The sequence below is a fragment of the Macrotis lagotis genome, chromosome X (assembly GCF_037893015.1).
Source record: "Macrotis lagotis isolate mMagLag1 chromosome X, bilby.v1.9.chrom.fasta, whole genome shotgun sequence".
Taxonomy (NCBI): domain Eukaryota; kingdom Metazoa; phylum Chordata; class Mammalia; order Peramelemorphia; family Peramelidae; genus Macrotis; species Macrotis lagotis.
The window spans coordinates 418,408,863-418,553,041 of NC_133666.1; the positions used below are offsets into that span (position 1 = coordinate 418,408,863).

The following is a 144,179-nucleotide window of genomic DNA, read 5'->3' on the forward strand; positions in this document are numbered from 1 at the left end:
TTGTGATTCCCCACGGAGGAGGGGCCTGACCGAAACCGAGATCCAGGGGCGCTTCTCGGGGGTCAGGGTAGGAACCCCTGTGTACGTGTTACTTAAAGCGTGAACCCCCACTTGGTAGGAATCGTTTCCTTCTTGTCTTTATCACTGACGTCGCAGTTGGGAGGATGTGAGCCCTTCGAGAGCAAGAACTTGTTCTAATTATTATTATTATTGTTGTTATTATTGTACGCCCTTCGAGGGTAAGAACTTGTTCTATTTATTATTATTATTATTATCGTAAGTCCTTCGAGGGTAAGAACTTTTGCTATTATTATTATTATTGTTATTTTTGTTATTATCATAAGCCCTTCGAAGGTAAGAACTTTTTCCTATTTATTATTATTGTTGTTATTATTACTGTAAGCCCTTCGCGGGTGAGAACTTTTTCTATTTATTAGTATTGTTATTGTTATCATTATTGTAAGCCTTTCGAGGGTAAGAACTTTTTCTATTTATTATTGTTATTATTGTTATTATTGTTGTGGTTTGCAACGTCCTTCTTTCTAGAGTTAGAATTAAAGTTTGCAATTGAGTGACTCTAGCCCCCGACGGGTAAGGACACTCCTTTTCAGTGGCAGTATTAAAAGTTTGCAAATGATAAAGGGCAAGGATCCCCCTCCCTTCCCCTCCACACCATCCCCCCCTCTCCCCCTTGGCAGGAACGATTTCATTTTTGTCTACGCTACCAGGACCCTGCAGGGCTGGGAGACCTTGTCTTCCTAGTAGGAGTAAATGCTTGTAGATTAATTTAACAGGCTTTACTTAAATAAAAATAAAGGAAAATTAATTTCAGTAGGGAACTGTTTTCCAGCATATGATTTGGAAGACAAGGAAATGGCTGAAATAGGAAAACTGCATTTTGATAGCAAAACTTTTCAGGTAGTTGGAGCAGGATATGATTGAAAAAAAAAACATCTATCCCTTCCCAGTTAATTTTTTTCCTCCAGTGACAGAGAAGAGGCTATAAATTTAGTGGCAAATCAATGAAGTTAAGAGAAGATATAAGAAAGAAATAGCAAATTTGGTATGTGCTACTTAAATTTCTGTTCAGTTCACCAGACATGTGAAGAATATGGTTCTGGGAGCAGCATGCTTTCCATTGCACATTCCCTCACTGAACTAGATATATTTGTTCATTAAACTAAGAACTTTAGATAGAAATGTGAGCCTGGGGAAAAAAAAAAGCTCTTTTGAGACACTCCAACAGCCTCATTGTCTCAGATGATATTTTTATGGTGATTTCATGATTTCTTCACTACAAATCGTTAAAATTCTGTAAAATCTACCAGGTAAAATAGAAGAACACCTGAAGGAGCAGAAAGATCCAGATTAAAAGGAAAAGCAAAGCGAATGATTCATTTAAGAGCACTCTACCTTCAAGAAAATATTACCCCCCCCAAAAAAAAATTTGATTTAACAGGGGTTTCCAACAAACAAGATTTAATATTAGGCTTTATTTTCAAGTTTGCCCCCAAAAACATTTTTGGAGGGAAATTGGAAGAAATAGAATGAAATATTAATGCCTTAATTTGTCTTCCCCCAAGGGAATTAACATTATGATTCTTGTTTTCCTTTTAAGTGATTGAGGAATAGGTTATGATGATTTATATGAAAATGCCCAGCTTAGTTTTGAAGATTTAAAGGTCATTGATTCTTTAGTTTGATGACAATTCAATTAGTTTTACTAACATTTTAACATTTTATTTGTTTTCCAATTATATACAATAGTAATATATCCATCATTTTTTGCAAGGCTCTGAATTCTTCAGTTCCCCCTCTACATTGTTTCCATATAAGGCTATTTTTTTTTAAAAAAAAGTGAAATTTAGTAATTCAGTAGAGCAAAATGAAAATAGCATAAGAAATTACAATGAAAAAGTACCCAAAAAGGAGGCTGTGTAATTAAGAATTTAAATGAATTGCTGAATTAATTTTGGAAAATTTCTAGTCTACTGAAAATGAACCCTAAAAATTAAATTGCACATGATCTTACTTGTTTACTGATCTCTGGTTAAATTAACATCATGTAAACTACTTATGCAATTTATTTATAAACTATGATAGCATAACTTGTTTTGGAGTTTAGAAATTACCCAATTGCTCATCAGCTCTGTTTAGGTACAGCTGCTTATATAAACATTTCTGATTATTATTCTGAGTGCTTACTATAATTTAAAATTTCCTATTAAAAATTTTAATTATTAAGAACTTCACAGTCAAGAATTCTAGTCTTTTATTTATGGAAGGGGTATGCAACCTATGTCAAAGGTGCCACTTGAGTGGCATTCTACCATGCTCTACCCTAAGTGTTTTACCTTTTCTGCCACTTCCCTTCTTTCAGTAAATTTTTTTCCTACTCTGTTCAGCCATGCCTCTCAATGAATGGCTTGTACCAAGGCGAGGATCCAGTACACTCAGTCGACCAGTGGATTATTACTATTAATCTGATCTCTTCCCAGAAGATGAAGAGAATCTGGAAATGCCAGAGAAACCAGACCAGTGCCATTTATGGGTCCTAGGGTGAGGAGTATAGAAATATTATATAGCCTTTGGAACGGTATCATCTCATTGTTGGTTCTTACTCCAGGCCTGCAAATGACATTTCTCTTGATGGCACGAAAATGTAACTGTTGAGTTACCTTAAAATCTTCATGCATGGATTATCTCGTTAATGTATATCTGTGCTCCCTATATTTCTTTCTAACTATTCTTCTTGGCAATTTTGCTGTTCCATTAGTAATTCAACCAAAGAACAGGTAGTAAATATGTTGCCTTTTTGTAGCCACTGATTAAGTAGGCAAAAAATTAGAGCCAAAGTGAAATGTTTTGGGTTACTTACAAATTTAATTAATTTCTGATTTGTGGTTCCCATTATCACTGGTAACTGAGTTAGCTAAATCTATGTGACATTTATGATCAGAGGTCAAGACTGAACCTTTTAAATGAGTGTATAATGGAACTATATTCCTTAGCTTAAGTTTCCACTTAATACCACTTAAGCTAGTAACATCCAGTCCCTCTTGGGAATTAGATTGTCCCATCCCTACAGACACTGATAGAGATAACCACATTTTCTCTTGCTACTTAGAATTTGTTCTATTAATGAAAAAAATTCCATTATCACAACTTTTACTTACTACCACTCAAATACTTTAAAAGTATAATTTAAACAGTTTTTAAAAAGGAAACACTATTTCTTTTTATGTGTGAGTACATTTTTATGAGTTAAGAGAGAGTTTGGTGTGGCGGATAGGAGATGATTTTAGATTGGGGAAGATCCAGATTCAAGTCCAGCCTTGGCACAGACTAGCTGATCCAGAGAATCTGTTTCCCTATCCAACTCTTAAAACAATTCTAGTCAAAGAATGACTGATCTGCATTTGTAAAGGAGTGTTTTCATCTGGGTTTCAGTATTACACTGTAATCAAAAGTTAGTACAAAATGCATAGCTGTTTAGGCAAACTTCTTTTTATTCTGTTTCCTGGTTAAATTACCATTAGTTATAAAATTGGCTTTTTTTTTGAATGATTAATGAAAAATAAGAAACTATTTGAGGTTATTTTCATACCAAATTATTAGCATCGTCTAGTATAATAGAAAAAAGTCATGATCTATTTTAACATCAATCTGAATCTGAGTATAATAGCTCCTAGTTTTATTTAGTGCTTAATATGTGCCAGGCACTTCACAAACATATCATTTGATCCTCACAACAACCTTGGGAGGTAGGTGCTATCATTGCCCTTATTTTACAGTTGGAGAAACTGAGGCAAATCTAGGTAAAGTGAATTGCATAGGGTCACAGAACTAGTGTCTAGATTTGAACTCGGATCTTCCCGACTTCAGGTTCAGCATCTATCTATCTCACCACTTAGGATGAACTTTTTTGGAGGGGGAAAAAATGCATCATCATGCAATAAAAAAATAAATGCAATGATCACAGTTAATTACAGGTCACACAGGTTTTGTATGAATCATATTCGGGAAATTTTTGTGGCCCATAGCTGATGTCAGAAAGTGATTTTGTTAGAACTTATAATTAACCATATATGTGTACAAATGAATTTGTTCATTTTTTTTTCAATCATGTCTGACTCTAAATGACCCTATTTGGAGTTTTCTTGGCAACATGTTTTGGCATTTTTTTCTCCAGCTCATTCTATAGATGAGGAACTGAGGGGAAAAGGGGTTAAAGTGACTTGCCCAGGGATACTATTCCACCGATAGTAAATTTCTGAGGCTGGATTTGAACTCAAGAAGGGACTTTCTGACCGAGACCATCACTTTATACACTTCACTACCAAACCGCCCCTTATTATAAGCGATTATATGTAAATACATATAATTATTGACTATACAATTATGGAGAAATAATTTGGGAAGGCTGGATGTCTCAAATGGCTTAATGGCTTTAAGGCTCAGAACCATAAATACATACATGCTTTATTTTATATCCTCTCACTCATTTCTTTCCTTCACTATATCTCACATAGACCAGCACTGCTTCATTTTATTCAGTATCTTCTTTCTGGAAAGGAATACACACACACACACACACACACATATATTTTGGAAATCAAATTATTTTTATATGCAATGGAAACCTGCTACCTAAAGAAATCCTAGAATGAATCCTGCTGTGCTGGAATGCTGTTAATATGGTAAATAATTATTATGAAAATTATCCTTGCTTTGGTAAATCTAGATTTTTATATAATGTTTAAGATAATGTAACTTTGATCCTGTACTTTAATAAACTAGAATAAACTGAATATGGCACAATTTTACTCAATTATGTAAATACTTTATTAAAAAAATGTTTTTTCTCAAGGTGATTCTTCAGCCTGTTTTCAACAGTTAAAGAATGGGGAAGACAAACTTCTGCTTTGTCCCTCTCTGTGCTACTCTTAACTGTAGCAGGGAAATCTGCTGTAATTGGTTTTCCACATTTGCCAAGAGTCTGTTTCCTCTTAACATTCAACATATTTAACAGAAGTCTTGTAATAGCTCCAAAAATAATAAAAATGGTCACAAGAATAAAAATGATAAATAAACAACATACTGGTTTTTGTCATGGCTTTGGTTTTGTTATGTTCCTTTAATAATTTTTAGTGCCAAATTGTGTAGTAGAAATAAAAAGGTTTTCCTCACAGTAATAGAATCCTGTAAAGAAATTTAACCAGTTACTTATATAAAGGTGAAGTGTTATCTACATATTAGGCAATTACAAGATCCTGTTAAGAAATTAGTACTATATCCTAAAGTCATTAATATACAATAGAATTAGCTTTTTAGCTAATTGTTAATTAAATTCCATAGTGTATATTTAGAAAATATTGGGCTTATATAGTATTTCTTGGGTATGTGGTTCCTTTACAGCACAGTGCAATGGAAAGACTCCTGGAATTGATGGCAGAGAACTTGGCTTTGCCCAGCTTTGCTACATATATTACCTTTGTAACCTTGGTTAAATCACTTCTTTGGCCTCAGTTTAAAAATTTTTGAGATTCCTTTCTGTTCCGAAATTTATGATCTTAAGAATATAAATGATTGATTGAATATGTTTTCTTCAAAAATCTTTTCCACATTTTAGTCAAATAGTATTAAAAAAAACCCTTTTATCATTAAAGATCCTAGTTCCTCCCCATTTCCCTCCAAAAGGATTTAAAATACAAATGTTATAATTTATAATAATTCATTTTTAAAAATGTTGCTTTAAGGTGAGAAAAAAATTTATTTTACAAAGATAAATAATTGGGTTAGAGCAGTGGATTAGTATATTTAACTTTACTCTAGAAAAATATCGAGCTGAGAAACAAAGTCTTGACACTCCTAATTGGGCATTTATGTTCTGTGATCAGTTCTTCAGATAGTGAGTTACAGTTTTAGGGAAGCCTTTTGGGGTTTTTATATTATTTAGGTAATAGTACAACGCTTTATGCTAACTATACAAAGCATACAATACTCTTGAACAACCAAAATGGGGAATCGAAGACTAATCAAAGATCTTACTGAACATTTGAGTGGCTAAGCTTCTAGAAATAAAAATTAAAGGTTGTCTAATCATAACAACCTGAGGGGGTCTCATCTGGGATAAATAGTGTCCCTTTGCATTTGAGATTATCCCCTTGAAAGTCTGATTCTTTATTGGCTATCTTGTAGGATGTACTGTATCTCATTGAGTGGGGTTTTTTTTGTTACCTTATGAAAATTAGAAACTCCATTTTTTAGGATAAAGAATTCTCACTTTTTCCTTTTATTTTAGACTAATTGAATTTTTCTAGTTTCTTTCAATCTAGTTTTTTTTTTCGGTTTTTTTTGCAAGGCAAACAGGGTTAAGTGGCTTGCCCAAGGCACATAGCTAGGTAATTATTACATGTCTGAGACTGGATTTGAACCCAGGTACTCCTGACTCCAGGGTGGGTGCTTTATCCACTGCGCCACCTAGCAGCCTCCAGTCTAGTTTTTTTGGATAATCTTTGCTTGTTATATTTTTCATATATAGTATATTGTATACTGTTTATTACAGTATATTACATACTGTGTATTACAGTTTAAGTATTGCAGATTATATGAGAAATGTGGAATCTATACTAGTGTCAAGCAGTTCCCCTATAGAATATTATAGTATCTTATAAATGTTACATTTTTTTTTCACTGTTAGGCAGACAGACCTAGAATGTTTGCTTTATTGTGACTTAAATCTGTATAGCTTGTCTGAAATCCTTATGTGTCTCAAGGTCAATGGATACAATTTGCCTGCTGACTTAGAGACCCCAAATAATATCATGTCCCTTTTGCGACCACATTAGCTCTTTTAGTATGTTTTAAGTTAACCTACTTGTTCTAGTAAGAAAAAGTTCAAAAATCCACTTGTATTGCCCTTGTCATGGCAGAGATATATTTGGAGACATTTTAGGTGCTCTTTGGTATAGGAACCGAGAGGAAATTTTTTTCTCCTCGGATTGCCTATGGCAGGGCCTGTGGGCAATTTTATGCAGCCGGCCTGTGGGTTTACTAAATGTAAATGAAGCCAAGTTGAAGAGTTCTCACTAAATAGCAAATCAAAATATATTGTCTGTTGTTTCAATAAAAACTTTTAAAAGTAAGGTTGGACAGCCCTGGTCTATGGTAATAGAATCTTTGGAGAAATTTTGATGTTGCCTGTGTAGAAAAGAAATACCTAGAAATTGTGTCTGGACTCATTGGGATAGCCTGATGCACTGAGGAATTATGGGAGAGTTTCCTAAACAATGAGGGAATTACTTCCAAACCTAGGTCCTTAAGTCATGTAGATTTCTGTGACTAGTATCCTGACCCTGTACCCTACTCTCTGGGGCCTCTTCATCCTGGAATATTCTTCTGCCCTGTTATTTCTTTTTCCATGTGTACACACACACACACACACACACACACACACACACACACACTTTACCCTACAGAGATATTCAATAAAATATTTATGATTTTCCATGACAATGACATAATACCTAGCTGAAGAGTTGGTGCAAAAAAAGGGCATTCTGCTTTAAATTTGAGAAATCTTATTTTATATAAAAAGAAATTGGAAAAAACTCAAACCAAAAAAAAGGAAGAAAGTGAGAAATAATAGTATGGTTCAGTCTGTATTCAGATGTCATCCATTCTTTCCCTGGAGGTGAATAGCATTTTTCAGCATGAGACCTTTGGGATTATTTTAGATTGTTATATTGCTGAGAATAGCTAAATCATTCAGTTACAATGATGCAGTTAAATGTGTACAATGTAGTCCTGTCTGCTCACTTTACTCTTCAAGTCAGTCTTTCCGGGTTTTTCTGAAATCATCCTCTCATCATTTCTTGAAAATGCTTTATAAACCGGGCCAGCTGCTTGGTGGTCATTGCTTCCCCAGACTTTGTTTCTCCATTTCCAGTTAGCAGACTTCGTGACTTCCCCTTGTTTCTCTGCCCTGTTATTTCACAGGTAAGTTCCAACGGTTGGAGGATGGGTTCAGACCAGCCAACCTTCATACTTCTCAAAGGTGGGATTTTTGTTTTTTTTCAAATTAGTATTCCCGACACTTAAAACAGTGCCTGAAACATGAGTAAACAATGCTTGTCTGTTCACTTGTGGGAGAGTCACCCTAAGTGGGAAAGAGAGAGAGAGCTTAGTACCCCCAATAATGCCAGGACCCAGGGTCATTTTGTTGTAGCATTTGTTATCCAACAATACAGTCTCCTTTCTTGGAGGGTGCAAATTCCAGCTCCCCTGACCCCTTCTGGAAGACACTGTAATACCCCTCTTCTGGGAAAATCTCAGTTGAAATCCTAGTCTTGATACTAACTTTATTACCATTGTCAAGTTGCAACCTTTCTGAAATGCAATATTCTCATGTCTCTTGTACCTATTTTCCAGAGTTCTTGAAGTTCTAAGATAATGTGTGTAGTTACTTTCAAATTTTAAATGACTATTTTCACTAAATCATTTAAATGGATCCTGTATAATTCTGATTGACTTTTTTTTTTAGGCTTTTGCAAGGTAAGTGGGGTTAAGTGGCTTGCCCAAGGTCACACAGCTAGGTACTTATTAAGTGTCTGAGACTGGATTTGAACCCAGGTACTCCTGACTCCAGGGCCGGTGCTTTATCCACTGTGCCACCTAGCCGCCCCTCTGATTGACTTTTTACCCAAACTCCTATCTTTTCCCTTTAATTTCCTTCTTTATTTTATACATATATATATATATAGATACATACATACATACATACATACATACATACATACATACACCTCTTCCCTCTCTGCAGAATTAATTTCAAACTTTACTGAGAAAAGAGAGGGTGTTTGTCATGTGCTCCTCTCCCCCACCCCATGCTTTCACATCTCTCAATATCACCCCACTTCTCTCTTTGCTCCAGTTTCTGAGGTGGCTTCTCATTGCCAAGGTCAATTCCTCTACTGTTACTGATCTTACTTTTCACTGTCAGCTTGTCACCTCCCTCAAACAATTTGAACATTCCCATTATGTCAACTTTAAACTCTCCTTATCTACTGCTTCTTTCTATTCAACCTAAAACATGTAGATACCCACCGACTTAAAAGACATTCATTTGAATCTGCTTGACAATTAAGCTATCATTCCACTTCTGTTCTCTTCCCCAGGTTAACAGTAAGAAATGAATTGCATTGGTTGGCAATATTTCCTTTCTCCTATACATTTCCTAATCCTTTATAATTTGGTGTCCAGTCCCACCAGTCAACTGAACCTTTTCTAAAGTTATCAGTGATTTCTTAATTGCTAATGATGGTGACTAATCCTATTTAAACAGTGAAGTTTTTGACACTACCACTCCCCTGTGTTCTCTTTTCCAGTGGCTTCCAAGAAATGACCCCCTAGTGATCAGTTTCCTCTGATGAATTAGTTGACTACATTTAAGCCTCTGTTTTGGATCAGTTTCTATAATTTCTTTTGATCACTTCATTTGAATTCCATGGGATCAATTATGAACTCTATAAAGATGATTTCCAAATCTATATATTCAATCCAAATCTCACCCCAGATCTGCAGTCTCTCACATTGCCAATTCAAACTAATCTGGTTCAAAATAAAACTCCACTTTTTCTCCACTTCCCTGAAATCAACCTCTCTCCAAAGTACTCTTTCTGCTGAGAGACCATCATCTTTTTAGTTTCATGGATTTATGACTTTGGAATTATCCTTTAATCTTTCTTCCTCAAATCTTCATTTTTCTTAATCCCAGTTATTTGCCAAATCTTATCAATTTGCCTACCATAGTATTTCTCATTTCCATTTCCTTCCCTCTAATTACATGGTAACTAACCTAATGTAGGTCTTTATTGCCAAGATGTCTATTTCTTTACAACGCTCTACCCATTACTACACACAGCCTATACTTGGATAGACTTCCTAAATTTGTAGAAAGTTATGGGGTAAAGAAAAAAATAATGGCAGAATTAAAAACCTTATTAAAAAAAAAGATCAGTGGGTAGCAGAACCTGACCCAGTTCTGACTGGTAAAGGGAAAGCAGAAGCTTCAAAAGTACTAGAGTATTATTAGCTGATTTTCTTGTGATATTAGAGGATCTAAGCTACAGAAGGAAAAGTCCTCTATAGAATCTGTGAAAGAGGGGTGGGTTGGTGGTGCAGTGGATAGAGCACTGGCCTTGGACACAGGAGTACCTGGGTTCAAATCCGACCTCAGACACTTAATGATTACCTAGCTGTGTGGCCTTGGGCAAGCCATTTAACCCCATTGCCTTGAAAAAATCTAAAAAAAAAAGAATCTGTGAAAGAAGAATAGACTATGGAACCAATCAAAAGACAATTTATCTTTTGGACAAGGTTAAAAGAAGTCAGTAAGAGGTCTCCTGTTGGAGTAGGGATTAAATTATGGAAAACAAAGTCACTGTAACTTTAACAAACTAATTTTTTTAAGTGATTGAACTGACAGGGATGAACAAATAAGTTCTAGAGATAGGAAGTTTAGTGATTTATGTACCTAAACAAGTCCTATATATCTTTTGTAATCTATATTAAGGTCAAAATAAGAATGGAGGAAACTGAGGATGTTGCATTAAGAGATGTGGAAAAGAAAGCTAATAAAAAAAAACGGACAAAATCTGACTAAAGTAAAAATTAGAACCACAAAAGTTTTCCCCAGATTTAAATAAAAAAATGGTCAAAAATTTTTCTCTTAAGATGCTATTAAAGATTCAGTAGACAAAAATAATTATCTGTAAGGTTAAAAACATGTCATCTTTTTATGCTTTATTTTCATATTATTATGATAGTCTTGTTGGAAAAGTAAATATAAACTCTACTCCCCCCCAAAAAAAGATAGAGAAACCTCAAAAGAAATTAAGTGTGTGTGGGGGGAAGTGTACCTCAATCTGAGTTTAGATTTCATTGGGTCTGTTTCTGGGATGAACAGTTGCCTTCTTTATCATAAGTCCACCAGAGAAGTTACTTTCCTGCAGTCACTATAAGTAGTTGTATTTCCCTCCATTCTATTCTTCCCCACTCCCATTTATTCTATTTTGTCTCTCTCCTTTCACCCTGAACCTCCTCAGAAGTATGTTGTATATGACTACCTCTCTCATGATCTTCCTTCTTCTGTCACCTATTCCCTTCTCCCTTCCCCCATCCCCCTTATCCCATCTCTTTCCTCTCATTTTTTTTCTGGGGCAAGATAGATTTCTATATCGTACTCAGTGTGTTTGCTATTTCTTCACTGAGCCATTTCTGATGAGAATGAAGACTCACTCATTCCCCCTTGCCTCCCCCCTACTGCATTGCAAAAGCTTTTTCTTGACTCTTTTATGTGAAATATCTTAGTCCATTCTACCTCTCCCTTCCCTCTCTCCAAGTACTTTCCTTTATTGACTCCATCTGTATACTATATTTAATTTAGCTGCTTCCTGTGCATTGTCTATATATGCTCCTTCTAATTGCTCTAATAAATGACAAGGTTCATGAGTTATCAGTGTCTTCTTCCCATGCAAGAATACACACAGTTCAACATTAAGTTACTCATAATTAGTCCTCATCCACCCTCTCCACACTTCACCTGAGTCCTGTATTTGGAGCTCAAACTTTCTGTTCAGCTCTGGTTGTTTCAACAGGAAAGTTTAGAAGTCCCCTCGTTTCACTGAAAGTCCATCTTTTCCCCTGAAAGAGGATGTTCAGCTTTGCTGGGTATTTGATTCTTGGCTGTATGCCAAGCTTTTTTTTGCCTTCTGGAATATCATTCTAAACCCTATGAACCCTTAATATAGATGTTGACCAATACTGTGTAATCCTGATTGTAGCACCACAGTAGCTGAATTGTTTCTTTCTAGCAAATTGTATTTTCTCTTTACCTTGGGAGTTTTGGAATTTGGCTATAATATTTTTGGGAGTTTTTTGGGGGGATCTCTTTCAGAAGGTGATCAGTGGATTCCCTCAATTTCTATTTTACCCTCTGCTTCTAGGATCTCAGGGCAATTTTGCTGGATTATTTCTTGAAAAATGAAGTCCAGGCTCTTTTCTTGGTCATAACTTTAAGGTAGCCCATTAACTTTTAAATTATCTCTTCTGGATCTGTTTTCTAGGTCAATTTTTTTCTTTTCTTTTTTAAAAATTTTATTTATTTTAGGCAGTAGAGTTAAGTGACTTGTCCAAGGTTACACAGCTAGGCAATTATTAAGTGTCTGAGGTCAGATTTGAACTCAGGTCCTCCTGACTTCAGGGCTGGTGCTCTATCCACCTACCTGCCCCTTCAGTTGTTTTTCCAATGAGATATTTCAGTTTCTTCTAATTTTTTATTCTTTTGGTATTGTTTTATTGTTTCTTGATTTCTCACAAAGTCATCAGCTTCCTTTATCTCCCTTCTACATTTGAAGGAGTTATTTTCTGTGGAGAATTTTTTTATCTGCTTTCCAAACTGGCCAATTCTGCTTTTTAAGGCATTCTCATTTGCTTTTTGGACTGCTTTTGCCATTTGACCTAACCTGCTTTTAACATATTATTTTCTTCAGCATGTTTTTGTAATTCTTTCACCAAGCTGCTGACTTGGTTTTCATGATTTACCTGCATTGCTTTCATTTCTCTTCCCAATTTTTCCTCTACCTCTCTTACTTGCTTTTCAAAGTCTTTTATGAGCTCTTCCATAGCCTGAGATCAATTCCTAGTTTTCTTGGAGGCTTTGGTTACAGAAGCTTAGACTTTGTAATCTGAGTGTGTATTTTGCTTCTCTATGGGACCAAAGTAATTGTCTCTGGTCAGGTTCTTTTTCTGTTGTTCATTTCCTGAACCTATGACTGATTATTTACCAGTTTGGGGTTTCTTTTGCTCTCCTGACCTGTGCTCTGGTCTGTGGATGACCATAGGCACTCCCCTCTGCCTCAGAGTTGTGAGGAGGGTCCCTGCTCCTCTATGGTGGTAAGGGGGCCCAGACTGCCACCTGGATCTGAGCGTGGGCAAACAGCCCAGGGATAGCAGAGACCTCTGCAGTCTCTCCCCTCCCCCTTATTGTCTGTGGGCTGAGCTCTCTAGAAGTGTTGGGTGGCTCCACAGGTTCCCACTACAGGACTGCTCTGAGGCCTGTGCTGGCTTGGGTTCCCCTCACTCTGCTGTGGCAAAATTCTCTCACCCTTCCTTCAAACCTTCTGCTGTGGGCTGTTCCTAGAAGGCTGGAGCTGGTTTGCTTCAGCTCTGCTGTGCTGTGGATGATTCCAACCCCTAGTCCCAGTGGAACAGGCCTTTCCTGGGATCTTCTAAGTTGTCTTGGGCTGGGAAATTGTATCCTTCATTCTTTTTGTGGGTTCTGCCCCTCTAAATTGTGCAGAGTTATAATTTTATGATTTGGGGGGGGATGAATTTCTGGGAATTCCTGCCCTTATGCTGCCATCTTGGCTCCACCCCAGATCTCCTTAATAAAAGATATTCCTGAAACAAATGGCAATATCACTGTTTTTAAAATTCTAATTACTCACTTTTTAAAGGTTTTGACAGAAGTTTAAAGGTAATTCTGGAGAGCAAAGAAATGTCAAGTCTGACACAAGGTCTATTACATTTTTAGATTAAGAAAGGATAATAAATAGGGGGATTACAGATTTAGAGACACTTGACACTAATGAATATAATATAAAATATTTTCAAGAATTTTATTGCAGAGACCAGCAATAATATATGGCAAAATATAATATGGAGTCCCAAAATATATTAAAATGAAAGCAATCTTTTGAAAATCCCAACAGTTATAATGAAATAGGCTAGAATACTGAGAGGTATTTTAAGAGCTTAAATCGAGATGAACTTAGAAGAATAAAAGAAGAGAAGGGAAGGGCAGCTAGATACACAGTGGACAGAGCACTGGCCCTGGAGTCAGGAGGACCTGAGTTCAAATTTGACGTTAGACACTTAATAATTGCCTGACCATGTGTCCTTTGGTAAAAAGAGAAGGGGAATACATATTTCTATAATACCAACTATGTGTCAGTTGTGTTATGCATTTTACAAATATCTCTTTTGATTCTCAAAACAACCCTGAGTTTAGGGCTGTTAGTATCCTCATTTTAAAGTTCTAAGGATAAAGATAAAGGACTCGCCCAAAGTCACACAGTTAAAATCTGAGGCTAAATTTCAACTCAGGTCTTCCTGACTCCAGTACAAGTGCTACTGATTCTAAGACCACTGTCTTAGTGTGAGAACTTAGAGCCAGACAAGACTGAGGCTTGAATCCTGCCTTGGAAAACTGCAGGTAAAATAATTAATGAGTCACTTAATATTTCTGAGGTTCAATTTCCTCATTGTTAAAATGCAGGTAATAATGCCTCCAGTTTGATAAATACCTGTAACCAGGCACCTATCATGATCAAGTGAGATGATATATTTAAAATACTCTGTACACCTAAAAGCACTATATAAATATGAGCAAGTCAAATTATTCATGTGGTTCTCTGGATTCAACATGGGCAACAGATTTCAGAAATTTGCATGCTATATTTAAATGCATGCTGCATTTAAAAATCCATATTCCTCTTGCTAAAGGAATACAATGATTTGAAGGAAAATAAGATAAAGGTGATAAGAAATGTCTGTAGATTTTCAGGCTTACATTCAAATTCATTAAGTAGTAAAAACAGTCTTGATAGGGGGAGTAAAAAAATAAATAAAAAGTGAATGATGGCAAGAAGGGCCCATTAATTTCCTCAATAGATATCAAGGAAATTATTCAAATGAAAAAAGATGTGAAGATGAAAATTTCAGGATTTGTTCAAGATTTAGCTTGATTGGGAGGGCAAAAGGGGATACTGTTTTAAAAGATAAGAATCTTGGACTTTTATATTTGTCTTTCTATATTTTTCCTTTCAGTCATCTGAATTAGTTAAATAGAATTAAGTTCTATTTATAGTCCTAAAATGTTCCTTTTCCCAGGCACACCAAACAAACAGTCACTGTCTTCAATAGTCCTATCTTCTAAACAGGGGGAATGGGTGGGGTGGGAAGAACACAAATGAGTATATGTAAGACAAATATGAAGTGGAATGTAACCTTAGGGAAGATGGGGGCATGGAGTTGAGGGTAGGGAAGGCCTTTTGGAGAAGGCAGTACTTCATCTAGATCCTAAAGGATGTCAGGGATTGGATTAGATGTCTACCAAGGTTATCTCCATCTTTGACATTCTGGGAATTTATGACTTCTTTTTATGTTCAATATGCTATTCATGATCTCTACTGTTATGTCCACAACTGACCATTTCTTTTTTCCCAGTTTTTTCTTATTCCATATCTTCAAGCATTAACAGTACCATAAATGATGGCATTTTAGAACAGCTTATTATGGAAGAATGAGTAGGAATAACTTGAAGAGTCTTGAGGGCATCTAGTCCAAACTCCTCATTTTATAAATGAGAAAATTGAGGGCCACAGAGAATAGTTAAATTAATTTGCCCAAGATCTCACAGGTACTATATAGCAAAGCTGGATTACTTTAGCTAACCCAATCCAAATGATTTAGGAAAAGAGCTGAAGGGTTCAAACTGAAGAGGGAAGAATTCATTGGACTGTGAAGTCCTTGAGAGAAGGGGCTGTTTTTTTGCCTTTCCTTGTAATTGGTATTTAGAATTGCTTGATTGATAGAAATGCTCCTTTTTTTTTTCAGCCCTAATTCTTCATGACCCCATTTGGAGTTTTCTTGGCAGATAATGGAGTGATTTTTCATTTCCTTCTCCAACTCATTTTACAGATGAGTAAACTGAGGCAAACCAGGGCCATATGGCTGTAAGTTTCTGGGGTCAGATTTGAATTTATGAAGATGAGTCTTCTTGACTCCAGGCCTAACACTCAATAGAGTGTCTGATCACATAGTATGCATTTAAATTCTAGTTGACTGATTTGATATGCTTTTCTTGAGGACTTGTTTTTAATATTACTGTTTAGAATAGGTAATGATTGAAGATACAGAACACTGAATTTTCACTTTATGTATGTATTGCTTTGCTTTCAGTAACAAGAGGTAAATGTAACACCTTTTTCTAGAATGACTCAATTTTGTTTAGACACCAGATTGTTTTATAGGAATGTGCTGCAGTCTGCATTCTATTTAAAGATGGTAGGACTTAATTTACTGGTACCTGCTACGGTAATAACTGGCAAGAATTGCTAAAACAGATTGGCTTCATCAGCATTGTTTATAACAGTTTACAAAGTGTTAAGATCTGCGCTACGATATTAATTCTATTTTTAAAGAATCCACAAATTCTTCTGTCATCATGACTTGTTTTTCACTATTCCTATAAAGCCATTGAATACCATGACTAAGTGGGTGGAAAATATACATAGTAATTCAATCAACTGTTCTTAAGAATGAAGTGCATAAACATCTTTTGTCTTTTGGTAAGAGCATTAAGCCAGCAGTAGGATGAACTTGGTTTTTTGTCTCAGAATCACTCATCTTAGAGCACTATTTAGGCAAACTCATTACAGGGATCCATCTTACTGTGCTGTTTCTACATAGCTTTAGATGTCTGAGCTGGAAAGAATGTCAATAGCTGATATTTCTGTACATTTTCAGAAAGAATGGATGAACCAATGTTGCCTTGGTCAACCAACATTGCCCAGGTGTGCCATTTTAATACACTAGAGATCTTTATTCTTTAAGGTTCTTGCCCCCTCACATTTTTTTTCTTTTGTCCTATGCTTGTTTCTAGAAGTAAACTGAAATTCATAGGATAACCTCAATAGCACTATAATTTAGCTTGGGACTAACTACATAAAGGAAAATAATTTTATTGTAGTACATAAAGGACTATTACAAAGATCAGTCAACAAGCATTTATTAAATAACTACAACATCAAAGGACAGTGCTAAGCACTAAAGATACAAAGAAAGACAAAAAAGAGCTCATTCTAAGAGAGGAGATAACATGCAACAAAAATGTACAAATTAGATATTCAATAGAAGGAAGGCACTAGCTTTAAAGGGGATCAGAATAAGGTTTCTTGTAGAAGGTGGGATTTTAGTTGAGATCTGAGGAAATGTAGGATGGAGAACATTTCATTTATAAATGTCTGGAATTGAGATATGGAGTGTGTATTGTGAGGAACAGCAAGGAGGCAAGTCATTGTATCACAAAGTACATGGGGGGTAGGGGAGAAGTTTTAAAAATATTGAAAAGGTAGGAAGAGGTTAGATTATAGGGAGACCTTAAAAGTCAACAGAATTGGAGGCAATATGGAGTCATTGGAGTGGATAGAATTAGGGGGTAATGAGTGGATTAGACTTGGGATAGGAAGACCAATCATTCATATTATTTCAATAGTCCAGGAATGATGAGGACCTGTACTAGGGTGATAGTGTCAGATGAGAGAAGGGATCTGTGTAAAAGATATGAAAGTAGGTAGAAGTGATAGGACTGGACAACAGATTGTAATTTTAAGATGTCCATGAGATAGTCACACAGTTTGAAAGTTACAATAAAGCAGCTTAGAGAGAGACAAGACTTGAAGTCAGACTAATCTGAAAACCATCTTCAGAGTGAGAACAGTTGAAATCATGGGAGCTGATAATTCCAAGTGAAATAGCACAGAAGATAACAAGAGACAGGACCAAGAGCTATTGTCCCACAATAAGCAAGCAAGTCTTGGAGAATGTCCACGAAGGAGAGAGAGGAGCAGTCAGGGAGAACCAGGAGAGAGTGTATCAAGAAGAGGGTTATTATCAGAGTCAAAGAGAGTTTAAGAGGGATGTAGATTAAGAATTTCTATTATTGGCAATTAGGAAATCTTTGGTAACTTTGGCGAGCAGTTTCTTTTGAATTATGAAGTCAAAAGTCAGATTGAAAAGTTAAGAAAGGAAGCAGAGGCATTGATTATAAATAAATATAGCTAGTGGGGAGGATGGATTACTGGGGATGGGAGAAACATGGGCATGTTTGCAGGCATTAGTGAAGCTGCCTAGTGACAGAAATTTTTAAGAGAAGTAAAAGGAATAGAAATGCCATCTCTTCATGTGAGATGGAATGAAGGATAAAGTAGAAGACATCTTAAATAATATAGACTGGGGGCGGCTAGGTGGCACAGTGGATAGAGCACCAGCCCTGGAGTCAGGAGTACCTGGGTTCAAATCCGGTCTCAGACACTTAATAATTACCTAGTTGTGTTGCTTTGGGCAAGCCACTTAACCCTGTTTGCCTTGCAAAAACCTAAAAAAAAATGTAGATTGACAAAGGGAGAAGAGGTTGCTCTATGTGATTAGCCTCAAATTTTTTCTTAATATGAGGCAAGGAGGAGCAAGGGATACCATCAGAGGTTTGAAGAGAGAAAAGTCATTGTGGTGAATGGCACAGTGAGGACAGTGTAAAAGGATTTCCTTGTCACAGTGAGGGCCTATTTATATGGACCCAAACAGTGTGGTTTTGTAGTTAGATGGCTAAATGCTTCTCTATTCCAGTATGCTTTAGATGTCTCTTGCCTTCAAAGGGCAAAGAATAGTTAGCTGGCTATTGCTGTCTCTCCTAGCTACTCATCTGCTTTCCTCAGCTCAGAATGGAAAGCAAATTATTTCCCTTGAAGAAATTATGGGAATCCACAATTCTTTCTCTGGATACAGATGGTATTCTTTACTGCAGATAGCCCAAAATTGTCCCTGGTTGTTGCACCATGGACTTTGAACAAAGACCAGAGATTATTACCTTCAAATTAGAAAAAAAAAACCATGTTATCTTATTGTGTAATTTTGCTATCTCATACTTTATCTTTCTTCTTTAAGGATATGGTTTCTCTCTCATTGCATTCAACTGGGATCAATGTATACCATGGAAACAATGTAGGGACTCGCAGATTGCCTTCTGTGGGGCATGGGGGGGGGAATTGTAAAACTCAAAATAAATAAAATCTTCCAAAAAAAAAGGAATAGTGGTAGTAAGGGAACATTTTTAGTCTGTTAACAAACTTATTTAACACCACTAAAAAGATAGTGAATATCTAAAAGAGAAGAAGCAGTGATCATAAAAAGCTAGACTATGGAGACAATGCTAGACTACTTTGTCAGGCGAAGAGTATAGACTACCACTATTTTAGTAAAGAATTTGAAAAGGTCACCCTTACTATTTATGTGAAAAGATCTTTATCTACCAAAGTCAGTAACAGCTCAGTTACCTGAAATGGTTCCTGTGAATATCTTAGGAAATTAAGTAAAAAAGTTCTAGATTGTATACTTATCAAAGTTTTTGAATGTCACAAAACTGGAAAGTCAACTACTAGTTAGTGTGAAAAAAAGATCACAATAGGCTAGAAACTAGGGCAAATCTAATAAGATTAAAATATCAAAGTCTTATACTGGGTTAAGAAAATTAACTTTATTTTGTAGTGACAAAGAATTGGAAATTGAGGGGATGTCCATCAATTGGGGAATGACTGAACAAGTATACAGTATATGAGTATTATGGAGTACTATTGTTCTATAAGAAACCAGGAAAGGCTGAACTCTAGAATTGGAACAATTTACAGGAACTGAAGATGAGCAAAGGGGGCAGAACCAAGAGAACATTGTATACCTAAACAATGACATTATGAGTTGATCAACCTTGATGGATGCAGCTCCTCTAGTAGTTCAGAGACCAAGAACAACCCTAGGAGACCTGTTATGGACATTGCAAATCACATCCAGGGGATGAAAAACAAAACAAAAAACCCCCCACAGAATCTGTAGATTTTTAAAAATTTTTCTGATGTTTATCTTTCCTATCTCAAGACTTTCTTTTCCCTTGGTCCTAAATCCTCATACAGAAAATGACTAATCTGTAAACATGTTAAACAACAATGTATATGTACAACGTTCACCAAGCTGTTCACCTTTGGGGGGTTTGGTGGGAAGGGAGGGTGAAAGGAAATTATGTAAGTTAAAAATATGCATATGCATGTAGATGACTGCTGAAAAACTTTCATAACTTGTAAATATAAAATATCAATTGGAAAAAATCTAAAGTACAAAAAGCAGTAGGATGGAGTAGATAAGTCTTGGAAAAGATGGATTTTTCTGGACTTTCAAGGTGAATATGAATGAACACTGGGCTTGGAGTTATTAAGATTTGAGTTCAAATTCGGGCTAAGAAACTCTCAGCTGTGTGATCTTGGGCAAGACAATTTCTATTTGCCATTGGAAAAGGAAATGGCACACCACTCCATTATCTTTGCTAAGAAAACCCCATTGACAGAGGTGTACAGGATCACAGAGTTGGGCACAATTGAGGAAGAGCAATATGAATGGTGACATGACAAAAAAAGCTGATGGCATCTGGGGTTATACAGTTTTCAGTAATAGGATGATGCTGTACTGTGCCTTAGGTAGGGTACTCCCTATCACTTTTTTTAGTTTTGAGTACCATATTCTTGCATAAGTTGGAGTGTAGTCAGAAGTCAACCAGATAGAAGTAGCTCTTATTCAAGGAAATGGTTCACCTGGGAAACCATAAGATACACATGAATTTGAAGAACTGTTATGTGGAAGACAAGTAGATTTGTTCTACTTGTACTCAGAGTGGAACTAGGAGTGACATTGAAAGTTTTCATGTTTCCCTACATTTCTTGCCTCTATAAAATGAGTGAATTGAACTAGATAGTTCCTGAGGTTTCTTTCAGTTCTAAATCTCTGATCTTAAAAATTGTTAGGAACTGTCTCCTGTTTATCAAATCTAAATCTGCTTCTTTGCATCTTCCCTTCCATCTCTTTATTCCTAATCCAGTTTCTGGGATCAGAATATACAATATACAACATACAACATACCATATATAATATTCAATAGCCTATGATTGTAAGGCCTAAAAAAAAAAAATTGAAAAGGGGGGGAAGCCCTTTAGTCCTGGATGGATATTTAAGATTATTCACTCTGAATAAAATTTGTATTACTTGAAGTATCTAAAAAGTTTCAGGGACCATGGAATACGGAATGGCATTAGTGAGAAAAATCAGACAATGCAACTTAAGATGAAGAGAATTTTGTAGGCTCAATGGAGTTTTTTTTAATTCCTGAATCTTTGTTTTAAGCATTTTTTGATGGTGGGGAAATAAATTTTCCATACCTGATACTCATATTATACAATGAACATCAATAAGAGATACTGTTACATGTTTTCTGAGACCTTAAAAATGAGTCACATTTAAACTCTGTTTTTGTTGGAGTTACTCTGGAATGGGGTTAACATATCACAGGAAAACTTTGAACCCTCCCTTTTAAGGGTCAAGCCTAAACCTGTTTTATGTGAATCCAGAGCTTGTGCAAGGGTCACACATGTTTTGTATATAATGTATATGTACTTGTCTCCCTGACAGAATGTAAACTGTTTTCACTTTTGTTTTTGTATCTCTAGTGCGTAAAGCCCATAGTGGATGATCATTGTTGACTGATTTGAAACCTAACATAATACAATAATGTTTTATATGTCAAAATTAGTCCTATCAAAACAAATTAATATCTAGCCAAATGTGCAATGGCAACATAATTGCACCAAATTCTCTTCCAAAGAGTTAAGCTAATTTTTTTAATATAATTTCTATAGAGGTATATTTTTACTAACAATAAACTCATTATATTAATGCCTTAGATATGAACTTATTTGCCCTCCAGATTTCAAACTACAATCACAAATGGGCTAAAAATGGCACTGCGTTTGAATTATTTTTGTGTATATTTTTTCCCCTTCATTAGAGCAAATAGAAATAGATGGTATTCCCCAATTGAACAGGTAATTTCAAAATTATTATTAAAAGCAACTGTGTGTGTGTGTAAAAAAGGACACTTTCTTATTCCTCCCCAAGTTTGTAACACATGGCTAGAAATAGCTGCCCTTATGTAAATTAGATCTCTACTGAATAAAGCTTTAAAAATAGCTAAAACAATATAGCAGTTCAGGATTACAAATTCCTTAGAACTTCCAAATTTGTTGTAATAATATATAGGAAGCCTTATAATAAAAAGTTGTGACATATCTGGATAGTTATATTGAGCTAAATAATTGCACCAGAATATAGAAAGTCTTTGACAGTGGTATAAAAAGACAAAAATTCTAGAGTTTATGACCATAAGATTTGATATTTCATAAATTAAAACAGTAATTACATTTAGTCACATAGCTAAAGGACACGAATAATGTGAATTGTCTGGTTGAGACTATGCATAAAACAAGGCTTTTGTACTAAACGATAAGAACTGAAAGTAGTATAATAGTGCAAAGAGTATGTGCATAAAACTAATGTCTAACTTGGAGTCGGGAGGACCAGGATCAAATCTTAACAGTTTACTTGCAATATTTTCAAGGACTAACGTTTCTGAGCCTATAATCTCAACTATAAAATTGGAAGAATATACTTGCAGGATCCATTTCATGGGGATATTTTATAGATAAATAAATGTTGAGTTCTCATTAGGTATGTATTTATAGTCAGATCCATTCTGCCATAGAATAGGGGGAAGATAGAGGCTGATAGTGGCAGGAAGATAAAGTGACCCTTTACTTTCTCCTTACTCTTTAATTTGTAATAGGGCAAGAAGAAGCAAATTGAATTCAATGCATCTAAGAGCCCTGAAGCTAACAGTTCCATGGGATCTCTATTCCCTACAACAAACAGTGGGCAAGTAATGTAAGACTAAGTGGAATATTTATAGCTATTTCATCAGAGTACTGACTAGAATCATAGAATAATTTTTTTTTTTTGCAAAGCAATAGATTAAGTGATTTGCCCAAGGTCACACAGCTAGGCAATTACCATATTTTCCCATGTATAACAAACACCCTTTTCTGAAAAATTTGGGATCTAAAAACTGAATGTTTCATGCAGTGGTTGTAGATTTTTTTTTAACTTACATTTCCGTTTTGTTCTTGTCTTTGCACTCATTGTTTTGCATTTGTTACTAGCATAAGTTACATTTTTGCCAGGTTCTGCCCAGAAATGGCTCAGAAAAGATTTTATACAGTGCTGAATTCAAGTTCAAAGTGATCTAGTTTGTAAAAGTGAATGGAAATCGTGCTGCTGAATGTCAGTTTGGTCCTCCTTCAACTGAGAAAACAATTTGATTCTGGCTCCAGGAAGAAGAAACTACTGAAAATGCCTGACAGATGATCATGAGAGCATGTAAGGAAAATGGCCCAAACTGAAGAGATGGATTGAAGAACAAGGGGCAACTGAAATTCCTGTGTCCACAAAGATGGTTCAGCAGGAGACAAGAATTGTTGATGAAAAAGAAGTAACTGATTTCAAAGGAGGACACAATGCTTCAAGTTCATGAAGCAGGATGTTAGTTAAGCATGTGTCCACCCACCAGACTTGCCCAGGGAGAGCTTATGGTCAACCCCAGACCAGAGCACAGACAGGAGAGCAGTCAGAGTCTCTCCTGAGACAGTGATTCACCATCAAATACAGATCAGGATGAGGTAATAGATGGGAGTTTTGACAGTGATGGGGAGTTGTGTGAATTTCATGATGAATAACACTTGAGTTCAATAACTATGTAATTTTTTTTTCAAATTCCAGATTCCAAAATTAAGCTGTCTCTTATACTGGGGGAAATATGTTAAGTATCTGAGGTTGGATTTGAATTCAGAACCTCTAGACTCCAAGGTTGGTGCTCCAGCCACTGTTCACCTAGCTGCTCCTAGAATCATAGTTCCAGAGATTTCAGAGTTTTGTGACATTTCCATAATGCAGATTGAGGAACAAGGTCAAGAGAGGCCAACTGATTTGTTTGATAAGCACCCAACTTATTCTCAGACCAGTATTAGATGTAGTGATGTATTATCAATAATTAGGTTAGCTAAGTAAAAATTCACATTAACTTACTGACACATGGACAAAATATGAGAACAAGAAATTATTCTGCTCAGTTTTCTATTTTCAAGAGCTGGTTAAAATAAAATGATGACATAACTTTGAGTCATTTCCCATAAGAGTTATTGCCAAGACTAACATCTTCAGGTCAGATTAGTATGTATAAGTGTCTGTGAATGAAATCAAAGTAACTTCTACCCTCTTTCAGGTAAAGTTGTTGTATGCCTTGGAACCTTGGAAATGAAAGTCTCTACTTTCAGTTAAAAAAAAACACCTTCTAAAGCTAAATTGTTGTTAAATTATAAACATAAAAGATAGCTCCTCAACATTCACTCTTAAAATGCTAAAATGGGGAAAGGAGATATTGATTTTAAGGTCAACCTGTTAGCAAAGATTAAAAATCGCATTTTAGCTTTTTTAAATATTTGGATATTTTTGTATTTCAAAATACTTGTGGGAAATAGTAATGAATTTTCAAAACCAAGTACAATTTAAAAAAGATGTGGTAAAATAAAAAAGAATACTTTTATACATAGGATTTTATTTTGCACAGCTAAAACAATTTTTTCATTATGGACTAAGGGAAAGCGGAAGAAAAAAACAAAAAACCACCACATTTAGCAAATTACCAAAACTTTTCCACTTTTAGTATTTTTTAATCAGGATTTTTATCATGTAGATTTATTGTCATCTCCTTTTTTGAATACAGACAAGATGCTTACCATATACCAAAGATTACAGGCTGCCACTAAAAGAAAAAACTTTACACATTCACTATACATCTAGGCCGAAAAACTGTCCTGCATGAAAAAATACTTAGAAATCATGTCAATAAATGAAAAACACACAAAACATTATTATGTTTAAGAAAAAGATTAAAGTCCTCCTAATGTGTCATTGAATCTGAATATTAATTCTCTGTGGTGCTATTTTGACACATTAATTCCTCTTGTATTTATGTACTCATACTGTGATTTTTATCTACAGTATTCATTAAGGCAAACAAACTAATGCATTTCTGAAGAGGTGTTATGGAAATTGTGTTCCAACAGCAAACATTTGGCATTAAAATAGGTTATCACATATATATAGCTTCTAGTAATATATATCAAGCATTCTTCTTGGACATGTATAATAAGAAAAAGATGAACATGCTAACAATGTCAAAAAGGTTTAAAATTCAGTGTCCAAGCAATTCCTAACAATGCTTCTGTAGTCATTGTCTTCAAGCTCTAAAACATTATAGAATTTATGCAAATGCATTAAAGAATTCTAGCTTGGCAAATACACCCAAGCAGGGTATTAAACTATATATACAGAAAGTAAATGATAAATACAGAATTTAAAGAGACCTTCTTTTCTTCTTTATAGCCTTGAAAATTGACAAAACTTTTTGAGGACAGTTCTACAATATTAAACATTAGGTAACCAGAGGTGCTTGGGAAACCTAACTACACAAACTGATTTAAAATACTCCAATGACTTTTTGTAGTGTTTAATACAATTCAGTTTGTAGTCAAGGGCACAAGACAACATTTAACAAAAATAATCACATCAAGTGAACTAGAAATCAAATGCAAATATATATGAATACAATCTCCAAAATCTGTCTTTTAAGTGAACATTAACCATTTATTCAAAGTTATACAAGAATTTGAAGGATAAAGTCTTCTGTGACATAAAACCATTTCACAATAGTTTCATGTCTCAGCTGAGGAGTGGGAGATAAGGTGAAAGAACAAGTTAGTAGGCCTCATTCAGGCAGCTAGAAAATAAAAATAGACTCAACAGCAGCCTCCACCAGCTTGTTGTCCTCCCTGACTGCCGGCGTGTGTTGCATTAGTAGCGGCATGCTGAGGGCCGATTTTAATGCCATTTGCCTGAAACAATTGAAAGGGAGAAAAGAAATGAATTTCATCAGGGAAAAACAAACCTGTAATAAATACATAAAAATTGTTCACCAGGATTTTTCTTTCATTCATCTAACTTTCCACATCTGAAGTTTAGCAAATACTAATACTGAACGATGTCTAGTCATATTTAGACATGTCAAATCAATAATAATTACCTTTTCCTCTGCAAAGACAAAACACTATGCCACTTTATTTAAAAAACACCTCCTAATCACAACAGGTACAGGGTAAATAGCTGTTGAAAACTGTGGGGTGTTTTACGAGTTTCTTTCTAATGTGAAATCTTTAAAACATAATTTTATTCCAAATAAATTTTCAAAGAGAAAAATACTCTTAAGCCCATGCTGCTATAATATGATATAAAATGTCTCCTTTCTCTACAGCATTTCAATTGCATGTTGAATCAGCTGTACAGGCTAAGGGCATACGAGTGTTCTGTGTCATCAATAATTTCTATGATCTCCAAAGACATGGCAACAGGCCAAAAACCCACACACACAGCGGATTTCTTTCATTCATCAAACTCACACTTATATCTTAACCCTCACTCCCTCAAGTGGATTTTACCTAAAAATACAGCACTTTGAGAAAAGTAATACAGTAGCTTCAGAAATTAAGCTCTTAAGGAAACTTTGCGTCACAGTAAATCTCAGATTTATAGTGCTTGGCAGTTGTTCTGCAACACTAGTAGCCTTGGGGTTTCTGGCACTAGCTCAGTATTGACAGCAGCTGATGTGGTTTCTTTTCGCTCTTTTGACTCCTCTTTAATAAAAAGCATGCCCTATGGCTCATTGGTTTTGCCCCCTCTGGGCTGGTAGCAACTTCTTGAGGAATCAAGGAGCCAGACTTGGCATTAAGCCAAATAAATAGCACGGACTGTTGGCTCTTGACAGCATATTGCAATCAAAGCTCCATAAGGCACAGTAAAGCAGTCAGCTACTATATGAAACTAGACAGAAACAATGAAGGGGCCTTTTTAAATAGAGGCCCCAATTACTGTTCAATTTATATGGCATCAGTCTCTGAAGGGCATCTCCTTTAAAATAACAAGTCCTATGGTCACATCAATAAATAAAAAATATTATTTTAAATCCCAAAAGATTTATAAGCATGAATGCAAATAATATAAAAGGAATTTATTTTGTTCTTTAGAAAAGTGAATAACTTCTACATGAAATAATGCAAGCTATGTTTATGCTTAGCTAAAGGGGTACACACAGCTACAGCTTTACTATAGATTCCCTACAGCATTTTCCTCACTTTGAAAATTCCTGGGAAAATCTTTCTTTTCTTCCTCTAACCATGCAAGCACAAAGACAGTGAACAAAAGTAAAAGCTTCTACAGAACAAAATGTTTACACAATATGTGCAAGACATTAGGTCGTTAAACTAGCCAGTCCCCTTGCATGAAGCTCATCCTTCCAAGGGCTATGTGACAGATCCCTTGCAAAAATTCTAAAGTATCATATGATCAGTGAATGATGTTACATAAAATCTCATGCAAAGGCTCTTAACTGTATGCTTTATAGCTATAAATATTATAATGTGGAGATAAAAATCAGCTCAAAATTATTTTATTTATACTCACAACAGTAATTCAGTCCTCTGAAAAACTGATGTGTTGTATTTAGTGAAATATTCTAAGTGCACTGGATAACTCAGAAAGCAGTATTACATAGTCTCTCTTCACCTATACTGGAAAATTATTCCTGAAAGCAGATGACACCATATGGGCAAGTGGATGAAAGTGGATTTTCTTTCCTCTTTGGGGGATTTATATTATTTTGTGTTGGTGCATGAATGGATACAGTCACTTACTTTAATCCATTTTCATCACAACTTTTAAGTGACTCTACTATAATGGCAAATATAAACATGCAACTAATATTAGATATATCAAGTCTTTAGTTTGATTATGAAAACCATGTGTCATGTAAATTTCATATGCATTTCTTAAAATGTTAAAGATTTTTTTAAGATTCATGCACTCTAGAATTAATGTTTTGTACTGTTTTTATCTTGAAACTAAATATTAGACAATGAAAGAAATTACCTCATTATTAATGTCAAAAACTCCTTCTTGGATTTTTTCATAAATTTCTTTTGCTGTATTAATAAATGCCTAAAATTTAAAAGAGTAAGGTAAGATTTTTTTTTTGGAAAAACAAAAACAAAAACATTATTATAAAAAAAGATAAAGTTACCAATACAATAATAATACCTGAGCAAAGGATATAGACCACTTAGGTAAACAATACCACCTTTTACAATATCAATTGTAATTTGTAAACTAGATAACTTTACTCAATAAGATCACTGGAGAAAGTCTTCCATTAGCTGTACACAACAGGGCTACAGCAGGCTCTAGAAAATATGATAATACTATTCAAATTTTATACACACACACAAACACACACACACACACACACACATTATATATAACTTTGCATGAAGTTCTTAACATTTTTTCCCACAATATAACTGTTGTAGTTTGGGGTTTCTGGGCAACCCACAGTAAACCCAACCTACACTAAAATTAATCCTGAACAAGCACTTTATTTTGCAACATTTAAACAGAAATGTAAAAAGAACGAAGATGATATAAAATATCATATAAAATAAAAGGTGATATATACTCAATAATGGAAGACAATATATTTGATGATGTGACAAACTGTAGTTAATACTATCAATAATGTATATTGAATTCTTTCAATCCGAGCTTATGAAAATTCATGCAAGGACTATTCCCTCAGCAGAAACCCACTTTTACTATAAAGATTTAATTCAAATATAAAAAAGTAAACAGGATTCATGAAGAGGAACAAATGATAACCCTCGTCATTTTTACACTGGAAGCATTTGACTGCTGAACTTGCCACCAGAGCTTTGTTTCCTAATTAACAGGACTGATATGTTTTCACCTTTAAAGGCCTTACAGCTCCCTGGAGTAATCAATCTACTGCAGCTCAATTACTGCACCAAGCACACACCATAGCCAGTAAAGGAGACTGCAGTAGGAACAGAGATATGAATATGCATAAACTCTAAGTGGGTGATCGAATCATCACAGAGGGTCATGAGAATTTGCGGCAAAATAATGAGAAGAATTAATCATTGCAGATTCACAAAGCACTTAGGAAGCAAGTACTTTTTCAAATGTGAGCTGGAGTTGCAAAGAAAAAATTGGCTTTTATCCAACTTTGAATTGATTCACATTTCTCAAAATTGAAGTTTTCCCATATAAAAAGGAAAAAAAACCTACCCTTATTTCCAATAACATTTCAATTATTATGATGGCCTTTATAGAACCTAATCAAAAACAATAGCCAAATAACACTTAAAAAAAATTGCAGAACTAGAATTCCTAGGGGAACCAAATTTTTTCATATTTAACTAAAACATAAGAACCCCAAAGTCTGAAAAATGTGTTGTAACTTCACAATAAATATAAATTAAAACTTATGCAAACATTGTCAAATTATGTAAGTAAATTGTACTTGCTAAGTTAGAGAAATCTATTTGAAATTAAAACACTGCAACTGAATGATGAGAGCTATGCTATATAAAATTTCATGAGTCACTAATAAATTTATAATACTTGGTCTATAACATTCCATTTAATAATAGCTTTGAAGTGTTCCTACAAACAATGGATTAAAGACATGTGGTTTTTTAAGTCAAAAGATGTAGAACACTCATTTTACAGAATTAACTTTCTTTACAATAAAGCTATTTTGGAACTCTATTTTTTAAAAACAAGAAAAAACTTTAAGCTCAAGCAGACTTTAGAAAAAGGGGGGGGGTGTTGTGTGTGGCTAGGTGGCACAGTGCATAAATCACCAGTCCTGGAGTCAGGAGTACCTGGGTTCAAATCTGGTCTCAGACACTTAATAATCACCTAGCTGTGTGGCCTTGGCCAAGCCACATAACCCCATTTGCCTTGCAAAAAAAAAAAAAAAAATCTAAGATTGAACTCATTAAATTAGTGACTATCCATGTCTGAAAATGGGGGAAAAAAAAAGAAAGAAAAACAGGGCGGCTAGGTAGTTAAGTACAGTTGATACAGCACCAGCCCCGGAGTAAGGAATACCTGTTCAAATCTGGCCTCAAACACTTAATAATTACCTAGCCGTGTGGCCTTGGGCAAGCCACTTAACCCCATTGCCTTGCAAAAAACCTTAGAGAAGAGAGAGAGAGAGAGAGAGAGAGAGAGAGAGACAGAGACATATTAGCCTCTTTTTTCCTGAATTAAGCATTTTTTCCTTAATTTTTTTAGAGTTGATATTAGAATTATAAAAAGCTCTTTTGCTTTTTCATTCTAATTACAAGATTTCACAGCTATGGTCTGCAAATTAGTGGCTAATATTTCAACCATAAAACTTAAACCTTGAAATGTAGAATTCTTTAATGGGTACCATTTATGTAGCACTTTATGCTTTACAAAACACTTTACAAATTATCTCAGCTGAACTTCAGTGACCCTTCTCATATTTTGTAGCTGAAGAAACTAAAGCTCATCAAAGGTAAAAGATCTGCTATACAGGTCAAGAGGTTATTGAAATGGGAAAAGGGATTCTGATTCAAAATCCAGTGTGCTTTGCACTACACAACAGCTATGTTCTCTATTTATTGGATAATGGTGTTATCTTTGTACAAACTTCCTTAAAATTTTTTTTCTGAACATAAATTTTTTTGGAAGTATTACTGATACATATTAATACGAACAGAATTATAGCTAAAAATTGAATAATGCACACTTTGAGAACAAGATATTTCAAAAACTTAATAGTTAACAGAATTAATTTGACTTACATGGCAGAAACATACTTTCAGGTTTTGTTTTTTTTTTGCAAGGCAAATGGGGTTAAGTGGCTTTCCCAAGGCCACACGGCTAGGTAATAATATTAAGTGTCTGAGACCAGATTTGAACCCAGGTACTCCTGACTCCAGGGCTGGTGCTTTATCCACTGCGCCACCCAGCCGCCCCAGAAACATACTTTTAAAAATAGTATTTTACGTATCCCTAGGAAGCTTATTTACAAAGTCTACTTATTGGGGGACAAGAGATAAACAGGTAACAACACGTCCCAAAGAGATTAATATATTCATGTCAAATGAAATCACTTCCACTGCTATTTAAAATAAGTAGGAAATGGGAGTTTCAACTATAAATTACCTTGCCCAAAATCTTAATTCTTACTTATCTGGACCTGATTTATACAATTTCAGCTACCTGGAATGTATCTGAGAACCAACAAACAAAAAACCTCTGAGAAATCAAGTTAGATGTTAAAAGTTCATAACTTAATAGGAGAGACTCAAAGTTTACTCAGAAGCAGAGGCTATTTATGGCCTATCTTTGTATTCCTGAAGTGCTTAGCACAGAGCCAGCTTAATAAATGTTTACTGAGAATGGCACAGTGAATAGAGCACCGGCCTTGGAGTCAGGAGTACCTGGGTTCAAATCCGACCTCAGACACTTTAATAATTACCTAGCCGTGTGGCCTTGGGTAAGCCACTTAAGCCCATTGCCTTGAAAAATCTAAAAAAAACAAACAAAAACAATAATAAATAAAACACATTTTTACTGGCTCACATTACACCTGATTTTTCAAAAATTGCTGATTTGATTTACTAGATTACAAAAGATTCAAAGCAGGGTAATGGTGGTCAAGAGGAGGTTCAAAGGACAAATTAATTGACACTAATCACAATAATGGACAACTGAGAGTGGCAACAGATAAAGGATAAGCACTCAAAACCAAAACCAAAACACAAAACCCAAAAAGTGTGGCACTATTCTTTAGCATTAACTATATAAGAAACACTTCACACCGATGGCTGAACAATCAAAAAAGTTGAAATTAGATTTGGTTAGGAAGTTAGGAAAAAAATGTAGTTAGAAATAGTTTTACTAAAATTGTTAAATAAATGGAATTGACAGGCTTAATATTCAATCACCTGCTTCATATTACTGGGGGCAACCTTGGATAGTCTATTCAACTCCTCTGGTTCCTGATAAAGGGTTGGACTAGTTTCTTTCCATTCTAAATCACATAAATCTGTGTGAATTTTTAAATTCAATTCTTTAAAAACTAATTTAGGTATAGAATCTTCAATGAAAAGATAATAGAGGGCATTAAGAACTATAAAATGTGCTTCCCTGGGAAGCAACTCAAAACAACATTTCAATTTTCAAAAATGTTGCCTGGCGGGGGGTGGGTGGGGTGGGGGGGGTGGGTGGGGGTGGGTGGGTCAGGAGTACCTAGTTCAAATACAGCTTCAGACACTTAATAATTACCTAGCTGTGTGGCCTTGCAAAAACCTTAAAAAAAAAAGTTGCCTAGTGCATTGCAAAGTAATTTGCCCAGGGTCACACAACCAGTATATGTCAGAAGAGTAACTTGAATCCAGGTCTTTCCCACCTTGAGGTTGGTTCTAATCATGCTGTCTCTTTTTATTATGCTAACTGTTTTAGAGTCAAGCACTGAAGCAACAATTTCTCTAAGAACTCCAGGCTTCCATGGATTCTGTAAACATTTTTTTCTTACTCAATATTAAAAATATGAAGGTAAAAAATAAAAGCTATCTCTAAGTTCATTAATCCTCTTGCCTATTTGCTGATCTTTTAAGTCCTAGGAACAATACCTGGGTGAAACCAGTAACTTAGAAGCTTTATTTGATTTTGTCTAGAGTATATATCACTATTTTAAAACATTTTTCACTATAGAGTATAACTCTTTTATAGGTGTGTGTGTATGTATGTGTATATATATATATATATATATATATATATATATATTAAAGCATTTAAAAAAAAACAAGGCAAAGAGTTCTAACAATCTGGCTAAGGAACAAAAAACTGAACAAATGAACACACAACATGCACCATTCACAACATATACCATACACACAAATGCACACAAGGCCAGACTAAACAATGTAAATTTGCTCAAAAATTGTAAGTCAAGATTTTAGTAGTTTCCATAAGAAATAATGGCAATAAATTAGTTCATATATCTATCTACATCTATATCTATGTATATGGGTATATAATATACATGCACACACACACACAAAGGAGGTAAAATGAACACAGGAAGCTATGGGGTGAGATACAGATGCATAGTTAAAATACAAAAATACAAATATATCGAAATGCCTTACCCAATTACCTCAGATTAATATCTGTCTTTATGTAACATACTGCCATCTGGTGGCTAAAATGAAGCTAATGAAGCTACCAAAACTCATTTGGAGTTGCCTAAATGGCTTAAACATTTCCTAATTAACACCAAAGAGAAGGATATGGTATGAAATAAACTTGGATGTATGTTATTTTTCAGGAGTCAAAGAAAAAGTAGAGAAATAATGGATAGGGCACAGTTTCACATTCCTTCCAATGGTTCTAAACATAATGATATAACCAAGGTTATCAATTGACAGCTTGTATTTGCACATTCCCATTATCCCTTCCCTTGTGAAGCTTTAGTTATAATCGGTTACATGACTGGGAAGGAACTGTATGAAACCTGGAAGTTTCAATCACTTTTTAGTAGTTCTAGCAAAAGAAGAAATTAATTACTAGCTAAATAAAGTGTAGGTATTCTAAAACTTAAGCTGTTTTTACTAAGAGACTTTATTTTCAGATAACAGTGTCACAGTCTAAGCCCTGCTTTTAAAACATTCCAAGCTATTTGATAAAATAACTAGCTCATATAGTGTCAGAAATGAAACCTAGTTCTCTTACTCTAAAGCTAATGCTAGTGTTACAATCATCTCCCTACCATCTTGCTAAGGTGATGGCAGTAAGGGAGCAGACATAGGGGCAGAATGCTAATACTCATCCCTTTTCAAACAGAAATTAAATTTTTTTCATCATATTTTAAAATACATTTAAATATACAAAGAAAAAAGAGAACTGTATAGGTCACCTCCCTCAAATGTGAAATCTTTGGCCAATGACCATTAAATGAATACACTGAAGAACTTAACTGTATCAACAGTGACATTCCTCCTATATAAATGAAACAACTTGAGAACTGTAAGTTTGGTTTTTTACAGTTATTGAGATAACTTTCAATATAACTCACTTCTCTTATAATGGCAATTTTATTCATGCCCTTTCCTTTGTTCACCTTCAAATGAAAATATATATTGACTTGGTACGAAGTAAAGATTCTTTTTTGCATCACCGAACTGTTTGGCATTCTGATTAAGCTTATGGACTTCTCAAAATAGCCTGAGGCTGAACACAGGAAAGGGCAGTGAAAAATGTGTTGACAAATATAGTTTGGGATTAAGAAATGGAAAGAGTTGCCTAAGACTTGTAGACTCTTTAGAAGCATTACATATGTATCAAAATAAACATCAGTACATGAGAACATCAAGTTACATATAATTCTAATAATTCCAAGTTAATCTATTGTTCCTAAAGCTGAAAAATGAAGTATAACAGTAAAAACAATAATTCTAATTGCCATTTTCTATACTATATAAAAGAGTTGCCTCAAAGAGCCTGAAATAATTAACTGCTTCATCCAATCTACATTAAATATAAAATAAAAATAAAGATGTTTTTTTAAAAAATATAAAATGTCCCACAAAAAGTAAAAGGAAAAACTTGACAAGAAAGGTATATGAGAATATTTTATGAGCATTTTATAGCTGAATCTGGAAAGAAGATTCCCAAATAAATTGGAAAATGGAACAAATTTTTATGGCAATATATTTTTCATCCCTGCACATAAGTAAATCCTAAAATTTCAGTATTGTATGTGTTAAATGAAATAGCTCTGAACACAGAGAATACCCCCTGTGCACAATCTAAAAAGAAGTGAAATATACAAATAATATATTTTACTGGCTAGGAGGGTGGTCATATGGTCAGACTTGTACTCAACTATTAATATATGACTTTTTGTACTTTATTCCTTGAACCAAATTCTAGTCCTCTTATCACTTTACTTCCAAGTAAAATTTTTAATCAAATTGCTCAATCTTAAATGATGCCCCTAAATAGGTTTTTTTTTTTTTTTGCAAGGCAAATGGGGTTAAGTGGCTTGCCCAAGGCCACACAACTAGGTAATTATTAAGTGTCTGAGACCGGATTTGAACCCAGGTACTCCTGACTCCAAGGCCAGTACTGGCTTTATCCACTACGCCACCTAGCTGCCCCAATGATGCCCCTAAATAAAGCCACTTATGATACCCTCCTCAGCTGACTTACACTGCTCAAAGAAAAGTTACAAAGTAAATTTATACCATATCTCCTGGCCATTCTCTTTAACCTTATTCTCTGAATGGAAAAATTTAAAGTCTAGCTTTTAATATGACTTTTCTCTGAGATGCATAATTCTTTATGTTGTCTGACTCATGTCCTGTTGTCTTCAAAGTTGTTTGGTATAATTTGATAGAATACTTAAAAGTCTAATAAAGTCAATTCTGGGGAACATAATACTCTTACAATAATTTGGTAATAAGTAGTAGGGAGGCAGTCCTATGAATGTTTTCCAAGATATTAACCTGCTTCACTTCTCAACTAAACTACTATTGGGGTCCCCCCTCTCATTGGTGAGATAGATTCCTAATATCTGAAATAACTGAACTCATTTAAATTTTGATTAGCTTTTCAACAAGTAGAAAAAAAGACTACCAATAATGTAGTAAAGCATTATTAGAAAGAGTATAACAAAATGTTACAGTAGGAACGGAACTACTACAGTTCAGTTACATTAAAAGAGTTTTTACAAGAATTAAAATATACAAAGAGCCAAAAATTTGTTTCTCAATCAGAAAATTCATTTCCCAATCAGAGTGCCCACTAAGGTATCAGACTTGGGTCTTCTCTACTTAGTTTTTTCCCCACATTCAGCAACTCCTTTTTCCAGTCTCCTGCATATTTCCCCTTACCTCTCCACCCCCACCTTCATCTCTTTGCTTTTGTTATCATCTCAGGATAGCATTTCTACCTTCCAAGGTATCAATGAGCTAATATGATAAACTTTTCTTATTGATGGGAGAAGTCTTTCCAATTTCTTTGCCACAAATGTACCTCAAAAAAAGAGGCCTTCCATAGACAAGCTATGGTTTATCAACTCATAAGAACACATAAGAATTTTTTAAACTAATATTGAAAAGCTATAGATAAAAGTATTGTAAAAAATCTCTGGCATTAATTTATAAAAGTTTATGTAATATATAATGAAACTTCAAAAGTTACCTTCTACATATGATTTCATTCTATAAAATTCTTATTCATATCTATATAAATCCTGAAGCTGGAGTCACCCAATATACCACTGGCCTTTCTTTTGATTGTTTTAATGGCACATTGCTATTAATGCAAGCAACACTTTAGACTATCTGTTTACCCAGCTCTTGCTGTATGACTGGCTCTGCCTCCATTTCCTAACTGTTTATATCTTTTCTTGTGCTCAAGCTACCACTGATAACTTGTTACAGAATATTTATAGTTACCATGTGTCTACTGTTTTTCTAACTTCAATTTTGATTCTTCTGAGATATGTTGTGTCATGATTCAGAGTCAAAAAACATCAACAAGAGATTAATGAGACAAAGATGGGCTTTGAGCAAGTTAGTGGCATAGGATAACTATTCTCCAAAGACAATTTAGCCAAGGCTCTTAAAAGGCTACTATCCTAAGAAGCTATTTGGTCTGTCAAAAATAATGTTGGACATGTGTTTTTTTTCCTGGATACTAGACTTTTATTATATTGTAGTCTCATTTTATGAGATTTTATGGTTTTTGTTTCACACTCTTGACTCAAAGTAAGGAGAGATCCGAGTGGTTTGGGTTAAGTGAGGAAAGTCTATTTTTATTTTTTTTAGGTTTTATTTATTTTGAGTTTTATAATTTTCCCCCCCAATCTTGCTTCCCTCTCCCCACCCCCCATAGAAGGCAGTTAGCTAGTCTTTACATCATTGTTGGACATGTGGTGAGAGAATTGAATTCAAATCCTAGTGGTTCTGATATTAACTATATGTCATTTCCCTCTAATTTGTTGCTGTAGTTGGAAAAGGATAACAAATAATAGGTAAAAGTGTGTTTCTTTTTTGTTATTTATGGGAATCTATAAAGCAAACTAGGTATATTTTAAATTGTTACCTTTGTTAAGCAAATCTCAATATGACCACTTAATTTCTTTTCACTTCTCCTCAAGTGTTCTATTTTTTAAAGATAACTACTAAAATCCATGACACAACATAATTTAAGAAAGGAACCGAGTTCTTAATTTGGGGGGCTGTTCTGAGGGATCAGAGATGGTAGAAGGAAAAATAGTTAGACAAGTTGAATAACAATAAAAACACCAATTAACAGCATTTATATAAAAATGAAGGTTGGCAAAGCACTGTATAAACATTATCTCATTTGTCCTTATAACCATACTGAGAGCTAAGTACTATTATTATATTCATTCTCATTTTTTCAAAGGTAGTTGAGGCAGACAGAGATTAAGTGATTTGTCCAGAGCCAAACAGTTAGTGTTTGAGATAAGATTTAAATTCAGGTTGACTGTAGGTCTAGTACTCTGTTCACTTTGTCACAGACAAGAAAAGTGTCTCTATACCTGTCTCTCTGGCTCCAGAATGTAAGGGAATTTTGTTATTACTGTTCAGACTTGTGAAGAAATGTTAATTGGTCTGCAACATATAGTGAGAGATGTCCGGGTGGAAAAGAATGATGACTAAAGTCATGTTGCTAGCATGTGTCAGAAGGAATCTCTTGATTCTGAGGCTGGTTTTCTATCCATTTTTTTTTTAAGTTTTTGCAAGGCAATGGGGTTAAGTGGCTTGCCCAAGGTCACACAGCTAAGGTAATTATTAAATGTCTGAGGCTGGATTTGAACTCAAGTACTCTTGACTCCAGGGCCAGTGCTCTATCCACTGCGCCACCTAGCCACCCCCTCTATACAATTTCAAAGGGAAATAGAGTATAAAGTGTCAAAAGTCAATCAACTAATTTATGGAAGAAGATATAAATATTATTGGATATCAATTTAGGGAGCATTTAACTGGAGGAAAAAAAAAGCAAAAACTGCTTTTACCAAAAAGGTACTGAGTGAATCAAAGGGAAATGAAAACCTACCAAAACTTCTTTTTAGCTCCTTGAAACTACCTTTTTGTACTGTTTCAAAGTGTTCTAACTAGAAAGAGCTACCTAATTTTATTACATGCTCATTGAATTTAGAATAATAAAAACTAACAAATGAAAAGTAAAAAAACCCAAGGTGTTTAGCCTAGTTTTTGATTTCAAATTTGACATTTGCAAAGACTTTGAATATTTTGTGAATATTTTTTCATTGGGTTCATTTGTGCCTTTTGTTTTAAAGTTTGGGGCAAAACGCAGATTGTTTCTACAATAATGTCCTCAGTTTTTGGTTTATTTAAAAACAAACACAAAACCAGCAAACATCTATCAAACATTTATTGTACATTCCACATTAGTCTCAGGTATTTAGCTATATACTCTATTGATCTCAATTGCTTACTGTAAAATGGATGGAGTAGGAGGATGTTTTATATAAATGTAAAAGATCATTACTTAATTTTATTTAGTTACATGAATTAATTTATATTTATTTTACTATTACCATACTACTGTGACATCTCTTTCATTTCCACAGATATGCAAATAGACATTTATGTTTGTGGAATTTAATTTTCAGATATTACACTCTGTTGTGGGATGGTACAGTGCAAGAGAAAGAGGAACTGTACTTTCTGAACAAAGGAGTTGGGCTCATCTATTGCTCTTTAGGCCTTGTTTCCCTCTTTTACAACAAGGGGATAATGACATTTCCTCACAGGACTGTCAACTCACAGATCTGTCAACTCTCTAGTGCTATACCAGTTTATAAGCTTATTATTGCTACTGCTATTAAAAAGGTAGGAAATTAGAAGATTTATATCACCCCTGTTCCTGTGAGTCTCAGCTGGATCATTCAAAATGGAAAAAAAAAGATAAAAATTAAGTCTGATAATAAAACGGAAATAATGCTTAGATTTGTTTTAACAAAAGTTTTATAAGCTTTAAGGTGTTATGTAATGAGTTGTGTGCTTTTCGACAAATTAGCAAATAGTTATGTAGTAGTATAGCAGAGTACAGCATTTAACTGAGTCAGAAGATCCAACTTAGCTTTACAACTGGGTAGATGTGCAAACGTGGGCAAATCACTCAATTCCCCCAATCCTCTACTATCATTCCTATAAGTTCACTGTGAGAATCAAATAAAATAATGTGAAAAGCTCTGTAAAGTAAAAATACCATAGTGACATTATTTTATCTAGACTGCTTCATTTTGTAAAAACAATTTTTAATTAGTGGATTAATTCATGATAGTATTTTTAAAAAACTCTACATTTTAATTCTCTTCTGTTACATGGAAAACCAAGCTTGAACATTCACTTAACTACAGACAAACAAGGCATACTGTAAAAGTAAACAATAAGGCTCCCCACCCCCAGAGAAATCTCAAGAAACATAAAGTATGCCTCAACCTGTCAGCTGTCTGTGGGATGGATTGGTCTGTTCAGATTTAATCAACTTTTCATATAATGAAATAAACCTAAACTTATGAATTTATAGTTGATATTGTTGGTCATAGGATATAGTTATATTAGTAATAAATTTGTACTAAAAGTTTTACAATAAAAAAGTTGCTCAAGTTTTTATTTTACATCTCCAAATTAATCCAAATTACTTCACACAGCAAATTTTCACAAGTATGTTATGCAAAACAAATAAAAGTATATACTTTTTATTCTCATGATTAAAAAACACAAATCTAAAACTCCAAGTTATTAAATGATCAGTTAAAATACAGTTATATATTAGTTGGAACTACCTGGTCAATTTGGTATGGAAATAACACTGAGTTCTCAAAGATTTTTCTAGTATAATACAAGTTCTTAGACCAAGCTGGGATGGACCGCTTCAAGTAAAATATTACTGTCTAAGAAGCTGATTTAAGCTAAAAATTCTGAGGTTCATTGCTAGAAGGCTGGTAACCACGAACTCATGAAACAAGTTGCAAACACTATACATTTAAAAGGGCCCTCCTATTATGTGATTGGACCTCCAAGATTTTACTGAGAGAAGCAGATACACTTGTGGCAAAAATATGCAAGAAGATATGTCAAAAGGTATAAGACATTTCCATTACGCAAAAAATATTTAAATGGCCAATCCACCTACCTCTTCTACATTGGAAGCAGTCTTAGCAGAAGTTTCCATAAAGATAAGTCCATGTTCTCGGGCAAAAGCTTCACCTTCTTCTTTTTTAACTTCTCTTCTGGATTCTAAATCACTAAAGTTAAAGAAGAATAGAGTAATATTACTAGTCATCAGAGTTTAAGTCAAAAGATCTGTGAGATCTATATTTTTATGAATTATAAAAAAGAATATAATAAACATTTATGAAGAGCAAGGCAGCTCATTTAGTGCTATGAGTGATACAAAGATGTATATTCCAACCTTAAAGGAATATTTATTCTAATTAATACATTTTTAAAAATCCTTAAGTATTAGAATTGTTTGGAATTTTAGAGATAACTTGGTTCAAACCCTCTTACCTGAGGAAACTGAGCTCCAGAAATACTAAACACATTTTTACAGGATTTGAATTGTCTTTTTTAGACTCCAAATCAACAAACTAACAACAAAAATATTATTACTACACCTAGTCTAGAAAAGGTACCTCTCTTGTCTGAGAATACTGGTATGACAGATATAATATCCTAGAAGTATGGCATACTGGAAAGGGCACTAGACTTGGAATTAAAATCCCACTTTAAGGGGCAGCTTAGGTGGCAAAGTAGATAGAGCACTGGACCTGGAGTCAAGAGGAGTTTAGTTCAAATCGAGCATCAGACTGGAAAGGGCACTAGACTTGGAATTAAAATCCCACTTTAAGGGGCAGCTTAGGTGGCAAAGTAGATAGAGCACTGGCCCTGGAGTCAAGAGGAGTTTAGTTCAAATCGAGCATCAGACACTTAATAATTGCTTAGCTGTGTGACCCTGGGGAAGGCATTTAACCCCATTGCCTTGCAAAACCGAAACAAAACAAAAATTTCACTTTAGTTTCTAAGTTATTTGATCTTGGCCAGTTTTTCCTATGCCTCAATTCTCATATCTGAAAAACAAGGGGATTAGACTTGTCAGCTTCTACATTCCAGTTAATCCTGAGTTTAGATTTTGTATTTTCTATAATCTATGTTGTTGAAATGCTGCTAAAAAAAAAAAACAAAGCAGGGAGAATAGATGGGATGCAAGGTTGGAAATGGGAGAGCAGGAAGGAGGATAGGTGGAGGAAAGGAGGATAGGTGGAGGAAAGGAGGATAGGTGGAGGACAGGAGGAGGGGAGAAGGAGGATGAGGAGGGGAGGAGGAAAGGAGGAGAGGAGGAAGAGGAAGAGGAGGAGGATAGGAGGGGAGGAAGAAGAGGAAGAAGAAGGGAGGAAGGAGAAGAGATGGAGAAGAGGGAGGAAAAAGGGATATGAGAAATGGAAGGAGAAAATAATATCTGTCCTCCATTTTCGAAGAAGACCATGACATCAGAGAGGGGAATTCGTGACAAGCACATAAACTGAATTTGAATGACAGGGTGTTGTGCACCAATCTCACTTTCTTCTCCAGTCACCTGGGCCCAGTGGCCAGATATGAATCAGGACAACTAGAGATGGCCCTGGGAAGCAATAAGGGTTAAGTGACTTTGCCCAAGGTCACACTGCTAGTATGAGTAAAGTATACGAGGCTGGATTCAAACTGTTGTCCTCCTGACTCCAAAGCCAATGCTTTATTCACTGCACTACCCAGCTACCAGAAGGGGATAGAAGAAAAAAGGGAAGAGAAAAAGAAAAAAAAAAAAGACAGATGAGGAAGAGGGAAAGGGGAAAAAAAGGTAGATTAATCCCACATTTAATTAAATATGCCTTTTTTAGGACTGTTAAAGTTTTCATCAATTTAATTCCTATTATAAATCAATTTCTCTACTTCCAATATTCCCTCCTCTAATTTACTTTATAAAACTCACTACCAAAATTTTATATTTAAAATTTCTTCTCCAAATTATGTGTAAAAACTCCCCTCCCAAGAAGGCAATATAGATCATAGAAAACTTTATTTCAATAAAAGTCATATTGTAAAAACACAAAAGAAGGGGGAAAAAAATACGTTTAAATCTGCACTGAGACTCCATCAGTTCTTTGGAGTTGTACAGCATATTTCCTAAGTGCTTCAGAATTGTCTTGGTTCATTGCATTGCTGAAAATAACTAAGACATTACAGGTGATCCACCATACAGAATTGCTGTTACTGTATACAATATTCTCTCGGTACTGCTACTTTCTCTTTCCATCAGTTCACATAACCCCAGGTTTTTCTGAGAACGTCTATTTCTTAAAGTTCAACAGTATTTCACCGCAATCTTATACCAATTTGTTAACCATTTCCAATTCTTTGCCACCACTAAAGGAATTGCTATAGCTATTTATATAATTAAATTTTTCCTTTTTGTTTTTTACCCCTTTGGGATACAGATTTATTAGTGGTGTTGCTGGGTTAAAGGATTTGCACTCTTAGGTCCAAATTGCTCTCCAGAATGGTTGAATCAGTTTATATCTCCACCAATAAAATATGAGTGTCTCAGTTTTCCCATATGCCCTCAATCTGATAGGGTTGGGGGTAGTACCTCACAACAGTTTAAATTTGTCTATCTCTAATCACTATTGATTAGCAGTATTTTCTTAATTTTTAGAATACATCCTATTTTTCCCAATTCTCTCTCCTTTCATTCTTTTTTTAGGTTTTTTTTTTGGCAAGGCAAATGGGGTTAAGTGGCTTGCCCAAGGCCACACAGTTAGGTCATTATTAAGTGTCTGAGACCGGATTTGAACCCAGGTACTCCTGACTCCAGGGCAGGTGCTTTATCCACTAGGCCACCTAGCCGCCCCTCCTTTCATTCTTTATCAAGTATTTTGGTTTCAACTACAGGTTTCCCCAATCCACCATCTCTTTATTCAGGTCCCCCTATTTCCTTCCCTTCTGTTATTCCTGTCCCCCCCACTTTCCTGTACTGCAAGACATATTTCTATACCAACTGAGTATGCATGTTATTTCATCTTTGAAGCAATTCTGATAAAGTTCAAACACTCATCTCTCCCATCCACTGTAAAAAAGCGCTTTTCTACCTCTTTACCTCATTCCCCCAACTCTTCTTTCAGTTCATACCTCTTTCTCACCCCTTCATTTTATTTTTATACTTACTATCTCATCATTCAATTCACACCAGTATACATTAAATCTCTTGATTTCTCTTTCCTCTTAAGCCCTGTATTTGAAAGTCAATTTTTTTATTCAGCTCTGGGCTTTTCATCAGGAATGCTTCACAGGCCTTTATTCATTGATTAAGCATTTGTTTTACCTCAATGATTTTACTTATTTTAACTAGGTAGGTGATTCTAGGTTGTAATCCTAGCTTCTTTGCCTTCCATAATATTGTATTTCAAGTCTTCCTTTAATGCAGAAAGTAACAAATCTTATGTGATTCTGACTGGCTTCAAGATATCTGAATTGCATCTTTCTGGTAGTTCACAATTTTACTCTTTGACCTAGAAACTCTTTGACCTGGAGTTTGGCTATAATATTCCAGAAAGTTTTCATTTTGGGATGTCTTTAAGGAATGACTGGCGGGTACTTTCAATTCCTAATTTATTCTGTGATTCTAGAATATCAAGGCATTTTTCCTTGATAAATTCTTGAAATATGGCTAGGCTCTTTTTTAAAAAAAATTGCTTTCAGTTAGTACAATATTCTTATTTTTTTCCTTGAACTATTTAAAATTTTTTTAAATATTATTTCCTTGATATGTCAGGGAGTCAATAACTCTCATGTGCCCAATCTTAATCTTTTTTTAAATGTATTTATTTATTCTTATTTTGTTCAAATGTTTATACATTAATAAAATACTCATGCTTAAGAGTAAATATAATACTCCCCCCCCAAAAAAGACCCACATGCGCAATAAAGGGGAGAGAAAAAAATTAAAATTAAAGCTAAAAAAAACCCCCACCTAAAAATAAAAAAAAAAACAATAGTAATAATTTTAGGTATGGCCAGGTGGCACAGTGGACAGAGCACCAGCCCTGGAGCCAGGAGCACCCAAGCCCAAATCCGGCTCTATACATCCAACAATCATCCAACCGTGTGACCCCATGCAAGCCACACCACCCCTCCGACCCCATGGAGGAGCTGAGCTTTTCCCCTCTTTTCCAGGTTACCTTGGATTGGAGAACTGCCTCACTGGGTGCCTCTATGGATTTTGTCTCTCGAAAATGTAGTTTGAGTCCTTAGCTTACAAGTTTTAAGAGAGAGCGCCTAAAAGATGATCCTGTCTTGTCGCCATCTTGGCCCTGCCTCCCAATTTTAATCTTTAAGCAATTATTTTCTTCATGAGTTTTTTGGGTACCTCCTTTTCCATTTGATCAATTCTATTCCTTAAGGAATTCTTTCCTTCAGTGAAATTTCTATTTGGCCAATTCTACTTTTTAAGGAGTTCTCGAGTGGATTTTTGTGCTTCTTAGCTATTTAGTCTATTCTGGTTATTTTTTTTATGATGGTATTTTCTTCAATATTTTCTGTAACTCCTTTATTAAGCAATTGACTTTTTTCACTAGTTTCTTGTATAACTTTCATTTCTTTCTCTTATCTCTCTGATTTTTAAAATTCTTTCTGAATCCTTCCCAATTTTGGGGGTGGGGAGGAAGGGAGAATGTCTGAGACCAATTCATATACACTTTCAAATAAGGCTTTGTATATAGTTGCTTTGACTTAAAGTCTCCTGAGTTTGCATCACCATAGTAACTTAAGTAGATAGGGGATGGACAGGCACAACTATGCCAGGCTTCAGGTTTCTTGAAACTGTTTTCAAAGTGCTTTTCTTTCTCTCTCTCTGGCCTGAGAGACCATAGACCCTTTCACGCTAGTTTGTGATCCTCCGTCTAACCAGTTGTTGGATCCATTCCCCCTTACCATTTGATGGCCGGTAGTTCTGAGAGCAGCTGATACTGCTTATTCAGCTGCTCCCAAGGCTTGCTACTGGCTTGCAAGGGCAGTGCCTTGAGCTGGACTGCATTCTACTTTCACCCTAAAGCAACAGATCTTTACTGTTGACCTTGTAAGTGGAATGATCTTCAAAACTGGCTCTCATTGATTACAACTCCTTCATTCAACTCCTTAGACTAAATGGACCTTATGTTTCTAGTTTTATCTTTCTTTAATCCCTGATAGAGACTGTTTAGTTCCAGCTGCTCTCCCACCTTTTTTTCTTTTCTTTTCTTGTTGTTTTTTAGGTTTTTTGCAAGGCAAATGGAGTTAAGTGGCTTGCCCAAGGCCTCACAGCTAGGTAATTATTAAGTGTCTGAGACCAGACTAGAACCCAGGCACCCCTGACTCCAGGGCAGGTGCTTTATCCACTGAGCCACCTAGCTGCCCCACCCACCTTTTTTTTCCAAGATCCAGCTTAAGTTCAACTTTATCCATAAGGAGCCACCTTCCCATCCTTCAAGCCCCTCCATACCCCCAATCCCCAACAACCCTGGTCACTAATTTGGTATTATCTACAGTATCTTATAGAGCCTTTAATACATAATCTCATACTGTCTTAACCCTATACTGTCCTCTTTCCCTTAGCCAACTTACTTGTTTCTATTTCTTGCCTAAATATTTTATCATACCACAATTTAAACAGAAGGTATTCCTTACTTATCATATCTTTCATATCACCAAGTTTTTCTTTCACCATGGTACACATCATGATCTTCCTAAATTTCATAGCAAGAGGAGATTAGGGCTATCTTCATTCCTCAACTTAAACTTATTGCGAAGTCCTTCAATACATCTTATATAACACATAAAAACCAATTCTTCCTACAGCTTCCTTTATATCATAAAACAATTTTTAAAAGTTTTTGAAACTTACTCTAAACATGTTTCCTCTATAATTGGGCTAAAGTGCTATAGAATAAAAAAAAAAAACTTTCTCATCTGTGATTTGATTAGGACACTCACTGTCCCTCTCAAGTCTTCCATTGGCTCCCAACTGCTTTCCTTTTCTAATTCAAAGTCACTCTTTATTTCCACATTTACTTTCTAATAATCACCTAATTTATCTCTTTGTTCTTTTTTCAACTAATCTCTGCTCCAATCATATTTCCATTCTCTCAACCTTCAAATCCTTTATCCTATTTCCATCTTTAAACTTATTTTTGGGACTACTAAAATTTCTCATGCTCCTTTATGATTCTTTTTAAAAAATTTATGGAAATGGGGTTAAGTGTCTTGCTCAAGGTCACACAGCTAGGTAATTATTAAGTGTCTGAGTCACATCCTCTTGACTCCAGGGCCAGTGCTCTATCCAAATCTTATTTCTCATTTAGACACTAAATTTCTAATGGGCAAATAAACTAAGAATTTTATTATAGGAAATGTTTTACACAACTATAAGAAGGCAAAACACTGTATTATGATGATAATTAGAAACAGGTACCTGAATTTTAAAAAGATCCTGTACCTCACTTTTAGCTATATTCTCAAATGATCACCTTTCTTTAGGGGACATTAATGAAACTAGTGGTATGAGGAATTTCTTTTCATCTCTTGATTTTTAAATGTAGTTCTGATTATAGAGGAGAATAAGCAAATAATCTCAAAGTTTTTTGTCTTTTCTCCTTAACTAATGAAGCCAAATGGAATGATACAAGGAGTCATTAAAAAAAACTCTAGTAAGGCCTACAGAGCAAAATAGAAAATGTCAGTGACTTCAATTTCCAGGTTCACAGAGATAACTAAAACCTATCAGATATGGTCTCCAATTTTCAGTGGTGTGGAAACAAACCCTTCCAGAAATATTGTGGTTTTGTTGAACATTCAGCTGCTTCAGTAAGTAACTTTCAATTTCCTTAAGGAACCCTAAGTCGATCTCCACTAAATAATAAACACATAAAAATCACATAGCATGAATTTGTGGCAAAAGAAAGACTTTCAACAAGAACAAAGGATAATTTTTGGGAAAATAAAATGACTTGTAGGTGGGGGGCAAAAATCAACTAGGCCTAAAAAGATTAGACTGAATGGATTTCCATGGTAAGAAGTAATACTACTTAAAGTGAACAAAAAATAATGAGACTACAACTGGAAAAATTCAATTAGTAAATCCAAGATTAAAATGTTATGGAACACTTAAAAACATTGAGACAGAAAAAATATAATCTATTTTAGTAGACTTTTTTTCCTCACAGGTTGCCAAAGGCCTGTCAATATGAAGTTTAAAAAAAACACTGGCTCTCTTTCCCTTCTCTCAAGATGGCGCACAACCCCCCCCCCCCCCCCCCCAAAGGCTCGAAAGGGAAAAAAAAGAAAGGAAGGCCAAAAAAGGAAGATGGGGCTGAAAAGGTGGTGAAAAAAACCTTGAAAGCAATGCAGTCAAAACCCAGTCCTGGCCCGAGGGATGAGAGATACTCCAGGTCTGCAATGTATTCCCGCAGAGTCATGTACAAGTGGAAATATGCTGCACCAAAAACCCAGATTGAAAGGAAAAGAAAGACAGGGTGCCTGCTACTACTATCTCAAAGTCAGTTGGTGGTGATAAAAATGGAGGAAACTTGAGTGGTAAAGATTCGCAAGTGCCAAGAAAACTCCTAAGTCATAGCAAAAGACCCTTCAGCCATCATGTGAGGAAACTCTGGTCTAGCGCAGTCCTGATCATGCTCACTTGGCACCACAGGGGCAAGCATGTGGTTTTCCTAAAGCAACTGGCTAGTGGTTTGCTACTGGTGACCAAACCTCTGACTATCAATCGTGTTCCTCTATGAGGAACCCATCAGAAATTTGTCATTGCAACCTCTACTGGGTTAACCTTTCTAGTGTAAAAATTCCAAATCATCTTACTGATGCTTACTTTGAGGAGAAGAAGCTCTGTAAACCTAGACACCAAGGAGAGATTTTTGACAAAGAGAGATATATGAGATTACAGAGCAGCACAAGGCTGATCAGAAAGCAGTGCTCAGCTCATGCCCAAAATCAAGAAAATTTCTCAGCTCTGCGGCTACTTGCATTCTGTATTCTCTCTCTCTCTCTCTCTTTCTCTCTCTAATGGAGTTTATCTTCACAAATTGGTGTTTTAAATGCCTTGCAGAGAACTCTTATTAAAATATTTGGAATAGTGGGAAAAAATACTCAATGTTTTGTTTTTATACAAAATTTATACAATTATTTTTTTAAAACAATATTTGTTGGGCAGTTATGTCCAACTGTGATCACTTTCTAGGTTTCTTGCAAAAATACTAGAGGGGTCTACCATTTCTAGCTTGTTTACAGATGAAAAAATTGAAGTAAACAGGGCTATTTGCCTAGGGTTGGTTAAGTATCTGAAGCTAGATCTGAACTCAAGAAAATGAGTCTTCCTGACTCAAGGCCCAGACACTTAACTATGCCTTGTAACAGTTAAGAAAAGATGGAAGTGCCAGCAACACATTTCAAATCTGTAGTACTTTTCCTGACTCTGTTAAAAGATCCAAAATCTTCCTGTTCCCATTTCCTACTCTATTAGAAAAAGAAAAAGAACAAATTTCTTGTCAAGCTAAACGAATTCCCATGGCTATATTCAAAAACATCTCTGGTAATTGATAGCATGAATCATAATTAGTGCCTCTGCTATCATGAAAAAAATTCATTGTACTGTTCATAATTTTTAAAAGATTTGAACTTTTTTTAAACAATGTATAAACCATTCCATTCTTTATTAGTTTATTGATGTCTTTGGTTTGCTCATTTTTAGCATTTTGATAACTTGTTTTTCCAGATTCATTTACTTCACTATCCTTCAGTATGTTGCTTTTCGTATACTATATTCCTAGATTTGATACTCTTTAAAGCTTTTAAGCTTTTGCCACTACAGAAAGAGATGTCATAATATTTTTGTACATAAAGGACTTTTCCTGCTTTCTTTTGGAATTAAAAACTTTTTTTTACATATAACTACAAATTGCTTACCAAAATTATTACCCATTCACAAGTCCATCAACAGTAAATCAAGACACGCACCTCCAACATTTCTGATTTTGATTTGCAATTATCATTGCTATTCTGATACTATTAGTTCAAATTTCATAATTGCTTTAATTTGTACTTCTCTAAGTAGTGATTTAGAGTGCTAGTTTTATATATAATATCATAAAGACTATGGAATCTTTTTATATACATTACACACACACACACACACACACACACACACACAATGTTATAAAGACTATAGATCTCTTCCTTGAAGCTATCTAGTCATATCCTTAGAGAAAAGCTCTTTTTTGGTTTTCAATTTTTTTTACACACAAAATCTTTCTTTTTTTAGTTTTTTTGCAAGGCAAACAGGGTTAAGTGGCTTGTCCAAGGCCAAACAGCTAGATAATTATTAGGTGTCTGAGACTGGATTTGAACCCAGGTACTCTTGACTCCAGGGCCAGTGCTTTATACACTGCGCCACCTAGCCGCCCCCACAAAATCTTTATCAGAGAAACACGCTGCATAGTTTTTTCCCCTTCCAGTTAATTGCTTCCCTTTGAATTTAAAAACTTAGAAAATTATGCTACCAAAGTTATTCATTTTATCTTCTGTGATTTCCTATTCCTTTTTAATCAAATTTCTTCTATGCATAGATCTATTCTTTCCTTGTTTCTCTAATAAATTTATGATATAAACTTTTATATTTAGATCACATAATTACAATGGAGCTTACCTTATAATGTGTAAGTTGTTGATCTAAATCAAATTTTTTCCTATGACTACAATTTTACCCAGTTTTAGTCAAATAATTCAGTGTTTACTTAGCACAAAGCCTAACATATAATATGCTTAATAAATGTACCAATGAAATTATTGTGAATCCTTATTCTACAAGCTAAATTTGAAAAGCCATCTTCTGAAGACTAGCAATAAAGAAGTTATTTGCTGACTCTCCTAAGTGTATCATTAATATTAGCAGTGACTCGATAGCACATGTACAACCTATTTCAAATTACTTGCTGCTATGGGAAAGGGGCAGGGAAGGAAGGGCAGCAGAAAAAATGTGGAACTCAAAAAGTTTCAAAATGAAATGTTGAAAACGATCTTTGACTGCAAATTGAAAAGAATATTTGAAACGGATTTTAACTAAGGTAGCCTAACAGATAAGCTATCTAGCAGATTTAGACTCACAAAAAGTAATACCCAGAGTCTGACACTGAGCAAGAAGGTGATCAAAAAATTTAGCAACCAGGGAATATGGAACAGAGGTTTCACACTGTGGTTTCAGTGAAATGAATGTTACTATTATTTCCTGTTACCCCTAGGACAAACAGTTAAGGATAAAAGTCAAATCCCAATCTTAGCCAACTTTGTGGCAAACATTGCTTCTAGCAAGGGCTAAAAAAATCATCGTGTATTTTAGTACTTGTTTTCTGGGTTTTTGGATATCCAAGAACCTCATTTGCATTATGATCCAGCTGTTCTGAATTAGCTAAAGTAGAATTCACTGACTAGAAAGCCATTATTCAAAAATCTGATGATGGCACCTGAACCTGATAGAGAAAGGCACTGTTCAATATGACCAGGAAAGGACAATTTTCAATGTTGGAAGGGATGTGGGAAATCTAGGACACTAATATAGTTGGAGGAGTTGTGAACTCATCCAACCTTTCTGGAGAGCAATCTGGAATTATGCCCAAAGGGTAATAAAAATGTGCATACCTTTGATCCAGCAACCGAATCTATACCCTGAAGTGATCATGCAAAATGGTAAAAACATCATGTGTACAAAAATATTCATAGCAGCCCTGTTTGTGGTAGCAAAGAACTGGAAACTGAGTGAATGTCCATCAATTGGGGAATGGCTGAACAAATTGTGGTATATGTTATGAATCGAAGAAAGATGGGATTTCAGAGAAGCCCTGAAAGACTTGAAGTGATGTTGAGTGAGATGAACAGAACCAGAAGAACATTGTACACCCTAACAGCAACATGTGGATCAACCTTAATGGACTTGCTCATTTCACCAATGCAATGATCAGGGACAATTTTAGAGTAGCTGCAACAGAGAATACCAACTGTATCCAGAGAAAGAATTGTGGAGTTTAAACAAAGACTGAAGTATAGCACCTTCAACTTTTTTTTAAAAAGTCTTACATACTACATAATTTTGCTATCTCTAATATTTTATTTTCTCCTCAAGGATATGATTTCTCTTTCAATACAAGCAATTTTGATCAATGTACAACATGGAAACAATGTAAAGATTATCAGACTGCCTTCTATGGAGGGGATGGGGAGATGGGGGAAGGAAGGAGGGTGGGGGGAAATTGTAAAATTCAAAACCTTACAAAAAACTACCATTGGAAAACAAATAAAATATTAATTTAATTGATGATGAGAAATATCAAGGATAAAAAAGATGAACACAGGCTAATTCTTATAAAATTATCATACCACAAGTAGCTGGAGCCACCAAAATTTATTACATTCTAATTCTTGAAATGTTTCCTGATTCAAATAGATCTTGTATTAACAATGTTTTGAGGTTTTGAGGTGATAGTCATAGTTAAATGATGACAAGATGAAACTTTATCCAGAAACACAGGTGAGTAGTATCTTTATGACCAGAGACCATCAAGACAAAACATAATATAGAATCTTTCTCTTATCCATCCACCTATCATCTATAATAGATATAACTATTAAACACATTGGATTTTCTTTTCACTCCAAACCAACTATTAAAAAAGTTGGCTTCGTTATCACTCATCTTTGCTGGATTATATCATATATACTAGAGTTGATCTATCTTTGGATATAGGTCAAATTTTGGCATTCCTATAAGCCCCTCCATAAAAGTATACTGAAGCTTTAAAAAAATGCTTCAGGCTTTCATTAGTTTAAGTGAACCTTAAAGCACTACTAATTGCAATTCAGTTTGAAGTAGACCTGACAAAGAAGCAACAAGGATTTTTTGCAGGGCCATACAAACTGAAAACATATATGAATTCAACAACCAGAAAAACTGACCGTCCCTTCCAAACTATAGCAAGAATCTCAAGTTACTTCAGAAAAATTGTTCTTGAGTATAGAGTGATCAAAAACAGGAACAAGGAATTTTCCAGAACAAGGAAACTGAATTTCTTTGTTTCTTCTAAATATTTAAATCTGAAGCCCTTGTGCAGAAGCTCAGAATAAATTTCTGTGGGTGATGAGAACTACTTTTAGGCTGTATCCTTATTTGAGATTGTAAATTCAAAGTTTTATTATCAGTTAATTCACTTTGGGCTAATATTCTGTCTATCACAATACAACTTCCTGACTAATGCTGATACTTTTCTGGGTCACTATCTAGCTGTTACTTGTATTGGTAACCAATGACACTGTAAAATTACAGAGTAGAAATAATAAGGACTTAGTAGTCAGTCAAGAGAAAGAAAATGAGAGGGAGATGTGCTGTCCAGAATATTAGGCAACCAATTAGATATGAGAGAGGGATAAAAGGGTCAGGTCTGTTACTGGAGACAGGGATGATTTCAATTTTGTGAATCTCACTGATTGATAAGGTAGAAGTATTGACAACAGAAAGTCCTGAGGAGAGGAGGACTTAAAGGGAGAAGTACTAAAGAATGAAATACTAGAGAGGACAACCCAGTAAAGATATCCAAAAGTAAGATGGCAATGCAGGACTTTCTCAAAAGCTGCTATACCTGGTTTAGATTCTAGGAAAATTATGCTTTTCCCAGGATAAGCTCATCAACAAAAATCATATCATCATAGAGACAGCTTCAATTTGCATCCTCCATACCTGTTCAGGACTCTCATTTGCTCTCTACCCTCTATTTGGAGGGCTAGTGGACCAAAACAAGAAATTCCTCCCAAAACCTCCCTCAGAATTTCCTATCATTTCTCATCAAATGCTTGGTTTTGGTTTAGATAGCAGGAATATCAAGCCATCCCCAATTCCCCCTTTCAATTTCCTTTTGTATATAGTCCATCCCCTTTAGAAAGTAACATCAGGGGAAGCTGGTGGATAGAGCACTGGCACCAAAGTCAGGAGGATCTGAGCTCAAATTCAGCCTCAGATACTAGACACTTACTAGCTTTGTGACTCCGGACAAGTAACTTAACCCCAACTGCCTTGTCAAAAAGAAACAAAGACAGTAACCTCTGTGAGGGCAGAAATGGTCTCTTTCATTTCAATTCTCAGGGCTTAGCAAAGTGTTTGGAAGACAGTAGATACATAATAATTGTTTACTTGCTATGTCAATATAATATGTAAACATAAAATTTGAGAGATGAGGTGATGATTGATCCATGGGAGTTGGTAAGATTTTTCTGTTCATTGGGTCAGTCCTGTCTCTCTCTTTATGAGAGCACATTAGGCCCTTCTATGCCCTATAATATCTCAAAATCTAACCATGTTTATCCTCATTGTTTCCACAAATATATCTCTTCCTCTGCTATTGCCTTTTCCTTTTGCCTTTAATTTTTCCCAAGGTCAGGTCTTTTCCAATGAGTCTCATTATATGGCAAAATATTTAAACTTCAGCTTCAGGATCTAATCTTTCGGTGAATATAAAGAATTTATTCCTTCAAGCATTGACTGATTTGATGACCTTGATCTCCAAGGGACTCTCAAGAAGTATTCTCCAATACCACAATTTGCAAAGAGTTGATTCTGTGATGTTCAATTTTCTTTATAGTCCAACTAGCATATTTCCCTTAAAATGAGCCCCAGCATTTTTTTCAGTATGTTCACAATTTTAAACCCTATCTGAAAAATAAGTGTCAATGAAGATTGTCAGCCAGACAGATGCATTTACCATGCCTGTTGCAACATATGTATTAAAATTATAAAATAATATTAATAGGTTAATACCCAAGTGAGTACTTTTAGATGTCAATGTCTATGTAAACAGATGAACTTACTGCCAAAAATATCCATCAACAATTGGAGTAGCAATACAAGGCACAAATAAAGTGTATGAATGGAAAGAAACCCCCAACTCTAATCATCATTAAGGACAAGAAAGATAAGATTGAACATGTTTGAGGCATTTATGTTCTTGAAACTGAAAAACCCTGGTGAACAGAAGCAATTATATGGAAATGGGTCCATTTAATATGCTGCCACTCCTTTTACAAGGTTGCCAAAGAGGTCTACAAGTCTGGGATGCAGCCAGCACTCACCACTCTGGATTATTAAGAGATGGATTATGCAAGTGGTCCTAAGAGATCAAGTGATTTACCTAGTTTCATACAGCTAAATAGCAGATCTGAACACTATCTCTACCACTATCACTATCTCCCAATCTAAGTTCTTTCCATCACAGAATTCTGATTCCTTTAAAAAAGACCTTATGAAAAATAATATAAATTTCATTCATTAAAATGTGTGCAACTGGCCATCACCTTAGAGTTCAGATTTATCCACAATGAGTCTATTACAAATTTTCTTTCTAAGTATTATTTGTTACTTTTATTTACCTTTTAGCATTCTGAAGCTTAAATGTCTTCAGGGTAAATGATAGGTCTTGTATGTGTAAGTGTATGACTAAATGTAGGGCAACAAATTCTGAGAATTGACATCAGACCATAAATGAATATTTAGCTTTCCCAAAAACCATTATGAATAAAAGAAGTTCTAGAATAAGGTATAAAGTTTCTTCCCCTGAAAAGTTACTTAAAATAATGTTTTTAATATCATAAAAATTAAATTTAACATTATATGCATTTAATTACCACAGTATAATCAAGAAAAATGGGGAGACTAATTTTCTCTTTAGGAAAATTATAAAATTATGTCTTGGGTATATTCCATGTAGGGCAGTAAAGATTTGAGAGGAATTCTCTACCTTAATATTAAAACAGATGAATATGTAATTTTTACCTTCTTTATCACTTTACTTTTTCAAGAGCAAATATAATCCCTTAATAGTTTTTGTTACCAAATACAAAAGAGACCAGATGGGTGTCTTAGTACTTGGCTCATACAGAATTCCCCACAGTCAGAAAGCAAAAGGGTATCTAGGAAATGTTTTCCACAGGTGGGGAAGTGTGAAGTTACCCAGATGTTAACCCCTGAAGAGATGACATTTCCTTTGGATGTCAATGTGTCTTTCCATTGATGACCATTATTCTTCCACAAACTGCCCAATTCCTGTTAAGAGCAATTAATCTAATTGTTCAAAGAATTCTGAATTTAAGTGGGATTTGGGTTTCCAGAGGTATAAGAGGAAATATATTCACTCTGATAGAATGTAATATATTATTCTAAATATAAAAATTAGAATTCTTAAAGTTACAGGTTACTTTTGAAAAAAAATCAAGATTAAGAACCATAATTTAAGTACACTTATTAAAAACTTATGAAGCCAACAAAAATCAGTCCTAATGTTCAATTTAATTTTAGAAGTTCAGTGATTTTATCCATGCAGATAATCACTCTGGCCTATTAAAAAAAAAATCACCCCTCATGAAATGAGTTGCTGAGGGAGAAGTATTTCACAGCCATCCATTTAGTAAAGAATCTCTCTGAATTCATAGGAAAGTCAAAGAACAGATATAAGGACTGTTAGTATCCATTACATTCTTCAGGAGCAAAATATCCTTTCCTTATTCTTCCTTATATATTTCAAATGCTTCTGGTTCCAATGCACTTCAATTCAACAAATATTAAGAATCTATTTAATATCAGGCACTGTACATACAAAGTCAAAAACAAAGCTGTCCCCCTCAAGGAGTTCAAGTTCTCCTGGAAGGAAGCAGCATAAAAAAAGAAATGAATCAAATTATATAAAAAATTGGTACAAAGTGATGTGGAGGGGGCAGCTAGGTGGCACAGTGGATAGAGCATGGGCCCTGGAATCAGGAGTACCTGAGTTCAAATCTGGCCTCAGACATGTAATAATTACCTAGCTGTGTGGCCTTGGGTAAGCCACTTAACCCCCGCATTACCTTGCAAAAAAACAAACCCCAAAGTGATGTGGAGCAGAAGAGAAAATTAATAGAGGGAGAATCAGGAAAGAACTCAGCAGCTGACCCTTAAGTTAAAGGTAGGATCTCTGTGCTGTGGGAATAAGGTGAAAAATGGGATAGTCTTTCAAGTTCAAGATGAAAAGAAGTGTGAAAGATAGGGGCAACTAGGTGGCGCAAGCCACTTAACCCCATTTGCCTTGCAAAAAACCCCCTAAAAAACTAAAACTAAAACTTTTCACAAGGGCCCAAAGGAGAATAGACAGGAGGTGAAGGAAGAGACTGAAAAGGGGGGACATCGTTTTTCATTGATAAGAGAGGTCCTAGTGAATGATATTCCTCTTGAGGAAGAAAAGTTTTTATAATGGAATATGTGAATCCTAAATAAAAGTTTTTTGTCTTTCATTATCCACAAAGACCACAGCATTAGGGAGGTGATGCCATGACAAGCACATGAATGAGATGGGGGGGGGGGGGGGCGGGTACCGTGCTAAGTCACCAGTCTCCAGAGTCATCTGGGCCCAGTGGACAGATATGAATCAGGATGACTTGAGATGGCCTGGATGCAGGGCAATTGAGGTTAAGTAACTCGCCCAAAGTCTCACAGCTAGCAAGTATCAGAGGCAGGATTCAAACTCCTGTCCTCCAGATTCCAAGGCCAGTGCTCTATCCATTGTATCATCAAGCTACTATGAGAATTCTATAAGGGTTATGAATTGTTACTGGGTTTTGTTGGTAATATATTTAATCATCTCTTCTCACTTTAACAAAGTCTTTTGAGAACATCTAATGATTTGGTGAAGCAAATGTAGTACTAAAAAAGTATTATAATAGCACTATTTTTTATTAGTTGGTCCCTGAACTCAAAAAAACAACATTTAAACCATTATAACATAATTAATTTTTAAATGAAGATCTATTGTGACTAAAGACATGGTATCCCTACAGAACCTTTGTCTTTTTTTTTTTTGCTTTTCCCTATTGATGAAAGTCATAATAATATGGACCCCTTTAGTAGTGAAAGCCATGATGTGGGTTTACAAGCACAGGTATCTAGCAGTAAAGGTCAGTAATAATATGGGTTTCCTAGGAAAAGTTTCTATCAATGAAAGTCATAATTAATAAGAATAATACCACCACAATATATTCTCAGGCAATAAGGGAAGAAACATGACAACAATTCAAAGACAATTAAGTCATGTCTCTTACAATTTTGTTGCATATACATGTAGTTAAAATCCACAAAGGATTATAATTTATTGATTTTTTTCCCTGACAACCCTTAAATCTTAAGGCACTTTTGATGAAATTAAAATTAAGGAATTAAAAATGAGCCAATCACAAAATGCAATTAATGCTATATTATCTAAGTAGCATTTTAAATCATACAATATTAATTTGGGCTTAAAATGTTATCACTTTAGGGCCATTGTGATCTAATTGGGTAGAAAACTGCAACTTGGGGACTTGTAATCAGATACCTATCATTATTTCTTTGTCAATGGAGCAAATCCAAGACAGATTGATAACAACTGAAATTCATTACTATCACCATCTGGACAGTATTGAATGGTTTTTGAAAAAGGTAAAAAAAGGTTAAGTAGTTTCTACAGTTTTCAGTAATCAGGTATAAAACCATCACTTGCTTTGCATTAGAATAAGAGCAGTACATAATGGGTGAGGACTAAAAAAAAGTTCTAAAGATCTAAACTAATACTGCTAATACTATAATAAAAAGTTGGTAGGTAGTTATATGGTATTTTCATTTATAAAACTCAAGATGCATTGCAATACTTCAAGTAAAAAGAAAATGGTTAATTTTTAAATATTTCATACAAAATAAAGTTTTAAAAGAATATTTTGGTAATTTTTGCAGTATTACTCGATTTTTTTGTTTTATTTTTGCAAGGTAATCCTTTGATTTTGCAAGGCAATGGGGTTAAGTGAGTTGCCCAAGGTCACACAGCTAGGTAATTATTAAGTATCTGAGGATGGATTTGAACTCAGGTCCTCCTGATTCCAGAACTGGTACTGTATCCACTGCACCACCTAGCTGCCCTGTTAGTGATCTAATAAGCACTAACAAGTTAATCATAATGGCAAAATTGTATACCTTAAAATGTCTTTTATATTTACCTTTTATTCCCAATAAGCATAATGACCATGTTGGAATTGGAATGTTGGCGTGCATCTTCTAACCAAGTTGTCAAGTGGTTGAATGTATCTCTCCTGAATGCAAAAATAATTAAAAATGAAATTTTTTTAAGAGTGTTTCCTGACACAATACTATTTAATGAACAGTTTTATTTATGTTAAAGGATTTCCTACTAATAAGGTTATTGGTAAACATTTATTTGCTTATGGAATTATTGCATTTGGCACAAATTTCAAAGAACAGGATTCCATTTATTAAATTTCAATTTGTTAAATATTTGTCCTCAACTTTAGAAATTCCCTACTGTTCCATCTGTAATGACTATAGTGACTAATTAGGGGGTCATTACTCTAAGAGTTCATCACAGTGGGGGTGTGCTTGTATGTGTAACTATATATTACATATGGACATATAATAGTGTTTTCTTTTTTTTTACTGATTGTATTTTTGGGAATAGATCTTGTGGTATGGTGATTTCACTGGTGCTAGGAATTTTGTGATATACACAAATACAGATCCAATGATTTCCATACCACTCACTCATAGCTTTACAGAACTGCCTGGAGCACCAGCCTTGGAGTAAGGAGGACACACACTAGCTCCTTACTCTAAGGCTGGTGCTCTAATTCTTGCTGCCACTCTTTAGTTGTACTATGGTCAATAGCTTCATTTATTTAGCAAGCATATTTCCTTTGATATTAAATGCAAAATAAAATATTTCTACTGTTCTCCAAGTCCTCACCTTGTAATATCATACACTAGTAAAGCCCCTGCTGCACCTCTGTAATATGACCTTGTGATGGAACGGAAGGACTCCTGCCCTGCCTGTAGGGAAAGAAAAAGTTGAGTTTTCCTTTAATAAACTGTCCTCTACAACTTCACAAGAGAAGAATCAACAAGCATATTATTCAAATATGAAATTTGGGATGGATAGGTAAGGGATGAATGAACAGAAATGACAACTTCTGTATTTCAAAGAGAAACCACATAACACCACTGTAGCACAAGCACACACACAAAAAAATAGATGAACAAGACCTCTAACCCTTTTTTGGCAATCCCTGACAACCCAATTTACTGAATGGTTTCACAATACATGAATCATTATTAGAGCACAGAATGGACTCCTAGCAACTAAGCTCTGAAGACAAATTTGAAAGGAAGCAAATAAGCCAGAGCTTCACATTTGAATTCAATAACCCGCTCCCTGGGGCAGCTGTTGACACTAGAATAAATAAAGCCCATTGTAAATAAATGATGAATGACATCTTTACGCCCACCATCTGCTGGTGTAAAGGTTGTTGGAAGGCCAAGGATGCAGATTTTATCCGTTATATCATAAACTGCAGCCAGCTTTCAACAGTCTTCAGACTAAATTCTTTTAGTAATCATTTTATTATGAAAAACAGAAAATGGTTTTGAATTTAATTTTATTATTTGATTCTTCACAATAATCAGTTTCTTCTATATTTGGTACATAAAGATAGTGGACAGGCAAAAAGATATAAAAGCCTTCTTTATATCCATTTTTGAAAGAGATACCAGAGATAATACATAATTAACTAATTTCTCCTCTTTTGGGGGCAAGGGGAGTATTCTGTTAAAACTATGGTGATAGATACCATATGGTGATTGATATCAACTTGATGCCATAATGATATTCAAAGGTGATTTTAAAAAAGATACTAAAATTAAACAATAAATTAATAATTAATAATAAATGGATAATATATAAAAATAATAAATAATAAAATTGATGAAATTCTATTAATTAGAAGTCTCTATTTTATAAATTAATTTAAAAATGTTGTGTATGTAACATTCTATTTACAAATTATTTAATCCACTTAATATTAAATTTTAAAATTAAAGTTTCAGAGCTAAATATGGAATAAGCTTCTGATGAATGCTCACATAAAGAGATGTTCTGAAAGATATTGTTTCATTGTCTGATATACTGGAAGCACTGAATAATTACCTGCTAAATGAATAAATATATGGGTAACAATTTTATTAGGGGGTTCTGCAACTTTACATTCAAATCTGGTTATAGATCAGTCAACCTATATTCATCATTACGAATAATACAGATCAAAGGCTATGATCTAACCACAGGACTATAACTTTAGAGCTGGAATAAATCTTAAGAAAGATACTTCATTTTACCAATGAGGAAACTGAGATCTGCAGGTTAAACGATTTTTGTAACATTACAAGATGAAGTGAAAGGCAAGACTTGAATTTAAGTTCTCAGGTTCCAAAGCTTGTGGATACTCTCCATTTCAAAGACTCATCTTTGACCAAACAACAGCATATAAGCAGAGTCCTAACTAGGTAGGCCAAAATTGGAAGGATGTTGGTGAGTCAGGTAGTCTAGCCATGCAATTCTTGGGAGGAAGAAAAGTTGAGAGGGTTAGGAGGAGAGAAAAGTACAGAGCAAAGTCCTTAATCTTTCGGTCAAAATCCCCAAGAAGAAGCAAATTCTTAAGAAACAACAAAAAGGTGGCAGTGACAAGGTGTTAAGACTGAATTTATTGAAAGATGGTAGGAGGCAGCTAGGTATCCCAGTGGTTAGAGAGCACAGGCCCTGAATCAGTAGGGCCTAAGTTTAAATCTGGTCTCAGACACCTAATTACCTAGTTGTAACACCTTGGGCAAGTCACTTAAAGACAGTACCCATTAGAAATCCAATTCTCAAGCAAGTCACCCTCCTGCTGTAATTGGTCTTTGAGAACTAAAGAGCAACAACTGAACTAGAAAATTCCTCTGGAAGATGTAACAGGGAACAGAATCCTAATCTACAATCCCCTAGAGGAAGCAGCAGACAGAAAGCAAGCTAGGTTGTGAGTTGGAACCCCAATGGGGAATGGATCTTCCATAGTGCCAGATTATTCAGGAGAGGAATTCAAGGAAATAAAAGAAAGGTGGCATCAACAAGACAGCTTAAGGCAGAGTTGTACCAGGCAAATGCAAGGACAGAAAGGGAAGAGGGGCAGGACTATGTGGTACAAATGGTAGATATTGCTAATTGCTAATATTCCAATGGTAGATATTGCTAATGCCTTGAAGCTAAGGAAGGAGAGTACCATTCAAACTACTACAGCAAATTTAATGAAATTTCCAATTTTTTTTGAAATGGACTTCTGTGAAAATGAGTAAATAACCCCACTAAGTCCTACAGATGAAAGAGCTGGAAGTCCAATCTCCAGTAAAACAGCAAATGAAAAAAATTTGCTTTAAATCTAAAAGGCAAAGGAGAAAATATCAGAGAAAGATAGTACTTGGCCCACTATTTCAGTTTTTAAATGTTTAGTAAGAAGTTTGGGATTTTAGGTGATAAGTGATATGTTTGGTATAAGCGGAGGTGAGGAAGGGTGATCAGCCAGTGATATAAGGTGGTATAAAAGAACTAAAGAACCACCCATAATACAATCATCACATAAACTCCCCTGCAATAAAAAGTGACCTCAGAGTAACTAAAACAGAGTACTTATACAACTTATCTGAAAGAAAATTTTAAAATGAGTTCAGATTTTTTAATATTTATTTTTTATGTTTTTGTAAGGCAAATGGAGTTAAGTGGCTTGCCCAAAGGCCACACAGCTAGGTAATTATCAAGTGTCTCAGGCAGATTTGAACTCAGGTCCTCCTGATTCCAGGGCCGGTGCTCTATCCAGTGTGCCACATAGCCACACCAGATTTTTTGATATTTATTGATATGGGTGAGGAGTAATGTTGGTACTCTATTATCCTATGTCCCCATATTTAAAACTGAGGGTAAAAATGCACATTCCAATGCAGAAGAATGGCAGATATTTCCATTTAATAAACAAAATCAAAAGAATATTTTAGGTTTTTGCAAGGCAAATGGAGTTAACTAGCTTGCCCAAGGCCACACAGCTAGGCAATTATTAAATGTCTGAAACCACATTTGAACTCAGGTACTCCTGACTCCAGGGCCAGTGTTCTATCCACTGCGCCACTTAGCCACCCTGAAAGATGTGTTTCTAGATGCCCCAAGAATATTTTAACTAAGAAAATTTAGTTTCTAAACAGTAACAATTTCAATTATATTTGTTGAAATGAGACTTTTTCCTTATTTTAAAACATATCAAAATAAGGTCATTAATTCATAGTGAAATGAAAGGCAAAAGGAACACAATCTCAAAGAACTTGCTTCTATCTCAGTTACTATTTTCAAGGTTAGCTTTTTCTTTTAAAACAACTTGGGCAAATCACTTAAACCCACTGTGTTACAAAAAAACAAAAACAAAAACAACAAAAAAACCCAATACAGTTTTATTGACTAAAAACATTCTAGTAGCATCTAGATTAGTACCACAACTGGGTCTTTACTCTGAAGAGATTATGAAAAAGGGTAAAACATTACTTGTACAAAAATATTCATAGCAGTCCTGTTTGTGATGGCAAAGAATTAGAAATTAAATGAATGTACTTCAATTGGTAAATGGTTTAACAAACTGCAGTATATGATGTCATGGAACACTATTATTCTATTAGAAAACAGGAGGGATAGAAATTCAGGTAAGCCTGGAAGGACCTGCATGAACTGATGCTGAGTGAGATGAGCAGAACCAGAAAAACACTGTACACCCTTATCAGCAACATGGGGGTGAAGATCAACCTTGATGGACTTGCTCATTCCATCAGTGCAACAATCAGGGACAATTTTGGGGTATCTGAGATGGAGACTACCATGGGTATCCAGAAAAAGAATTGTGGAGTTTAAACAAAGACCAAAGACTATTACTTTTAACTTAGAAAAAAAAGGCTAGGTTGCATAGTGGATACAGCACCTGCCCTGGAGTCAGGAGTATCTGAGTTCAAATCCAGTCTCTTAAACACTTAAAAAGACACTTAAAAAGTACCCCATTTTCTTAATTCAGAATTCTGAAACCATTTTTCCAACTTCTTATCCTTCTTTGTCCTTTGCTTTACCAATCCTAAATCTAGTTTCTATTTTTAAGGATTTAATTTTTTTTTAAATTTATTTAAGGCAATGGGGTTAAGTAACTTGCCCAAGGTCCCACAGCTATCTAGTTTCTACTTTTAAATAAAACCTCTAGTCATTTCACTTCTCTCTACTCCCCCCCCCCCCCGCAATCTTACTTCACTTTTTTTCTTTCAAACTTCCAATGAAAAGGGATTGTCTAAAAAGAAACCAGTATGAATATAAAAGAACTGAACAACTCAATTAGATTTTTAAGACTGAAGGACAGGTAACAAAAAAATTAATAAAACCTGGTAAGGTCCTTTAAGATTAATTACTGTCAAGAGACAGAAACTCCAGAGAAAGAAACCAAAACAACCTTCTGGCCAGCCCACTTGGAGTTACTAAACCCAGTGAGTAAAGCATCTAGGGATCTCTACACCAAACCTCTGTGAACTAGCCCCTTGCTGACATGAAAATTTAGTAAAATGAAAAAAGGCCAGAAGAAGGGGGGGGGGGGGGTCCATAAAAAAAATTCCTAGAAGGAAAAGTCCCTAACTCAGAGAGACCTAGAATCTCTGAGGAAAATATGATCTGGTCTCCAACATAAAAAAGGCTTCCTTGAAGAAATCAGGAAGGAGTTTAAACTGGAAGATTTGGGAGAGACAATTAACACCCTGCAACAAGAAAACAAATCATTGGAAAATACAATTGGACAAATGCAAAAAGAAAATAATTCTCTCAAAATCTCAATTGGTTAAATGGAAAACTCTTTCAAAAATAGAATTGCTCAATTGGAAAAGAGTTGCAAAAGGTAAAGGAAGAAAATTTTTCTCTTAAAAAAAAACAATGGAGTCTGTAAAAACTAATGACTTCTTGAGACAGTAAGAGCCTGTTAAACAAAACCAAAAAATAAAAAAAAGAATGTAAAATACCTCATCAGCAAAACCACTGACCTCTAGAATAAATCAAGGAGAGAAAACCTAAGAATTATTATTCTTCCTGAAAACATTGAAGAGAAAAAGAAAAAGCCTGGACTTAATATTACAGGATTTAGTGATGGAAAACTACACTGATATCATATAACCACAGGGCAAAATTGTTATTGAAAGAATACATCAATCCCCTCCGGAAAGAGATCTTAAAATGAAAACACCAAGAAATGTTGTGGCCAAATTCCAGAACTATCAGATAAAGGTGAAAATACTGCAAGCAGTCAGAAAGAAACAATTTAGGTACCAAGGAGCCATAGTAAAGATTACACAGGACCTGGCTGCATCAACATTAAGAGATTGAAGGGCCTGGAATGAGATATTCTAAAAAGCAAGAGAGCCTGGAATGCTGCCAAGAATCTACTATCCAGCAAAGCTAAGCCTTCTCTTCCAGGGGAAAAGATGGACATTTAATGAAAAGGGGGACTTCCAACATTTCCTGATGAAAAGACCAGAGTTTAATAAAAAATTTGGACATCAAACATGAAGCTCAAGAGACACATGAAAAGGTTAAAAAGGGGGGTGGGGTAAAGAGAAAAAAACTGCTATTCAATAAGATGAAACTGGCTATATACTGGGAGAAGGGTTCTCATAACTCTTGACAATTGCAACTCTATTAGAGAGCATATACTTAGCCAGAAGTGGTGGACAACTCATGACTTTTCTGTGACTCAGATAGAATGATTTAAAAACCATACCTCCTTAAAAAGAGAGACAGTAAAGATATAAAAGAGGGAGAAGAATGAATGGGGTAAATCTTATTACATTAAGAGGTACAAAAGACCTATTGTAATAGACAGGAAGAAGGGAGAAGCTGAGAACCACCTGAATCTTCCTCTCACCTCACCTGGCTTAAAGTTAACTTTTATACAAACACTCAGTTAAGAAAATTATCTTACCTTTCAAGTATTAAAAGGGGAAATGGGGAGGGGGAGAAAAAGGGGAACTAACAGAAGGAGGGGAGAAGTAGAAAATGGAAAGGGGAAAGAAGAGGGGGGGCTGACATAGGAGGGCAAACACACTGAAGATGGCAGTATCCAGCAGCAAAATACTGGGGAATATGGATAAAGGAGAAAAAGGGGGGGGGGGGTTCTTTTAAAAGAGGGGGAAGGAAAAAGAAAAATAAAAGGGGGGAGGGGCTGCTAGGTGGCACCAACCCTGGAGTCAGGAGTACCTGAGTTCAAATCCAGTCTCACTTAATAATTACCTAGCTGTGTGGCCTTAGGCAAGCCACTTAACCCCATTGCCTTGCAAAAAAAAAGGGGGGGAATACAACAGAGGGAAGGGGGCAATAAAGAGTTAGTAATTATAACTTTGGATGTGAATGGGATGAACTCTCTCTTAAAAAGTGAATAGAAGAATATGATTTCTCTCTCATCACATTCAACTTGGATCAATGTATAGTATGGAAACACTGTAAGGACTAACAGATTGTCTTCTGTGGGGAGGGGAGAGGAAGATTGGGGGAAATTATAAAACTAAAAATAAAACAAATCTTTTTAAAAAAGATTAGTGTCAAGAATAAATAATTCATTACAATAAAACCTTGCTGGGAATAAATAGGTACATTTGAATAGTTTACATATCTTTATAGTTATTATGAATAGAATTTCTTTTCCTATTTCATCTGGCAGAGATTTTAGAAAACTAGTTAGCTGGTCACCAAGCATTTATTGAACAATTCCTTTGTCGGGTACTTTGCCAAATGCTGAGAATATAGAAAAAAAAGTTAAAAACCACTGTTTTTGCCTTTTAGAACTTCTTGTTCTAACAGGGGAGATGTATGTGTATTAACAGATCTATTCTGTATCTACATCTGTCTACCTATCAATAGCTCTAACAGAAAGAGTGTGCCAGCCCTTAGCAGAGTATCGAGCACATGTAAAGTGATTATAATTAAGTGCTGGCTGATTTGATGATGCAAAATATTAAAGAATACAGAAGATGGCAGCTGAATCTCAACTAGATTAATTCTACCTCTTACTTACCAGTTATACTTCTTCCCTCAACTTTTTCTGCAGTATTTGTATATTCTATAGTTACATATAACAATGAAAATATATTTCCTTGATCTTACTGAAGAGATTACTAGTATTTCTATATTAGTGAATGCAATCCACTACAGCATTCTGTATTTACAGAAGTAACCAAAAGCAAGTAATCAAACATTTAAATATCTGGATACAGAAAATACTATATACTATCTGCCAATATAATAAAATGATACCTTTCAAATAAATTTACAGTGTCATAATAATTAAAGTACCATGGATTACTGTACCAAACTAGACAAAATAATAATTCTTCTGGAAGAACAAAGGCACAAAAAAAAAAAAATCAAGGGAAAAATGGGAAGAAAAAAGCAATTTTGGGTCCCTCATGGTGTTTCAAATTATAGTAACATTCTAAATTATTCTTATACTTGTTTAAAAAAAAAGCAAGATCTTGAAGCAATAAAATAATAAAACGTTTGATAAAACCAAGCATATACCATATGCTGTTGGTTAATGAGTTCTTATTGGACAAAGACTTAGGAAAACAGGAAAACATTCTTATTCTAAAGCAACATCCCAAAGCATATTCACAAAACAGCAAAAAAAAAAAAAAAAATAATGGAATTCACATCATGGGCTGCTAGGTGGTGCAGTGGATAAAGCACCGGCCCTGGAGTCAGGAGTACCTGGGTTCAAATGTGGTCTCAGACACTTAATAATTACCTAGCTGTGTGGCCTTGGGCAAGCCACTTAACCCCATTTGCCTTGCAAAAACCTAAAAAAGAATAACAAAAAAAAAATCACATCATAAAAATTATTTGAGAAGGAAAGAAATTATTTACAACTATGGCAAGACCGCATTTGAACCCAGGTACTCCTGACTCCAGGGCCGGCACCTAGCCACCCCCAAGGGGGAAAAAAGGTGAGGTGATCACAGAAGATAAAATGGATAATTCTGATTACCTAAAAAATTCTTGCTTACTTATCTTTTCAAATAATCTTTACTTCTCTTTTAATTTACATTAAACTACCAAATTGCTTTAAGCTTTTATTGAATATCATTTGTTCTCCAAAGCATCTTCTTCCAGTTCCAAATTTTTAGTTAAAATTTATTACCTTGGGCTAAATCTCTGGTATCATTTTGCTTTATAAATATTCATTTTTGGAATGAGAAATTTAAAACATCTAGAATAACTTTCTTCAAAACTTGGGGTTACCGAGAGATCTGTTATGGGTAATGCTATTTACATCCAGAAGAAAAACCAAACCAAACCTTCAGAATCTAAATGAACACTAGGTTCACTTTCTCTTCTATTTTTCTTTCCTATCTCATGATTTTTCTGTAGTTCTACTTCCTCATTTAGAAAATGACTTTTAGAAAATGAAAGCAATCTATAAATCTATAAAAATATCAAACACAAATGTACATGTACAATGTCCACCAGGCTATTCTCTTTTTTTTGGGGGGGAAGGGTGGTTGGGAAGGAAATTACATAATTTACAATTGTGCATTTGCATGTGGATGAAGGTTGAAAATCTTTCATAACATGTAAACAGAAAAATAAAATATCAAATGGGAAATAACTTGGGGTTAGGTCCTAAGGCCAATCTCCAACAAGCAGCACAAACAATAAATTTGATCTAAAATATATTGATTTTTTAAAAGATAAGCAATTTGAGGCAGCTAGGTGGCAATAGAGAACCAGCCCTGGAGTCAGGTGGGCCTGAGTTCAAGTTTGACCTCAGATACCTAAAAAAAAAAAGCAACTTGACCCCTATATGGGGTTTAAAGATACTGGAGAGATTTGCAATTTTCTTCTCTAGTTCATTTTACAGAAAAGGAAACTGAGATAAAGAGGGTTAAGTGGGTTAATAACTCATTATTAAGTAATCTATTAGAAGGAAAAAAACACTAGAATCTGAGGTCAGCTTGGAGCTAGCACTCTATACACTAAGCCACCTCACTGTCCCTGTCTCCCAAATAAAAGTATTTTCAAAAGTTCTCTTTTTCTCTCTTGGTAAACTCATCAGTTCCCATGGATTATAGACAGAAGATTTATAAATTTACATCTAGCAAATCTAACTCTAATCTCTCTCTTGAACTCTATTTCTAATTGCTGTACCATTCCACTTGAATGCTCTATAGACACCTTAAAGTCAATATTTCTAAAATGGAACATTATCCCTAAAATACATCATTCCTGTATACTTTGATAGTTGTAGATTATCCTATTTCTACTTAGCCACAACTTTGGAGTAATTTGTGCCTCCTCTCTTATTTCCCCCTTATCTGTTCCAACCCAATAATTTCTCCTACATCCTTTCCCATATTTTGACTCATACATACTTAGTCTTACCTCAGGCCTTTGTCACCTCTTACCCAGCCTTTTGTAACAATCTCCTATCTGACAGGATCTCTTTACTTTCAGTCTCTCCCCCTTCAACCTATCTTCCTGACAAATTAAAATTCCTTGAATAAAAATCTGATCATGCCAATTACAGGATCAGATATATGCTGAAAAAAAAAACATGGGAGGTCATCAAATCCAACCCTCTCATTTTATAGTTAAGGAAACTGAGCATCAGAAAGGTTAATCAACTTTCCTCAGGGCATGCAGCTAGTTTATGTCTGAAGCAAGATTCACTTTGTCTACCCCCAAAATTCAAGGCATTTAAAACCCTCTAAACTCTGGCTCCTAGGTAGCTTTTTAGTCTTTGATTATCACATTACTTCCCTTTAAACTCTGCATTTCAAACAAGCAAGTTTTCCAGCTATACACATTTATATATGATATGCCTTAACCCACTTGCAAGTCTTTCCACAAATGTTACCCTACAGCTAGAATAAACTCATACTCATATCAAAGAATGCCTAGCTCCCTTTAAAGTATAGTTCAGGTATACTTTTGAATTGTTTCCCACTTCCACAATTATTAGAACTCCTTGCCTCTTAAAATTACTTTGTATTAATTACCATATATACTTTCTTGATGGAAATGCTAGAGACATCTGTAGTAATATGGATAGGGATCATTTTGTTATCTTTGCATCCCTAGCATCTTGCATACTTTAGATTACACACCTTACATACATACATACATACATACATACATACATTACTTTAGATGCTTAAAGCAAATTTATTAAACATTTTTAAATCTGGGGGAAAATCAACTGCCTTAATTCAGAAAGTTCACAGAATAATGTGACTTTCATGCTTCTTGAAACTTTGGTTATGAAAAGTAGCTTTGTGAGGGCAACAATAATATATAAAGAGGCAGTAGTGTCAAGTAAATATGAGATTCACTCTTAAGTGGGGGGTGGGGCAGAAAGATGAATTAGATATCCTTGAAATAATGTTTATATTCTATTAAGGGAATATTGTTTCATTTTACTGGCAATGAGTCCTTTATATTTGAAGCCATTGTTAAGTAACAAGTTATAAAATAAATTAAGTAATCTATTAGGAGAAAAACCCCACCAGATTTAAGAAACTTATCTAAGAAAGCAAGAAATATTTCCTTTGAGTAGCAGATCCTAAGTGTAAGCACTATAGGGAAAATTAAATATCATATCTTTTCTTTCTCTTATTCCTTTAATATTGTGATCTCTGACTAAAGACTGATGAAAGATCTGAGAAACAAGGAGCTAAGTAACAAGTTTATGACAGATCAGGTAAGGATTTATAGACTTGCAGGATTAAAAGATCTTAAATTTATGAGGTCAAGATAAACTTTTGGGATCCTAGGGAAACAACACACAAATTTCAGGATAAACACTTAAATTCTGAATTATATTTCCTATAACTCCTAATTGGAGTCTTCTTAGAAGATCAAAATAAGCTGCAACTGATTATACTTTAAGGGATACCAAACTAAGTTCATCAATTTCATCACATTATCTTGTAATTAAAAACAATAATAATTCCATGTTTACTTTTAACTTTTAATAAGAATTCAGAGGATAAGGACTAAACTTAAAGCATTTATGTCGGTTTATATATTTACATTTTTTTTAAGGAAATGGGTTTAAGTGACTTGCCCAAGGTCACACATCTAGGTAATTATTAACTGTCTGAGGCTAGATTTGAACTCAAGTCCTTTTTTTTTTTAGATTTTTTCAAGGCAATGGGGTTAAGTGGCTTGCCCAAGGCCACACGGCTAGGTAATTAAGTGTCTGAGGTTGGATTTGAACCCAGGTACTCCTGACTCCAAGGCCGGTGCTCTATCCACCCAAATTCAAGTCCTTCTGACTCCAGGGCCAGTGCTCTAATCACTGCACCACCTAGCTGCCCCAACTTATAGCTTTTATTTATGAGTTATGAGATCTAACCCAAAGCTCTTTGAGTCTCAGTGTCCTTGTCTGCAAATGAGGTTATGAAACCTCTAAGATATCGTTTTTTGTCTTAATATCTTCGGATAAACATTTGATTACAAGTTTGGGGGGAATCGGGCAAGAGGAACATACTCATCACTGCCTCAACTAAACATTATTAACTTCTTAAATTGTTAGGACCATTGTTTACTTCAGTAATAATAGCACTAATAGCAGAAAATCATATTTACAGATACAATGTCTTGAAGTACCTGTCAGGCAAATTAAAATGATGGCAAATGTCACAGCATGGTATTACTGAAAGGTTTTACAAAGAATCCAAGTTAATTCTGCACAGGAAAACATTAGCAATTCAAGGGAGACTGACCTAGTCCTGAGAATTTAAAAAGACCAATATAATATTTTAGACACAAAAACAGAGAAGTCCAAATGGGGTTTGGGCACTGTACCTCAGATTAAAAGTCTGATGACCAATGATTTAACTACTGAAACTTCATTCAAGATACACATTTATTAGGGCAGCTAGGTGGCGCAGTAGATAGAGCACTAACCCTGGAGTCAGGAGTACCTGGGGTCAAATCCAGTCTCAGACATTTAATAATTACTTAGCTGTTAGGCCTTGGGCAAGCCACTTAACCCCATTTGCCTTGCAAAAAACCCCCAACAAAACCCTAAAAAAAAAAATACACATTTATTATGTTTATCTTCACTGATGTTGTCTTTCTTAAAAAATTAAGTTTCATTATACTGTAAATTGTTTTATATTATTGTATACATATAGATTTTTAGATTCTTCTGACATAATATTTTATAATTAATAGAACATCATGGGATATATAATGGTATTAAAAGACAGGCTTTGTGTTGAGCTACTTGGGATTACTGGAGTTACTGATTGGCTATTTCACAAATCTAAGAATTTATTAAATATCTACTACTATGTCCCAGGTACTCTGCTAAGCACTGAAGATACAAAGACAAAAATGAAATGTCCCCTAACCTTGAGGACCAATACCCTTCTGGCTTTCCTGTGACTGGAAACATGTGCAAATATGAGTAAATACAAAATAAACACAAGGCATTTGAAATAGGGAAAACACAAGGCAATTGAGATAGGGACATACTCATTTAGGAGGTCATGCTTGAGATGAGTGTAGAAGACAACCAAGAATTATAAAATGTGAAGCCAAGAAAGGAACACATTCTGGGAAGAACAATCAGTGCTAATGCACAGAGATAGAAGAAAAAAATATCTCATTTGAGAAGTGAAAATAAAATAGGTCACTGAACAATACACAAAGGTGACTAATATGTAATAGCCTGAAAAGACAGACTGAAGTCAGATTGAAAAAGATTTCAAAAGTTAAATAGGTTTAATGCTGGAAGTAGCCTCTTCCAGGGGAAGAGTTCAGACTTACATTTTAGGAATATCACTGGCAACTATATGGAGGATAGACTCAATAAGGAAGAGAACTGAATCCATGGAAGAGGTTTATAGGAAATGGACCAGGTTGTTCTGGAATTGGAGACAAAGGGGCAATTGTGAGATGTGGAAATAGGAGTCACTAGATTTGAAAATTATGGGAGGATAGAGGTGAAAGAGAATGAGGAACTGGATAAAAGTTGTGAAAGCATGCCTTCAATGATGGTGGGTACCCTAGAAAGAAATAAAAAAGCAAGGAAGAGGAATGGGTTTCAGGGAAATAATAAAGTTCTGTTCTGAACATTTCTTAGAGCTGGAGATGTAGATGGTTCTTCTGTTGGAAATGTCCAAAAGGAAGTTGGTAATATGGGCTAATCATCAGAAGGATGGCCCATAGCACACTGAAGAAAACTTTTTTAAGGCATGGAGAGGCTTTTGGATTTACAAAAGACAGATACCCACAAAAAAACACCCCTCAAAACACAGATCTTTTGAAGTTCCTGTGTATATACAAAACTAAACCCACTACTTGAATATTCCTGGGATCCATGATTGCATTGCCTTGGAATCCTTCTACAAAAATAACAACTGCTGAGGTCATATTCTATAGTACTAATATGTAATTATAGTGGTAAAAAAAATTCAGGGTCCCTTCTACAGTTTAAATAGCTGTAAAAGTCCCTAGGAACTATATGTGCTCATTAACAGATGGCAGATCAAACTTATTTTGAAAGAAGAAAAGAAAACAAAGCCTTCTCTTGGTTTCAGTTCAAATGCTGGGTCACAAGTAGGAGAGGAATCAACTAAAAAACTGACAAAAAGCAGAATCAATGAATATTTTTTAAACGTGAGGTAGATGCAATGTACTTTTGCTATACTTACTGTATCCCATATCTGAAGCTTTATCTGTTTTCCATCAATAGTTATCATTCGAGCACCAAATTCTACACCTGAATAGAATTAAAAAAAAAATTTCATTCAGAAACTGGTATGATGTGTTTGACAAGGTTTTTTAATGTAAATTTATATATTCAAGCAGTGTTATGTTTTGCTACAAAGATCATGTAGTTAAAAAACATTTATAAATATATATAACATAAGGCAGAAGTGCTGATAAATATAAAGTCAGACATTCAATAAACATTTATTAAGCACCTACTATGATCCGGGTACTGTACTAAGAGCTAAAGGTATAAAGAATGGTAAAAGACAGTTCTTCCCCTCAAGGACTTCATGGATCTATTGGGGAGACAATATAAAAATACTATACAAGCTACACACAGGATAAAATGGAAATTATCAACAAAAGGAAGAAGCTAAAATTAAAGGGGATCAGGAAAGGTTTCTTGTAGAAAAGGGGATTTTGGGGGGACTTGAGGGAAGCCAGGAGGTGAAAATAACATATAAGATTCCATATATGGGGGGGGGGGGGGCACGCGCAACCAGTGAAAATGCCGAGAATCTGGTGATGGGAGTTTTTTGGGTAAGGCACAGTAAGGAGGCTGAAAGAGTTCTTTGTGTGTTTGAGGGCAAATGATGTGGGAGTGACAGTGGTTATAAGGTTGGAAGACAAGGTGAGAGATTGGAAAGGATGGGCTGAAGAACAGGCTATGAAGGTTTCTGCACACCAAACAGAATATTTTTTAATTCCTCCAAGAGGTGAAAGGTAGTCTTTGAATGAATGAGAAGAGGGATGACATGGTCAGACCTTTATTTTAGGAAGATCACTTTGAAAGCTGAATGGAAGATGGTCTGGAAGAGAAATGTAGGTAGACAGTCAAACCAGAGGGCTAATACTGCAAGAAGTTGAGGCATGAAGAGATGAAGACCTGCACCAGAGCAATGGCAGTGTCAAGTAAAGGGTATATTTGAGAGAAATAACAGGATTTACTAAATGACTGAATATGGAAGATGGGGCAGGGAAGAGGAGAAAGGAAAGGAGAAAGGGTATAAGAAAGTAAAGAGTCTAGGATAACTCAGGTTTTGAGACTGAGTGATAAGAGAATGGACAGTCAGGCAGCACAGTGGAGTACCAGCCCTGAAGTCAGGAAGACCTGAGTTCAAATAGGGCCTTAAACACTAACTGTATGACTGGGGCCAAGTCACTTAACCCTCAGTTCCTCAACTGTAAACTGACCAAGAGAAGGAAATGACAAATCACTCCAAGATCTTTCCCAAGAAAACTTCAAAGAGGATTGCAAAGGGGATCGCGAAGAGCAACAATGATAATAAAAAAAGTTAGGAAAAGGGAAGGGTTGAGCAAGGCTGATGCTATGTGTCAGAGAATCAAGAAAGGCTACAGACAGCCCATTCCTTAGAGCTCACAATCTAATGGGGGAAACATGCAAACAACTATAGACACACAAGATAGGCATGGATAAACAGGAAATAAATCAACAAAGAGAAGGTACTAGAATTAAGATTGAAAATGGTTGCAAAAATGAAGTAATGTGGGAAAGGAGTAACAAAGAGGTCAGTTACATTATAAAAAGCTATTTCATATTTGATCCTGAATGTGAAGGGGAATTAGTGAAAAGTTTTACATGATACTCATGATTAATGGACATAACCTGGATGAAGATCCAGCAATGGAGACTAAAAGTTATTAGATAAATAGACTCAGAAGAGCATAGAGCAATGGAAACCTATAGAGAATCAAATAGCAAGGAGAAGAGGGGATAAAATAATGTCAAAGACTAAGGAAAAGTCAAAAGGGTAAGAAAAGAGAAAAAAAGGCAAATTTAAGTTTGGTGATCAAGTACTGACATCCTGGAACTACATATAGTGTCAAAAGGAAGGAGATGTAGAAGGCTGTCTTAAAGAGTTTAGCCACAAAAAGAAAGTAAGATAGGGGATAATAAGAAGGGTCCCCAATTACATGAGGGACCTGCTACTTTACTTGCATGTTGCCAGAGGACTTTGAGGTTAAGGAAAAATATCTAAGTGGTATAGGTGCTGTCCTTGTCTCACACATAAATTTAAGTGAGGCAGAGTTGTGCAAAGTTTAGTCTCATTCTCCTGTCTCAGAATCATTGTTCATTCCTTTCTTCATTGTTGTCCATTTTGAAAGAGGATGAGGACAACAGGAAGATGATATTTTGACTTCTTCAAGTCATGAATTGGATTTAAGTGAGGGAGGACTGTGCAAAATCACCAGGCTCATTCTCTCCTCCAGAGTCAATGAAGTCCAGTGGCAAGACAAGTCAGGATAGATGCCAATGTTACAGGATGTACTGATGACCTTGGCTAAACAAGCCACTGGATCAAATGATTTATATCTGCTTATATCTTCTTTACATGCTTAGGGTTTCCCCTTAACTCACTGATGGATCTAAAATCCAACTATATTGTTTACCCTCAGCCTGCCTTAGCCCATCAGCCTAAATAGTTTACCTGGATGTAGCTGCTGTGCATACTACAGTTTCTTGCAGTCACAGTTTCTTAGAGTGGAGTAAGGTGGACACCAAAGGTGAAAAGCAGTGCCAAAAAGAGCTAAGGCAGCCCTCACAGCAGCATAAATATTTTGTGAATATCCATACACCCTACCAAATATACTATATTATCTCTAAACACTAACAGATTACATTTTCCTAATGCAAAGCTGCAGAAATCACACAAAATCCTTTCACAGCTCTCTACTGCCTAAAAATAAACAGTTCAGTTTCAGATGTTCTAAAATAATGCTCCAGGTAATTTCTCCTGTCTTATTTTAAGTCCTACTTTCTGGTTACTGTTGTTGTTTTTAAATTTATTTTGGGGAGAGCTTTTTTATGGCAAGGCATTGGGGTTAAGTGATTTTCCCAAGGTTACATAGGTAATTATTAAGTGTCTGAGGCCACATTTCAACTCAGGTCCTCTTGATTCAGGGTCAATGCTCTATCCACTGTGCCACCTAGTGTCTTGTCCAGGGTCATACAAATAGGAGCCTGAGGCTGGATTTGAACCCAGACCTGGAACTCTATGCTCTGTGCCACAGAGCTGCCCCTTAAGTCACACTACTAGGTTCCATGTATTCTACTCTCAAGTCCAATTAGATGATTTACCTTCTCCTCTTATTTGCCATCACTTCTTAACTCTGTGCCTTTGTGTGTGAAATAATTTCTCGGGGCAATCTAGGCAGTGCAGTGGATAGAGCCCTACTGCCTTGCAAAAACCAAAAATAATAATAATAATAATAATAATAATAATAATAATAATAATAATAATAATAATAATAATAATAAAATAAAAAAAAATAAATTCCCTTGGACCTCTCCTGAATACTTAACAATCTGATCCCATCACACAACTGAAGCTTTGATTTGTTATTAAAAAAAAAAACAACACAACAAAATCAAACAGTAAGAATGAAAGACAGCATTATGGTATTTGTGGTTAAAGTACTGAAGTCAGAAAGTTGTAGATTAAAATCCAACTATAGACACTTAACAAGCTATGCGTCATCTTCAAGACACTTACTTTCCAGGCTTCAGTTTGCTAATCTGTAAATTAAAGAGACCAGATTAAATGGAGGATCCCTTCTAGCTCTAAATCTACAAATCCTATGAAGGGATCAAGATGAGAAGGTATGGTGCAATTTTAAAAGTGGCAACAAGACCTATTCAAAGGGGAGGGGGTGGCCAAAGGATACAAAATAGAAAAAGGAACAATATTCAGTTATCATTATTTTCCAAAAGAAATCTGGGTGACCCCAAAGCAACTAACACAAAGAAATGGATGAAAGAGCCTAAAATCACTTCAGCAATATAACTATAAACAAAGTACAAGACAGCAGGAAAAGGTAACATTAGTTTAGAATAATAAAAATCTAAGTTGAGTCATCCTCCAAAAAATTTTATAAAGAAAAAAATGTAAAATCAAAATGATCAAAACTGCAAGAAACTAAAGAGTTACAGAAAGAAGTTACAGAATAACAGAAAGAACCATGTGAAGAGGGAGATTTAAGAATCATTCAAAGTTGGTGGAAACTATGACCAAACAACTTAGTTATCAAGTTTCTTAAAAAAATGATTGTTTATAATCAGACAAAATCTGCCTTCTTACTCTCCCACCTCAATCCTACCAATTAAAAAAACAAAAAAGAAAAGCTTTTAGAAACATATTTAATCAATCATAACTAATTTCTGCACTTGTCATTTCCACAACTCAGTTAGTCTCATTCTGTATTCTGAATTCTTTATCTTTCACTATGAGGTGGGTAGCATATTTCATTATTGCTCCCCTGGAATACTGGTGAGTCAATATACAGATAAGAATGCAACACAATAGTACTCCATCACATTTATATGCTAACCTTATTCATAATCCCCTAATTTATAGACACCATCTAAGATTCCTATCTCCTAAAAAGTTTTGCTTAGGATCATTTCTTTTTTTAATTTACTCCTCATCAAATTCCTTTCTCCCCTTTCTACAATTTTTTAAAAAAATCTACTATATAGAAGCCATCTGCTTGTATCCTATAATTTTCATTGCTCTTTTCATTATACATATACATATGCATATATATGTCGACTCATTCTTTAAAATTCTCCATTTGATAGTAACAGGAATACTGGTTTTGGAGTCAAGTTTAAATCTGGTCTCTTAATGTCATTTGTTCCTCTTTTGACTTTGGACAAATTACTTTGGATTTGACATTCCTCATCTAAAAAATAAAAGCATTAGATTCCCTAAAGTACCTTCCAGCTTTCAAGCCATCTCCTATGTATTGAAATTTTATATATATATATTGCCTTAAGCAAGGGCCTTAGTCAAACTGAGACCTATTGAAGACCTTAGCTTAAAAAAAGATCAAATTTTCCTACTACAGAATCACCTTAAGTCATCCTGATCTATATCTGGTACCAGGCCACAAATACCACCCTCACTCAATTCTACTCACTTGTACGCCATTGCATCATGTCCTTCATGTCATAGTCTTCTTTGAGAATGAAGGACAAACAACAAAAAATTTCTATCGTAAGTGTATTTGTATGTGTGTGTATTCTTCTTTCCTCTGACCAGTTCAAATGTCAGTGGCTCATACCAGTTCCTCCATCCCAGTTTGTAGTTATCTATTTGTGAAAACTGATTATGTAAGATAACTTTCCCTAACCTTCTTCCCAATACAATTTTCAGGGAGTCTGATTCTTGAGCAAGGTTTTATGCCTCTTGTACCTTGTTAATTCCCTTCCCAATTCCTTTTTTCCTCCAAAGCTCTCATTCCATTTTTAAAAATAGGTATTTTTTTTTTGGCAAGGCAATGGGGTTAAGTGGCTTGCCCAAGGCCACACAGCTAGGTAATTATTAAGTGTCTGAGGCCAGATTTGAACTCAGGTACTCCTGACTCCAGGGCCGGTGTTCCATCCACTTCCCCACCCCTGTAAAAATAATCTTAAACATTTTTTTTAAAAACTCTTACTTCATCTCTTCAAGGAATTCTAGCTGAGTTTGTGATCAAGTTGTGTTTTTCTGTGAGAATTGCAGATTGATTGAGTCAATCTGAAAGTAGTCTGATTTCAGGGCAAATTCTAATTACTACCTTTAACACCCATCTGATCTCTGCAAGTTCCTCATCTGGGTTTGAATTTTTGCAACAACATATTGCTGCTAAACTCTGCTTTTAATGGTCAGCAGGAAGACTGTTAATCAAGAGTGGCAGGGGGGGCAGCTAGATGGCACAGTGGATACAGCACCAGCCCTGGAGTCAGGAGTATTCGAGTTCAAATCTGGCCTCAGACACTTAATAATTACCTAGCTGTGTGGCCTTGGGCAAGCCACCTAACCCCCATTTGCCTTGCAAAAACATTAAAAAAAAAAAAAAGAGTGGCAGAACTGGGCAAGTCATTAATCTCTGTCTACGTTTCCTGAACTATAAAATGAGTATAAAAATAGTACCTTACCTGCAGATTGAGATAATCAAGTAAGATTTTTCTAAAAAGTATTTGGCAGATCTCACACCTCTCAGACTGGCCAATATGACCAGAAAGGAAAATGATCAATGTTGGAGGGGATGTGGGAAATCTGGGACACTAATGCGTTGTTGTTGGAGCTTTGAACTCATCCAACTTTTTTGGAGAGCAATTTGTAATTAAGCCAAAAGGGCAACAAAAACGTGCATACCCTTTGATCCAGCAATACCACTACTGGGTCTATACCCTAAAGAGATGATGAAAAAGGGTAAAAACATCACTTGTACAAGAATATTCATAGCAGCCCTGTTTGTGGTGGCAAAGAATTGGAAATCAAGTAAATGTCCTTCAGTTGGGGAATGGTTTAGCAAACTGTGGTAATATGTGTGTCATGGAACACTATTGTTCTATTAGAAACCAGGAGGGATAGGAATTCAGGAAACCTGGAAGGATGTGAATGAACTGATGTTGAGCAAGATGAGCAGAACCAGGAAAAACACTGTACACCCTAACAGAAACATGGGGGCGATGTTCAACCTTGATGAACTCGTTCATTTCATCAGTGCAACAATCAGGGACAATTTTGGGCTATCTGCGATGGAGAATACTATCTGTATCCAGAGAAAGAATTGTGGATTTTGAACAAAGACCAAAGACTATGACCTTCAATGTATTATGTAATTTTGCTATCTCTTATACTTTATTTTTCTTCCTTAAGGATAATAAAAATTGGGGATGGAGCCAAGATGGCGACTAGAGAGGAACCTCTCTTAGAAGCTCTCATAAAACTCATAAGCTAAGGACTCTAAATTTTCGAGAGACAGAACCCAAAGAGGGACCCAGGGAGTCAGTTCTCCTACTCAAGGGAACCTAGAAAAGAGCAGAAAGGCTCTGCTCCCCGGGGTAGGAGGGGTGGCCGCCAGAGGGGTAGCCCGCCAGAGCGAAATAACTTCAGCCACCTGGAGGCAGCCCCAGGGCACTGGGAGCTGTGGCTCACAGCAGCGGGGGAGTCTCTTGAGCTACACCCCGGGGAAGCACCATGTACAAAGTGGGGGAACAGCTGGGGACCTCTGCCAGAGCAAGCACGTGGAGCCCAGCCCTCAGGGCACACAGCTAACAACTTGGTCTTTTGGCAGCCCAGATCCAGGAACAGAAGCAGGCGGAGCCAGTAAGCAGGAGCCCCCAGGGCATGAGCCCATTAAACCTAGGGAGGGGAGTAATGACAGAGACTGCTCTGCCCCCCCAGCTCTGCCCCTGGAACAGGACCCAGCGGCTCTGACCACATTCAGATCCTGATCACAGTCTAGGCCAACCCATAGAACAGCAGAGGCCCCCACCTCAGCCCCATGGAAAAGGGGGACGCATATAGTCATTCACAGACCAGGAGGGAGGACAGAGCCTCATACACTGAGACCCTTGTGGGAGTGTCCCAAAAGCTCAGGAAGCACCCCCCAAACCAGGCTCAGGCTGGGAAAATGAGCAAGCAGAGAAACAAGAGGAAGACTATTGAGAAATATTTTGCAAATGAGCACAAGAAGGATCAAAATACTCAGTCTGAAGATGAGGAAGCACAAGCTCCTGCATCTAAAGACTCCAAGAAAAACAGAAATTGGGCTCAGGCTATGAAAGAGCTCAAAGACTTTGAAAATCAAATGAGGGAGTTAGAAGAAAAACTGGGAAAAGAAAGGAGAGATATGCAGGAAAAACATGAAAATGAAGTCCACAGCTTAGTCAAGGAAATCCAAAAAAATGCTGAAGAAAATAGCATGCTAAAAACCAGATTAAGTCAAATGGATAAAACAGTTCAAAAAGTTACTGAGAAGAATGCTTTAAAAAAAGCAAAATTGGCCAGATGGAAAAAGAGATAAGAAAACTCTTTGAGGAGAACAAATCCTTCAGACAAGGAATAGAATTCAGGGAGATTGATGAATTTGAGAAACCAGGATTCATTACTTCAAGACAAAAAAAATGAAAAATTAGAAGAAAATGTGAAACATCTCACTGAAAAAACAACTGATATGGAAAACAGACTTAGGAAAGATAATTTAAAAATTACTGGAATACCTGAAAGTCATGATCATCCAGAGCCTTGACATCATTTTCAAAGAATTACTACAGGAAAATTGCCCTGATATACTAGAAGCAGAGGACAAAATAGAAATGGAGAGAATCCACCGATCCCCCTGAGAAAGAGATCCCAAAAAACCAACCCCTAGGAATATTATAGCCAAGTTCCAGAACTCCCAAGTCAAAGAGAAACTATTACAAGCAGCCAGAAGGACACAGTTCAAATACCATGGAGCGGCAGTCAGGATCACACAGGACTTAGCAGCAACTACACTGGAAGCTCATAGGGCTTGGAATATAATATACCAGAAGGCAAAAGAGCTTAGAATGCAACTGAGAATCAACTACCCAGCAAAAATGAATGTCCTCTTCCAGGAAAAAAGATGAACTTTCAATGAACCAGGGGAATTTCAAAGGTCCCAGTTGGAATGGCCAGAGCTCAACAGAAGGTTTGATCTTCAGATACAGGACTCAGGTGAAGCATGGAGATTGAAGGAGAAGGGGAAAATATGAGGGACTTGATGATGAATTGTATGTATTCCTGCATAGAAAAATGACACTAATACTCATATGAATCTTCTCAGTTAACAGAGCAGGTAGAGGGAGCTTTTATAGTTGAAGCACCGGAGAAAGCTGAATTTGTAAATAAAATATGGTATAAAAATGGAGTCAATAGAAAAAAAAGGGAAATATAATGGGAGAAAGAAAAAGGAGAAGGGGAACAGGCCAAAATATCTCATATAAAAAGTTTTTTCTTTATTACAATGAGCTATTGCAATGATATGGAAGGGGGAAGGCAAGGGGGAATGAGGGAATCTACACTCTCATCAGAGGTGGCTAGGAGAGGAAACAGCATATATACTCAATGGGGTACAGACATGTGGAGTGAGAAGGAGAAGGGGGGGACAGGGGGAAGGGGGGGGGATGTGAGTGATGGAGGAGAGGATGGACCATGGGGGGAGAGTGTTCAGATATAACACATTTTTCTTTTTACTTCTTGGAAGGGGCTGGGACTGGATGGCCTGTCCGGGACCATAGGGCCAGGTGGATGCTGGGCCTAAGGGGTGGGGAGGCTCAGGGCCTCTTGGCCCCAGGACCAGGGATCTGTCTGCTGTGCCACTCAGATACCCTACAGCAGAGTCAGAGTGAAAGGAGAGAGAAAATATAGTACATGGTAGTGGAGAAATATGAAAGGAGGGAGTTGCGATCAGCAATGGCAACAGTGGAAAAATAGGGAAGTAACTTTTGCGATGGACTTACCATAAAGAATGTGATCCACCGGCGACAGTTGTTGGTGTTGGAACATAACATTTTTATTATTATTATTCTTTGGGGGGGGGGGTGCAGGGCAAATGGGGCTGGGTAGACTGCCTGGAGCCACATAGCAGAGTGATTGCTGGATGTCTGAGGCCGGATTTGGACCTGAGTGCTCCTGGCTCAAGGGTCAATGCTCTATCCGTCACCCAGCCATTATTACTATTTTATTTTGGGTCTTTTTTTGGTTTTTTTTCAGGGCAGTGGGGTTGGGATGGCTTGCATGTCACATGGCTGGGTGATTGTTGGGTGTATGAGGCCACATATGGGCTCGGATGCTCCTGACTCCAAGGCTAGGGCTCTGTCTGTGTCACCTGGCCATACCTACAATTATTAGTATTTTTTTTAATTTTAATTTTTCTCTCCCCTTTACTTTATCGCTCAAGCAAGTCTATATTTTGTGGGGGGAGGGGTATTCTGTTTACTCTTAAAACAAGAATATTTTATTAATGTACAAAAAAAATTATTTGTACAAAAAGAAATATTTTTAAAAAAGGATAATAAAAATCTAAGGAAATGCTCATCACATTCAACTGAGATCAATACATACCATGGAAACAATGTAAAGACTAACAGACTGCCTTCTGTGGAGGGGGGGTATGGAAGCAAGAATGGGGGGAAAGTTGTAAAACTCAAAATAAATAAAATCTTTCTAAAAAAGAGAAAAAAAAGGATATGATTTCTCTCATCACATTCAACTGAGATCAATGTATACCATGGAAACAATGTAAAAAGACTGACAGAATGCCTTCGGGGGGGGGGGGGGGGCACACAGCTAGGTATTCATTAAGTGTCTGAGGTGGTATTTGAACTCAGGTACTCCTGACACCAGGGCCAGTGCTCTATCCACTGCACCACCTAGATGCCCCAATAAGATCTTTCTTAAAAAAAAAAAAAAGTACTTGGCAGGCTGGGTCTATAACAAAAATCTCTTGATCTGATTACAACCTGTCCTAAGGTAGGGTGGAGTTGGGCCTGCCTGACTAGTCCCTAGTCTATAGAGCTCCCTGCCTGTCTCCTTTTACCCTCCAAAAGATAGCATTTTTCAAAAAATCTTAAAAGGAAAATAACCTACATACATTCAAACCAGGGGGCAACGTGAAAATAAAAAGAAATCTAGAAACAAAATCCAAAGCTTCAAGAAACAAAGGAAAAGTACTATAAAGTAGCCACAAATTAGAAGAACTCAGTTTAGCAATAAACCATATCAAAAACTCATACAAAGTTATAGATGCAACTATGTAAAAAGGAGATTTAAAACTTTGGAACAGGATAATTCAAAAGACTGAAGATAAGGTTTACAACCAAAAATAACCTATTAAACTGAGGTGGTGGGGTGGGGGGGGAGAAAGGGCACTTTAATTGAAATATTTTCAGAAACTGCAGGAAAAAAAAAGATAGAACTAAGCAGAAACTATGAAATACAAATCCAGAAGTAAAATGGAACTTGGAAGGTAAATACATTTGAGCAACTGAAGGACACTAAATGATGATCTCCTACCATTCTTACAGGAGAAAAAAGATAACTGTTCTTCTCAAATCCATTGTCTTCAAGGATCACAGAGGGAGTTAAATAATAGCTTGGCTTTATTTTGATCTCTTTTGAGAATTTTAAGACAGACAAGAGAAATAAAGGAAAGACATACAATAAAAACATAGACAAAATGAAAAATAGTCTTTAAAAAAATTATTGAACTGAAATAAAATTAGGTGCTTATTTTAAGCATAATAAACTTAGTTAATTTAACTTCTTAAAAAGGGAAAATCAAATTACTACCAGAATAAACAAATGAAGAGGATAAAAAGAAAATCAATAAATAAAAATTTTGCCCAATTTCATGCCAATAAAACTGATAACCTAAACAAATTTTTATAAAATCAACAAATGACAGGTCCAAAGGGCAGCTAGAGTCAGAAGGACTTAAATTCAAATCTGGTCTCAGACACTTAATAATAAGCTAGCTGTGTGACCTTGGGCAAGTCACTTAATCCCACTGCCCTGCAAAAATAAAAAACAAAACACCAACAACAAAAAAAAAAGAAAAAAAAACTGGGTCTAGGTGAATTTGAATGAATTCTAGCAAACTACTTCCTGTATTAAACTCAAAAAACTCTTAAGGAAATCATACCAAATTCCTTCTATAAAACAATTATAATCAACATTAACAGTAACAGGTTAATGCTAATATAACATGCTATATACCAGATTTATATACCAGAAGTGCATTAAGAAAACTATAGATGAGATAGTCTCTACTCTTACAAGCTGTCAAAACAATAAAAACCACACTGACTGTGTATCAATATAACTAGAAAAGGCAAAACAAATTATAGGAATAAATGCAACTCTCATTAGTATGGATGTGAATATCTAGAAGCAAGAAATAACATTCTCTAAATGTCTAAGGCTAATTTTGAACTCAAGTCTTTCTGAGCCCAGGCTCATCCTTTGCAGTGTGCCACCTAGCTGTCTATTGGTAAGTAATAAAGTATTATTGGAAAATATGTATTTTATTCATATTTAAAATATGCATCAAGTTGGATGGATCCCTGTATTGAACTTATAAAAGGAATGGATAAGAGAAGCACATACTAAAAGCATAGGCAATGTGGAATAATTGCCTGCTTTATGCCAGGCATTGTTCTAGGCAGGACTCAACTCAGCCAGCTACAGCTATTGCCATGGGGGGTAGAGAGCCTCCTCACAGTTCCAGGGCATAAAGGGGGTGCTTGTGGTCATCCACAGACCAGAGCACAGTCAGGAGAGCAGCCAGTCTTTCAAAAGACATTGAAAGAATTGAGGTTCTTAAGGGAAATGTCCCAAAAATACTCAAAAGTTTGAGAAGCACCTTACATCAAGGTCATAGGCAGGGAAATGAGCAAACATTTTACATTTCAAAATAAGCTTTATTGTTTTTAAAACTGCAAAAAATATTCTTAGATCTTGCTGGACTTGACTCTCCGGGCATAGTTTGGTGATCCCTATGTTAGGGATAGGCACAGAGCATTCCTGGGCTCAGAAAGACCTGATTTCAAATCTAGTCTTAGATGCTTATCTGTATGACACAAGGCAAATCATTAACTTGTCTCAATTTTCTCATTTGTAAAATAGGGATAGTTCTAGCACCTATTCCCCATGGGTTGTTATGGGGATAAAATGAGATAGTAACACAACAAGAAAAGACAAATTCCATTCAAAATAACTACAATTGAAAGGTTCTACCAAGACAATTTATGACCCTGTCCTTAAACACACCCAATGAAGTAGAAAGAAATTATACTAAATCAATTCTCTTATTCAATTATATACCAAAAGTTTAGATAGAAAAAAAAATTCAAGGAAAATAATAGGGAAAAAAGTTTCAAAGAAAGGGGATTCTTTTCTGGATTCATTATTTAACTTGATGCACTCTACATTCCAAACTGGACTACTTGCCATTCCCTTTACATGACAATCCATTTCCTGCTTCCATGTCTTTATATAGTTGTTTCCCCACATCTGGAATGTCATTCCTTTTACCTCTAATTCTTGGAATTGCTCTAGATTTCTTCAAAACACAGATCGGGTGACACCTATCTACTACATAAAGGTTTTTCCATGTTGATAGTGATTTTATCTTTTTAAAAGTACTCTTTATTTCACAGTCACAGAATTTTAGAGAGATGGGATATCAGAAGATACTTAGTCCATTGCATACATGAATAAAAATCATCATGCTCTGTACTTGTTCAATCATTCTGCCTGGGCATATCCAAAAGGATGCCCACTCAGTCTGAAGATAGAAATTCTTTCCAAAAAAAACCCCCCCAAAAAACCAAAACACTATACAATAGAGGAATGGGTCTATCTTCCAGCAAAATCTGCCTCATTGGAATTTCCTTTTGCCCATCTTTATTTGTCTTAGATTCCAAATTGAACAGTGAAATCATTCATTAAGCACTTATTTTTGCCACTGTGCTGTTGATAATACAAAGAAAAGGGGGAAAACACTTAACCTGAAAGAGTTCAAAGTTTAATGAAAGAGACAACATGTAAATAAGTATGTACAAACAAGATATGTCCAGAAAAAAATGGAGGTAACTCAGAGCTAAGACATTAGCATTAAGGGGAACTAAAAAAACGCTTCTAATAGATACGATTTTAGTGAGAACTTGGAGGCACCTAGCAGGGAGCTGCCTGGCTGCTTCCAGAGTGCTCAGCCCAAAGACAGTAAGAATGCACCAAAGGCTCTATGGTATCCATGGGACAGGACTCGGTTACTTAGTACATATTCAGAACCTGATAGCAATCTGGGGGCCCCTATTGCCATAGCAGAGCAGGGACCCTCCTCAAAACTCCAGGGCAGAAGGGAGTGCTTGTGGTCATTCAGAGAGCCAAGCACAGGTCAGGATAGCAGTCAGAGTCTCTCAAAAGACATTGAACAAATTGAGGTTCTCGGGGGAGTGTCCCAAAAACACTCAAAAGCCTGGGACACACCTTAAATCGAGGTCATAGGCTGGGAAAATGAACAAAACAGAAAAAAAAAAAGAATCTGACCATAGATAATTACTTCAGTCCAGTGGAGGATTGAAACACACACTCAGAAGACGACAAAGTCAAAGCTTCTATATCCAAAGTATCCAAGCAAAATAGGAATTGGTCTCAGGCTATGGAACAATTCAATAAAGATATTGAAAATCAAGTAAGGGAGGTAGAGGAAAAATTGGGAAGAGACAAGTGATGCAGAAAAATCATGTAGAATGGAACTAAGGGAAGCTGATGACTTTGTGAGAAATCAAGAAGCAATAAAACAAAACCAAAAGAATGAAAAACTAGAAGAAAATGTGAAATATCTCACTGGAAAACAACTGACCTGGAAAACAAATCCAGGAGAGATAATTTAAAAATTCTTGGGCTATCTGAAAGTCATAACAAGGAAAAGAAACAACTAGCTAGAACTTGAAGCAGTCTACGCAAGCCAGGAAGGAAAGAATTCCAATCATCAAGTCAACTGGTGGAAAATGCACGTAGTTAGGAGATAGAAGAAGAGTAATGATCCTTAGCCTATTGCAGAATTAAAAAAAATTTTATATTAAATAAATCCCATATTACAAACTTGACCTCTTCTGAACTCACACTATTCAGTGAATTATGTCTTCCTTGTGATATACCTTTATCTTGTGAATTTAGATAATGTTAAAGTCTTATATTTGAATTCAAAAAGTTAACTTTTCAAAGTTCAACATGGAGAGAAATCCAGAAAGTAGTTCAACTGAAAAAGAGATGGAGATTTTTAGTGAATTAAAATTATGGGTGTTATATGCCAACCCCTAAGAAGCAAATCTAATCTTATTCTTCATGAGATAAGGCAGTGACTAGAACTAGGGCATGCCATACTAGTCAAATCTGATATACTGTATTCACTTCTGAGTGTCACATTTCAGGAAGACATTAACTAGATTCCAGAGGAGGACAACAGTTATTAGCATCAAGATCAATTTTCTTATTTTACAAGTGACGGAATGAGGCCATGAGACTGACTTATCCAAGATATCACAGTTACTAAGTATCAAAGCCAAGATTCAAATCTAGGTCCTAAGAATATTTCAGTCTGACAATAGGCAGATATATGAAATACATGATGGCTTTCTTCAAGCATTTAAAGGCCTACCAGAGGAAGTTATATTGAGTTTAGTTTGCTTGGTCCCAGAGGGAAGAATGGGAGAAATAATTAGAAGTTGCAGAAAGGAAGATTTTTGGCTTCCTCAAAGAATAGCTTAAGTGAAGGTGTGACGATATTTTCATGTAAAGCTAGGTAAAAAAAATACATTTTCCTTCAATAAACATCTTGTCTGCTAAAACATTTAGGGTAACATGTTCAAGATATTTAATACCTTGTACCTGCAGAAGCACTTTATGATTCCATTTTTTTCATAGAAACTACTCTATTTCATGCAACTTATAATTATTGCTACAATAGATTCTTTACCAACTACCCTTTATATATCCTTTAAAAGATTACAATTGCCTTCTCATCCCTTCAGTTTTACTTAAATTATAAATTTATGAATTTATAAAACTTACCAATAGTAAGGTCATGCACCGGCTGAAACCTCTTATCTGTAAACTGTAGCAATAAACATGATTTCCCAACACCTGAAAAAAAATGCACATATATCTTTTAATTACTACTGGTACATGGCAAAAAGAAACAGAGAGGAAAAAAAAAGCAAAAAAGAACTAAGGCATGAACCACTAAGTAACATGGGTCTTTAAAAAAGGAACATATTTATTTTAAAATCTTTTAAAAACATAAAGGAGCATTTACCAAAATGTTCACAGCAGCATATCTGTCGCAATAAATAGATAGATAGACAGCTAAATAAATAAATAAATAAATAGAAGCAAAGTAGTCTTCCATTGACTGGGGAATGACTTAACAAAGCAACATAAGAAATAGCTAAAATGAGAGATCATGATAAACATTAGAAGGTATTATGAAACATATCTAGAAGAGAACCATGAAAACAAGATATATAATGACTACAATAATGTTAATGAAAATATTAAACAGGAGTGGAACTCTGGGTTAAATATCATGATCAGTCAATTAACTAGCATTTTATGTGCCAAACAGTGTGATCAATCTCCTAACAGTTAATATGAATTGAGGTAAAGACTGAATCAGCGGTTTTGTTTAAATATTCTTTGTTTAAAAGAAAAAAGGACAAAAAGAAATTGGCAGAGGGGAAAAGAGAGAGATTTAAGGGAAATTAGAAGACACAACCCCCCCCATCCTGTAATACTTTTTTGTATCCTGTAATACTTTTTTGTTTGTTTTAATCTAGAATGAGAAGGGAGCAAGACCTAAGAGAATGATTACTCAATAATTCTTTGAGTCATATCTTAGGGTACCCCCACACAAATGGGTATTCTTTTGACAATGGTATACTAATAGCATTCAGGCAAGAGGGAGATTGAATAGGGAAGAACAGGGCTAAAGGAAATCAAGAAGCTAAGCTTTTATATCTTTGGGATTACAATGCTAATTCTCTACTGCCTCATTTCTGAGTGGTTCCAAAAGATTACACTGCCATATTCTTCATTCTCTTTTTTCTTTCCATAACCTTCCTATTCCAAAAATAATGGTAGTCAGAATTGGAAAATAGGATAGAACTAAATGAAAATATCATTTCACTTTCCTTAACATTTCTCTTCCTGCTTTTAAATTATGTACTTATTGATGATAACAGTAACCCTGGACTAAGATGCAATTATTTTTGGACTTGGATAGGGTTTAAATTATCCCCAATTGGGGGCAGTGAGGTGGCCCAGTAAAGCACTGGCCCTGGAGTCAGGAGTAACCTGGGTTCAAATCTGGTCTCAGACACTTAATAATTATCTAGCTGTGTGGGCTTGGGCAAGCCACTTAACACCATTGCCTTGCAAAAAAAAACCCTAAAAATAAATAACAAACAAACAAACAAATAAATAAATAAACAAATAAATAATCCCCAGTTCAGGAGAGTACACTGAGAGATCAAATTGAAGTTCTGAAAAACAATATTGCTTCAGTAAAAGCTAGATAATATTTTAAGCTCTACATGCCAAATGTCAAAATCAAGGATATTACATAGGAACAATTATGATAAGAGGAAAAAATTTCCAAATTTTTGTTGACAAAATTCAAAATAAAATAACTGAGTGACCAAATACAGGTCTACTAATGAGAAAAATGGACTTCTGTTTTAGAGGATAACATTTTATTTAATGAGTTCAAAGTTACTGCAAATGTTAGGTATGGTCAAAAATTGATATCAATCTACAAGTATATGATTTTAATTAAGCATATTCATCATTTGGAAAGCATTCATAGAATTCTATTACATTTCTCTCTTGATATTTGCCTTTAGCATGTCATTTTGCATGGTGAACTAAATACTTCCAATAGAAATTTATTTGGAATCTTGTCATTTGCAGTTAAATGAATTTTTCAAAAAATGTAAATTACTTTTGCACTTAACTCAAGACCTGAAAACTAAACTGCCAGAACAGAAATTTGAGCTCATGAAATTATCTCCTACAAAATTGCATGGAAATGGAAATCTTGCTTCTAAGTAAATGAAAAGATGATGGTATTCTCAATATTAAATGGGAAAGTAAGAGCTATGTGGCAAAAGACAGAGCACTAGGCTTGAAGTCATGAAGAAAGAGTTTAAGTTCTACTGTAGGAAATTATGAGCTAAGTGACCCTAAGTAAATCACTTAACTTCCCAGTCTCAGTTTCTATAAAATGAGATGGTTGGATTCTATAGTAGTGTCCATCTCTAATTCTATGATCCTACAAAGTTATATCAGTATCCTTGCTCAGAGACCTATACTTCCTTCTTTCCTGAGAAAATAAAGGCTATGAGGCATGGACTGCCTCTTCTCCTATATACCTCAGTATACTTTTATAGTTCCCTTTTCTTTTCCTTTGGTTTAGAGAAGTTAATCAGCTTGCCCAGAGCCACATGCCAAGAAAGTGTCTAAAAATAGATCTGAATTCAGGTCTTCTTCTAAGTCCAGCATTCTAAGCAATATAACACCCAAATGTTGTTGTAAAGATGTATTCTCCTTGGTGTATCATTAAGGAGAAAGGATGGAAATGAGGAAGAAAGTAAAACAATTACAAAGGAAAGGGGAAAGCAAAAAGCTATGAAATTTTTTGGTCTCCTGAATTCCCTACAGCAGCTGTTTTATCCCTTCTCTTTCAGCTCCCCTATCAATCAAATATCAATTCTGTACTATACTTCTTTTTTAAAAAAAAATTATTTATTGCAAAGGGATTAAGAGTGACTTGCCCAAGGTCAAACAGCTAGGCAATTTAGTGTTTGAGGCCACATTTGAACTTGGGTTCTCCTGACTCCAGAGCTGGTTCTCTATCCACTTTGCCACCTAGCTGCCCCCTCTGTACATACTTCTAATATTCTATTCTGAAGATTAAAAGTCCAGTTATTTGATTTAAAAAAATATCCTAGAATATAAGTTACTACAAATGCAGGCTGGGATTTTCATATTAAATACCCTGAAAAGATGCAGTTCAAAATAAACAATTCTAAAAAGGTTTCAAACTGCAAATACTGAGGTAACATTTGATAAAAGAATATTCACTTATTTATAGATGCTAAATATATTTATTCTTATTTAGATATGCTAAAATTCTTCCAGATGGTAGAGGAAGGAAACAAGAATTTTATTGTCTATTATGTGACATTATTATTATTATTATTTTTTAGGTTTTTGCAAGGCAAATGGAGTTAAGTGGCTTACCCAAGGCTACACAGCTAGGTAATTATTGTCTGAGGCTGGATTTGAACTCAGGGACTCCTGACTCCAGGGCTGGTGTTCTATCCACTGTGCCACCTAGCTGCCTTTAACAGCATATTTAGAAGACTCTTGCTAAGCCCTTTACAAATATTTCATTTGTTCCTCCCCACAACTCTAGAAATAGTTGAGGCTCATTTTACAGTTGAAGAAACTAAAGTAAACAAGATTAAGGTGTTTGATAACATGGCTGAAAATATGCTAAAAAATATAGGAGCAAGGACAAATTCTTGTTTTACTACATTTGTGACTGGGAAACCTAGAGAGTATTGTCAACTATCCAGAACCTGGGCATGCAGGCCATCATGAAACTGATGTACAATACTTTGAATTTTCCAGGCAACCAAATTTTGACACAATTTCCCATAAACTCTCATGATATATGAGGCCTTGATCATATCCATAAATGTATATAGAACTCTGTTCCGTTCCTGGTATTTTTCCTGCAGCTATCAGGCAGCAAACACCATATTGACTGTTCCTTGACCTTTTCTGAAGCCACAGGCTCTCAGGAAGGTGACCAACTTCCAGATGAGGAATCAAGTCTATTGAAGACTCTAGGCAAGAATCTTACCAGCAATGCCTAAAAGAGAAATACCCCTGTGATTGTCACAGGACAACCTATTCCCTTTACCTTTATAGAGATGGAAGAAAGAGGCATCCTTGAGTTCTTGGAGGATAACCTCTTCATGCCATATTACCTAGAAAATTTCATTGAGTTTTTAGATGACCCCTCCCCACACACACACACACCTTGTAGATATCAGCTGGAATAGAATCAGCACCAGGTGGCTTTGCCACTTTAATGAAGCCTAATGGCATTCAAAACCTCTTTTTCAGCTGGAACTTCAACTAAGAATTGATTGACTTCACCTTGAGTTAAGCAGTCAATGGTTTCTACAGAATACTATGGAAGTATTCAGTCCATGTCCCTAGGATCAAGTCCCTATTGTTAATCAAAGTGGATCCATCAACACTAAGTAGGCTAGATGCACCATGTCTTTGGCCCATAAGTAGCCTTTAGGGTATCAAAGCATCAAACCCTGTGGCAGTCTCATTTTTCATTCAGCAGCTTCTGTATTTCCCCATTATTTTTCTCAAACCAGTCTTTTTGTTTGCAAGTGTTCTGGCCCAGATGAACAAATGCAGTGCTGTATACCAGATCTCTGAAAGCTACCCACCCCTTTTCTGCTCCACTGTTGCTAACTATGGATTGGTTCAGTTTTCCCTCCAAATTAGCAACAAACTGTTCCTGCTCAGAGAGACACTCTAATCTCTTGACATTAATTAATTTTTCTAAGATTTATTTTGCCTTGGATCCACTGCTTTGATTGACTATGAATATTTAGCTTAGAGAGGATGAGTGTGTGATCAGTCCAGCACTCTGTACCACATTTTGTCTTTGTCACTCACATCCTGTCTTTCTCTTCTCTTAAGATCACATAGTCTAGTAGATGCCAAATGTTTACTATAAGGGTGCATCCAGGAAATTTTATTGCGTTTAGGTAAAAAGGAAAATGGTGTTTGTGATGAGAAGGTCATGAGATGCACAAGTCTTCAATGGAAGGTGGCCATTACGGTTGTTTCCAACTCCATTCCTCCCAAGGACTCCCTGCCAAGTTTGGTCATCTGAGCCTACTCTACATTAAAGTCATTCAGAATTATAAGCTTGTCCTCTTTTGTTAAAATGATAATAAGAGTCTTCAAGTCTTCATAAAATTTTTCTTTAACTTCAGTGTTTGTCATGGGAACATAGGCACTGATGATGGTGGCGTGTTTTCCTAGAAGTAGCAATCTTATTGTCATGAGTCTGTCAGTCACTCCTTTTGGTAGGCATTCAACAATGTTGACTAGATTAGTTTTGATTGCAAAACCTACTTCAGTTTCATGGGGTTCCCTTTCACTGTGACACTCCAGGAAAAAGTGCATCCAGCTCTAATGTCAATAAGCTGGTCTTCATCTGCCAGTCTTGTTTCACTCAGGGCTGCTATTTGGATGTGATCCTGCTAAGTTCTCTCACCTAGGGCTGTTCATCTTTCAGGTCTTTTGGATCTTGTATTATCTATGAGTTTACACATATTCCATGCACCAAAGGTGAGTAGTATCTTCTTTAAAAAAGGTTATGTAGCGAGATCCCCACTTGATGCAGTAATCAGACAATTGTGTTGGATAAGCAGACAATTTTTAGGGCACCTTTTCTAACCCCTTCCTCACATCAGGAGGTCTGCAGTCCTATACCTTAAAAGAGCTGTCGAATCCCACTGCTGCTATCAGTGGAGAAACGACCCTATGACCCTGTGCCACCTGTGTGCAGGGTTGTGACTACAGCTCCCAGTGTTTCCGCACCTGCTGCTTCATCTCTTGGCTACAGTACTTTAAGAAATGGTTATGCCTTTTGTTGCATGCGTAAATTGGATTTAAGTGAGGTAGAGCTGCACTAAATCAACTGCCTCACTCTCTCTTCCAAAGTCATCATGATTCCACGTAGGAAGACAACCAAGACAATTGGTGATGGCTTTACATGCAGTTGATGACCATGTCAATGTCTAACCATGCTCTAAGTGCTCCATGGCAGCAGTTGGCTACATGACCACTGGGACGAATTGTTCTACTCCACCCATTCCACCAGAGGAAGACTTCACCTGCTTGGGGTAGACACCACCCCCCACTACTGACCAATGAGTTTGAGACTCCTTCGATTACCCTCAACCTGGCTGAGCCTGCCTGCTGAAATGGTTTACTGGGATGTGGCCACTGTGCATGCTATAGCTTATTGGAGCCACATGTGAGTTAAGTGCTTCAGGTGTGGAAAGTAGCCCTGAAGAGGGCTAGGCAACTCTCACACCAAAGTATTAATCTTCCTTGAACACACCCTACACCACTTCCTCGATGCACCCTGGTAGCAACACTGACATCTATTAGACTATGTGATTGTAAGGAGAAGAGACAGACAGGAAGCAAGTGACAAAGGCAATGTGTGGTGCAGAGTGCAGGATTGGTCACAGATTCATCCTTTCTAAGCTAAATATTCACACAACCAAAGCTTAGGCCTAAGGCAAAATGAATACTAGAAAAATAAATATCAAGAGATCAGAATGTTTCTGAGCAGCAAGTTTGTTGCTAACTGGGAGAGAAAACACACAATTGGCAACAGTGGAGCACATAAGGAGTGGGCAGTTGGTGTACAGTACTGCATTTGCTTATCTGGGCCAGAACATTCACAAAACACCAAGACTGGTTTGATGAAAATGATGGGGAAATACAGAAGCTGCTAAATGAAAAAACGAGAACTCCAAGTTTTACCAGCAAGATAAGTTTCACCCATTTCTAAGAAGGCAACATTTAATTTCATTAAAAATATCGTGCAAGTGAAACTTACAGAGATTCAGGGCTCTTGACTCAGTAAGAAGGCAGATGAAATCCAATTTTATGCAGACACTGACAAATCAAAATGCTTTTATGATGTCCTGAAGGCTATTTATGGGTCAAAGACATGGTGCATCTCAACTACTCAGTGCAGATGGATCCACATTGATTAACAATAGGGACTTGATCCTAGAGAGATGGGATGAACAATTCCATAGTGTTCTTAACAGACCATCAAACAATGCAGAGGCCATTGACAGTTAACCTCAAGTTGAAGTTAATCAGTCCCCTAGTTGAAGTTCCAACTGAAGAAGAGGTTTTGAATGTCATTAGGCTCCCTTCAAATGGCAAAGCACCTGGTGCTGATTCTATTCCAGTTGAGATCTATAAGGTGGGAGGGGTCCATTGCTCATCCAAAGACTGACTGAAATTTTCAAAGTTATATGGCATGAAGAGGTTATTCCAAGAATTCAATACCTCCATTTCTGTAAAGGTAAAAGGAATAGGCTGTCCTGTGACAATAACAGAGGTTATTTCTCTTTTAGTCATTGCTGGTAAGATTCTTGCCAAAGTCTTTTCAATAGTCTTCCAAGGATGATCACTTCCCTGAGAGCCAGTGTGGCTTCAGAAAGGGTCAAGGAACAGTCAATATATGGTGTTTGCTGCCCAACAACTCCAGGAAAAATAGCAGGGACAGAGGTCTGTATACAATGTTTGTAGATCTGACCAAGGACTTTTATACCATCAGCTGCTAGGGTTTATGAAAAATTATGTCAAAATTTGGTTGTCCAAATTAAGTTCATTAATATTGTACATCAATCTCATGATAGTGTATTTGCCCAGGTTCTGGATAGTCACCAAAGGAGTAAAACAAGGATATGTTCTTGTTCCCATACTTTTTAGCATGATGTTTTCAGCCATATTATCAAAGCCTTCAATGAGGATGAGCATGACCTCAAGGTCAGCTATAGCACTGATGGCAAATTCTTCAATCTGAAAACAAGCCAAGACCAAAGTGGAGGGAGTGTTGGTACATGATCTTCTGTTTGCAAGTAACTGTGCAGCCTCTAAGCTGAGATGCAGCAATTTTGACCTAACAATTAACACCAAGAAAACACAGGTGGCTCCATCAGCCAGCACCACACCAGCCATATGTTGAACTATTGATTACAGCAAGTGGAGAAGTTTTGAGTACTATGGACAAGTTCACTTACCTTGGCAGTGTCCTTTCTAGGGAGGCACATACTGACAATGTTGACATTCCCATTGCTAGAGCTAGCTCAGTATTTGGGAGGTCCCAAAAGGAAGTGTAGAAGAGAAGAGTAGACTGACTACCAAACTGAAGGTCTACAGTCTCTGTGCTGACCTCACTGCCACATACCTGTGAAACCTGGACAATCTACCAACACCATGTCAGAACACCAAATTGCTTCCATTTAAATAGCCTTTCTAAGATTCTGAAGATCACCTGGCAGAAGACAACATATACTGAGATTCTTTCTTGAGATAAACTACCTAGCATTCCAACAATACTACAGAGAGTGCCACTATGATGGACTGGACTCATTGCTAGAATACTAGAAGTAAGCTTGCTAAAAAACTATTTTATGGAGAACTCACACAAGCCAAGAACTCAAAAGGGTGTCAGAAGAAGTAAAACCAAGACACCCTGAAAGTCTCATTGAAGAAATTTAGAACTGACTGTGCAGCATGAGAGACACTGGCACAGGACCACCCAGCATGGCATGCCCTCATCAGAGAGGGTATTACACTCTTACGAGGAAGGCAGAATTGAAAGTTCAAAGGAAAAATGACATTTGTAAGTTTAGATGCCCAAGCATCCAAGTCATCCTGATCCCTATCTGGCCATTGGACCTAGGTGGCTCCAAAGGAGGTGACTTAGCACAGTACCCCCTTCCTGATGGCATAATATTTTTCAAGAAAGACAAATATCATCATCTATATATGTAAATATATATATTTATATTTACACACACACACACACACACACACACACACACACACACACACACAAATAAAAGGAACAATAATGGCATAGCTATCTTCTAGGGTTGTTGGGAGGATCAAATGAGGTAACTGCAAAGCACTTAGTACTTACTGTTTTGCCAGGCACTGTGCTATCTAAATATTGTTATTATATGAAGAAAATTCAGCCTCATACTGATTGATAAGTAGTTAGAAATATGGCAAATTCTTTAATAGTCATGATCTTAGTATTATTATTAAAACAGATTTGACCTCATGGACTCCCTAAGAGGATCAGGGACTTACAGGGTAAAGAATGTATTTTTGAGAATTTCTGATCTAGACAAAACTCAATCATTTCACAAAGGAAAAAACCTAAGTATATGAACTAGAACAGAAACATCACTTTTTATTGGCAACTCTACCTGGTTTAAACTATAAGAAACAAGGCCCACCCCAGTCCAGTGATCACCAGGAACAGCTTGAAGGGGCGGTGAGAGAACTCTACTACACCAGAATGAGTGTAGAGTGAGGAGTACCAGCCTCAGAACCTTTAGCAAAACTCGGGGGAAACCAGCCTGCACCTCCAGAACACAGCCCACAGATGGTAAGGGGATTAGAGGAGACTGCAGAACTCTCTGCTGTTTGTCCACACTCAGATCCAGGTAGCAGTTTGGCCTTCCTTACTAAGATAGCAGGGACCCTCCTCACAGCTCCAGGGCAGAGGGGAGTGTCTATGTTTATCTACACATCAAAGCACAGGCAAGAGAGCATAAGACCTTGGAGGAATAAAGGTCCCAGTGGGGTGTCCCCCCAAAACCCCAAAGCCTTGGAAGTGCTGTAAATTAGTTTTGGGCTGAGGAAAGAATCTGATCACAGAAAATTACTTTGGTCCCATGGAAGACCAAAACACATACTCAGATGACAAAATCAAAGCTTCCATATCTAAAACCCTCAAGAGAAATAGAAAATGGGCTCATTAAGCAATTAAGGGAGGTGGAAGACAAATTGGGAGAAATGAGAGTGATGAAGAAAAATCATAAACTACAAGAAACAAGATGCTCCTCCCAGGATAAAGTTAATTACCTGAAATTATCATGCAGTTTTAACACCCACCCCATTCTCAGTTTGGCTACTCCACCTCTCTTCTGGCAGGAAGGCTAGAGGGTAGAGCACTAATCTCCTGGAGTTTAGGACCTAGACTTTAAAAGTAACTTCCATTAGCAGTTCTGCTGGTTCTGGTGTGATTACTGAGACAACATTGGAAAATTTATGGACAATGGAAAAGATGAAAAAAAAAACATGATAATGGAAATGATGACACTAGGACTATATGGGCAAAGATTTCCCCAATTTTCAAAAAAAGGAAGGTGAGCAGGCTGATGAATTTATCAATTCCAGACAGTCCTAAAAACATTATTGAAGGGAGGATTTGTGAGTCAGTCAATTAGCATTTATTAAGAGTCTACTATTTGGGTGGAATTAAGTGCTGGCATTACAAAGAAAGGCAAAGGTTAGCTAGTCTTTAGATTCAAAGAGTTCAGTCTAATGGGAGAGAGATGCATAAACATGATCTATACAGGATAAACAGAATATAATCTTAAGATTATATTGCGGGGCAGCTAGGTGGCGCAGTGGATAAAGCACCAGCCCTGGAGTCAGGAGTACCTGGGTTCAAATTCAGTCTCAGACACTTAATCATTACCTAGCTGTGTGGCCTTGGGCAAGCCACTTAACCCCATTGCCTTGAAAAAAAAAAGATTATATTGCACCTGCAATGTGTGTGTGTGTGTGTGTGTGTTAGAAAAACCTTGTTGGAGAAGATGGAATTTTTAGCTGAAATTTAAAGGGAAACCAGGAGGCAGAGAACTTCAGAGTTGGGAATACAAGTGGAAAATGTCCAGTCTGGAGGAGTATCTAGGGTGCGAAACTGCAGGGAAGTCAGCTTCACTGAATTGCCAAATAAGTACATTAGGGACAGGTGGGAAGTGAGGGGAAAGAGGAAATAAGGTATAAAAAGACTGTAAATATAGTAGGGGGTCAGGTATGAAGGGCTTTGAATGTCAAACAAAGATTTTTAATTTGACCCTAGAAGTGACACTGAAGTCACTGAAGATTTTTGAATGAAGGGGATAGAAGATTACTGAATTGGGGGGGGGGGGGAAGGGGAGAGGCTCAGAATAAAATGGTCCAAGATCAGTACTTTATTTAGGAAGATTAATTCAGCTGAACAAAGGGTGGAATAGAGTGGGAAAAGATTTAAAGCTAGGTAAGAGAATCACAGACTTAGATTTGAAAAGGATCTTATTTGGTTATTCAGTCCCTTGTTTTACAGATCAGGAAAGTGATACCCAGAAAAATAAAGTGACTTGCCCAAGATCACAAGGGGAGTATGGGGCAGAACAAGATCCAAATTCAAACCCAATACTCCAAGTTAAATTCTTTCAAAATTTTTGAAAGTTTAAACATTTCAGTTAAGTGTAAAATTTTTAGAAGGATATTGATTAAAATGAGACAAATTTGCTAAACTGGAATTTGATGTAATCTATCTTTTTTTAGGTTATTTTTTTTCTACAAGGCAAACGGGGTTTAAGTGGCTTGCCCAAGGCCACACAGCTAGGTAATTAGTAAGTGTCTGAGACTGGATTTGAACCCAGGTACTCCTGACTCCAGGGCCTGTGCTTTATCCACTGCCACCTAGCAGCCCCTGTAATCTATCTTTAACAGAAAAGAAATTTATCATGAAAATTCCAAACCTGTTTGATATGCCCTAAGGTTTATACAAATTTAAGATAAACTTCTGCTGAATGTTGAAGTTTAACAAGCAAGTTCAAACACAAAGAAAATATCATTGAAATTTCACAAAAAGAAATACAAAGTATCACATTGTTGGTGTGGAGGACCTAAAGATGAAAAAAGCAAAATGCCAGTTTCTTGTGATAAGAATATCCAAGAGGGGAAAGAGGAAGGCACTACATACTATCACACAAATTTATTTTTCCTCCAATTTTTTTTCATTTTCATAAAACTGGATTTTTCTGGCAAAAGCTGCTTCACACATGAGGAAAGTGGAATATGGGATTTGAAGATTGTTACTTAGAATCATGTAATGTTGGCTGTTTGAAGGCACCTCAGACATTATCTGAAACAACCTCCTAAAAAACAAACCTCCTTTTACAACATCTCTGACATAATTATTAGCTACAGTGACAGAATCAAAAAGATTTGATCCTTGCTCATTTTGGTAAGACTGAGGACAGATACCAGATCACATTCTTATACAAAATTACTCTATTGTCGACAATTTTTATGACTAAATCAATAAATTCCTGATATAATATGAAATCCACCCAGGGGAGATGCATTTCTACAAAATTTTTTGTAATAAAATGTGTCTATATTAGGAACTAAGTAGTTTCCTAATGCCATCAAAGTCATTCTATTTCATAAAATGAAAACTGATTATACTCAATAAACTGACCCTCCATACATGTTCCATTATGATAATAAGTAAATTAATTTCTTTTCATTCTACCACTTCTGTCATATGATGAAACAAAATTCCTAATTCAAGAATACTAGACAAATAGTAATTTCTTCATGCCATAATTTCTACAAAATCTGCTTCATATCATATAATTGAATCAAGCTTATTTTTAACTTTTCATATTTACTATATGAAACAAACTATCAAAAAAGTATGAAGAATTAAAAAGTAAAAAAATCATCTTTACTACTTTATAAACTGTTTAGAAAAATCCATATAGAAAACTGAAAATGGATAAACTTGTTCTACTGACTGAAAGAAGTGAGAATAGGATAAGCAAATACACAACATGTGTCAGAGAGAAAAATTTTCTTTTCTTTTTAAAGACTGTCTCCCTATTTCTTTCAGATTAGAGGTATGGCTATCACTCAAAGACATTATCAAAGACAATGATTGTCATGGAAACTTTGACCTACTTGTTTCTGACCTAGGCCAATCCCTCTATCCTTAAGCAGTCTGGTACCTGCCCACTTTCACCATTTTGATGTTGGATTTACTAAGTACTTGGAAGCCAATTTTGAACACAGCTCTTCCTACCTTTATGGCTCTAACTGCTGCCACCTAAAATGCACTTCCCTCCTTTGCACAGATTGGTGGAAGAAAATCACAATTATGTGTTTACATCCATACTAGCTAACACTGCTGTTGTGATGTTTACTGACTCTTGTCCTGCTGTATAGCTCAGAACTCTCAAACTTAAGCAATTCACCAGCCTTTGTCTCCCTATTAGCAGAAATATAAATATGTGTAATGACAGCCAACAATAATGTGAATTTTTCAATGTATGAAACAGAATATCTTTGAAAATGTCCTAATTGATCATTATTGGATTATGTCATTGAGAGTTATATGAATTACAAAACGGGAGAATTCCCAATGGGAAAAAATATTTTCCAACGAGTATAGGCTTGACTATATCTGGCAATTCTGTGGATTGTGCAAATTAATTAGCTAAATCAGTACATCTGAAAAATGACTCGAGATTTTTTTGGTGTTGAACATGACCACAAAATATCTTAATTTCCTTAAACTTCAAAGCAGTATTTGCAATACTTAAAACACAACTTAATTGAATCATCCATACTAATTAATGACAAAATAAAATATCAAATCAAAGTGCAGTCACTATTTCTAGACTAGTTTCCTTAGAAATTCATGTCAAGAAATAAAACAGAACTCCTAAACCAAATAATTTTAAATGAAATAAGGGTTCTTAAATCTTTAGATCTTATCCAATAAAGTGACAAAATGAAAATGTGGATAATTATAAAAAATTTTTTGCCTAAGCAAAGAAGCAGAATCATTTATTTACAGTCTCTTAAAAAAAATTTCAACTATGAAAACTGAAAACCTCATATTAAAAATATTTTAGGGGCGGCTAGGTGGTGTAGTGGATAAAGCACCAGCCCTGGAGTCAGGAGTACATGGGTTCAAATCCGGTCTCAGACACTTAATAATTACCTAGCTGTGTGGCCTTGGGCAAGCCACTAAACCCCATTTGCCTTGCAAAAAAAAAAAAAACAACCCTAAAAAAATTTAATATAAATGCACTTTATTTTTAAAATTATGTTTGTTTTTATATAAGCATTCATGTGCAATAAAAAAAACACAAATCTAAGCAAAGAATAAGTTCGGAATAGGCCAAAGAGATTCTACAGTAAAATTTTAAAAGTAATGTTAATATCAATAGATCTGCCAGTTCATTTTCAAATATGTCCTTCAGTGAACTATCCTTTTAAACAAAAACTTTAGAAGAGAAAAATAACAGTTCAACAAAATGAAACATCACAACAACAGTCCTAGCTAGTATGGGTGTAATAAGGATGTAAACACCAATCTGTGCAAAGGAGGGGAGTGCGTTTTAAATGGCAGTAGTTAGAGCCATGAAGGTAGCTGTGTTCAAAATTGGCTTCAAGTACTTACTAACCTTGTGACCTAAGCAAGTCACTTAAACCTTGTTTTCACATTCCTCAACTGCAAAATAAAAAACAACCTACCTTACCATGCCTGACAGGTGATATAAATTCTAGCTTTTATGATTATTATTTCTCAACTCTTCTGTAGAATTAATCTTGATAAATGCCAGGAATTTCTTGGTTCCATTTACATTGTTGATCTCACCGCGTAATTTATATTGTTTTCCTGGTTCTGTCCATTTCATTCTATCAATTCACATGTTGCCTTTCTATGCGTCTCTTAATTCTTCATCCGATTTCTCCTTTGGAAAATTAATATTCCTTTACATTTATGTACCACCTTGTATTTAGCCATTTCTCAAAAACAGGCCTTTACTTTAAAATGTACTTTTAAGTGAAGACCAGAATCCAAATACTATTTCTGATATCTCTCTCTCTCTCTCTCTCTCTCTAATGTGACACAGGGTTAATTATCTAATTTCCAGGTTTCCTCATCTGAAAATGAAGGGATTAGACTAGCTGATCTTTCAAGTCCCTTCTATGATCTTATGATTCTTTCTCATTTCTCATAATTAATTATATGAGATAAAACATTTCAAAATATGGATTCAATTTCAATGCCATTTCCTACTATTTTTTTGTCTTCTGCATGGCAATGGGTTAAGTGACTTGCCCAAGGTCACACAGCTCTGTAAGTCTTAAGTGACTGAGGCCTCCTAGCTGCCCCCATTTCCTACCAATCTCTTCCTAGCACTGGTGTACTCTACATCCAAAGTGATTATAGCACTACTTAAAACTTAAAAAAACCCCAAAACCAGAGAATTTAGTATTCAAAGACTGATCCTGTGTTGTTCAGAAGAGGATGAAATTCTTCTCCCATACTTTCCAGAAAGCCATTAAAGATTATTTTCCACAATCTGTTCAGCACCTCTACCAACTCTGAACCTTTCAATTTTAGCAAAACCTAAATATTCATAGAAACCATTTCCAAACACTCTAAATGTCTTTTTTGATACTGGAAAAGCATTGCAAAGGAATACAGGCTGAATTAAAAGGACTAAAATGGAGAAGAGCAAAAAAGGCTGGAAATGAAGGTTAAACCAGAAGAGGGCTAATTTTATAACAAACATGCCTGGGTTAGGAATATTTGCAATTAAGAGAACTGGGAGCAGATACCTAGAAATCAGCTATGATTAGATCAAACTTTATGGCCTAGATATAGATATTCCAAAATTCAATATTTACTGTATTTCTTCTCAAAAGACCTGAAGATTTTCTCTTATGTTTTGCAATGTACAATTTTTGTAAAATGTTCAGTCTTTATCTTTACATATAATGAAATCTACTTGTACCTTATGCTTAAAGTTTGGAAATCCTACTTTTGTTTTCTCTAATTTCTAGATATGATACATAATCTGCATGTATGTTTTATAATATATAATATCCTAAGAAGGAGGTTGTTTTCACTCTTTTGATCTTCCTGTATATGGGAGGAAACAGGATATTTATCCTGTTTCCAAAGAAGTGAATCATGAGGGAAGTGACATCATCAAGTATACATGAATTGGATTTCAGTGAGGGGGTGCTTTGCTAATAAGTCACCAGTCTCACTTTTTCCTCCAAAGCCATCTGGGTCTAGTGGTGAAGTTGACTGAAGATGGGCCTGGATGCAAGGCAATCAAGGTTAAGTGACTTGCCCAAGGTCACAAAGTTAGTGTCAGAGATTGGTTCTGAACTCAAGTCCACCTAACACAAACCATTGTGTCATCTAGAAAACATATATAGGCAATAGGGAAGGACAAAAATCACTAAGTGTCACAAGTGCTTTAAATTTTAAACCCTTACTACAGTCTTGTGGGGTAGTACTAAGGATATTCTCTTCATTTTATAGATGAGGAAACTAAGGCTCACAGAGATTAGGTAATCTGCTCATGATCCTCATGGCTAATAATCCATAAGGATATGAACTATCATCCATCCAGGTGCTCTCACTGAAATCTAAACACTAGATCTGGATGAAATACATACTAGAATGCTAAACTATTTTGTTAGATATGAATTCTGAGCTACTAAGATCTTTAAAAGATGTCGGAAAACAAGAAAGGTGTAGAAGTGAAATGCTGATCTTTTTTTCTCCCCTCCCCAAAAAAGGACACATGAACAAGACTTATTCCTGACAAAATTCTGAATTGTTATTATTAAAGGAAAGAGGGTGTTTTAACACAGAAGTGAACATATAATACCTTATATCTATACCTGCAAAAAGACTGCACAAAAAGAAAAGGAATTATACACACACACACACACACATACACACACACACACACACAAAAATACTATCAAGTATTTTTGCAGAGGCAAAGAGCTGAAAACTGAAGAGATGTCCATCAGCTGGGGAATAAGCTGAGCAAATTATGATTTAGGAATATGATGAAATGCCATTATAATGTAAGAACTGATGGTGAGTTTCAGAGAAACCTGGGAAGACTTATATGAACTAATATAAGTGAACAAAAGTAGAATTAATGCAGTGAGCTATTCAGAATCAGGAGAATTTATACAATAACAATATAAGATTTAAAATGCTAATCAACATAATGACCAACCATGATTCCAAAGGGTTCATGAAAAGACAAAATACTTCCTGAGAGGAAGGCGATGAATTCAGTACAGATTGAGACTATTTTTTAACATGGCTAATATTGGGAATTTGCATATATTATTTCATCTGATCCTTACAAAGGAAGACCAAGCAGTGAGGCAGGAAAGACGTCCTACTATTCTCGAAGTCTGAGGTCAAAGGACTTGTCTGAAGTCAAAGACAGTAAATGTAGAACTTCAAAGTTAACACAGTTCTCCGGACTCTAAATCCAAAATGGTCAGCATATAAACCTACTTTAGGGAAAAGAAAAATTAAGCTTCAGTTTGTCTTTCCTCCTCCCCTCTTTCCAATTGTTCTAGTGTCAGGGAAATAATTTTAAATCTATGTAATTTATTTTTTTAAGGAAAAAAACCAACCAAAAACCCTGTAGGAATGGCATGGTAAAGGGTCAACAAGGTGGTGCAGTGCATAGAGCAGTGGTCCTAGAGTCTGGAAGAACTGAGTTCAAAACCAGTCTCAGATACCTATTAATTACCTATCTGTGTGACTGTGAACAAGTCACTTAATTCCATTGCCTTGCCCCCCCCCAAAGGATCTCAATGATAAGAGCCACAACCACTTGCCCCAAAACCAACTTATTCAACACTGCTTTCCAGTTCTATGATTCTATAATCTTATGAATATGCATTTAAATGAAGATTAAAAATCTACCAACTAGTTATCAATAAACAACACAAACAGAACAAAGTAGAAATTCTCAGCAGATTTTGTTTTCAAAGTTCTAAATAAAGAATGTCCCAAAAGTCTAAGTAGTTTTAGTTTAGTAGCCTTAAGAGATTAAGATTTCTGGGACACTGTGTTTAAGGAAACACATAACCCATAGTTTTGTCTTATAGTTTGGTGCTTAATTTTGCTTATTTAACAAAGCATGCTATTCACAATCATTTCTAACAATTCCTCAAAATTTGCTAGATATATATCCTTTATTATTTCACTTTCAGACAGAAAACTTGTAGAATTCATTATCCTGAAATACAAAGCAAAACATTTATTTTTAAAAATTGAGGGATGACTAGGTGGCGCAGTGGATAGAGCACCGGCCCTGGATTCAGGAGTATCTGAGTTCAAATCAGACCTCAGACACCTAGCTGGGTGGCCTTGGGCAAACCACTTAACCCCACTGCCTTACAAAAAAAAAAAAAGACCTTAAAAAAATTGAAATAAATATATGAATGGTAAATTCATAACAAACTGTAAAGGAATGCTATAGCTATTTTAGGTTATATGTTAAATCTCAGAGGTTCACAAGAATATAGAATCTTAGTTTTAAAAGAAAACTCAGTGAGCTGGCCAGTGACAACTGAACCTTTTTTTTTGTTCCTTATTTATGGTCAGCACTAAAGTCAAATGAGTTCTGAATAAAAGCACCCACCTCTGTCATGTATTTTTTTTTTGTACTTAGTAGTATTTTATTTTCCAATTACATGTAAGGATAGTTTTCAACATTTATTTTTGTAATATTTTGAGATCCGAATTTTTCTCCTTTCCTCTTTTCCTTGCCCCTCCAAGACAGTAAGTAAACTGAAGTATTATATATACATTAACCTATCAGTTAAACATATTTCCACACCAGTCAACTCATTTAAAAAAAAATCAAAACAGTACTCAAGGTTTTATCAGGGGGGGCAACAAAGAATAAGTCTATTGTAATATCCTTTAAAATACCTGATAGAGTAACCTTGTGATATGAGAGTTGTGAGAAAAGTACTGAGAGGGATGATAGAGACTCGTGATAGAAACCCTGGCCTGGTCTAATTTAATTCAATCACCTTTCTTCACCTCTGGAGTGTTCCCCCCTGCCATATAAATTTAAATATTTGCTATATATGTGAAGGAAAATAGGGATTTGGGAATAGAAAGGGAATATTGAAATAAAAATATTTCAAGTACCTGGGCATATAAAGTTCCAAAAGTTCATGTGATGAAAAAACATTAAAAAAACCAGTGTCGTACCTACTAAAATCAATAGCATTCTTACACAGCAGCAACTAAATTCAGGAGACCATAATATAAAGGGAATTCTATAAGATGCACGCAATACCTGTGGATCAATTTACTAAGTAGACTCAATATCTATAGAGACTCAATTACAAAATGTTCCTTACAGAAATAAACTAAAATAAAGGAATCTATGTGGCTTATTGGCTGGGCCATATCAACATTAAAAACAATGGTAGTAGTCTCAAAATTAAATAGATTTAATGCAAAATGAATTAAACAAAGGGATACGTTATATACACATGTTAAAATTCATGGTTTAAGACCAGTTGAAAGGTATTGGAAAAGAGGTCTTTTTATCCCAGTCCCCTTCTCTTGCTAGAGACTATCCAGAGGGTTACCAGTGTCTACTTAGTAGGTATTTTCTATATACTTATTTATGTACATGTTATCTTCCTCATTATAAGGTAAATTTCTTGAGAGCAGTCCTGTTTTCTTTGTATCTCTAGCACTTAGCACAGTGCCAGTCACATAATAAGAAGTGGGAGGGAATGCTTATTGTATAAAAGATGTATAGGAGGAGAGAGTAAACTTAACTAAGTTTGGAAAATTGTCAGTACTGGAATGACCCAGGTTATTCCCTGGGAAAAAAAAGGTCCATCTATTAAATTAATTAATACTCTTACAGTGACATTACATGAATGAGACATGGACTGAGTCTCTGAAGAATCCAAGTTGAGTCCTTCAAAGAGCATAAGTGAAGTGAGACATAAGCAGGCTGCAACAAGTTACAAATTTAGACTTTCAAATTTAGACTTGAATATGAAGGATGTTAGAGAAATGTAAGAGAAGAAAACAAAGGACAGTTAAGTGGCAATATCTGGGGAAAATCTTGGGCTTCATTTTTATGTACAGAATTACCAAGAGTCCTAGAGAAAGTTTCCAAGGATATTGATTGGATTCTCTTTGGATAAGTTAGGAGAGGACATGGACAAGAATCATACAAAAATGCAAAGGCATGAATAAGTTGTGATCTGCAATCCTGGGGAAAAAAAAGTATCATATCAATGAATCAAACTCCACCAGTTTAGAGCTAAATGATAGCTTAGAAGTCATTTAATATACCACTGATTTTAGAGATTATGAATCTAAAGGTCAGAAAGGAGAAATGCAGGGTAATGGGGCTGCGTTTTGAACTCTGCACTGATTCCAGATGGAGTCCATTGTATTATGCTACTTTTTTTTTAAGGTTTTGCAAGGCAATGGGGTTAACTGGCTTGCCCAAGGCCACTCAGCTAAGTAATTATTAAGTGTCTGAGGCTGGATTTGAACTCAGGTATTCCTGACTCCAGGGCTGGTGCTCTATCCACTGCACCACCAAGCTGCCCCTATTATGCTACTTTTTAAACAGCATATTTAGAAGTCAACAAATTAACAACTCAAAGTGCAATCTTACCAGATTTAGGAAATGCTACATTTGAGAAATATGGATATTTGATTATTTTATTTTTAATTTGATCCACATTTTGATTTTCATCTGAATCAATCATCATTTAATTTGACTTTCCCCTGATTCCTTTCAGTAATTCTAGCTGAGAAGTGCTTCTTTTCTGAACTTTATAGTGGTATACACAGCTTTTGTCCTAGTGTCTTAAAAATGCTACAATCGAAAAATATTAAGAGGCAGAAAGAACCAGTTCCATGTTTTTGCTTAGAGAAACTAAAGTGGTAGAATAAAAGTTTAAGATTAATCAATTATATAATAGTCAAGAATATAATGGAGTCTTCCTACCTTCCATAAGAATTCAACACATAAGAAAAAAAATCATTCCCAATAGATAAGTGGTCAATGAATATGAACAATTCACAAAAGAACTGCAAAAACAGAAACACAAAACAAAGCAAAAAACCATGTATGAATACTCCAAATCACTAATATGAGAAAAATGAACAAAAGTCTAAAAGTGTCACTTTTGCAAGTCACACCGTTGCAAATTATCAACCAAAAAAAGACCAATATGATAAAAGTTAGAATGGTTATAAGACAAGCTCACTGGATTCCTGGTGAAGCTGCAGTCAATTAATTTTGGAAAGTAATTTGGAATCATACAAACTCTTCTAATCATTACCAGGTTATACCCCAAAGAGTTCACTGATACAAAAAAGGGCCCCAAACACACAAAAATATTTATAGCAGAACTTTTTTGTTATAGTAAAGAAATGTTTGGGTAGAAGCCCATCAAACAGAGAATGGCTATGGAATGGAACATATGCTGTAAGAAATAATGAATGTGATGAATTTAGAGAAGTATCAAAAGATCTACATGAACTAATACAGAGAAGTAAACATTCAAGAAAACAAAATACAAAGACCACAACAATGTAAGTAAAAAAAAATTAAAAAAAAAATAAAGTGAATGTTGCAAAATTATGAAGACATTCCTAACCCCACCTACTTTGCAGATGTGGAAAATTCAAAAACGGCCCACAGCACATTATTTTGTAGACTTTTTCAGTATATTGAAACAATGTATTTATTATGTGGAAAGGCTTCCTGGGAGGGGAAAAGATAGGGGGGAAAAATTGATGATGTTAAAAGAAACAAAAGACATCAATAAAAATATTTTTTAAAAGAATATAACAAAGATTTCCCTTCTCTGACTGCATCAAGGAAGACAACGTCTGGGTTTCCACATATTTTTCTATTTCTCTGTAACCTGATAAGCCTAGGTTTCAGAAGATAAATTCCAACTCTGTATACATACATGAGTTCAAATCCAGCTTCAGACACTTAAAAATTGCCTAGCTGTGTGACCTTGGGCAAGTCAATCCCATTGCCTTGCAAAAACAAAAAAAAAATACTTATTATACTCTAAATTATTTCTTCATTTACATGATGTTTATGTAAAGAATGAAGTAGTCATATATTTTTAAAATTTAAACTCACTTCTATAAAAGGAAAAAATGGGCAGAGGAAATCCACTTTGTGGGCAAGGAAAAAGGCATTTAAGTCAGAAGTAGAACTGGGACTGTTCTACAATGCCTTTTGAACATCACACTACCAAAAACCTGGTATATGGTGGCAAACTCAACTTTGAAATTGACTCTATGTTCTTTTTTCACATATTGTTACCATACATCTGTCTGAATTCTGTTTCTATTATGTTCAAAGTATTTGTTGAGCTTGTAATATGAGCACTGATACATAGCATTTATGGAAGTGTTTTTCCACCCCTTTCTGTATTGTAAATTCCCTGTTTACAGTATAAGGTAGTATGTGTTAGAAGTATTCCTTTCTTGACTGCATCCAGAGTTTCCTCTACCACAACCAAGATTCTTTATTCAGAAGCAGAGCATTTAAGCAGAGCACCCAGGCTAGCCATGCCTCATCACTCAAGGACTTCCTTTACCTGACCCTAAAGAGGGAAGGAGCTCTTAGGACTTGCATTTGTATTTGGCATATTGTAGAAACTTAATAACTGAGCATGGTGCAAGGGAAAAGAAATAGATTTGGAATCAGAGTTTTACTTATGTGAACTTAGGCAAGTCATTTAACCTCTTTGAGCCTGTTTATTCATCTAAAAAAAAAGATGTAGACTAGATCCATAAGGTCCCTTCAATCTCTAAATTTCTATTCTCATCAATATGAATGGTGCAAACTAAGTAGTATAGAAGTGTGAAGGAAAAGTTCAGGGGGGGGACACTTAAATTTTATATTAGTAATTCTAAGCTATAGGATAATGTTTTTGAAGGAGCAAAGATCTGTAGAACAAGAAATCACAATCTTCGTTCAAGGAGTGGTAAATTGGTTAGATTGTCCGAAGTGTTTCTCCTAGGACAGTAAGATATAAAAAAAATCAGGTTGGAAATGTTAGGGCTAGCTGGTGGAAGTTAAAGAGGAACCAAGACAAGGACTTTAACTTTTATTCAATAAGCAAGACCTCAGAGATTTCACACTGAAGGAACCTAAAGGCTTTGTGTTGTCTTTGTGTTGTTTTGTCTTTGTGTTGCCAGCACCTTGGAAACTGTTACTATTAAGCACCAAATGCTTGCTAACTGCAACACCAGCAGTAAGTAATCTGGGCATGCCTATCCAAGGTATTAAGTGTCTGCCATGAGCCAGACATTGTGCTAAGCTCTGGGGGGATACAAAGGCTAAAGTAAAATGATCTTTACCCTCAAGAAGTTTATATTCTATCAAAGAAGATAAGGGATAGGAACTGGACCTTTGATTTCATTGGTAGTAAGATTTTGTAAGTAGGAAAACTCCCAGGAAGACTGACATCTTTACAACTTAGTCTTAGAGATAACTAGGGAACTGAGAGATTGACTTTCCTAGGGTCACACAGAAAATATATCAGAAGTAAAATCTAAACCTGTTTTCTACCACCATACCATGTTTTATAAATACAAAGTAATAGTAAGGAAAAAGGGAAGCACTAGAGCAAATAGGGAAAAGTTTTCTGTGAAAGAAGGTGAAGCTGAGTGGAAGTTTGGGAAAAAAAACCAAGGCATTCTGAGAAGTTAAGGTGGGGGGGATGGGGATTTCATTCCAGGCATAGGCACAACCCATGCAAAGGCAGAGGTTAAGATCTTGAATTTCAAGAAAAGGAGTAACACACAAAGTTCAAAAGATGTGTAACACAATTAGTTTCGGGTCCACCTTCTGAGGTATAATTTTAAGAACATTTTTAAGGCCAAGGTGATAAAAGGTTTTAAAAAGAGTATAAATTTATCCTAAAAGTAACAGGTGATCCCTGAAGTTTAGTGTTTAAGAGTGATGTAATCAGATCTGCCCTTTATGAGCAGAACTTTAGCAGCTAAGTGACCAAGGAAAAGGGAGAGAGCTTGGTGGGAATAGACAAGGTTCATGGAAGTTGCTTTGTCTAAGTTCAACCAACACCATCTAAATATAGACCCCTCTCTCCAAGGACAGTCATGTGGCTATTCTCTCTTTACTCTCTTGCTTTCATTACTTGGCTATCTAAAATGTTATTTTTCAAAGATTTCTCACCTTCTAGTTCCTATCTCTGACCACTTGGATAGACTAGTTTTAGTTCAGCCTGAACTCAGGTGTGGCACAGCAAATTTAGAAATTTGCCTGTGTTACCAAATAAAAAGTCCAGGAAACTGAATTATCTAGCATACTATTTCTACCATACCTCCTAAAAACTTGATGGTTCTACCAGTGTTTTAGTGCCTCTTCTATTCAATTAAGTGATTTTTGTAAATTTACTATTAAGTACTGTCATCTTCAGTGCAACCTTCAGGGCCAATTACAAGAATATATCCAAAAGTTGTGCAAGAGTTGTGACTGAAATCAGACTCTTGTAATATTAATAGTTGGAAGTTGTGACATCGATTTAACTTACACCTGAATGAGGTTGTCTTATTATTAGATTCAAAGCAATACCAAAACAAATATTAAGCCAGCTGATTTCAAGATTAGTCTCAGGTACAATCAATCTAACATATTCTGAGGTATAATTTTACACTTTTTTTTTTATTTCTAGCTACTTCAAAAAGAAAGTTTAGTCTCTCATAAATTACCTCCTAGTTGGCCCAAGAGAACCTAAGCTCCTTAAGAGCAGGAACTTTTTTTTTGGTAGCATAGCAACATGTGGCAAAAGCCTAATTGTCAACAAACATATTTAGCACCTATGTGGCAGGTACAAAAGGATAGAAAGGATAGGAATGGGGGGGAAATCCCCAACAAACCAAAAAAAATAGTCAATGCTGTCCAGGAGCTCCCAGTCTAACGTGAAAACAACTGTAGAAACAAAAATTGGGGATTCAACAGAGGCATTAAGATGAGTAGAGAAAGGCTTTCTTTAGAAGGTGAGGTTTTTAGATGGAACTTAAAGTCCAGGGCTGAGGACATGCGAGAAAAAATGCGCCAAGTAGGGAGCTGGGAGTGTGTTGTGTAAGTAGCGGCAAGAAGTAGAGTGGGGGGAGGCAGGGGAGGGAAGGAGCCTAAGGAATAAGAAGGCTGCACAGGGAGGTTCGAATCCCACTGGCTTCCCAAATCCTAATAGTCCAATGTGGCGCTGGGATCTGTAACAACTAAAAAAAAATTCTAAAGCCGGCTTCAATAGCTGTGATACGGGACCCTCCCCAAATTCTAGGGGGGGGTCACATATCAATTTACAAAACTGCAATTAATTTATAAAAATAAGAACAAAAAAACAAGAGCCGGCGGCAGCGGCCAGCCGGCAGGCCAGGGAAGGCTCTTCGGGGCCAGCTCGACACGGGTGACGTCTCTAGGTGTGCGGGCAGGCCGCTCCGCTCTGCCGGGGGCTCTGCCGGCCCGGGGGGCTCTGCCGGCCCGGGGGCTCTGCCCGCCCGGGGGGCTCTGCCGGCCCGGGGGCTCTGCCCGCCCGGGGGGCTCTGCCGGCCCGGAGCCGCAGCAGCAGGCGGGGGCTCTGCCGGCCCGGGGGCTCTGCCGGCCCGGGGGCTCTGCCGGCCCGGGGGCTCGGCCGGCCCGGAGCCGCAGCAGCAGGCGGGGGCTCTGCCCGGCCCGGGGGCTCTGCCCGGCCCGGGGGCTCTGCCGGCCCGGGGGCTCTGCCCGGCCCGGAGCCGCAGCAGCAGGCGGGGGCGGGGAGGGGGCGCGGGCCAGGCCCGGCCGCGGCGGCCGCTCGCGGCGCCCACGTCACCGGCTCCAGCACTGCGGAAATGGAGCCGCGGAGGGAGGAGGGGAGGGCGGAGGAGGAGCGGCGGGCGGGGGAGGAGCGCCCGCGCCCATGGCGCCGGGCGCCGGGCCCCGCGCCCGAGGGCTCCGGGGGCCGCGGCCCACCCGCCCCGGCCCGCCCGCCGGCTCACCTGTGTCGCCGATGATGATGTACTTGAAGAGATAGGCGTACGCCATGGCCGCGGCCGCTCCGAGCCCCCGGCCCACGGCCCCTCCTCCGCCTCCGCCCCCCGAGCCGCGGCTCCCCGCCCGGGCCCCGCTCCGATCCCAGACGCCGGCGAACCCGCCCAAACGAGGCGCTCGGAGGCGGCGGCGGCGGCGGCGCGGAGCCCGACGCGACACCGGCGGAGGCGAGACGAAGCTCCCGGCCCGGCCCAGCCCCCGCGACCTCGACCCGGAAGAGCAGCCGCCGCGCCGGCCGCGGAGGAACTGAGGAGGAGGGCCCTGCGCCGGCCGCGGAGGGCGGGGCCGGGCCGGAGCCGGAGCCCAGCGAGGGAGGGAGGGAGGCTGAGGGAGCGGCCGAGCCCGGAGGGGGAGAGCGCGGGCGCAGCGGCCGGGCCGGGGGAGGGGCGCTCCTCGCGCACGCGCGCAGCGGCCGTGCGCCGGCCGAACCCGCTGCGCGCTGGGCGGGGCCACGCCCAAGCCGGGTGTGCGGCGCTTTCCGGCGAGGCTGGGAGGAAGTGCGGCGGCTGCTTCCGGCCTGCGCCCGGCAGCCCGGCGGCCGCTCCGTCTCCGGCATTTGGGAAACCCTGCCACCGCGGGTCGGGCCGGATGCCAAGGCTGCGGCTGTTGGAATACCGGCGGAGGGGGAAAAGCTGCCTTTGTCCTCCGGAGCTTACGTTCTAAGGGGGCTGCCCCGCGCCCGAAAGAACGCCGCAGCCCCCAGGCCGGGCCGCCTTTCTCCCGAGCGCCACTTTGGTACCCCAGTTCCCAGCTTCAGATACAGCCTTAACTTTGCCCGTCCCCTCGCCCTCCGAAGCTCATCAGTTGCCAGGTCTTCTTCATTCCACCTCTTCCATCTAGATTCTTCTTTCCTCTGGCACAGCCCCCTCAGGTCCTCATGACCAAACAGCATAACTTCTGCAAAAGCCACTCTAGAGGGTCTCCTTCTAGACGTAAAATCAGGTGCCCATTTAAAGCCCCCCCACACACACACAATGTGGGCCTGCCTTTCTTTGCCCTCTTTGGTCTACCCTCTTAAAGGTTGCCCTCCATGCTTGCAATGAATTCATTATACATTCCAAGCTTCATTCAACACTAAGTTTAGTCACCTCTTTATATTTGAGCCTTATAAGTTCCAGTAACTTCTTCCTATTTACATCTATATGCATTATACTCTCCTAATTGAATATCAGCTCCTTAAGGGCAAAAACTTTTTTATCTCCAATGCTTTTATACATTTAAAATTTCTTTAGGAACACAAAAATGTGTTTTGAGCAAACTTGCTGACAAAATTATCATATTTTGAGATATTAACATTTAGTTCATTCAAAAAGCAATGTGGGGGGGTGGCTAGGTAGTGGATAAAACACCGACCCTGGAGTCAGGAGTACCTGGGTTCAAATCCGGACACTACCTAGCTGTGTGGCCTTGGGCAAGCTACTTAACCCCATTTGCCTTGCAAAAAAAAAAAAACCCTAAAAAAAAAAAGCAATGGGGGCAGCTTGGTGGTACAATAGATAAGAGCACCAGCCCTGGAGTCAGGAGTACCTGAGTTCAAATCTGGTATCAGACTCTTGATAATGACCTAGCTGTATGACTTTGGCAAGCCACTTAACCCCGTTGCCTTGCAAAAAAAAACCACCTAAAAAAAAAAGAATGAACCAATTATCCCCTCCCAGACTGATATTTTCTTGATAGTAAATTAGGCCATCTTTTGTCTCAGTTCTTGTCTAGCCCTTAGGCATTGAAAGGGCATGGCCTCAGTTTTTCAGGAGAAAGACCAAGGTTATCCACTGTTTCTGGGGCCACTGCCAGTCTCTTGACTTATATCTTGCTGCTGGACTTTGATGACTCTGCAGGAGTGAGTGAGGCTTAAAACTAATTCACCAGAAAGTCAAGACATTAACCCTTTTGATGTCATTGGTCTTCTAGAATAAAGGAGGAACTACTATCCCAGAGAGTAAACAAACAGGGACTATATTGAATTGCCTTTTAATTCAAGGTGATTTCATCCTTGAAAACTTGCATCATATTACTTAACTTAGCTATACAGAAATAGCAATGTTTTTATTGCAAAGATTTTAGAAATTATTTTTGGAACCTAAAAGCATGGGTGACTATTTAAATATTTCATAGCAAATATTTTATGTATCCTTTAAAATTCAAAATTTAAAAATTCTCAGTTTTTTTTCTCTCCACAATACTCCACCTCACTTTTTGACCAGAGGCACTTTATCAACTGTCAGGATTTTAGCAACCTGATTTTCATTTTTTTCATGGGTAAACACCAATTAAGCACTTACTATGTAAAGAAACTTTTCTACAATTTTAAAGAGACTTATAGCTGTGATTCATCTAGTATTATATCTTTCAACTAATGGGAGGACAAAATAAAGAGGGATATGAAGACCTAAGCTGCTCATTTCTTTTCTTTTGCTCTTAACCAAACCAAGTCCCTAGTTTACTCCTGTTTGTAGGGAATGAGTTGAAAGATACTCTTTCTTTCAGTTATATAAATTCCACTGCTTATGTCAGTAATGGTTACTCTCAGAAATCAACTATGATAAGATATAATGGGGAAAAACACTGAATATAGTAGAGTCAAAGGACCTAGGTTCAATGAATATTTTATGAAGGTCATGTGATTAACATAACCAGTCTCCAGTTTCCTCTCAAAAAAAAGAGCTACTATGCTCTACTGGAGGTAAAACAACTACAGCAATTGCTACAGAAAAGTAAAATAAGAAGTTCTCCAAGGTAATAGCCATATATATTAACTGTGGAGATTATCAAACCTTAAAGTACTCGCTCAACCACCTTCCCCTAAAAATCTCCATGTTCCAGGAGGACACAAAACAAAACTCATTAAGTTATGCTTTGGGACACATGCTATTGCATGCCAAAATAATATCTCAATGTCAGGATCAATGTACAGTGTGTCAAACTGTCTGAGCAGATCTATGTGATCTCAAAAGGTTCTACCTCAGGTTGGACACAAATAGTTCAGTATATAATTCTGCCCTCCTCCACTATAATCATGTTTCTCTGCACATCTGACTTCAATTCTGCTCAGTCATGCACGGAAGGGAGAAAATCATTAAAATGTCATCTATCTAGAATGGTCTCCTTAGTCAAACAATCCTAAAGTTTCAGAACATCTGTCAGGAACACCCAGATCCTACAAAAAGGTGCAGATATTGATTGAACACAACCAGATATCTAATTAGAAGACACTAGAACAAGACCAGTCAAATAGAGAAAGAGTATAAAACAACTTTGAGATCTAGCCCTGTAGTAAACCTACCACCAAAGATGGAGGTCAGAAATGAGCAATGGTAAATGAACAAAAGAGACTAAAAGCTACAAAGAACTCAAAAAGAAAACAAATTAAAGAACTAGAACAAGCAGATAAAACAACCAAGAAGATAATAAAATTAGAAGGGAATGTGAATAGCAAAAAACCAAAAGATTACAAATCTTTTTTTAAAATTGTAACATTAAAGGCCAATCTCTGTCAAAATACAAAAGCCTATGGGATCAAAGGGAACATTAAACTGCCAGCAGGATTTTCCAAGACAGTTTAAGGGAGAAATCAGAATTTTGAATGTTAAAAGGGGTCAAATGGTAGAAATAATGAACAGTAGAGAAGAAATAACATCCACATTAAAAAAATGAATGTATGGTGGCAAATCTCTCCAAATAGACAAAAGGGAGAATTGGATTAGGAATACAAATGTATAATACCTAAGGACAGCCAGGAAGAAAGGAAGCTAAAAATGAATACCATTAAAATAACATCATTTCTATCAAACAAAACTTACTGATCTCAAAGAAGAGAAGTGTAGAGACAAGCACAAAGAAAAAAAAGGGAAAAAAAAAGCCTATGCTTCAAAATAAGATTTTATAATTCTAATAACAGAAGAAATTCCAGAAGAGATCATTTGCTTTCAAATGGAAAGGAAATCTGATTAAAATAAGAATATTTTTCTTCCACTAGAAATTGTAAAATGAAATATAGTAAAATATTATGAAAAAGCAAAAAAGCTTAAGATGCAAGTGAAATGATATACCATGCAAACTTAAACATCAATAAAAGGGTGGATATTTAATAAAAGAGAATCATTTGGAACATTTCTGCAAATCTTATTTTTGCTAATTACTTAACCTTTTTGAGTCTCAGTTTCTTCACTTGCAAAATTAAGAGTTTAGACAAAGCTGTTCTCTTATATTTTTTCCAGTTCTAAATCCCAAGATTGATCCCAATTTGTCTATGTGGTCTGTAGTTAATACTGTACAATATGTCTTTACTGAAGTTTTTTCTTCACCAATAATAAGAGTAATATCATAGAATAAGTGGAGCTTAGCAATGTGACTCTAAATTTTTTAAATAGAACTGAAAATTTTTTACTAGTTACTCATTTTGTATTCTTTATATTAAACCATTTTGAATTTTATAATTTCTAAATATGCTAATTTTTCAGTTGAAGTGCTGTTCAATTCCCAACTTTTACAGCTTCATTGCCCATATGTTCTACCTCCTACCAGGTGCACTATTACAGTTTTCTTATGATTAATGATATCCTCTAACTGCCAGCTTCTGAGGATCATGGATAGTGATAAGCCTGGAAGGGATTGTGGTGAGAGGGTTACTTTCTAATCTCTGTTTTATTCAAGCTACTGTTAAGACCTTCTCAACCACCATGGCATAGAATATATTTCTATTTAGCGTTTAATGTCATAAAAATCAGAAACTGGATGGAAATTAGAAAAATAAGTCAAAAAATTTTGTTTTCATTACTACCTGAAAACATGCCCTAAATATCAGTGAATTGACATTTCAAGACCCATGTATTACATTTTGAATTAGTTCTTCATTTTAAAAGTTAGTGCAACTTAAAACTAATATCTCTGAATACCTTGCAGCAGCCAAATATCTTTTCCACCCTATGGTTTTTAGTTTACTATAATTTAAGTCTGCTTCCCAATTTGATGGTTGTGAGATAAAACTTCAGGGATATTTTGATTTGTATTTTTCTCATTATTAGTGATTAAGAGGATCCTTTCATTTGATAGCTGATAGTTTTTTATCTCTTCATTTAGAGACTGCCTTTTCATGTTTACAAAACATTTGACTATTAGAGAATGTCATATCATATTTATATCTATATATATATGTATGTATGTATTTATAAGGGCAGCTAATTGGTTAGGAGTGCCCAACTTAAAATCAAGAAGATTCATCTTCCTAAATTCTGGTCTCAGACACTAACTGTAGGACCCTAAGCAAGTCATTTAACCCTGTTTGTCTTAGTTTCCTCATCTGTAAAAAATGAGGTAGAGAAGAAAATGGCAAATCATCCAGGAACTTGGCCAAGAAAACCTCAAATGGGGTCATGAAGAGTCAGACAGAATTAAAAATGGCTGAGCAACAAAAAAAAAAAAGTCAATTCTCTCTAAACATTGGATATTCCAGGTCTCCTGGACAACCATAGGACCTCTATGTTATGTGGCAGGGTTAAGCCAGCCCTTTTGGCTGTCTATCCTTTGTCTATCTGTGTCTGTCTGTGTCAGTCTGTGTCTTCTCTCTCTCTCTCTCTCTCTCTCTCTCACACACACACACACACACACACACACACACACACACACACTTGCCTAGTCTATTCTCAAAGTGCTTACTGGAGGAGAAAATGGTTTAATCTGTACACTTTGTAGTCTTTTATAATAAATCCTGAGCAGTTTAAAATCTCAGAGCTGTATATGAATTCATTCACTTTCACCAGCATTCGATCTCAATTTGGCTACACCAATCATCCAGCAACAATAGTAATAAAAGGTACCTTATTGCAATTTCCTTCTTTTTTAAAAATTGTAGTCTTTTATATTTTAAGCAATAAGTTAGAGAAAGATAGGAGTAAAATTTGAGGGGAAAGTAGTATGAAGGAAAAGTGTATGTGCTTTCCTAAAGGTAAACAACACCTGTTTTTGGTATAATCAGAGAAGAAAGAAGGGAAGGGGAGAAGAGAAAGTAGAGGGAGAGAGACAGAGTTTAGGAGGATATGATGGTGGTTAGTCACTTCATCTTTATTCCTTAGACAGTAGAAAAACATCAAGGTTGATGAGGAAGTAACCTCAATTGAATCATTACTGGTGCTCAACAATTCTATTCTACCCACATTAACTCTCTGAGTCTTTCTCTTCAATGGCTATTTCAAATCTTTTTTTTTTTAATTCTTTCTTGCCCCGCCCCCCATCCCTAAAGGTCTAGCACATGAACTAGACTACTTCACCAAGAAAAATAAGAACATTGAACATGGTATCTCCCCTCTCTGACCTCCTTCCTTCCATTCCCCCCACCTCACACACACTCACACATTCAATTCAATAAACTCCAGGGGCTTCCCATTACCTCCAAGAATAAAAACAAATAGAAAATGCTCTGGTTGATGTTCAATGCACTTCATAACCCAACCCCCTTCCAATTTCCAGTCTTCTTGCATCTTACTCCCTGAGGCATACCTTTTGGTTGTCACCCTGGCATCCTGACTATTCCATGAATAAGATACTCCATCTCTCAATTCTGGACATTTTCATGAGGTACCCATAAAATGCTAGAATTCTCATACCTAGAATTCTCTTTCATCTGCTCCAGATACTAACCTTTCTGGATTCTATTAAGTCCCAAATAAAATCCCATGTTCCACAGAAAACCTTTCCTAACCCTCTCTTCATTCTAGTGCCTTCCCTTTATAATTATTTCCTAATTATTTTGTATGTAGCTTACAAATATATTTACATGTTTCTCTGTACACTTCTTCAGGGTAGAGACTATCTTTTGTCTCTTTTTGTGTACCTAGCTTTTAGCACAGTGATGGGATATAATATAGTTATTGATTGATGTTGATTGATTGCTCCTTCAATTATATCGAAAGAAGACATATGAAGAAAACTCTAACAAGGATCACTCAACATTCCAAGGACTTTCATTAAGCCCTCATTATATTGTTACAATAGAATGTATGAACTGTTATTTTTTAACTATACAAATGATCCACTATCTTAATCAATGTCAGATTCTATTTCTAGGACTAAAGTGAATTTACTGAAGAATCTTATGAATAAATAGTTCTGTTTGTATCAAGGAAGGCCACAAGACTTAGCCAGACACTGAAAGAAGCAATAAAGGGAAGGTGGGGACAATAAAAGGTATGTACTGGGGTGATCTATCCTTACACTGGGACTGGTATTGACATCTTCAACATATTCTTTAAAATCCAACTCAAATGTTAACTTTTTCATGAAACCTTCTCTTGTTTATTCCAGTTATGTTTTCTCCTCCATCCCCAATACATGTTGCTTTGTAACGCTAAAGGATTTATCATGAAATATTGTGTATTATCATTTGTAGTTATCTCTTCCAGTAAACTACACATTTCTACAAATAAGCAGAAAATTAATTCAATTTAATTTTTGTAGCCCATTCAATACCTAACACTTTTGCATGAAGTAGATTTTTAATTTATTTCAATCAAATGAATGAATGAAGATTTAGACAGTATTTTTTAATGGAAGAAGGAAGGTGAAGAAATTTACATTCGATGACCTTCTTAGAAATGTAAGAGGCAAGGTCATCAGAGTATCTTGTCTGACTTGAGAAGGACTTGAGAATAGTAACTGTGGGGAGTATAAGAAAAAAAATTCATACAGATAAGGAATTATGCCTTCTGTTTGTGACATTGTTGCTATAAAACTAATTGTACTTACAACACTGTTTCACCTAAAGTCTTGTTTTCTTTGAATCAATTAACAGCATTAGGTAGGCTGTGCTTATATGTGTTATTTTTTAAATTTGTTCAGGAAGAGGCCACTAATTCCAACTGATAGACAAAATGTAAAAGGAATTAGAAAATCACATTAAGTAGGAAATTAAATATCTAAAAGTGATTTAATACAGATAAAATATATCTAAATGGTTAAAAACTATTTTTAAAAATTAAGATGAATACATGAATAATCAAACATTAAGATTTCCCTATATACTAGATTCTTTGACAAGTACTAAGATACAAATAGAAGAAAAGGCAACAACAATCCGATCTTCTAAGGAGCTTATCTTCTAATTAGGAAAACAACACAAAAGGGAGAGCTAGAAAGAAAAGATTTAGACTTGATGCCCAAAAGCAATGTGGAATTTTGGTTAAGAAAAAGATTAAATGCGAGCAGCTAGGTGGTGCAGTGGATAGAGCACTGGCCCTGGAGTCAGGTGAATCTGAGTTCAAATTTAGTCTCAGACACTTAATAATTGCCTAGCTGTGTGACCTTGTGCAAATCACTTAATCCCATTGCCTTAAACAAATTAAAAAAAAAAAGATGAAATGAAAACTCACCTATTACAACCCAGGATGGTTGCAAGCTAGAGGTGAGGTTCCAATGGGAGAGGATATGAAGATATATTAATTAATTAAGGATTTATTCAGTGCTTAAGTTGACTGTTACTAAGCTTTAGTAGTACAAGTAGAAATGTAAGGCTGTTCTCATGGAGTTCTCATTCTAATGGAGGAAATGACACATAAGGCAGATTACAGCTACTAGTTAGAAAAGTCCCATGGTCCTTAAGGTTCAGCAGCAAAGTAGATAATCAATATCTCTTTTTAAATGTAATTTTCATTGATTAAAAGAGATGGGCTTTTTTCCTTTTGCTTATTTGATAGTGCCAAAAACTTTGGTGGCAGGGACTTTCTTTTGTGATATGGCTTTTGTACCTGAAAGGACAGTTGCCAGGCAGACTCTCCACAGGGGTACTGAGGGCACTGAATCTGAAGCTCAGTTATTCTCAGGATTCTTGGGTTCAGGACCCTGGTTTGAATTTATGAGAATGTTAGTAGAAATGCTGGTCAAGATGGTGGTGGTGGTAGTGATGGTCTGACTTAACTGATATATGCTACCTTCTATCTCTCCCTCAGTGATCTTGCTCCAGTTAAGATGACTTGCCTTCCCTGTAGGTGGCACTTGGTGGGATGGATGGCTCCATCTCCACAATAGTTACTTCTCTGAGTGTTGACTGTGAGGACTGAGCTGGAAGCAGAACCAGTGGTCTGGAGCCCCTGTGCTCATCTCTTGGTAGCAGTTGGTCTGTGGTTGTTATTCAGTGATGAGAAAGGTGGCCCTGGATCTCCACAATGATTTCTCACTTTGATAATGACTGTGAGTCTGAGTTGGAAGCAGCTTTAGTTATTTGGAGGGCACTGCTTTACCCTGGACTGTCTTCTTCAAGGTCTAAGGGGAAATGATTATCAGAGTACTGGTGGTGCTTTATTTGCCAGATACAGTCTCTTCTCATTCTCCCTTAGAATGCCTTGTTATTTCAGCTAGGCTGACCTGCCTGCCCTGGACTGTGGCTGGTGGTTAACAGTTGTTGATAATGACTGCCTTCCTCTCCACCACAGATTTTTTTTTCTCTATTGATGAAATGATGATGAATGAAGGGGTGCTGTGCAGGGAACGTGACTTGAAAAGTGTGTGAGAATATACTCATACTGTTGAGTTCTCCCAGCATTTTGCTATGTTTTTACTTATGGTCATTTTATTTTGTGCCTTTTTTATAGTTAAAATTGCTAATATTTTATTATTATTTGAATTTGAGGTAATAATTCATTTTGACCAGAAAACTATTTTTTCTAAATATGAGCTTTTAAAATATATATATCAATTGGGGGCAGCTAGGTGGCACAGTGGATAAAGCACTGGCCCTGGAGTCAGGGGTACTTGAGTTCAAATCCAGTCTCGGACACTTAATAATTACCTAGTTGTGTGGCCTTGGGCAAGCCACTTAACCCCATTTGCCTTGCAAAAACATAAAATAAAATATATATCAATTTCTAAAACATGTCTTACTACTTCTTATTACATTTTGAGTTCATAGTAAAAGTCAGTAAGAGTTCATTTACAATAAGTTACTGAAATGCATCACTTCTATTAATAGATGGCAAGTCACTGCTCAAACAATCCTGACATGATTCACAGTCAGAAAAAAAATGGTGCCAAGGACAAAGTCATTCCTCATCATATATCTAAATCATCAGTTTTTCTGTCCATACAGTCAATAAAGTCAAATCTTTATCATCTCAAAGCACAAATTCTTTATCCCTGACTATATATGACAAGAAACATGTACCAAAGCATGGAACTAGGAATGGTAACTCCCTGGTTTTGTTCTGTAAGCCAATTAAATCCTACTAGATGAAAATCAGAGTTTTAAAACTGTTTTTAAGCCTTATTTTAGGAGTTTGTTCTAAGTGAATGCTTCTTCAATGTGCTCTTGGTGAACATGTTACTGATATTGAATCATATCAGTCTTGATATACTTACTAAAACTAAATCAGAAGACAAAAAGAAGTTTCAGTTAATGGAAGAGTGGTTTATAGATTCTTCTTAGAGAATAAAAATGGAAATTGATGGAATTAGTTCCTTTTTATGTTCAAATGAAAAAAAGAAATTTCATTTAATGAAACATTCATATTCAAAGTAATACTAATGAAAATTGTGGGGGGGAAATTTTTATTTCATACACTAACATCTCAGAGAGAATGAAGAGGTGGAGAAATTACAAGAACTTGTTAGGATCTTCCCTACTCAGTGGGAATGTCAGGATAGTGAAAAATATTTTTGGAAAATTTAGTTCAGGAGTAAGGAATGAAAGAATGAGTAGACTTTATAGAATCTGTTTGCTTATATGTCATGAATATATTCTTTTTTTAGCAATAAAAAAAAGTTTATTTTGGCTTTTCTCGAGAAAGGGGCACACTCCAAGTCTCACAAAGGTAGTGAAGATCAAGGAGCTTCCCCGAATTGATAGGCAAGCAAGGTAATATGGCCTAACTCAATTTCCCTGTCCCTAGCCCCCCCTCTTCTAACCTGATTGGTTAAGGTTTTCAGAGTTACAATCTACCTGGTAATAAAGAGAAGAATAAAATGTTTTCATAGAATATTACCTCACCATTCAGATTTCCAATGACCCTTCGTTGTCTGTCTTAATAAATTAATGTCCAAGTATGCAAGGTCTTCTAAGAAAATTTACTATCTTCTTATTTTAGCACTTATTAAAAAAGAGGAGGTTTCTGAGCTCTTTTGGAATGCAAGGTTTTCCCCTGAGAACAGTCTACTGTTCTCCCAGTAAAGATACTTTTATCATCAAATAGGTGACTAACTAAAAAATGCAAGGTCTCTTTAGAAATAGTCCACTGTCCCCCCCCCCCCCCAAAGGAAGGGTGCCTGGCTTGGAATGCAAAGTCTCTCTCCCTTTTCTTCTAAGAATAGCCTAAGAGTAATAGTCTGTCTTTGTTTTAATAATTCTTTTTTTTATTAAAGATTTTATTTGAGTTTTACAATTTTTCCTCCATCTTACTTCCCTCCCCCCACCCCCAACAGAAGGCAATTTGTCAGTCTTTACTTTGTTTCCATGTTGTACATTGATCCAAATTGAGTGTGATGAGAGAGAAATCATATCCTTAAGGAAGAAACAAAAAGTATAAGAGATAACAAGATCAGACAGTAAGGTATCTGGTTTTTTCCCTTAAATTAAAGGTAATAGTCCTTGAACTTTGTCCAAACACCATGATTCTTTATCTGGAAACAGATAGTATTCTCCACTGCAGACAGCCCAAAATTGTCCCTGATTGTTAAACTGATGGAATGTGTGAGTCCATCAAGATTGAACATCACCCCCATGTTGCTGATACTGTGTACAGTGTTTTTCCGGTTCTGCTCATCTCATTCAGTATCAGTTCATGCAAATCCCTCCAGGTTTCCAGAATTCCCATCCCTCTTGGTTTCTTATAGAACAATAGTGTTCCATGGCATACATATACCACAGTTCGCTAAGCCATTCCCCAATTGAAGGACATTTACTTGATTTCCAATTCTTTGCCACCACAAACAGGGCTGCTATAAATATTTTTGTACAAGTAATGTTTTTACCCTTTTTCATCATCTCTTCAGGGTATAGACCCAGTAGTGGTATTGCTGGGTCAAAGGGTATGCACATTTTTGTTGCCCTTTGGGCATAGTTCCAAATAGCACTCCAGAAGGGTTGGATGAGTTCACAGCTCCACCAACAGTGTAATAGTGTCCCAGATTTCCCACAAGCCTTCCAACAATGATCATTATCCTTTCTGCTCATATTGGCTAGTCTGAGAGGTGTGAGGTGGTACCTCAGAGAAGCTTTAATTTGCATTTCTCTAATAAGTAATGATTTAGAGCAATTTTTCATGTGACTATGGATTGCTTTGATCTCCTCATCTGTAAATTGCCTTTGCATATCCTTTGACCATTTGTCAATTGGGAAATGGCTTTTTTAAAAAAATATGACTTGGGGCAGCTAGGTGGTGTAGTGGATAAAGCACCGGCCCTGGAGTCAGGAGTACCTGGGTTCAAATCCGGTCTCAGACACTTAATAATTACCTAGCTGTATGGCCTTGGGCAAGCCACTTAACCCCATTTGCCTTGCAAAAAATCTAAAAAAAAAAAATTTCTCAGTTCTCTGTATATTTTAGAAATGAATCCTTTGTCAGAATCATTAGTTGTAAAGATTGTTTCCCAATTTACTACATTTCTTTTGATCTTGGTTACAGTGGTTTTATCTGTGCAAAAGCTTTTTAATTTAATGTAATCATAATCATCTAGTTTGTTTTTGGTGATGTTCTCCATCTCTTCATTAGTCGTAAACTGCTCCCCTTTCCATAGATGTGACAGGTAAACTAGTCCTTGATCTTCTAATTTGCCTGTAGTATTGTTTTTTTTATGTCTAAATCTTGTATCCATTTGGATCTTATTCTTGGTAAAGGGTGTGAGGTGTTGGTCTAATCTAAGTTAACTTCCAATTTTCCCAGCAGTTTTTTTTTTTATCAAAGAGAGAGTTTTTATCCCAATAGCTGGGCTCTTTGGGTTTATCAAACAGCAGATTACTATAATCTTTTCTTGCTATTGCACCTAGTCTATTCCACTGATCCACCACTCTATTTCTTAGCCAATACCAAACAGTTTTGATGACTGATGCTTTATAATATAATTTTAGATCAGGTAGGGCTAAGCCCCAGAAGGGGAAAAGTTTAAAGAAAACTTGACAAGAGATCCATCAAGCAAAGTCACCCCAAGAACATTTAAAGTCAAGGTTGGAATCAATATAAGTAGGTAAAAGATGCAAAATAAGGGTTTTGGATTATATAATCTGGATTGTTCCTTTGAAATCTAAATCTATAATTGGAATCATGTTCTCATGAAGGCATAGTTGTGAAACAATTATTATGTAGCTAACTTTATTCATCAAATTAAAATAGTGAAAGATAATAAGTGAGAAAATAGATTCTGCACTAGTTTAAGGTTCATTTTAATTCATGGGTCCTTTTAAAAATCATATTCCAGGATTTATTTCTATTTGTAGGGGGAAAAGTAAGAGTTGCTTCTTTCTAAAACAATATTAACCATACTTTGTCCCATGTGTCAGTTATGGTAGGTTGATTTATCTATTTGTCTCTCCCTCTTGCCTTTCCTTTTTTCCTTTGTCCTTTTTTTCCTCTCTCAGAAACTGCCTATACTAAGGAACAAGAAGAAAAGCACTAGATTTGGAGTCAGAGAGCATGGGTTTAAAATCCTACATTAGTGGCTTACTACCTATGTGACCTTGGGCAAATCACTTAAGGACAATCTTTCCTCATCTATAAAATTAAGGATTGGATTAGTTGACTTCTAAGTTATTTTCCAGTTCTAAGTGATATTATTAACCCCAGGCTAAGTTATGTGGCTTGTAGTTAATACTGTATATCTTTCTTGAGTCTCTCCTACCCAGTTGGTGAGAGTAATATGGTAAAGTGAGACCTAATAATATGATTAAATTTTTGTTTTAAATAAGACTGACTTTTTATATTAATTATCTCATTTTGTTTTCTTTGAATTTATAGCAATTTATAAATTGCACATATTAGTTTTTCTGATTAAAACACCTTTATAATTTTATATCATAACTCATAACTCCAAACAAAATATTTCTAAATATTTGTATTACTAAAACAATGGATTATTATGAATTAGATCTTCACATAAAGGTTAGTTCACTGATTTCACTGACCCCCATGGAATCCTAAAACTAATGTTACTGTGTGTTTTACTGCTATGGCAGCCAAATATCTTTCCTACCTATGATTTTGGTTTATCATGGTCTCAGAATATGCTAAAATTTCAGCAAACTTGCTATTTATTTCCAACTCTTACAGCTTCATTGCCCATATGCTCTGCCTCCTACTAGGTGCACTATTGCATTTTCCTTATGATTAATGATCTTCTTTAACTGCCAGCTTCTGGGGATCATGGTGATATGCCTGGAGGGGATAGTAGATGAGAGATACTTCCCTATCTTTGTATTAGTAAATTTGTACTATACTAGCTGCTGTTGAAAACACTCCTACACTACAGAACATCCTACTATTTCGTGTTTATACTATAAGAACCAGCAACTATGGAAATTGGAAAGATCAGCTATTCTGCTAGCTAAATACAAATCAAGAGAAACACAACTAAGTCAGAAAGAATTGTTTCTCATTACTCTCAATGTGAAAGAAAATCCAGAAAAAGCAATGTTTAGGAGAGAATCAAATCAATTATGACATCCACTCAAAATGATAAAAGTCATAATCTAGCATAGAAGGCCTATATCTTAAAATGTGATGTGGTAGAAACCATTATAGAGTATGCTACTGTTTCAAATGGACAATACAGTCCCAAAAGAAATGGGGGCTGGGGGAGGGCAGTATTTGGAAATTTAGTCAGTAAAGAAGAACTTTCAGTAAGGTAAATAATAAATTATATTTTATCTATAATTTTTAAGTTTAATATTTATTGTATGCCAGTCAAGATGAGAAAAATTTAGAGAACATAAGTTCCTTGCCCCATGATTTTATAAATCTTATAAGTTATAAATTACAAAATAAAATCCATTGATAATGTTGCTATTAATGAATATTAATAATTTGATTTATCTTATCTGGGCCCTTTTCAGATTTGTTAAGTATATCTTCCAGATTCCTTCTCTAACAATATATTTAATCTGTCAAGTTTGGGATAATAATAGCTAAAATGTATATAGCACCCTAAGGTTTACAGAACACTTTCTATGATTTATCTCATTTGGTTCATATAACAACCCTGTGAGGTAGGTACTATTATTTTGATTTTACAAATGAGAAAGCTGAAGCAGATAAAAGTCAATCAGTTTGACTGAGGTCACACAACTGAGGAAAGATCCAAGTCTAGCAGTCTGTCCATTAAGGAATGTAAGAATCCAATCCCTTCTTTTTAAAAGTTGAAGAAATGAGGAATATAGAAACCAAACAATTTGTCCAAAGAAACACAGATAGTAAGAGGCAACAGCAGAATTTGAATGCATGTCCTCTCTCCAAATCTAGTACTTTCCCCTTTATTCCCAAATTTAGAGCTCTTTCCACACCTACCTCAATTTTCCCTGTTTTTCACTTTTTTATATTCAAGGAAATATTATCTTTTACAGTCTCTGTGCTTCCCCTTAATATCTATATCTATGTCCATGCCCATGTCCATGCCCATGCCCAAGCCCATGCCCATATCCATATCCATATCTATATCTATCTATATCATCTATCTCTATCTCTATATCATATATCTATATCTATATCATCTATATCTATATCTATACATGCACATACACACATATCTAATTTATTATTTTCTTATTTCCATTTTAGATTCAAACTCTTACCTTAAGAAAATCTTTTTCTTTACCCCTTTCCTTTTCTATAAATAAAAAAACTCACCTGAATATAATTAAGTATATAAAACTTTATATTTTTCTTATCTTCCATATAAAGAAATAATTTCCATAGCATTTTGGATTATGAGATTATTTTGAACAATATAATTTCATACTATAAATTTGTTTTGTTTTTATACATAAACTATCTGTACACACACACACACACACACACACACATACACACACAAATACAAACACACATTCTCTGTGCAACCTCAATTGCCTAAAAAAAAAAAATAGAAATTTGTACTCATTGTTTAAAATAAAAAAGATTATGTTATAGTTTCCTCACTTTGAGTAAGATTGTAAATTCTTTGTGGGCAGAGCTATTTTCTAACACAAATTATGTAAATATCACAGCATCTGGTACTGTTCAAAGCACTCAGTTTATACTCCAAAAGATGATGATTTTTTCCCCCTTCCACACTCCCAGTAAATAGTCACCTATAGCAGAAACTAGGAGTTGATGAAGCCTTTCAGAAACATTAGTGGTACCTCATCTTCTCTATATGTCATCCTGTCCTATTCAACAGGATCTTATCTTCAAGTCCCTAATCATATTTACTGCTTTGTCCAAAGACCCTACAAGGTCTCCTTTCTCCTTGGAAACTGCAACTATTCAATTTTCTACTGGCCAATTGTTATTGAGTTTAATTTCTGAGAAAATGAATTAAGTATAAAGAAGTAACAAAACTATACCTATTTCCTAAAGGTAAGATGATTTGCTTAGAAATTTCTAGGGGATGAGCAAAGGCACTAAGTCAGACAGAATTAATTCATTAAAATATTGTTGTTCAGTCATTTCCACTTGAAAATCCAGTGGACCATATCAAGCCAATGCTGGCCATAGGGTTTTCTTGGCAAGGGTCCTGAAGTAGTTTCTATTTCTTCTCTGGTGGATTAAGGCAAACAGAGGTCAATGATTTGTCCAGGATTATACAGCTAGTAAATATCTGAGACTGAATTTAAATTCCGGTCTTCCTGACTCTAGACAGTGCTAGCTACCAAACAGACCCATAAAAACTTACAGCTCTTCTACATATCAGGTTTTGTTTTTTTTTTTTGCAAGGCAAATGGGGTAAAGTGGCTTGCCCAAGGCCACACAGCTAAGTAATTATTATGTGTCTGAGACCAGATTTGAACCCAGGTACTCCTGACTCCAAGGCTGGTGCTTTATCCACTACGCCACCTAGCTGCCCCTATTCTACATATCAATAATTAAACTCAGGAGTCCATAATAGTAAGGGAATCCATTCAAGATTATTACAAAATGCATATAATATCTGGAAAAACATACTAATAACCTGTAGAAATATAATTATGAAATAATTCTTATATAAATAATAAATGACCTAAATAACAAGGAATATTCAGGACTCGTAGTTGAACTGTGCACTCAAGTAGAGGAAATATTTTTTTAAAGTAGAGGAAATATTAAAAAGAGCAATATGTTTTATAATTAATCTCTTCCCTCTGCATTGACCTTGTATCTTACTCATGGCAATATATTCTCATCCCATTGTTCTAGTTATTGAGAGGAGGTCAATAAACTTTTAATAAAGTGCTTAACTCCTCCCTGGTAAGGACAAAACCATATCAACAAAACAATGGATTCCTTAAGGTTCCCTCTGTTTTCCTATATTTTCCTACTTACCACTTTAAAAAGCTCACCCTCTATTTAGTTGGGTTGCTTGTCTCCTTTAGCCCTCTCTTGGGGAGTTTGATTCCCCCCCAACCCCCATGTATAAGATGCACCATTTTCCTGAAAAATTTGGGGTCTAAAAACTGGAAGCGTCTTATATGTAGATTTTTTTCTTGCATTTCCCACTTTTTCCACCCTTATTGTCTTTGCACTAATTGTTTCATATTTGTTACCAGTATATTAGGTTACATTTTGTCACATTCTGCCCAGAAATGGGTTCAGAAAAGATTTTCCTATAGTGCTCAATTCAAATTCAAAGTGATCCAGTTTGTAAAAGTGAATGGAAATGGTACTGCTGAGCTTAAGTTTGGTTCTCCTTCAACTGAGAAAACAATCTAAGACTGGTTATGAGAAGAAAAGACCCTTTTGAAAATGCCACGGCAGAAGAAGGCTGTGAGAGGCAAGTGAGCAAAATGACTTGATTAGAGGGAATTGCAGAGATGGATTGAAGAGCAAAGGGCATTGGAATTCCTGTGTCCACAAAGATGTTTCAGCAGGAGGCAAGAAGAATTGTTGATGAAAAAGAAGTGACTGATTTCAAAGAAGACACAATTGGTGCTTCAGGTTCATGAAATGGAATGGACTAAAGCACATATAACATACACCAGACGACCAAAAGATGCCAGGAAACTATGAACAGAAAGTCCTTGAATTTCATGAATAAAACTTGAGTTCAATAAACTTTATGTAATATAATTATTTTCAAATTTGGAGCCCAAAAATTAAGGCTTCTTATAAATGGGAAAATATGGTAAACTCTCATACCCCTATATCTTTCCTTATTACACCTTATGTAGTTAATGTGGCAGATGCAGTTGCAGCTGCTCCTTTGGGGATCAGTGGCTTCCAACTGCTTTTCCTTTTTCTTTCTTTTAGCTTCTGCTAACCACAGCAACATTTAAATAAATCTTTTTTTTTTGTCCTTAAAATTTCTTCTGGGTCAGAGTCATTTAAATGAATTCTTTCATGTTCACCTGAACTTTTAGCCAGCTACATTTTCCTCAACATAACAACTATGTAATAAACATGCAATACTGTCACAATTGATTTATAGATTTAGTTCTCTACCAGTAGTTACCAAAGAGATACTTTACCTTATAGTAAATACATAATTTTTCTATAGCAAAAACATAGTATGTAGTCTATTATAGAGAGATAAAATTCATTTGGAGGAACAAAAGATCTAGAATATCCAGGGAAATCATAAGGGAACAGGGAGAAGATAGTAGTGAAAGAGGACTGGCCTTTCCAGACTTTAAATTATATTATAAAGCAATAATTATGAAAACTATTTAGTGATGGCTGAAAAATGAAACAGTGTATTAATAGAGCAGACAAGAAAGAATCACACTCTATAAATATATTTTAAAATATATATTAGTAGTAAAATTGAAAATTTTCCTTGCTACTTCAAACCAAAAAAAAATAAGAAAGAGATGCATAATTAGATAATGCCTTCAAAAACAATCATTTCTTACATATTAAAATATAAGTGCTTGTGACTCAGATTGTTTAACCTTTTTTCAGGTACTTCCTTTAAGAATGGATGGGTTTGGGGCAGCTAGGTGCCACAGTGGACAGAGCACTGGCCCTAGAGTCAGGAGTACCTGAGTTCAAATCTGGCCTCAGACACTTAATAATTACCTAGCTGTGTGGCCTTGGGCAAGCCACTTAACCCCATTGCCTTGCAAAAAAAAAAACAACCTAAAAAAACATTAAAAAAAAAAGAATGGATGAGTTTATTAAATGGTAGCTTACTATTATTACATTTATTACTATTTCTTTTATACTTACTCTAATCCATTGATTCATTACTCTATTTCTTAATCAGTTGAAGGCAGTTTTGATGACTGCTGCTTTATAATAAAGTTTTAGTTCTGATACAGCTAGTCTACCTTCCTTTGCATTTTTTTTTCATTAGGTCCCTTGATATTCTTGACCTTTTATTGCTCCAGATGAATTTTGTTATTATTTTTCTAGCTCTGTGAAATAGTTTTTTGGTAGTTTGGTAGAACTCAGAGTAAGTAATTTAATTTTGGTAGAGTCATTATTTTTGTTGTATTTGCTCAGCTTAACCAGGAGCAATTAAAATTTTTCCAATCTGATGTTATTTGTGTGAAAAGCATTTTGTAATTGTTTTCATATAATTTCTCTAAGTATGCCATCATATCAAAGAGTGAAAGCTTTGCTTCTCACTGTCAATTCTAACTCTTTCAATTTCTTTTTCTTTTTTTTATTGCTAAAGCTAATACTTCTAATACTATATTGAATAGTGCTGATAATGGGCATAGTTGTTTTACCCTGATCTTATTGGAAATTCTCCTAGTTTATCCTCACTACATATAACGGTTGTTGATGGCTTAAGATAGATACTGCTTATTATTTTAAGGAAAGCTCCATTTATTTCTCTAGTTATTTCCTATTTCTCCATTTATACTCTCTAGTGGTTTTTTTTAGGTTTGTTTTTTTTTTGAAAGGCAAATGGGGTTAAGTGGCTTGCCCAAGGCCACACAGCTAGGTAATTATTAAGTGTCTGAGGCCAGATTTGAACCCAGGTACTCCTGACTCCAAGGCTTTATCTACTCTCTAGTGTTTTTTAAAAGGAATGGGTGTTGTACTTTGTCAAAGACTTTCAGAATCTTATTGAGCTAATCATATGATTTCTGTTAGTTTTGGTATTGAAATGGTCAATTATGTTGGATAAACTCAAGGACACTAGCTTCTGGAATGAGAACAAATACTGCTGGGAAAACTGGAAAATAATTTGACAAAACTAGGCATAGACCCACATCTTTCTTACATTCAATACAAAATAATGTCAAAAAGGATACAGGATTTAGACATGATACCATAGACAATTAAGAGAACAAGAAATACTCTATCTGTCATATCTATAGCGAAGGGAGAAATTTATGACCAAACAAGAAATAGAGAAAATTACAAATTACAAAATGGATAATTTTGACTATATCAGATTTAAAAGTTTATGCATAAAACCAATGCAGCCAAGAATAGAAGAAATGCAGAAACCTCAAAAACAATTTTCTTAGCTAATGTCTCTGATAAAAGATTCAATTCTAAAATATATAGAGAACTGAATCAAATTTATAAGATTACAAGTCATTTCCAGTTTGGTAAATGGTCAAAGGATATGAACATTCAGTATTTATAGTCATATGAAAAAATGTTCCAAATTGATTAAAGAATTATAAATTAAACTTTGAGGAACTACCTCACACCTATCAGATTGGTTACAATGACAAGAAAAATGGTCAAAGTGGGAAAATTGGGACATTCGTGCACTGTTGGAGTTGTGAACTGATGCCACAAATCTGGAAAGCAATCTGGAACTGTGCCCAAAGAGCAATAAACCTGTACATACCATTTAATCCAGCAATACTAGAACTATTTCCCAAAGAAATAAAAAAAAATAGGAAAAGTCTCACATGTTCAAAATATTTATAATAATTCTTTTTATAATGGCAAAAGAATTAGAAATTGAGGGAATGTTTATCAAATGGGGAGTGGCTAAATAAGTTATGGTATATGAATGCTAATGGAATAATATTGTTCTGTAAGAAATCAAGAGCAGTCAGACTTTAGAGAAGTATGGAAAGACTTGCATGAACTGGTGCTGATTGAAGTGTGGAGAGCCAAGAGAATATTGTATACATTAACAACATTGTGAAATGATCAACTAAGTTGGATATAGCTCTTCTTGGCAGCTCAGAGGTCAAGGTCAATCCTGAGAGACCTGATATGGATAATGCTGTAGCTGCTGCCTATGAGGAATCATTATTCAGACTTAGGACGAAAGGGTGGAAATAAAACAAAAATTTGTTAAAAAGGTTACAAGTCATAGGAAGGGCTAGAGAGAGAGAGAGAGAACTAGAGAGAGCTCAGGTTTGCCTCTCATCTAGAGAGCAAAAGGTGAACTCCCTTTCTCTTACTAGACCAGGAATTAGGTAAACTGTAATCAGGATACAAATTTTACATTAAACAATGAATCAATGGTTATGGGGATCTCCACCCAATTTGAGCAGTCTTTAATATTACAAATTGTTTCTGTTACAATCATAATTCTCTACTTCAAGTCAATTTACATCTCAAGAGTAGGTGATAGTCAGCCCCATCCAATTTCTACATTCACAATTCTCTTTATCTTTCCCCTGCATTAATGCCACCTACATAAAGAGAAAAAAAGTATGGAGTCTGCATAGCAAAGCATACTGTGTTCACTTTTTAAAAACTTCTTTTATATTTTCTTTTCTTTCTCATGCCTTTTTTCTCTTTCACTTAGTTCTAATGTGCATGTACAACTTTTACCAAACTTTGTTCACCAAATGATTGAATATTGACAACTAGCTTTGCATGTAATTGGCAAAATACAATAAAATTTCAAATAAAAATAAAATGTGTGAAGTACTTGTGGTCTGTTTCTCTAGAGGGAATTAAGATAAATGAAATTACCAAGTCTTTTGAAATATTGAATGTAAAGAAGTACTCCACTTCTTTATTATTTAAAAGAATCATCCTTGGGCAGCCAGGTGGCTCAGTGGATAGAGCACCGGCCCTGGAGTCAGGAGTACCAGAGTTCAAATCCGACCTCAGACACTTAATAATTACCTACCTGTGTGGCCTTGGGCAAGTCACTTAACCCCATTTGCCTTGCAAAAACCTAAAATAAAAATAAAAAAATAAAAGAATCAGCCTTATAGTCAAGGGGAGGTGAGAGGGGAAAGATGATGGTAGAAAAATGTGCAAATGGATGAATGTAAAAAAAAAAACCCTACCATTGCATGTAATTGGAAAAATAAAATTTCAATTAAAAAAAAGAATGGATGGGAATATAAGGATACCTTTATAATTTGTCTAAATTTAGAAGAAATTTATTTTAAGAAATTACATTTATTAGTGACTTTAAATATTAATTACAACTTTGTACTTTTAAAATTTTTCTGTTATGTTTTCTTTATTATTATAAAGAAGATTTTTTTTTAGGTTTTTGCAAGGCAAATGGGGTTAAGTGGCTTGCCCAAGGCCACACAGCTAGGTAATTATTAAGTGTCTGAGGTCGGATTTGAACTCAGGTACTTCTGACTCCAGGACTGGTGCTCTATCCACTGTGCCACCTAGCCGCCCCTAAGGAGATTTTTTTTAGGTATTACATTTTATTTTGTCAGTTGTCAAAATAATTTCTATAGTTACTTTCGATTTTTAAAAACTCAATTAATTAGCATTTAGATTAAGACAAATATACTTAGTGTCTTACATAAATAGATAATATTTGTATTTAATTGATTTAAATAAGTAAGCTTGGGGGCGGCTAGGTGGTACAGTGGATAGAGCACCAGTTAATAAGTATCTGAGGCAGGCTTTGAACTCAGATACTCCTGACTCCAGGGCAGGTGCTCTATCCACTGCACCACGTAGCTGCCCCTAATACTTATGCTTTTTGAAAATTTGTTTCTTTCCAATAATCACAGTATTTGATAAAATCCTAAACATATATGAATAAGGAAAGAATTCCCCATCTGAGAAGAACCACTGGAGATAACTGGAAAACAATCTGTCAGAGGTTTCAAGTAGCTTATGTTAATAAATTACTGTAATAATGCAATAAATTAAAAATAGAAATCTAACCAGAATATCAAGAATAATAATATGAAGAAAACTAAAAGAGAATTATCACTATGGGTAGATATCAAATTTTTAATCAAAAAAGGATAGACACAATCATAAAAGATAAAATTAATCATTTTGATTACATGTAAGTTAAAAAGTTTACTCAAAGAAAATTAAAGCAACTATAATAAGAAAGGAAGTGGTCAAATAGGAAGAATCTGTGTATCCAGTATGTTTTATAAAAAGGTCTAATATCCAAGATATATAGACAACTACAAAAATATGTGACAAAAAGCCATTGTCAAAGAATATGAACTAACATTTCTCAAAGCAAACAAACAAACTCTACAAACTATTAACAAACAGATGAAAGAATTCTCCATGTCATCAATAAAATGATAGATGCTGTGATCTGGTCACTATCTACCAGAATTCCTCTCTATGCCACTCCCCTATGGGTTAGGCTAGCTTTACCTGAGAGAAGAAGAAGCTTTCTCTAGGACTTCATTGCCCCAGGTGTTTAAATTTAAGCTGTACTTCACTTGACTCTACTTTCTGATAGCCTCTGGCTATCTTAATTTTGCTTCTTGATTACTTGATGTTGTTCCTCCTCCTTTGTTTTCAGAGGATCAAAGACATCACAGATTGATTTCTCTACTAGTGTATGAGTTGATTTAAATGAGGAAAAGCTGTACAGTCATCAACTTCACCAAAAGATAGGATTGGTGATGTTCCAGGATACTGTGGATCACCCCCATGTTTTCAAAGTCTGACCAAGCTCTAAATACTCCATAGTATCTTTGTCAGTTACCTTCATGGCCACTGGAACAAATTGTTCTCTAGCCACCCATTCCACCTGGGGAAGTCTTCACCTGCTTGGGGTAGACATCCTCCTAACTCTTCAGTGGCTTTGAGGTATGTAAATTGCCCTCAATCCTGCCCAAGATGGTTTTTACAAAAGTATGGATGGGGCTAGGTGGCACAATGGATAGAGCACTGGCTCTGGAGTCAGGAGGACTGAGTTCAAATTCGACCTCAGACATTCAATAATTGCCTAGCTGTGTGACCTAGGGCAAGTCACTTAATCCCATTGCCTTGCAAAAATCAAAAACCAAAACCCAAAAAACCAAGGAATTGATGTTACAGCGCTACACGTTCTTGGAGTCATAGGCAAGAGAGTTGGGTGAGAGGTGAATACCAAAGGTAAAAAGCAGCCTTGAAAATGATGTAGCTAGCTCTCACACCAGAGTGCTAGTCCTCCTTGAACACCCTTACTTAATTGGGGAATAAAGGTCCACCTACATGGAATAAGGGCTTGTCAGATTTAGTGGTATCCCAAGACCTTGAGAGTCACCACATGCTGGAGTATACTTGTGAAATATCTTTTTCTATGCCATGATCTCTCCACTTCTTTTTAACTGTTGGATTACCAACAAGTGCCTTAGCTAGTTCCAATACTGAGCCTCAAATAGTCACAACATGGAACCTGAGTTAACAGGGTCCCCTCTCTCAATAAAATACAAATAAAAACAAGGCTGAGGTTCTCCTTCCTATCCAGGAAATTAGCAAAAATAGCAAATAACGGCAAGAGTTAATATTGAAGGTATGATGAAAGGCTAGTACACTGATACATTGTTTATGGAATTGTGAATTGCTACAATTTTTTGGAAAGCAATTTGAAATTATTTATGACTAAAATAATTGATCTAGACCTCTCTGACCTAGAGAATCCTCCTTTAGGTATATAACCAAGAATATGCTGAATATGCAGACTGTCTGAAAGAAAAGTATACAAAATATATTCTTTTTTTAATTTTTTTTTTAAGATAAGTGTTAAGTGACTTGATCAACGTCACACAGGTAGGCAATTATTAAGTGTCTGAGATCACATTTGAACTCCAGTACTCCTGACTCCAGGGCCAGTACTCTATATACTGTGCCACCTAGGTGCCCCACAATATACTTTCTTTTTTTTTTAGGTTTTTGCAAGGCAAACGGGGTTAAGTGGCTTGCCCAAGGCTACATAGCTAGGTAATTATTAAGTGTCTGAGACCGGATTTGAACCCAGGTACTTTATCCACTAAGCCACCTAGCCACCCCCCCACAATATACTTTTAAGTTTAATCTTCATTATTTACATTTCTCTATCAGTTTCTTAAGTTTAGATAATTAAACAAATAAAACCATGATTTTATAGAAATAGCTAATTGCTATAAATGCTCACACTGAATATTTAATAATTGGGAATCAATTCAAGCTGGCTCCAGACCTCCTCTGCAGTATGTCAAAGAGATAAATGAGAAAAAGAAAGTTCTTATATACTACAAGGTATTTATATCATGCTTATAGTAGCAAAGAATTGTCAATAAAGTAGATGCTCATTGGTTGGGAAAAGGCCAAATATTTTGTGGCACATGAATATAATAGCATAATCATGATGATAATAACTCATATTTATATAGTTCTTTTTGTTTTACAAAGTAGTGTATGTATCTTAACTCATTTGATCTTTACAACAATCTTGTGAGGCAAATGTTATCATCTTGATTTTACATACGATGAAACTCAGACACAGAAAAGAGAAATGCCTTGCTCAGGATCATAGAAATAAAAAATGTCTAACATAGGATTTGAAACCATTTCTTCTTGTTTCCAAAAGTTCCATGCTCTAGCCATTGTACTACTTAGCTGCTTCCTGTGTTATGATGAATGAAATATGAATATAATTAATACAGAGGAACATGGTGAGTCTTTCATGAACTGTTAAAAATTAAAATAAACAAATCTAAGAAAATAATATTCACAATGACTTTAACAACACAAATTAGAAACCGAACACCATTAAATATATGTATATATTTCATATATATATATATATATATGAGTCTCAGGTTTGTTTCCAACATGAGATATAAAGAGCAGGGTGAAGGACTATGAGTATTACATGTCATATCTTTCATTTAAAATATGCTAATCAGCAAAGAGATTTATTAGAGCAGGAAAGTCAAGTGCTTTTATAAAGAAAAAGTCTGTAGTTATAATCTGGTGATATTCTCCCCCTCTCCACTCAAAGTAAAGTAACTGGTAGATATTCTACAGCAGACCATATATTTACAGACACAAAACTGACTGAAAGATGAGACAATATAAAATCCTGCTGTGCTCATTGTTGACTTGAAAAAAAACACTTGAAAGGAGACTAGATGGTGTAGTGAGTCATTACTTTGAAGTCTTCTCTTCCCCCTCACTACCTTAAAATAATTTTTAAAGAGCCATACAAAGACAAGAAAGGAGAAAACAAATAGCCTCAAAGTAAATGGCATAGAAAAAACAACAGAACACTAAAGCATCCAGAACTATTATAGTCCTATATTATTTTCTTCCCTGCAGGCCTGGCCAGACCTATGCCCTATTAGGATTAGGTAGACCAAAGCATTGCTTCTCTTCTTCCCAGTATTGTTGCAGGTTTATCAGTCTATTCATTTTTATCTCCCACTTTCACTGTCTTCTCCCAGTCCCAGGAGTTGGAGATATACTCCACTATATTCTCCCCCCCACCCTAACCATTAGCAGCTCTGTCTGGGATGTGGGTTCAGTATCTTGAAGAGAATCTTCATATTTATATAGCCCAGGACCTTCACTTTGTCCAGGGTCTGAATTTCAACAAAATCTGCACAACTCAGACTCAGACCTAGAAAATCAAAAGTATCATCACTGTCCCTATAACTTTGGTGCCACATGTTTTCATGGTGAAGTCACTTTATTCACCAATAGAAAGAATAGAATAGTGAAAAAACATTAGTTTTCTGTCCTTGGGGAAATAATGTGAGAGAGAATATATACAGACTTCCACAAGGGGAGAGAGAGAGAGAGAGAGAGAGAGAGAGAGAGAGAGAGAGAGAGAGAGACAGTCACTTTCTATTTCTGTATTGTTAAATCCAATCTCTGTACTCATCAAATGAGATACTATTTTTAATGCACTTATCATAGAGCTTAGCACATAGTAGGAACTTAATTGATGTTTATTCCCTCTCCTCTTCCCTTGCCCTGGAACAACATGCTCAAGAATTGATTCATTTTGGGTGATAATTTTTAAATATTAAAATTTTTTTAAAAATTATATCAATATTTTGCTTTCCATTTACATACAACAGTAACTTCTACCAATCATTTTTTTGCAAAGATTTTGAATTTTATAATTTTTTCCCTCCTTCCCTACCTTTTCCCCCAATAGAAGACAATTTGATATAATCTTTACATTTGCTTCCATGATATGTATAGATCAAATTTGAATGTGTTGAGTAAGGAAACAGATCCAAAAGGAAGAAAGAAAACATTAGAGGTAGCAAAATTATGTAATACATAAGACAACTTTTAAAAATTGAAGATAATAATCTTTGGTCTTTGTTTAAACTCCACAGTTCCTTCTCTGGATATAGAAGGTATTCTCTATCACAGATCCCCTAAAAGTGCCCCTGATTATTCCACTGATGGAGTGAGCAAGTTCATCAAGGTTCATCATCCCATGTTGTTGTTAAGGTATATAATCTTCTGGTTCTGCTCATCTCACTCAGCATCAATTCTTGCAAGTAGGTGATAATTTTTTTTCTCATTGTTATAAATGACTTGTCATTATAAATACTTAGTCCAAAGTGATTAAAATGCTTTTATTAATTCTTCTCTGAAAAGAAGGGCTTCCTCTCCTAATAACAGAAGGCCTGGAATTATGAAAATATCATGTCATATACAGTTTGACACTTTATGCCAATCATTGGTCAGGGTCACAATCTAATTGATACATTCCCCCTATGTTTTCCCCACCTGGCTCATCATACTAATGAGCAAAGTAAGTGAACAGTAATATGCATGAACTTCCTTTAGCAGGCACACTTGTAAAGGACAAGGACCCTAGGTCAACTTGGGCAGGCCTTATCTAATCTCAGGACTTGATCATATACCCACCCACAGGCACCAACACAGGCAGACCCCAGTCTTTGTAATAAAAACTAACAATTTCATTTTACATTTTTGTGGAAGCCAAACAACCCCCACAGTCCTTACACTCATCAGTCAACTCTGAAAGCTTTTTTTATGAAATCAGTATAAATTATTTTTTATTTTGTTTGTTTATTGTTTTGTTTTTTCAAGGCAATGGGGTTAAGTTGTTTGTCCAAGGTTACACAGCTACAATAGTTAGGTAATTATTAAGTGTCTGAAGTCAAATTTGAACTCAGGTTCTCCTGACTCTAGGGCCAATGCTCTATCCACTGTACCACTTAGCCGTTCCCACAAATTACTTTTTTTTAAAAAGATACTCCCTTGCATCATAAACAAATTTTTGAATTTGAAAAAAAAAATACACCAAAAAAGACTGATCTTCCAAATCTTGATTTCACTTGTGTTTTTAAACTGTAATAAATAACTTAAAAAATTTGATAAATTTTACACATTACTTTAAAAATTGTCCTTTGTGGACAATTTTCAAATGGTTATTGTGTGGAATGTGACTTGACTTTTCCTGCTTGGTGACAGAGGACAGAGCTAGGAGCAATTGATGAAAGGAGCCAGAGGCTGATGTAGATGAAATGTGAAGAAGAGATTCCTAATGAACAAAGTCATACCAAAGAGGCTGTCTTAAGAGATAGATTTTTCATCACTACAGATCATCAAGAAGAAATTGAAGGGCCATGTGACAATGATGTATTAAAGGGCATTTATTCTTAAATGGCTACTCATCTCTAAGATGCTGTGAATAATTTCTTTTAAATAATATCATGCTCATTCGCATTCTACATTTGCCTTTAAAATTTTTTTTATTTGAAAGGCAATGGGATTGGGGGACTTGCCCAAGGTCACACAGTTAGGTAATTATTAAGGGTTTGAGTTGGACTTGAGCTCAGGTCCTCCTGACTCCAGGGTCAGGGCTCTATTCCACTGCACCATCTAGCTGCTCCTATATCTACCTTTAAACAAGAGTGCAAACATCCTACTCTCAATTGCTTGTGGACTTTTGTTATGCATTACCCAGTCCTCCTCTTTGCTTAGAACCCTACCTTACCAAATGGTTTGACTTTGTTCCTTTCCTGTGCCATTTCTTAGTAGATAAAATGTGATTAGAATTAATTGCAGAGTTCCAGAATTCAGATGTTTTCTCTAAGGAAAAATGACTCATTTTTGTACCAGATATCTTTAAAAGAAGAAAATAAATAAAAAAAAAATTGTCCTTTGTCTATGTTTTCTTCTAATCTTGTTTTCTTTTTGGCCATCTTGTATTTAATTTTTGGCAACACTAGGACAATCCCTCTCTAGAAAACAGTCCCTCCCTCAAATAACTAGGAAAAAGGTGAGGGGGGACCCACCCCCACCCCCGTAACAAATAAGCATTGTCAAGCTAAATGAATAAATGAATCCTCATGGTAAAAATCTTACAAACCATCTGACTCTGGAGGTAAGAAAGGCTTACATTTTAATTCACAAGGTTACTGCAAAGTTCACAGGTGACTACAAAAATTTCACAAGTTCTTTGGAGAAGCTGCAAGATAGTTACTTAAAGGACAAACTGATTAGCAGAAGTTGAGGTTAAAAAGACTAAAGTGTTTGAGAAGGAAAAAAAGGAAAGAAAGGAAGTTTAGGTCAACATTAGATCCAGCCTCATGGAACTGGGACAAAATTGGCAGTTACAAGCTGGGAAAGGAGTAGTCAAGTTAAAAAAAAGGCAAAAGAGAGGAAGCTTAGATCCACATAGATCTAGTCACATGGATCTAGGACCATATTGGTTCAGCAGCATGGACCAGATCACATAGGTCCAGAAAAATAAAAGGGCAGCAGCAGGGAGTCCAGGAGAGAAGACAAAGAAGGAAAAACTTGTCCCAAAGAATATTTGTTTAAATGCATTTCCATGGAGGGTGGGACAAGGATGGTGCTTCAGGGATGATTTAGCAGCTAGCTCCAGCTATTCTCCAATGTGCATGCCAGTCCCTAAGGAATAACTAAGACAGCTCTCAGTGACCATATGTAAAAATGTATGTATGTCATCACCTATTAGAAAGTGAGTAATGTACTTCCTCATAGGGCCTTTAAATATCAGTATTCTTAAGTCTTTCAAAGTTATCTTCTTTATAATGTCTATTTTCTTTATAATTTTTTAAATAAATGATTTCCCTGTATCAGGTCTTCTCATTTCATTTTTGGTTATATCATTCAGATTATCTGAAAATATCTTTTATTATTTCTACAATACAATAATATCCCATTATATTTATAAATCACAATTTGTTCTTGCTTTCTCTGATTATCTGAGATCATATAAAGCACCCAATTTGATTCTGATTTCTTGAATCTTCTCCCTCCCTCTTTAATATTGCTTTCAAAATAATGAAATTGTTTTGCTTGTATTTCCTTCTGTGATATTCTCATTCTTACCCTTTCCACCACCTCACCTCTTACCTCATATTTGTTTCCCTGT

General features: G+C 35.9%; 1 protein-coding gene across 1 annotated transcript; it reads right to left on the reverse strand.

The window, feature by feature from the left end:
* Positions 1 to 24,365: 24,365 nt before the first annotated feature.
* RAB2A (RAB2A, member RAS oncogene family) lies at positions 24,366 to 114,009 on the reverse strand. The gene is made up of 8 exons (XM_074202722.1): positions 113,522 to 114,009; positions 88,006 to 88,077; positions 72,550 to 72,617; positions 58,715 to 58,797; positions 57,954 to 58,046; positions 39,979 to 40,090; positions 27,811 to 27,879; positions 24,366 to 25,724 (listed from the first exon to the last, which is right to left on the reverse strand). Exons 1-8 carry the CDS (start codon positions 113,565 to 113,567, stop codon positions 25,629 to 25,631), a joined length of 639 nt encoding a protein of 212 aa, XP_074058823.1. The 5' UTR covers positions 113,568 to 114,009; the 3' UTR covers positions 24,366 to 25,628.
* Between the last annotated feature and the right edge of the window lie 30,170 nt (positions 114,010 to 144,179).

What these genes read in the sequence shown, in the direction of transcription:
- RAB2A (XM_074202722.1), bottom strand. Translation starts at nt 113,567, where the DNA reads ATGGCGTACGCCTATCTCTTCAAGTACATCATCATCGGCGACACAG. An exon ending in GGTGCATGACCTTACTATTG is followed by an intron (nt 72,618 to 88,005) that starts GTAAGTTTTATA and finishes AATTCTATTCAG; the next exon opens with GTGTAGAATTTGGTGCTCGA. An exon ending in TTTTTGACATTAATAATGAG is followed by an intron (nt 25,725 to 27,810) that starts GTAATTTCTTTC and finishes CAATTGTTTCAG; the next exon opens with GCAAATGGCATTAAAATCGG.